Raw genomic sequence first — 141,015 nt, 5'->3', positions numbered from 1 at the left:
ATTATCATGTGGTGTCTCGACTTTATAATTGTCCTCGACGAACCGAAACGTCGTCGTTTCTCCATTTGCTGATGTGGTTTGGTAATCATAGTATGTTGATTGTTCATGATGTGTCTATAATTGTCTTTTGTTCTTGTATAAGCACGTTTATAAGTATACTAATAATACAACATTACAAGTATACTAATAATACAACATTACAAGTATACTAATAATACAACATTACAAGTATACTAATAATACAACATTACAAGTATACTAATAATACAACATTACATGTATACTAATAATACAACATTACAAGTATACTAATAATACAACATTACAAGTATACTAATAATACAACATTACATGTATGCTAATAATACAACATTACATGTATACTAATAATACAACATTACATGTATACTTATAATACATTACAAGTATACTAATAATACAACATTACAAGTATACTAATAATACAAAATTACAAGTATACTAATAATACAACATTACAAGTATACTAATAATACAACATTACAAGTATACTAATAATACAACATTACAAGTATACTAATAATACAACATTACAAGTATACTAATAATACAACATTACATGTATACTAATAATACAACATTACAAGTATACTAATAATACATTACAAGTATACTAATAATACAACATTACATGTATACTAATAATACAACATTACATGTATACTTATAATACATTACAAGTATACTAATAATACAACATTACAAGTATACTAATAATACAACATTACAAGTATACTAATAATACAACATTACATGTATACTAATAATACAACATTACAAGTATACTAATAATACATTACAAGTATACTAATAATACAACATTACATGTATACTAATAATACAACATTACAAGTATACTAATAATACATTACAAGTATACTAATAATACAACATTACAAGTATACTAATAATACAACATTACATGTATACTAATAATACAACATTACAAGTATACTAATAATACATTACAAGTATACTAATAATACAACATTACATGTATACTAATAATACAACATTACAAGTATACTAATAATACAACATTACATGTATACTAATAATACAACATTACATGTATACTAATAATACAACATTACATGTATACTTATAATACATTACAAGTATACTAATAATACAACATTACAAGTATACTTATAATACATTACAAGTATACTAATAATACAACATTACATGTATACTTATAATACATTACAAGTATACTAATAATACAACATTACAAGTATACTAATAATACAACGTTACAAGTATACTAATAATACAACATTACATGTATACTAATAATACAACATTACATGTATACTTATAATACATTACAAGTATACTAATAATACAACATTACAAGTATACTAATAATACAACATTACATGTATACTTATAATACATTACAAGTATACTAATAATACAACATTACAAGTATACTAATAATACAACGTTACAAGTATACTAATAATACAACATTACATGTATACTAATAATACAACATTACATGTATACTTATAATACATTACAAGTATACTAATAATACAACATTACAAGTATACTAATAATACAACATTACATGTATACTTATAATACATTACAAGTATACTAATAATACAACATTACAAGTATACTAATAATACAACATTACAAGTATACTAATAATACAACATTACAAGTATACTAATAATACAACATTACAACTATACTAATAATATAACATTACATGTATACTAATAATACAACATTACAAGTATACTAATAATACAACATTACAAGTATACTAATAATACAACATTACAAGTATACTAATAATACAACATTACAAGTATACTAATAATACAACATTACAAGTATACTAATAATACAACATTACATGTATACTAATAATACAACATTACATGTATACTAATAATACAACATTACATGTATACTTATAATACATTACAAGTATACTAATAATACAACATTACAAGTATACTAATAATACAACATTACAAGTATACTAATAATACAACATTACAAGTATACTAATAATACAACATTACATGTATACTAATAATACAACATTACATGTATACTAATAATACAACATTACATGTATACTAATAATACAACATTACATGTATACTTATAATACATTACAAGTATACTAATAATACAACATTACAAGTATACTAATAATACAACATTACAAGTATACTAATAATACAACATTACAAGTATACTAATAATGCATACCTATCAGGGTACTTAACAGATGGAATGCATTTGAAATTGAAATTGAAATAAGTTTATTGATGTAAATACACACAAAGGGATGAGGTAGCTCAAGCTATTCTCACCCCGTTCAGTACATCGTGTAATACATACATATACACACATCACAAACAATAAACGTATTATCGAACATTCTGAGAGATAAACATATACATTTCCTCCTTTACACAAGTAGTATGGTATCAGACATACACACAAATACTTTTATGACTTAGGTATACTGTACCGTATAAGGTGTCTACTTAGGTAGACAATTTGCAAGAGACATGCAGATAATTCAACAAAATATTACAGTCTTGGTGCAAAATTCTTGTATCTTTCAAGAATATCATCAACCTTTCCGTTGTGACACATCCAGGCTATTGACTTGAGAAGAGAAGATGGAATGCATTAGGCAGTGGTGTGATGGAGGCTGACTCCATACACAGTTTCAAATGTAGATATGATGGAGCCCTATAGGCTCAGGAACCTGTACACCAGTTGATTGGCAGTTGAGAGGTGGGACCAAAGAGCCAGAGCTCCTCCCCAACAAGCACAACTATGTGAATACAACTAGGTGAGTACAGCATAAGCACATTAATTTTACATATTTTTTATCATGTTTATCCCACCGTTTTATATTGTAAATTTCTTCATTTGTCAATTACAGTATTATTTTTTGCTATTAATTTTATTCCATTTACATACTTTTGAATTTTTAATATTGTTTTTTTATATATCAAAATTTTACTGTAACTTGTAAAAATTATAGAAATTAGATTTACAGCAGATTTAGTATTTTCCTGCTCTGCAATTGAAAACTTCATTGTATCTTGACTCCAGTGTATCTAAATGCAAGCTCATATTGACCCTGATGTAATACCACTATATACATAACAAAAAGAATGAAAAAATTTAATCATTTGTAACACCACCATATAGCACCGGAACCAAAAGGTACCATTCCGACAAGGAGATGCTACACAGGATCAATTACAAGACGCTGCCACCATCTGCCTTGACCATTGAGACTAACAAGCAACGAGGCAAGAAACATAGCTTGACTTGGAGAGTACTTTCTATAACTGTCAATATTTATGAGACGATTGTCAGCCACTATAGCCAGAAGCTACAGGGATTCAACAATTGATACAGATGGGAAGTTTAACATGAGTTTATTGAGAACAAATTATGTAATTTACTACTTATAAAATCCTACTTTAACACTGGCAATTGTTATGGGATCCAGACATAGAAACGTATCAAAGATCACACACATTACCTTTCGACCACTCTCTGCCTCTCAGTGGGTGGATTCACTCTCTCTCCTGAGGCTTGCCTAATGACTTGCCGCCTCACTGACCTGCAGCCTCACACACTCTCCGAAACTCCAGCACTGTCTCTCTCTATCTTCTAACTATCATACAGGGGTATATATACAACTGAATCAGAAGGGGGGCGTTTTGCACTGTTGTGGGAACGTCTGGGGTGGACCTGTTCCCAGCTGATTCAGCCAACTTGGTCAGCACATAAGGGCGTCAGCTGCCCATGACGTACAAAAAAGCAATCAAAATGTATCATTAGGTTGTTGTGCTAAGACTATCAGGATTTTCATAAACAGGGAACAAGCTGACTAGGCTGGGGCCAGATGATATTTCAATTAACTCTAGCTGAATCTGAGGTACAGGCTGATCTTACCAGGGCGTTCCCATGGTGAGTCATGGGTGTACTCTCCCGGCGTTACAATACTCCCTCTCCCCGGAATTAAGACAACAATAGGGTGTATCTAAGTTAAGCCTGATTTTGTCTTATCCCAACCCATCCCTTATACCCTAAAAGTAAAAAAAAATGCTAGTGCGAAAATTGATAAAAGTAAATTAACTAAATTAACATGATGCAAAGTACATTATACAGTTACACTTCACATAAATGTACAATGAAAGAAACAAAAAATATTGGTAAAAATACAAGAAATGATACCCTTACACGCTATACAATTCCAGCGAATATAATATGATAATATGACAATAAATTATATTAATGAAAAATAAAAGACAAATCCCGACTGCACCCGAGGCAGCCCAGCAAGGCTTCCCCCGAAGGCTGGAAGACCAAAACAAAAAATCGCCTTAAAACTAGCATGATATAAAAAAAATAAAAAAATTCCTAATGGAACAGAAAAATTACTAATAATTAAAAATTAATATAATGTCAATACATAAGTAATATTGCAATCCTACATAATACAACCCTGAGGTACAATAGATGACACTAAAGAATACTATGAAACAATGACATATCCTGCCTGCACACTAGGCAGCCTAGCAAGTCTTCCTCAGAAGGTCTCAAGAACAAAACATACAAAATAAAATGATCAACATGGAAAAAATATAATATTCCTACTCTAACATTTAATTCTAAGTAATTAAAAATAACAGGTAACATTATACCTAAGTGGGACATGCCCCAAACATCTGCTGGGTACCTCATGACCCACAGCCAATTTAATAAGCTATACAATTATAAAACATGATTAAAATATACAAATAATTGACATGAAAAATTCATCAATAGAACCATAAGTTTACCGAATACTTGTGGGCCAATCCATATACCGCACAAGACAATAATGCCAGGGTCACTCTCCATGCACCCTGCACATACTGATAGTAAGACTACTTCTTACCACAAAATAAACATTGCATAACATGACAACATTTTATTGAAATATAAAGGCATGCAATTATTAAAAAAAAATATGTACCCATACACTGGTACAAAATAGAGATCCTGGACACTCATCACCAGGACAAACTTATTACATAGACACATGAAATAAAATCAAATAAAATTCGAGATAAAGTTTGTGCTAGAGACCCAAGTCATCTAGCTAAGATCACTGTCTAGGACCATTTTTCTAGGTCTAGTTATTTTACATCCTCATAAATGATAAAGATTTTCAACTGATTACATATTCATGCAAAACCTAAATAATAGAGTCATTTCTCTTAACAAGCATTTATAACCTTGTCACTAAATGTTCATGTTGATATACGCGTTTTCTATCGTGCATCCGTTGTACTCTCGCGTGGTGGCCTGATGTTGGAGACCTGATGAAAGTCCAGCGTCTGCCCGTCGATGATGCCTGCATATACCCTGAGATCTTCTTGCAACAGCTCTGGGGGTACGTCTGGTGACAGAGCGAGTCTACTGGTGACAGACTCCTCGTCAAGCTGCCCAACTGCTGGAGGGTGGTGGTGTGAAGAGCAGCGGCGAGTGACAGCGGCCGGGGACTTGGCCGGTCACAGGTGAACGATGTCGGGAGAGATGTAAGCAAGCACATCTCGCTTCCAGCTGCTTGAAGCCGACGGTCGATGATGAGTGACAGCAGCTACATAGCAGGAGTCGTGACAGCAGGGCAGAGAGTGTGACGTCAAGGATGTCTTGCAACAGAAGTAAGCAGGTGTCGTGGCGTGGCGGCAGGCCAGGTGGATCCCAACTTCAGCTCCTGGGACCCATCACTGTACAGGCGTTGCTTGTGTCACATTCTACTGAGCTGGTACGCCTTATCGCGCATGCCCTAATATGCCTGACCTTGGGCCGATGGTGCGAAACGTGCACCCTATTGGCGAGTCAAGCACACTCAGTTGCGAGGTGCCGTTGGAATGTGACCGCCTCGTTGGAGTCAGTGATGTGGCATCCCCAAGGTCGAAGGGGAACTGGTAGGTGACTGCTGCTGGCATACCCGTTTGTTGACCTCCACTTCCGGTGTGCCTGCACGGTGTGTCGCAGCAGGCAGGTGGGTGCCTCTAATGATGAACTGCAAGACTGGGGCCCACCATGGTACGTTGACATCTGGACAGCTGTGCTCTGCTGGCAGGAACTCTGGCCTGGACAACCTCGTGTGGTGGGAGGTGTCGGCTGGGTGAATGGTGTCATTATCACCCTCCCAAGTAACTGAGTGGTGGGGTTACTGGGATTGTTGGGGGGGGGGGAGTGGGGTGTAACGTAACCCCCTCTCCACTGTACCAGAGGGGTGACCCCTCTGGCCTCAATGTTGGTTCACGAGTAGCTGGTACCGGGGACAGAGCGGTGTGGACAAGCAGACCTGGGGAAGACAGAATACACTCCAACTGGCGGAAGCAAGGACTCTCCCCTGGGCTTTGGTGATAGGGTACAGCCCAAGGGTAGGTACCTTACCTTGAGGTTACCTTGAGGTGCTTCCGGGGCTTAGCGTCCCCGCGGCCCGGTCGTCGACCAGGCCTAGGTATTAGGTAAGGTATGTTCGCTTAATACATTCCATGACAAAGTTTGAAAACAATTGCCAGTCTAAAAAAAAAACTCTGATAAAAAACAACTAAGGGGCAAGACAAGACAGCTTACTGAAACTCTCCCTGCTTCGCCTGTGACCTCGTTAACATAGGGTGACAAGGCTAACCCTGGGTACCAATGAGAGTTGACAGAAGGTCCTCCTCTCCATCCTGGACACGCCCAGCTGGGTCAGTCAACTCAGAAGGGTCAGGAATGGGAATCACTGAAGGCAGTTCCAGTTCCTACCTGGTAACGTTTCACTTTAATTTGTTGACATGAATAGTTGTGTCATCCTGGTCATCAAAAATTCCCCTGATCAGAAAATTAACTGGTCCAAGCTTCTTAATAACTCTATATGATCCACGCCATCTAGGTGCTAGCTTCCTGCTTTGATTGGCAGGCGCCTTTTCATTTAACCTCATAACGAAGCTTCCCTCTCTAAGTGTCAACAGTTGAACCTTCTTATCACAAGTACAAACTAACCCCGGGGAAGCCACACTGGGGGGATGGGCGAGGGGGGAGGGGAAGCAGGGTGGGGGTGTTGAATGTGGGAGGGGGAGGATATGACAGGAGGTATGAGGGAGACGGGGAGAGCTGGTGGGGGGTTGAGGGATTGGGCGCAGGGCGTGGAGGATAGAAGTGGAGGGAGAGTGGAGAGCGTGTGGATGAGCGACCCCGACTCGCGGTGTGGCGGGAGGTTGCAGGGCGGGAGGGGTGGAAACTGAGGGGAAGGAGGAACTGGGTGGGGTAGGTGTAGGGACCTTGAGGCAGGAACTGAGAGGGAATAGAGGGGGATTGCAACCCTATTGAGAAACCCCCTCCATTCTGATAATATCTGACTGGACATATAAAATATACAAAATCGTCAAAAAAAAAAAAGAATTCCACAAAACAACACAATTTCTGTAACTTTGCCACCAAGCGTCATATTAACCTGAAAGTTTGACACTGTTCTATTTATCGAATGAATATTAAAAATTAAATCACGAGAAACCCACACTCGCTGTAAACACAATGTACACCGCGCGGAGCGTCCGTGTAGAGATGCAGCGACATCTGGCCCTTACCCTTCCTGAGTGGAATAGTTATGACCGCGCCGCCCGATATGAAACAGGTGTTGATAGCTTAGTATAAGCAATCACGCAGATCGCCACCCGAGATACACATGTACACACATGTGCAGACCAGAGGCGCTCAGGTGCACATACAACCTTATCGACACAGAAATTCCTTATACTTATTAAAATAATGCGTTAAATAATGAAATAAAAAATATAATGTACTTAACTACTAAGTCCCTTAACTAATTATAAAACTACTCTTGTGATAATTAAGACAACGATTGTTCCTCGGTAATCCACGACTATCAACTACGTCTGACCAGCCCTTGTAGTCAGACATCCAACATCGATAGCCGCCCGACCGAATCTACAATTCACGACTATAATTTGGGAAAAGCTCCGTTGCTAAAGCTTACCCCCTCTATGATGAAGACTCAGTAATTCTCTAGGTGACTTGATGCACCGTCCACTACCTTCACGTCTAAATCTAGAACTCGAGGCAATTCCAAATACCTCAGAAATGTATCAGTAAGCGTCCTTCACTGATAACTTCCCGGACAACATGCCAAGCAGATTGCTGTACAACCTATAACTGGGTTGTACACCCCTGGAACTATGCAGAGAAACGAGAACTAATTTCTGTCCATAGCTCCAGAGGGGAAGTGCATACCCTAAACACTCCTTGTTTTCCGTATGACGCGCCTTAACTAATACACTTAAAATACGCGTGGCTCCGAGCAACGAAAACGCGAGCCCGCTTAAACAAATAAGCAACGACGTGGCCAACCGAACGGCCAGGGGCCAGATTCACGAAAGCACTTACGCAAGCACTTACGAACCTGTACATCTTTTCTCAATCTTTGGCGGCTTTGTTTACAATTATTAAACAGTTAATGAGCTCCGAAGCACCAGGAGGCTGTTTATAACAATAACAACAGTTGATTTGGCAAGTTTTCATGCTTGTAAACTGTTTAATAAATGTAACCAAAGCCGTCAAGATTGAGGAAAGATGTACACCTTCGTAAGTGCTTGCCTAAGTGCTTTCGTGAATCTGGCCCCAGGCGCGCAAGACTCCAATAAACTGTAAACACACCCACAATTTATTGGACCACCGCTAGCACCATTGTAACACCACCATATAGCACCGGAACCAAAAGGTACCCTTCCAACAAGGAGATGCAACACAGGATTAAATGACGCTGCCACCATCTGCCTTGAACATTGCGACTGTATCAAGCAACGAGGCAAGAAACATTGCTTGACTTAGAGAGAGTACTCTTTCTTTAACTGTTAATATTTATGGGATGGTTGTTAGCCAATTATATTAGAAGTTACAGGGATTCAACAATTGATACAGATGGGAAGTTTAACATGAGTTTACTGAGAACAAATTATGTAATTCACTACTTATAAAATCCTACTTTAACACTGGCAATTGTTACGGGATCCAGACATGGAAACGTATCAAAGATCACACACATACCTTCAGACCACTCTCTGCCTCTCAGTGGGTGGAGTCACTCTGTCTCCTGAGGCTTGCCTGATGACCTGCCTCCTCACGGACCTGCAGCCTCACACACTCCAGCACTGTCTCTCTCTCCCTTCTAACTATCATACAGGGGTATATATACAACTGAATCAGAAGGGAGGGGGGGGGGTGCGTTTTACACTGTTGTGGGAACGTCTGGTGTGGACCTGTTCCCAGCTGATTCAGCCAACTTGGTCAGCACATCAGGGCGTCAGCTGCCCATGACGTACAAAAAAAAATATCAAAATGTATCATTAATATTTCAATTAACTCTAGCTGAATCTGAGGTACAGGCTGATCTTACCAGGATGTTTCCATGGTGAGTCATGGGTGTACTCTCCCGGCGGTACAAAACGTGGATCAGTAGGGAACTTTATCTAAATTTTTCTAGATCCTAGATACTGATAGTTAAATATACATTTTTTTTTACTTTTTTTTTGTGGGTTACTGAACAATAAGGGTTTGGTACACAGTCTGAAAAATGTGTTCACCCGCTGTTGTTGTGGACTTGAGTATGAACTCTGGGATATTAGGAGTTTGAGGAACTCATATCCAGTGTGTTGATGTTGGTTAAGAGACATGTCTGTGGACATTGAACATTTTTTAATAAAAATATTTTTGTGTATTTTCTTTAGATTTTAAGGATCTGGATATGCTATGGTGGGTAGTTGCCACAGGTGTGGAGTGGAACACGAGGACCCTGAAGGATAGTGTTCTCTATATGATTTTTGGTTTAATTTTTAATGACTGTTAATTTTTTTTTAATGTTTCTGTGTGACGTGATGTGATGTGTTTGATCTTTATTCCAGGAGGAATACTGGGATAGCTGAAGGATATCGGCTGATTTTAGCTAGTTGGCAGTTGTTAGGTTGGGATTTTTCCAGTTATTTGTTACTATATCAAGACAGGTATAGGATGTTTTGTCTTCCAGGTAGTTGGAAGGGTACGGGGCTGCACCCAAGTGGACAGCCAGGATTATAGGGACGGTCTCTGTCCTTATGTTTTATGTATTATTACTGTTGTGTTGATAGGTATAAATACATGCTGGGGCACACCTTTTGGGGGGTGCAATTACTGTTGTTGGAGTATTGTAAGGAATTATTTAGGATTAGATAATTTATTTTGTTTTTGAGGCATTGGGTTAATATATGGCTGGGTTAAAAATGTTGTTTGTGGAATTAATAGTTATGGTAGGGCAGGATTTTCCAGATAAGAAAAGTGTGCTTTAAATTTCTTTACACACAAATTTCTTAATTTCCGAGGATGGGGAGTTGTAATGATCTGGTGCTCAGATCATTGGTTCTCCCCTCTCCCCTTCTTCCTTCTCCCTTTCTCCCCTCCCCTTGCCCGTCATTCGTCTCCCCCCCCCTTCACCCCCCCCTAAATAGGGCCTAACAGCTGGGTGGACAGTGCTTCGGATATGTAGTCTTAAGGTTTGGGTTCGATCCCCGGTGGAGGTGGAAACAAATGGGCAGAGTTTCTTACACCCTGATGCCCCTGTTACCTAGCAGTAAATACGTGTCTGGGAGTTAGACAGCTGCTGTGGGTTGCTTCCTAGGGGAGTATAACATAAAGGAGGCCTGGTCGAGGACCGGGCCGTGATGACGCTAAGCCCTGAAACCATCTCAAGATAACATCAAGATAGCCGCCAGTTATGGTTAGCTCCACACTTGAATTCCAAAACGTAGGCCTCTTCTGCCACTCGTATATCACTTCTGCAACCCGTTCTCGCACTTGCTTATAGTCAATATATTTCTTATGAATAAGTGCATATGCGACATACTAATTTATTGTGAATATTTAAGTTTACCTTGAAAAGCTGAATATAAAACCACAACCTAACCTAACCTTCTTAGTATGTTAAGATATACAATTAGAACTGAACCTGTACCTATATTGATATTACAGTTTTATAAAAATAATAAAACAAAACTAAAATATTTAAATAAATTGTAAAGTAACGTAGGATATTGCCATTTTTTTTTTTATAAAATCTCTATTGTTTAATAAAACTGAGAAAAAGTTAGTGCTCTGAAAAAATATATGGCTTGGAATATATCACATATGTATTTATTTACAAGCGAAATAGTGACTATAAGCAATAAGTCATATATGTGCTGTCTTGTGCGAGAGCAGGTTGACTTCGGATAATATTTTATTGCAGGTTCGTTAGTTATGCTTTAGTCTGCCACACTTGTGTTGCGCCCTTAACACCCGGGAAATCGGACCTCTAACTAGGAGCTCTAGCACCCACCACCTAACATCATCTCGTCAGTATGATGCTAACATCAGTAGCATCATAATATGCTACTTAAGATGCATACTCACGTAAACCAAACTGCTACACTGAGGTGTGGAGGCAACCAGACTGGGACATGTCTACAACTGATGTCCTCACTTACTCTGTTGATGTACCATCGGCTTCCACTAGATCACTGCCCAGTCTGACGTGCAGGATAGAACCACCTTCCGTCACTTGCTCCAGCCAAATGTCAACTCCCAAATCCACATCTGTCACCTATGACCTCTGGCCCTCCACACAACCAGCCCTTGTGTGTTTCCGGCCACCCTGTGTCCTTGAAGTAACGCCTTCCTTATAGCAGCCATAACTGGCGGATGATTCTTAGACGGTACCGACATTCTGATGTCCAAGATGTCTCCACTAGCTTGCTTCCACACACACACACACACACACACACACACACACACACACACACACACACACACACACACACACACACCCATTCATACACACTTCCCTTGTCCCATACTCTGAGAGAGATTTTCGAATTTATTCACTCCTTCACTTTGGGTCACAACAATGGCCTTTTTAAAAATAAATCATGCCTTACAAACTGCTCCAGGTTTTGGAAATGGCAACCAAGTATTCAGACAAGGACTTCCAGTACATCTAATATACTTAAACTTTGCTAAAGCTTTTGCTAATGTACCACATGAAAGACTGACATAGAAAGTACAAACACATGGAATATATGGTAGAATACTAGAATGGATCAAACAGTGATTGAAACAAAGAAAGAAAAGTGTCGTCCTAAATGGAAATATCTCTGACTGGAGAAATGTGGTGAGTGGAGTACCGCAAGGTTCCATTTTGGGGCTAACCCTTTTTGTCATATACATCAATGACATAGAATAGAATATCACAAACCATATCATCAAAATTGAAGATGACGCTAAGATTTATGGTAAAGTATGGAGTGAACATAATATTGAGGCCTAACAAAGCGATCTACATGAACTCCACAAGTGTCGGACGATTTGCAGATGCTCTTTAACTACGAAAAATACAAAGACCTTGCATGTGGGGCATAACATTGCACAGCACAACTATCAAATAAAAAGTATTACCTTGCAGGAGGTTGATGAAGAAGGACCTTGGAGTCAGGATCCACAAATCAAATCAAAATTTGCTCAACAAGTGGAAGCTGCAGTAAAAGAAACCAACCATATCCGAGGAATAGTCAGACGTAACTTTGATTTAATTGAAAATAGAGTAACTTTTTTTTTCAGCCGTATAAATCTCTTGTCCTTGTATTATTGTATCGAAGCATGGAGACCTCAGCTTCAGAAAGGTACATCTGCTTAAGGAAAAGTTCAACACCGGGCAAGATAATCATTCCTGAACTAAGTGGGCTCTTTTCTTTCTTTTCTTTGATGTCCAAAGGGTTTGGAAAGGTTGGGGGAGGTAGAGGGTATGGGGAGGGGAAGTTCTGGAAGAGGATGCGGGTGTTGAGAGAGAGAAGGTTAGAAAGTTCGGTGGCCTGTCCACCATGGGTTGACATGTGAGTGTCGTTTGTTTGGGTTTGTGGTGTGTTGGGTTGCCAGTACTTTGGCTGGGTGGCTAGTGTTTGTGTCCTAGCTGGTGTCTGGAAGCCCTAGGTGGAGTTGGCTGCAAGAGTTTAATCTTAGCAACATCAGGGTAGTTACTCTTCTGGTAGCACAAAAAAGGTTTTGGTTGTTTTTATTTTTTTTTAATTTTTATTTATTTAATTTTTTTTTAATTCTTTATTAGTTATAGATCGGGTCCGGGATGGGCCACTCATCTGGGTCGTCTAGAAGGCCACTTAGTATTTGAGGTCTTGGGAAGGCCTGATCATGGATGTGTCTGATCACTTTTTGCTAGAAAGTTATTCTTCTGGTCCTGTGTGGTGGTTCATGGATCTCGTAGTCACTGGTGATGTTTATTGCTTCGTAGGGATCTTCGGGGTCTGGGAGGTACATGTGTTTCATGCGGTACAGCTGCCTTCTGGCCAGGTAGCTGAGACTGATGTTCATTGGCATCATGTTGAGTGTCTCATGGAGTTGGTCTGTTCTTACCATATCCATCAGTGACAGGCCCTCTGCAAACCGAAGTGCTTTATTTTGTACCCGTTGGATCTTCAGCAAGTTGGTTTTGTTGGTAAGGTTCAGGTGGACGTAAGGGTACTCCAGGCTAGGCCTTATTATCATTCAGTACAGGTGGAGCTTGATGTGGGATGGGGCTTGCCTAAAGCGGAAGAGCCTCAACAGGGAACCCCTAGCCATCGCTGTCTTCTGGGAGACGTACTGGGTGGAGTTGAGTAGTCTGTTGAAGTTGTATCCGAGCACTGTGTTGGAGTTTGAGATGGCTATGGGTTCACCCCTGATCTTTAACCCCCCCCTCGTTTTCAATTGAGAAGGCCATACATCTGACAGTGCTTATTTATATCTTTTCTTGGTTAGAGATGATCCTCCATTTTCTTTCCCAGTTAGCAGTCCTGGTTAGTTCTATGTTCGTCTTACGGGTTACAGTTGCATGTTTGGCTGCTTGGCTACTTGGGTTAGATGTTATTACGTGTGTTTCGTCGTCCGTAAATTGGACAATAATGGTGTCCCTGTACTCCGGTTGGGGCAGGACATTTACAAAAATTTGAAGGGGACCGGGCTCAGGCACGACCCTTGGGGGACTTCAGCTGTTGGGGTGAAGACTGCTGCAGCTTTCGCCTTGAAACTGGGAGTAACTTGTCTGTTCTTTAGGAAGTTTCTGATCAGCCTGAAGAGGGTCCAGTTTTGGGCTGGCAATTCTGCTAATTTGTACACCAGACCATCGTGTTATACGCTGTCGAAGGCCTAGTGGACGTCCCTCGTCGCAATCAGGACTACCTGTTTTTTTCTGGCGAATTGAGCTCACAGCATCGTAGATTGTTTATTGCGTGCAAGGTTGACCTTTGTGCTCGAAAGCCAAACTGTTTTTCTGTGAAGTGGTTGTTGTACTCCATGTAGTAGTTGAGACGGTTGGACATGAATTTTTCAAAGCACTTGCGTATTGTATCTAAGAGGGAGATTGTATGGTAGTTGCCAGGCTGGTGGGAGTCTTTCTTGGGTTTGGGAATGAATATCATCTTGGCCGATTTGAAAGCTAAATGAATGTGACCAGAAGCCAGCATGGCATTGAATAGGTTGAGTAGGGATTGCAGAAAATTGCTTGCTAGGAATTTGATCTGCTTTGCTTTGATCGCCGATGATCGTGGGGCCTTATCTTGGATGTTTTTAATGACTCCTCTCATCTCTACCATAGTTATGGGTCTTGTTAGTGGGTGGTCGTCTTGGAGGGTTGTTAGGTCTATCAAGGGGGTGCTGAGAAGGGAGGTGGCGTTTTCTGTTGTCCATTGGTTGACACGGATGAAGTGAATGTTGTTGAAGGCTTTGCTGTTTGAAGCCGTGAGTGTCTTTTTTCCATACTGCACCAATGAGGTCAGCCTGTTCTTGTGGGTCTTTTATTTTTTCCTGTTGTTCCTCGTCATTTTTTCCAGGAATGTGTGTACTAGGCGTGTGAGACTGGGTTTAGCCGATCCCAAGAGCTGTCTGATCTTACGCCAGAAGGCTCCCGGCTCCTTTTTGTATTGGCTGGCCTATCTCACAAAGGTTCCATCTTATGATTTAGTGTTAGGTCTATGGTTTCCCGTCTGAGTGTTTGTAGGGACAACACTGGTGGCTGGCCAGTTTGGTAGTGGCTTTGACATGCTCGTTGGTAGTCATTCATTTTACCTCTGATTTCTTGGGTCGGTTTATATTGGTGGTGGGTCCTTGTGGTGGATCTTTCACAGATGGACTCAGTTGCAAGCTGGATTCGGTTGTGAATGGTATTTACTGCTTGGTCTATTGTTTGGGTGGGTAGGTTGTCAAACTCGATGATGGGGTCGTCAGTGAGGAAGGTGTCATAGTCCCAGGCTCGCATGGTTTCCAGTCTGGGCCTGGGAGGTGTCACAAACCAGAAGGGGGTAGCTTAGAGGATGGTGACCACAGGGATGTGGTCCGATCCCACGTTCTTGCCTGGGGTTACTCTGCAGTAGAACAGGTCACAGTCTCTGTTGGTCAGTAATATGTCAGGGGAGCCACTCACAGTGCCAGCAAAGAATGTCTTGAAGTGGAGGCCTTCGAAGAAGAGGTCTCTGTTTTGCATTAAATTGAAGAGCTGTCAGCCTTTTAGGTCTGTTCTGGTAGGAGCGTTGAATAATGCCTGGTGGTGGTGGGCATTCAGGTCTCCGGCAATTATAGTTGGGAGTGACCTGTCGAGCAGCCTGTTGAGTGGGATAGAGGGGAAGTAAGTGAGTCCTGGGGGTAGGTATGCGGTGCAGACGATTAGGGGGCCGTGTGAGGTGGTGAATTCTATTGCAAGGAAGTGGTCATCTTCTATGAGGATGGGGCGGTAGAAAAGCCTTCTCTTTATTAGGATTGCCACCCCGCTGTGCATCCCCCTGTTGACCTCCCTAGTGGAATATCCCCAAAGTGAGGTATGCTGGTCCTGTCTAGCCGCTGTTTCATTGAGTGAGATAATATCTGGGTTAAGTCTGGCTACCTCCAGGGTGAGGAGGTATCTGTTGTTGAAGTAGTGTCTGATATTCACTTGAAGAATGGTGATCCTCATTATTGGTTGTGAGTCGTATGTGTTTGTTTGGCTCGAATGCCAGTGTTGTTAACTTCGGTTTGGCTTCTGATGTGTGTGTAGGTCTTTTGGGCCAGGGATCATGTTCCTGGTTCCGGCAGGGGGTTGGATGGAGTTTTCCACACGTTGCTGTGCAATTGAGGGGTCTTTGTTGTCGCTACTGTTCTCGATGTCCACGTCTGTAGTGCTAGAGTCACTCACAGATGGAGTATTAGGGGGGCTGCTTGCCCTTACCCTGTCCTCAGAGGATGAGCTTCGGCTGCTAGTGTTGGCCCTGAGCCTCTTAGAACAGTGGTGTGTGGAACTGCGGTGTGTGAGGCGCTGATTGCGTCTAGGGTTTCTTATGGCAAGGGTGCTTGTGAGGGCTTTGAGTATAATCCTGTCTGGGACTACTGTAGGAAGGGTGGACCTGGGTGTTTGCTAGTTTGTCGGGGTGGAGGGGCCGGGGTGATTCTGGGAGTTTGGTGTCTCTTGGGCGTTGGATGAGGCCTGGGGCGGAGAGTACTTGGGTTGGGGTTGTTGGGTTGTGCTTGGGCCTGGCCAGCGGCTGTTGTGTTGTTAGGAAACAGGTAGGCCAGCGAGTCCTCGGGCATGTGGACATGGGACAGGCCATTGTCCATCCTGAGTGAGTTCCAGAAATCCAGGAGCTTCACTGGGTTGTTTGGAAATGTGATTTGGGCAAATGTTAGGAGTTTAGCTCCTAAGCTGGGATTAGGATCGGGGTTTGGTGCGAGAAGGTTAGATGTTGAGGCCTGTTGTGGATGGTTCTGGGTTTGCCCTGGTATAACTGTGGGGTCATTGAGGTGTTGGTTGCTTTGGTGTCCCCGTTGATCGACCGACTGGGCCCGCAACCCTGGGAATTGGGCCTGTTGTTGGTTGGGGTTACCCCAGGCGTTTGCTGGTGGAGGAGGGGCAGGAATGGTGATTGCTGCTTGTTGACGGGCTGTTGTCACCGTTTCCCTTGCTTGCTTGATTGCATCCTGTCTATGAGGACACAAATGAGAGATTGCAATGTGTGCACCATTGCATAGTGCACATTTGGGTGTTGGGCTTGTGCATTCCCTGTAGTTGTGTTCCCCTGCACACCTGCTGCACTTGGGGATCTCAATGTTGCATGCACTGGAATAGTGGTCATACTGGAAGCATTGTTTGAGCTTGTGAAACCTCTGTACGGTGATTTGGTCAGGGCCAGACTTGATCCCAAATGCAGAAACGCCAAGGTTGCAGACTTGTGCTGCTTGCTCTGGTGAAGGCAGAGTTAGCTTCAGTACTTGGTTGTTGTGGGATTGAGTTGTGAACCAGTGGGCCTGAATTATTTTAATATCACTGTTTTTTCTCCCGATTTCTGCAGATATCTCGTCAACTGAGTGATCCATGATGATGTCATGGATCCTATGTACAAAGATGATGCGTTTGGCTTGGAAGTCGGCCGGGGGGTAGACTGTGATCCCCTTCTCTAATAGTTTCTTCAGACTGTCGGTCGAAAGGAGTTCTGGAAGGTCTGCATTGTGTACCAACAAGATGGCTCCAGTTGTTATTTTGAACACATTTTTTGTAGGTAATCTGGGTGATCTCATGAATTGCTTCAAGTAGTTGGGCTGGAGAACGAATCTGGCCAGATTCGTCAGTGAAGCTGACTTTGGCCGCCATGACCTTGTGGGGCCAGGAAGCCTAGTCTAATCTATACTAAGGTGGAGGTTTGTGTTGTGTCTTGGTAGACTAAGTGGCTGGTGGGTGTTAGTTCGGCCGAGGCTGCTAACTTCTGGTTGTTAGGCAACTAGAGCTACTTGAACAGTTGGTAATTGAACCTATCGATAGCCTAAGCCTGCTACAAGGCTGTTAGTTGCCCGATCAAACCTTCGCGAGAATTTCAAGAACCCAGTTTTGGCTACCGCTCGGGAATGATCGTTTGGAATGGCGAAATACAAGAGGTAGAAACAGTTTAGAAAGACAGCCTTATTCACATCTTAATTCTATGATTAGTAGGTTGTGCATTGTGTATTGTGTGAGTGTGTGTGTGGAGTGTTGTTGTACAGGCAGGGAGAGAATGAGGAGGATGGGGGGGGGGGGGTAAGGATGAGGAGGGGTGGGATGGGTTTATTTGGACATCATTCTGCTGTAAGCGTCTGTAGAGCTGGTTGGGTCACAGTTCAATTGCCAAAGCCTCAACGGCGCGACTTGGCGACGAGAGAACTTGTAGCTGACTGAGAGCAAGTCTGGCTGCTGAGCGGCCGGCCGGCTGTGATTGGCTGGCTGGCGCACCAATCCTGAGAGAGGTGGGCGGGGCCAAGGTGCGGACGTCCCTGTAGATGGCGGGAGTTCCTGGGCTTTATGCCGTTGTGTGTTTATGCCTTTATGCTCTAAGTGGGCTCCCATACGAGGAATAGTTGAGAGTTTACAGGGTTAACAACACTGCAAACCAGACATGACAGGGCTGAACTCATCGAAACTTAAAATGTTGAAGAATTTGTTGATCGTTCTGTCCTCGTCGAGGCCACTCGAGAGATAGTGGCCCTCAGGCAAATTCAGGTAAATATGAACACATTGGACTGAACGGTGTGAGAATAGCTTGAGCTGCTTCAACTCTCTGTGTGTAATTTATATCTCAATAAATTTATTTTAATTTCAAAACATGAAATACATTTTGAAATAAATTTATTTCAATATTAAAACATTAGTAGCCAAATATAAACAGATCTAACAGAGAACTGTAGTAAGGTCAGGTTCAGTCTCGTGTCCTGTATACAGCGCTGCTGTATAGTGTAGAATACTTATCTCTGAGAGTATTACATGTAATACAGGCCCAGAGGAATCTTGAAAGACCTTCCTTTCTCTCTCGTAATTTTATAATTTCATCACGAAATTCATAAACCGTTTGTCTTTAAAGGCAATCAGAAATCATTTGACTGTAAAATATTTGTTTTGTCTTAAATCCTGTTGATAATATGATGGTTAGATCACTAGTTCTTGGTCTGGTCTGGGACAGGCAGCCATCTCTGGGACACCCAGCATCTTGCCACAGAATATCCCAGCCGTCTCTGGGGCACCCAGCGTCTTGCCACAGAGTATCCCAGCCATCTCTGGGGCACCCAGCATCTTGCCACAGGGTATCCCAGCCATCTCTGGGGCACCCAGCATTTTGCCACAGGGTATCCCAGCCACCTCTGGGGCACCCAGCATCTTGCCACAGGGTATCCCAGCCATCTCTGGGGCACCCAGCATCTTGCCACCGGGTATCCCAGCCATCTCTGGGACACCCAGGATCTTGCCACAGAGTATCCGAGCTTTCTCTGGGGCACCCAGCATCTTGCCACAGGGTATCCCAGCCATCTCTGGGACACCCAGCATCTTGCCACAGAGTATCCCAATAATAGATGTAATTTGGAATTATTTAACGTGACAATTCCAACCAGGCATAACTTCTTCTATTAGTTTTTTAGAAGGATTCTCTCTCCCCTTCCTTAACCACCACTGACATGACAAATGCAAAAAAGAGTAATTGAAACTGTTTTGATAGATATTACACTGAAGATTTGTGTTGACAGTTGCAATAATTGATATATGAATATTATCAAGTTTTCTGTTAAACCCACACTCAAAGTTTCTTCAGGTCAGCAATAGTGACTTTCTCCCAGTTTAAATGTTTTAAGGTTGGTTACTGTTCTCACTGTCAGTAGCAACAGTTGCCAACACTGTCAACAACAACACTATACCTCACAGTACAGTGAGGTATAGTGAAAGTGACTATGATAGGAAAATGTCAGGATAGGTTGTCACAATCACTGAGTCTTATACCCTCAGATGTGACCAGTTAGGTCACCATCAATGAGAAAATTATCAAAATGAGACTTTCCTCTCCAGTCATTTAAAGGAAAGTAAAAATAATATTAAACTTAGCATAGACAGTATTGACCAGCATATGCAAATGTTTTGTTAAATTTTAAAATCCTAAGTCTTCTTGTAAAGATTTTAAGTTTTCTTAATTTATTAGGAAAATTTAATTATTGTTTATGTGCATGGTTTATATACGGTAAACAAGACAGGTCTCAGGCCAGAGTCCTGAGAACCATTGACAACTATGGTAATGTTGCACTTGAGTGTTGTATCAACATGGTTTATATATACGGTAAACAAGACAGGTCTCAGGCCAGAGTCCTGAGGACCATTGACAACTATGGTAATGTTGCACTTGAGTGTTGTATCTACATGGTTTATATATACGGTAAACAAGACAGGTCTCAGGCCAGAGTCCTGAGAACCATTGACAACTATGGTAATGTTGCACTTGAGTGTTGTATCAACATGGTTTATATATACGGTAAACAAGACAGGTCTCAGGCCAGAGTCCTGAGGACCATTGACAACTATGGTAATGTTGCACTTGAGTGTTGTATCAACATGGTTTATATATACGGTAAACAAGACAGGTCTCAGGCCAGAGTCCTGAGGACCATTGGCAACGTTTATCACTCGGATTTGTCTTACTCTGTTTCTGTTGAAAAAGTCATATCATAGCCATTAGCAAGTTAATACCTCCAAACAACAGGCCTCAGAGAATGAGTGAAAATAAAAGTGTTTAAATTGTTTAAACTTATATGTTGCTTTATTTCAGATAATGCATGTATTTACTTTAATACTTGCTGTACTGTACTATAAAAAATATAGTACAGTACTACTTACTGTATCAAAGGAGGTGTACATATTGCCGTTTCTTTACTATAGTAATTGTACATTTAAGTGTGCAGAAGGACACTTGCTGTATTAAACTACTTGAACAGTAAGCTGCATACTGTATGAAATATCTTGTACAGGACGTTAATTACTGTAATAAAGTAAGTGCCCAAAAGCTAGCTACTGTATTAGAGCAAATTTACAAAAGAATACTAATAATACTAAAAAACATATGTACAGTAAGCTGCTTAATGCATTATGGTAAATTGCAATAGGCAACTTACTGTATTTAGTTGTACATTAAGCAACTTAAAATAACACAGGTGTATAAATGCTCCTGCTTGATCTTGAGGATAATATGGTTAAGGCAGAATAAAAGTCAGACAAAAATTCTCAATGCCTAAAATCCTTAAAATGTTACAATAACTAAGATCCCTTAACAAATAAAGATCCAAGACTAATAATAGTGATCCAATAAACAATAGTAAATAAAGTCATATTGATAATAAAGTGTAGAAAATGCTAATATATCAATTACATACCAAAACTTATTCATAAAATCAGCAAACAAATGCTTATTTATACCTTCCACTACAGACTGGAAGGCTGCTTATCTATCCCTTCCACTACAGACTGGAAGGCTGCTTATCTATACCTTCCACTACAGACTGGAAGACTGCTTATCTATCCCTTCCACTACAGACTGGAAGGCTGCTTATCTATACCTTCCACTACAGACTGGAAGACTGCTTATCTATACCTTCCACTACAGACTGGAAGGCTGCTTATCTATCCCTTCCACTACAGACTGGAAGGCTGCTTATCTATACCTTCCACTACAGACTGGAAGGCTGCTTATCTATACCTTCCACTACAGACTGGAAGACTGCTTATCTATCCCTTCCACTACAGACTGGAAGGCTGCTTATCTATACCTTCCACTACAGACTGGAAGGCTGCTTATCTATACCTTCCACTACAGACTGGAAGGCTGCTTATCTATACCTTCCACTACAGACTGGAAGGCTGCTTATCTATACCTTCCACTACAGACTGGAAGGCTGCTTATCTATACCTTCAACTACAGACTGGAAGGCTGCTTATCTATACCTTCCACTACAGACTGGAAGGCTGCTTATCTATACCTTCTACTACAGACTGGAAGGCTGCTTATCTATACCTTCCACTACAGACTGGAAGGCTGCTTATCTATACCTTCCACTACAGACTGGAAGGCTGCTTATCTATACCTTCCACTACAGACTGGAAGGCTGCTTATCTACACCTTCCACTACAGACTGGAAGGCAGCTTATCTATCCCTTCCACTATATTTATACTATTTCAGTACACATAAGGGGCATAACTGACCAACCTCTCACAGTGTTCATGACAGAACACTCATGAACACTCGAGATACCTGGATGATCAGGTATCCAGAGGATCCTGATCAACGAGGCTGTGAGTCATATGTCAGGCTGCGAGCAGCGGCGTCCAGTAGCCTGGTTGACCAGTCCAGCAATGAAGAGGCCGGGCCGCGGGGACGCTAAGCCCCGAAACAACCTCAAGGAAGGTATCTCCAGCATACTAAAACTCATTCATACCTCCAGCATACTAAAACATATTCATGCCATCAGCATACCATATCTGTTCATATATCCAGTATAAACAAATTATTGATATCATTAATATAACAAAACTTATCCATACCACTTGCGTACCAAAGTTCATTAATACTACAGCATAAAAACTCATTCTTACAATGGACACAAGAAATTTGTAGACCAGACCACACACTAGAAGATGAAGGGACGACGACGTTTCGGTCCGTCCTGGACCATTCTCAAGTCGATTGTCACAATCGACTTGAGAATGGTCTGGTCAACATACTTTAGCCACGTTATTGTGACTCATCGCCGACACAAGAGATCCTTTAATCCACCATCATACACATTCATACCACCCACTTGTAGTCTACCAGTTGGTCGTTCTGGGGACTGTAACACCCAGGACCTCCCCCCCCTCAGAGTTCACACCCAGGGAAGCCTTCTCCAAGAGGTCAGCCCAGATGACCTCCGGTTTATCTTGTATATTGATTAAAAATTCCTGGGTTAGTCTTAGTCAGCATAGTTTCAAGTATGTAATATTTCATGCAAGGAAATTAGACTCCAGATTCTTATGTGTAAACATCCCTGGATCTCCCCCTTTTGGCCAGGTCAGAGGTCAGCCACACACGTAATTAATAACTCCTCTCTTGAAGAGTGTATGGTGAATGTCAAACAAGCTTATTGAAATATTTCTTGAGTGTTTGTACACTTTTGATGGGTAGCAACAGCAGATCTCCCCCTCCCCCCTGTGGGGGTTGTATATAGAGGGCCTGTAGGAACATAGGAAGGAGAGAGTGCGGTACACCGGGATCGAGAGCGGGGCTGTGAAGAACATCTCAGCCAGGGAGAGACAGAGGTCTTAAGGTAATGTGTGTGATCTCTGAGGTTTTGTTCCATGTCCAAATTTCTTAACTTTTTGCCAGTGTTAGAGTAGCATTTATAAGTGGTGTTTGACATAATTTTGGTCTCAATAAACTCGTTAAATTTCCCGTCTGTGTCAATTGTTGAATCCTCTTAGCCTTTTGGATATAGTTGCTGACAACCGTTTTCAAAATTAATGACAGTCATAGAAAGTACTCTCCACGTCAAGCAATGTTTCTTGCCTCGTTGCTTGATATAGTTTCAATGGTCAAAGGCAGATGGTGGCAGCGTATTTAATCCTTGTGTTAGCATTTCCTTATTGGCAGTGTACCTTTGGTTCCGGTGTAACCATCATATGTCAGCTCATAACAGTGTTATCAAGTGCAACCGATGAGGAAGTGTTACTCAGGATAGTTTAGTGTTCCATTATAGTGGTGTTCCATTATAGTGGTGCATTGTAGGGCGGTGTTACAATAGAGCGGTGTTACAGGACCATCACCCCTGGTCTCCGACCATGTCTCCTGGCTGCTGGTCTGGTCACCGACCATGTCTCCTGGCTGCTGGTCTGGTCACCGACCATGTCTCCTGGCTGCTGGTCTGGTCACCGACCATGTCTCCTGGCTGCTGGTCTGGTCACCGACCATGTCTCCTGGTCTGGTCACCGACCAAGCCGCTATGGCTTGCTGCTCTGGTCATCCAGGCTGTTAGACACGTCTGCTCACAGCCTAAAGTCACAGCCTGGTTGATCAAGTAACCTTTGGATATATTTATCATACAACCAACACACAAAAACTTATACAAACCACAAACATACACATGGTCTTGTTGTATGTCTTACTAAACCCAACTTGTGATAAAACTTTGATAAACCCGTCAGTGGTAAGAGTTCCAGCGAGGTCCTCGTATGTAGGAGGACATTGGTCTCAATGTTATGTACATCTGTAGATTACTGTACATCTACACATGTACATCTGTAGATTACTGTACATCTACACATGTACATCTGTAGATTACTGTACATCTACACATGTACATCTGTAGATTACTGTACATCTACACATGTACATCTGTAGATTACTGTACATCTACACATGTACATCTGTAGATTACTGTACATCTACACATGTACATCTGTAGATTACTGTACATCTACACATGTACATCTGTAGATTACTGTACATCTACACATGTACATCTGTAGATTACTGTACATCTACACATGTACATCTGTAGATTACTGTACATCTACACATGTACATCTGTAGATTACTGTACATCTACACATGTACATCTGTAGATTACTGTACATCTACACATGTACATCTGTAGATTACTGTACATCTACACATGTACATCTGTAGATTACTGTACATCTACACATGTACATCTGTAGATTACTGTGCATCTACACATGTACATCAGTAGATTACTGTACATCTACACATGCACATCTGTAGGTTACTGTACATCTACACATGTACATCTGTAGATAACTGTACATCTACACATGTACATCTGTAGATTACTGTACATCTACACATGTACATCTGTAGATTACTGTACATCTACACATGTACATCTGTAGATTACTGTACATCTACACACGTACATCTGTAAATTACTGTACATCTACACATGTACATCTGTAGATAACTGTACATCTACACATGTACATCTGTAGATTACTGTACATCTACACATGTACATCTGTAGATTACTGTACATCTACACACGTACATCTGTAAATTACTGTACATCTACACATGTACATCTGTAGATAACTGTACATCTACACATGTACATCTGTAGATTACTGTACATCTACACATGTACATCTGTAGATTACTGTACATCTACACACGTACATCTGTAAATTACTGTACATCTACACATGCACATCTGTAGATTACTGTACATCTACACATGTACATCTGAAGATTATTGTACATCTACACATGCACATCTGTAGATTACTGTACATCTACACATGCACATCTGTAGATTACTGTACATCTACACATGTACATCTGTAGATTACTGTACATCTACACATGCACATCTGTAGATTACTGTACATCTACACATGTACATCTGTAGATTACTGTACATCTACACATGTACATCTGTAGATTACTGTACATCTACACATGTACATCTGTAGATTACTGTACATCTACACATGTACATCTGTAGATTACTGTACATCTACACACGTACATCTGTAAATTACTGTACATCTACACATGCACATCTGTAGATTACTGTACATCTACACATGTACATCTGAAGATTATTGTACATCTACACATGCACATCTGTGTATTACTGTACATCTACACATGCACATCTGTAGATTACTGTACATCTACACATGTACATCTGTAGATTACTGTACATCTACACATATACATCTGTAGATTGCTGTACATCTACACATGTACATCTGTAGATTACTGTACATCTGTAAATTACTGTACATCTACACATGTACATCTGTAGATTACTGTACATCTGTAGATTACTGAACATCTACACATGTACATCTGTAGATTACTGTACATCTACACATGTACATCTGTAGATTACTGTACATATGTAGATTACTGTACATCTGTAGATTACTGTACATCTACATCGGTCTCGTGAGGCAGGTCTCAACAACCAGCTCCTCGTAGATGTGTCCTTGTACATTATTGGTCTCTAGAAGCTGGTCTCAACAATCTACCATATATCAACATCATTAAAATTGTTAAGCGACGCACCGAGCTCTCGGAGGTACTTCTTGTTCTCCTCACTGTCCGGGATCCTAATCGTAAGGTTACGGCCAGTGACGCCCCTCCGGTGAAGTCCTCGCAGGAGTCTCTCCCCACCCACACCTGCAGATGAGAGGGAACATTGCAGCTCACACCTGGCTACTCTCCACACCCACACCTGTAGATGAGAGGGAACATTGCAGCTCACACCTGGCTACTCTCCACACCCACACCTGTAGATGAGAGGGAACATTGAAGCCCACACCTGGCAACACCTCACACCCATCTCTTAACGAGGAGGAGAATTGTAGACTTGCAGAGGAGGAGGGTAGTGGTGCAGAGGAAGAGGGTAGTGGTGCAGAGGAGGAGGGTAATGGTGCAGAGGAGGAGGGTAATGGTGCAGAGGAGGAGGAGGGTAGTGGTGCAGAGGAGGAGGAGGGTAGTGGTGCGGAGGAGGAGGAAGAGGGTAGTGGTGCAAAGGAGGAGGAGGGTAGTGGTGCAGAGGAGGAGGAGGGTAGTGGTGCAGAGGAGGAGGAGGAGGGTAGTGGTGCAGAGGAGGAGGGTAGTGGTGCAGAGGAGGAGGAGGGTAGTGGTGCGGAGGAGGAGGAGGAGGGTAGTGGTGCAGAGAAGGAAGAGGGTAGTGGTGCACAGGAGGAGGAGGGTAGTGGTGCAGAGGGGGAGGAGGAGGGTAGTGGTCCAGAGGATGAGGAGGTAGTGGTGCAGAGGAGGAGGAGGAGGGTAGTGGTGCAGAGGAGGAGGGTAGTGGTGCAGAGGAGGAGGAGGGTAGTGGTGCGGAGGAGGAGGAGGAGGAGGATAGTGGTGCAGAGGAGGAGGAGGGTAGTGGTGCAGAGGAGGAGGAGGGTAGTGGTGCAGAGGAGGAGGAGGAGGGTAGTGATGCAGAGGAGGAGGAGGGTAGTGGTGCAGAGGAAGAGGAGGAGGGTAGTGGTGCAGAGGAGGAGGAGGCTAGTGGTGCAGAGGAGGAGGGAAGTGGTGCAGAGGAGGAGGAGGAGGGTAGTGGTGCAGAGGAGGAGGGTAGTGGTGCAGAGGAGGAGGAGGAGGGTAGTGGTACAGAGAAGGAGAGTATTGGTGCAGAGGAGGAGGAGGGTAGTGGTGCAGAGGAGGAGAGTAGTGGTGCAGAGGAGGAGAGTAGTGGTGCAGAGGAGGAGAGTAGTGGTGCAGAGGAGGAGGAGGAGGGTAGTGGTGCAGAGGAGGAGGAGGGTAGTGGTGCAGAGGAGGAGGGTAGTGGTGCAGAGGAGGAGGAGGAGGGGATTGGTGCAGAGGAGGAGGAGGAGGGTAGTGGTGCAGAGGAGGAGGAGGAGGGTAGTGGTGCAGAGGAGGAGGAGGGTAGTGGTGCAGAGGAGGAGGAAGAGGGTAGTGGTGCAGAGGAGGAGGAGGGTAGTGGTGCAGAGGAGGAAGAGGAGGGTAGTGATGCAGAGGAGGAGGAGGGTAGTGGTACAGAGGAGGAGGAGGAGGGTAGTGGTGTAGAGGAGGAGGGTAGTGGTGCAGAGGAGGAGGAAGAGGGTAGTGGTGCAGAGGAGGAGGAGGAGGGTAGTGGTGCAGAGGAGGAGGGTAGTGGTACAGAGGAGGAGGGTAGTGGTGCAGAGGAAAAGGAGGGTATTGGTGCACATGAGGAGAAGGGTAGTGGTACAGAGAAGGAGAGTAGTGGTGCAGAGGAGGAGGAGGGTAGTGGTGCAGAAGAGGAGAGTAGTGGTGCAGAGGAGGAGAATAGTGGTGCAGAGGAGGAGGAGGAGGAGGGTAGTGGTGCAGAAGAGGAGGAGGGTTGTGGTGCAGAGGAGGAGGAGGGTAGTGGTGCAGAGGAGGAGGAGGGTAGTGGTGCAGAGGAGGAGGAGGGTAGTGGTGCAGAGGAGGAGGAGGGTAGTGGTGCAGAGGAGGAGGAGGAGGAGGGTAGTGGTGCAGAGGAGGAGGGTAGTGGCGCAGAGGAGGGTAGTGGTGCAGAGGAGAGTAGTGGTGCAAAGGAGGAGGAGGAGGGTAGTGGTGCAGAGGAGGAGGATGGGTAGTGGTGCAGAGGAGGAGGAGGGTAGTGGTGCAGAGGAGCAGGAGGGTAGTGGTGCAGAGGAGGAGGGTAGTACTGCAGAGGAGGAGGAGGGTTGTGGTGCAGAGAAGGAGGAGGATTGTGGTGCAGAGGAGGAGGAGGGTAGTGGTGCAGAGGAGGAGGGTAGTGGTGCAGAGGAGGAGGTGGTGCAGAGGAGGAGGGTACTGGTGCAGAGGAGGAGGAGGGTAGTGGTGCAGAGGAGGAGGGTAGTGGTGCAGAGGAGGAGGAGGGTAGTGGTGCAGAGGAGGAGGAGAGTAGTGGTGCAGAGGAGGAGGGTAGTGGTGCAGAGGAGGAGGGTAGTGGTGCAGAGGAGGAGGAGGGTAGTGGTGCAGAGGAGGAGGGTATAGGTGCAAAGGAGGAGGGTAGTGGTGCAGAGGAGGAGGAGGGTAGTGGTGCAGAAGAGGAGGAGGGTAGTGGTGCAGAGGAGGAGGAGGGTAGTGGTGCAAAGGAGGAGGAGGGTAGTGGTGCAGAGGAGGAGGGTAGTGGTGCAGAGGAGGAGGGTAGTGGTGCAGAGGAGGAGGAGGGTAGTGGTGCAGAAGAGGAGGAGGGTAGTGGTGCAGAGGAGGAGGAAGGTAGTGGTGCAGAGGAGGAGGGGGGTAGTGGTGCCGAGGAGGAGGGTAGTGGTGCAGAGGAGGAGGGTAGTAGTGCAGTGGTGGACGGTACTGGTGCAGAGGAGAAGGAGGGTAGTGGTGCAGAGGAGGAAGAGGAGGGTAGTGGTGCAGAGGAGGAGGTTAGTGGTGCAGAGTAAGAGGAGGGTAGTGGTACAGAGGAAGAGGAAGGTAGTGGCGCAGAGGAGGAGGAGGGTAGTGGTGCAAAGGAAGAGGGTAGTGGTGCAGAGGAGGAGGAGGGTAGTGGTGCAGAGGAGGAGGAGGGTAGTAATGCAGAGGAGGAGGAGGGTAGTGGTGCAGAGTAGGAGGAGGAGGGTAGTGGTGCAGAGGAGGAGCAGGAGGAGTAGGGTAGTATCACTACCACTCTCCACCACTGCCACTCACAACTCTCCAGCACTCATATACCACTCTCCATCTCTGTCACTCACCACTCTCCACCACTCTCACACATCACTCTCCACCACTGTTACACACCACTCTCCACCACTGTCACTCACCACTCTCCACCACTGTCACTCACCACTCTCCACCACTGCCACACACCACTCTCCACCACTGTCACACACCACTCTCCACCACTGTCACAAACCACTCTCCACCACTGCCACACACCACTCTCCACCACTGTCACACACCACTCTCCACCACTGCCACACACCACTCTCCACCACTCTCACTCACCACTCTCCACCACTGTCACACACCACTCTCCATCACTGTCACACACCACTTTCCACCACTGGCACACACCACTCTCCACCACCGTCACACACACTACTCTCCACCACTGTCACACACCACTCTCCACCACTGTCACACACTACTCTCCACTACTGTCACTCACCACTCTCCACCACTGTCACACATCACTCTCCACCACTGCCACTCACAACTCTCCACCACTCACACACCACTGTCCACAACTGCCACTCACCACTCTCCACCACTCACACAACACTCTCCATCACTGCCACTCACAACTCTCCACCACTCTCCACCACTGTCACACTCCACTCTCCACCACTGTCACACTCCACTCTCCACCACTGTCACACACCACTCTCCACCACTGTCACACACCACTCTCCATCACTGCCACACACCACTCTCCACCACTGCCACACACCACTCTCCACCACTGCCACACAACACTCTCCATCACTGCCACTCACAACTCTCCACCACTCACACAACACTCTTCACCACTGTCACACACCACTCTCCACCACTGCCACACACCACTCTCCTTTTTTAACTATTTTTCAGCCGTATAAATCTCTTGTCCTTGTATTATTGTATCGAAGCATGGAGACCTCAGCTTCAGAAAGGTACATCTGCTTAAGGAAAAGTTCAACACCGGGCAAGATAATCATTCCTGAACTAAGTGGGCTCTTTTCTTTCTTTTCTTTGATGTCCAAAGGGTTTGGAAAGGTTGGGGGAGGTAGAGGGTATGGGGAGGGGAAGTTCTGGAAGAGGATGCGGGTGTTGAGAGAGAGAAGGTTAGAAAGTTCGGTGGCCTGTCCACCATGGGTTGACATGTGAGTGTCGTTTGTTTGGGTTTGTGGTGTGTTGGGTTGCCAGTACTTTGGCTGGGTGGCTAGTGTTTGTGTCCTAGCTGGTGTCTGGAAGCCCTAGGTGGAGTTGGCTGCAAGAGTTTAATCTTAGCAACATCAGGGTAGTTACTCTTCTGGTAGCACAAAAAAGGTTTTGGTTGTTTTTATTTTTTTTAATTTTTATTTATTTAATTTTTTTTTAATTCTTTATTAGTTATAGATCGGGTCCGGGATGGGCCACTCATCTGGGTCGTCTAGAAGGCCACTTAGTATTTGAGGTCTTGGGAAGGCCTGATCATGGATGTGTCTGATCACTTTTTGCTAGAAAGTTATTCTTCTGGTCCTGTGTGGTGGTTCATGGATCTCGTAGTCACTGGTGATGTTTATTGCTTCGTAGGGATCTTCGGGGTCTGGGAGGTACATGTGTTTCATGCGGTACAGCTGCCTTCTGGCCAGGTAGCTGAGACTGATGTTCATTGGCATCATGTTGAGTGTCTCATGGAGTTGGTCTGTTCTTACCATATCCATCAGTGACAGGCCCTCTGCAAACCGAAGTGCTTTATTTTGTACCCGTTGGATCTTCAGCAAGTTGGTTTTGTTGGTAAGGTTCAGGTGGACGTAAGGGTACTCCAGGCTAGGCCTTATTATCATTCAGTACAGGTGGAGCTTGATGTGGGATGGGGCTTGCCTAAAGCGGAAGAGCCTCAACAGGGAACCCCTAGCCATCGCTGTCTTCTGGGAGACGTACTGGGTGGAGTTGAGTAGTCTGTTGAAGTTGTATCCGAGCACTGTGTTGGAGTTTGAGATGGCTATGGGTTCACCCCTGATCTTTAACCCCCCCTCGTTTTCAATTGAGAAGGCCATACATCTGACAGTGCTTATTTATATCTTTTCTTGGTTAGAGATGATCCTCCATTTTCTTTCCCAGTTAGCAGTCCTGGTTAGTTCTATGTTCGTCTTACGGGTTACAGTTGCATGTTTGGCTGCTTGGCTACTTGGGTTAGATGTTATTACGTGTGTTTCGTCGTCCGTAAATTGGACAATAATGGTGTCCCTGTACTCCGGTTGGGGCAGGACATTTACAAAAATTTGAAGGGGACCGGGCTCAGGCACGACCCTTGGGGGACTTCAGCTGTTGGGGTGAAGACTGCTGCAGCTTTCGCCTTGAAACTGGGAGTAACTTGTCTGTTCTTTAGGAAGTTTCTGATCAGCCTGAAGAGGGTCCAGTTTTGGGCTGGCAATTCTGCTAATTTGTACACCAGACCATCGTGTTATACGCTGTCGAAGGCCTAGTGGACGTCCCTCGTCGCAATCAGGACTACCTGTTTTTTTCTGGCGAATTGAGCTCACAGCATCGTAGATTGTTTATTGCGTGCAAGGTTGACCTTTGTGCTCGAAAGCCAAACTGTTTTTCTGTGAAGTGGTTGTTGTACTCCATGTAGTAGTTGAGACGGTTGGACATGAATTTTTCAAAGCACTTGCGTATTGTATCTAAGAGGGAGATTGTATGGTAGTTGCCAGGCTGGTGGGAGTCTTTCTTGGGTTTGGGAATGAATATCATCTTGGCCGATTTGAAAGCTAAATGAATGTGACCAGAAGCCAGCATGGCATTGAATAGGTTGAGTAGGGATTGCAGAAAATTGCTTGCTAGGAATTTGATCTGCTTTGCTTTGATCGCCGATGATCGTGGGGCCTTATCTTGGATGTTTTTAATGACTCCTCTCATCTCTACCATAGTTATGGGTCTTGTTAGTGGGTGGTCGTCTTGGAGGGTTGTCAGGTCTATCAAGGGGGTGCTGAGAAGGGAGGTGGCGTTTTCTGTTGTCCATTGGTTGACACGGATGAAGTGAATGTTGTTGAAGGCTTTGCTGTTTGAAGCCGTGAGTGTCTTTTTTCCATACTGCACCAATGAGGTCAGCCTGTTCTTGTGGGTCTTTTATTTTTTCCTGTTGTTCCTCGTCATTTTTTCCAGGAATGTGTGTACTAGGCGTGTGAGACTGGGTTTAGCCGATCCCAAGAGCTGTCTGATCTTACGCCAGAAGGCTCCCGGCTCCTTTTTGTATTGGCTGGCCTATCTCACAAAGGTTCCATCTTATGATTTAGTGTTAGGTCTATGGTTTCCCGTCTGAGTGTTTGTAGGGACAACACTGGTGGCTGGCCAGTTTGGTAGTGGCTTTGACATGCTCGTTGGTAGTCATTCATTTTACCTCTGATTTCTTGGGTCGGTTTATATTGGTGGTGGGTCCTTGTGGTGGATCTTTCACAGATGGACTCAGTTGCAAGCTGGATTCGGTTGTGAATGGTATTTACTGCTTGGTCTATTGTTTGGGTGGGTAGGTTGTCAAACTCGATGATGGGGTCGTCAGTGAGGAAGGTGTCATAGTCCCAGGCTCGCATGGTTTCCAGTCTGGGCCTGGGAGGTGTCACAAACCAGAAGGGGGTAGCTTAGAGGATGGTGACCACAGGGATGTGGTCCGATCCCACGTTCTTGCCTGGGGTTACTCTGCAGTAGAACAGGTCACAGTCTCTGTTGGTCAGTAATATGTCAGGGGAGCCACTCACAGTGCCAGCAAAGAATGTCTTGAAGTGGAGGCCTTCGAAGAAGAGGTCTCTGTTTTGCATTAAATTGAAGAGCTGTCAGCCTTTTAGGTCTGTTCTGGTAGGAGCGTTGAATAATGCCTGGTGGTGGTGGGCATTCAGGTCTCCGGCAATTATAGTTGGGAGTGACCTGTCGAGCAGCCTGTTGAGTGGGATAGAGGGGAAGTAAGTGAGTCCTGGGGGTAGGTATGCGGTGCAGACGATTAGGGGGCCGTGTGAGGTGGTGAATTCTATTGCAAGGAAGTGGTCATCTTCTATGAGGATGGGGCGGTAGAAAAGCCTTCTCTTTATTAGGATTGCCACCCCGCTGTGCATCCCCCTGTTGACCTCCCTAGTGGAATATCCCCAAAGTGAGGTATGCTGGTCCTGTCTAGCCGCTGTTTCATTGAGTGAGATAATATCTGGGTTAAGTCTGGCTACCTCCAGGGTGAGGAGGTATCTGTTGTTGAAGTAGTGTCTGATATTCACTTGAAGAATGGTGATCCTCATTATTGGTTGTGAGTCGTATGTGTTTGTTTGGCTCGAATGCCAGTGTTGTTAACTTCGGTTTGGCTTCTGATGTGTGTGTAGGTCTTTTGGGCCAGGGATCATGTTCCTGGTTCCGGCAGGGGGTTGGATGGAGTTTTCCACACGTTGCTGTGCAATTGAGGGGTCTTTGTTGTCGCTACTGTTCTCGATGTCCACGTCTGTAGTGCTAGAGTCACTCACAGAGGGAGTATTAGGGGGGCTGCTTGCCCTTACCCTGTCCTCAGAGGATGAGCTTCGGCTGCTAGTGTTGGCCCTGAGCCTCTTAGAACAGTGGTGTGTGGAACTGCGGTGTGTGAGGCGCTGATTGCGTCTAGGGTTTCTTATGGCAAGGGTGCTTGTGAGGGCTTTGAGTATAATCCTGTCTGGGACTACTGTAGGAAGGGTGGACCTGGGTGTTTGCTAGTTTGTCGGGGTGGAGGGGCCGGGGTGATTCTGGGAGTCTGGTGTCTCTTGGGCGTTGGATGAGGCCTGGGGCGGAGAGTACTTGGGTTGGGGTTGTTGGGTTGTGCTTGGGCCTGGCCAGCGGCTGTTGTGTTGTTAGGAAACAGGTAGGCCAGCGAGTCCTCGGGCATGTGGACATGGGACAGGCCATTGTCCATCCTGAGTGAGTTCCAGAAATCCAGGAGCTTCACTGGGTTGTTTGGAAATGTGATTTGGGCAAATGTTAGGAGTTTAGCTCCTAAGCTGGGATTAGGATCGGGGTTTGGTGCGAGAAGGTTAGATGTTGAGGCCTGTTGTGGATGGTTCTGGGTTTGCCCTGGTATAACTGTGGGGTCATTGAGGTGTTGGTTGCTTTGGTGTCCCCGTTGATCGACCGACTGGGCCCGCAACCCTGGGAATTGGGCCTGTTGTTGGTTGGGGTTACCCCAGGCGTTTGCTGGTGGAGGAGGGGCAGGAATGGTGATTGCTGCTTGTTGACGGGCTGTTGTCACCGTTTCCCTTGCTTGCTTGATTGCATCCTGTCTATGAGGACACAAATGAGAGATTGCAATGTGTGCACCATTGCATAGTGCACATTTGGGTGTTGGGCTTGTGCATTCCCTGTAGTTGTGTTCCCCTGCACACCTGCTGCACTTGGGGATCTCAATGTTGCATGCACTGGAATAGTGGTCATACTGGAAGCATTGTTTGAGCTTGTGAAACCTCTGTACGGTGATTTGGTCAGGGCCAGACTTGATCCCAAATGCAGAAACGCCAAGGTTGCAGACTTGTGCTGCTTGCTCTGGTGAAGGCAGAGTTAGCTTCAGTACTTGGTTGTTGTGGGATTGAGTTGTGAACCAGTGGGCCTGAATTATTTTAATATCACTGTTTTTTCTCCCGATTTCTGCAGATATCTCGTCAACTGAGTGATCCATGATGATGTCATGGATCCTATGTACAAAGATGATGCGTTTGGCTTGGAAGTCGGCCGGGGGGTAGACTGTGATCCCCTTCTCTAATAGTTTCTTCAGACTGTCGGTCGAAAGGAGTTCTGGAAGGTCTGCATTGTGTACCAACAAGATGGCTCCAGTTGTTATTTTGAACACATTTTTTGTAGGTAATCTGGGTGATCTCATGAATTGCTTCAAGTAGTTGGGCTGGAGAACGAATCTGGCCAGATTCGTCAGTGAAGCTGACTTTGGCCGCCATGACCTTGTGGGGCCAGGAAGCCTAGTCTAATCTATACTAAGGTGGAGGTTTGTGTTGTGTCTTGGTAGACTAAGTGGCTGGTGGGTGTTAGTTCGGCCGAGGCTGCTAACTTCTGGTTGTTAGGCAACTAGAGCTACTTGAACAGTTGGTAATTGAACCTATCGATAGCCTAAGCCTGCTACAAGGCTGTTAGTTGCCCGATCAAACCTTCGCGAGAATTTCAAGAACCCAGTTTTGGCTACCGCTCGGGAATGATCGTTTGGAATGGCGAAATACAAGAGGTAGAAACAGTTTAGAAAGACAGCCTTATTCACATCTTAATTCTATGATTAGTAGGTTGTGCATTGTGTATTGTGTGAGTGTGTGTGTGGAGTGTTGTTGTACAGGCAGGGAGAGAATGAGGAGGATGGGGGGGGGTAAGGATGAGGAGGGGTGGGATGGGTTTATTTGGACATCATTCTGCTGTAAGCGTCTGTAGAGCTGGTTGGGTCACAGTTCAATTGCCAAAGCCTCAACGGCGCGACTTGGCGACGAGAGAACTTGTAGCTGACTGAGAGCAAGTCTGGCTGCTGAGCGGCCGGCCGGCTGTGATTGGCTGGCTGGCGCACCAATCCTGAGAGAGGTGGGCGGGGCCAAGGCGCGGACGTCCCTGTAGATGGCGGGAGTTCCTGGGCTTTATGCCGTTGTGTGTTTATGCCTTTATGCTCTAAGTGGGCTCCCATACGAGGAATAGTTGAGAGTTTACAGGGTTAACAACACTGCAAACCAGACATGACAGGGCTGAACTCATCGAAACTTAAAATGTTGAAGAATTTGTTGATCGTTCTGTCCTCGTCGAGGCCACTCGAGAGATAGTGGCCCTCAGGCAAATTCAGGTAAATATGAACACATTGGACTGAACGGTGTGAGAATAGCTTGAGCTGCTTCAACTCTCTGTGTGTAATTTATATCTCAATAAATTTATTTTAATTTCAAAACATGAAATACATTTTGAAATAAATTTATTTCAATATTAAAACATTAGTAGCCAAATATAAACAGATCTAACAGAGAACTGTAGTAAGGTCAGGTTCAGTCTCGTGTCCTGTATACAGCGCTGCTGTATAGTGTAGAATACTTATCTCTGAGAGTATTACATGTAATACAGGCCCAGAGGAATCTTGAAAGACCTTCCTTTCTCTCTCGTAATTTTATAATTTCATCACGAAATTCATAAACCGTTTGTCTTTAAAGGCAATCAGAAATCATTTGACTGTAAAATATTTGTTTTGTCTTAAATCCTGTTGATAATATGATGGTTAGATCACTAGTTCTTGGTCTGGTCTGGGACAGGCAGCCATCTCTGGGACACCCAGCATCTTGCCACAGAATATCCCAGCCGTCTCTGGGGCACCCAGCGTCTTGCCACAGAGTATCCCAGCCATCTCTGGGGCACCCAGCATCTTGCCACAGGGTATCCCAGCCATCTCTGGGGCACCCAGCATTTTGCCACAGGGTATCCCAGCCACCTCTGGGGCACCCAGCATCTTGCCACAGGGTATCCCAGCCATCTCTGGGGCACCCAGCATCTTGCCACCGGGTATCCCAGCCATCTCTGGGACACCCAGGATCTTGCCACAGAGTATCCGAGCTTTCTCTGGGGCACCCAGCATCTTGCCACAGGGTATCCCAGCCATCTCTGGGACACCCAGCATCTTGCCACAGAGTATCCGAGCTTTCTCTGGGGCACCCAGCATCTTGCCACAGGGTATCCCAGCCATCTCTGGGACACCCAGCATCTTGCCACAGAGTATCCCAATAATAGATGTAATTTGGAATTATTTAACGTGACAATTCCAACCAGGCATAACTTCTTCTATTAGTTTTTTAGAAGGATTCTCTCTCCCCTTCCTTAACCACCACTGACATGACAAATGCAAAAAAGAGTAATTGAAACTGTTTTGATAGATATTACACTGAAGATTTGTGTTGACAGTTGCAATAATTGATATATGAATATTATCAAGTTTTCTGTTAAACCCACACTCAAAGTTTCTTCAGGTCAGCAATAGTGACTTTCTCCCAGTTTAAATGTTTTAAGGTTGGTTACTGTTCTCACTGTCAGTAGCAACAGTTGCCAACACTGTCAACAACAACACTATACCTCACAGTACAGTGAGGTATAGTGAAAGTGACTATGATAGGAAAATGTCAGGATAGGTTGTCACAATCACTGAGTCTTATACCCTCAGATGTGACCAGTTAGGTCACCATCAATGAGAAAATTATCAAAATGAGACTTTCCTCTCCAGTCATTTAAAGGAAAGTAAAAATAATATTAAACTTAGCATAGACAGTATTGACCAGCATATGCAAATGTTTTGTTAAATTTTAAAATCCTAAGTCTTCTTGTAAAGATTTTAAGTTTTCTTAATTTATTAGGAAAATTTAATTATTGTTTATGTGCATGGTTTATATACGGTAAACAAGACAGGTCTCAGGCCAGAGTCCTGAGAACCATTGACAACTATGGTAATGTTGCACTTGAGTGTTGTATCAACATGGTTTATATATACGGTAAACAAGACAGGTCTCAGGCCAGAGTCCTGAGGACCATTGACAACTATGGTAATGTTGCACTTGAGTGTTGTATCTACATGGTTTATATATACGGTAAACAAGACAGGTCTCAGGCCAGAGTCCTGAGAACCATTGACAACTATGGTAATGTTGCACTTGAGTGTTGTATCAACATGGTTTATATATACGGTAAACAAGACAGGTCTCAGGCCAGAGTCCTGAGGACCATTGACAACTATGGTAATGTTGCACTTGAGTGTTGTATCAACATGGTTTATATATACGGTAAACAAGACAGGTCTCAGGCCAGAGTCCTGAGGACCATTGGCAACGTTTATCACTCGGATTTGTCTTACTCTGTTTCTGTTGAAAAAGTCATATCATAGCCATTAGCAAGTTAATACCTCCAAACAACAGGCCTCAGAGAATGAGTGAAAATAAAAGTGTTTAAATTGTTTAAACTTATATGTTGCTTTATTTCAGATAATGCATGTATTTACTTTAATACTTGCTGTACTGTACTATAAAAAATATAGTACAGTACTACTTACTGTATCAAAGGAGGTGTACATATTGCCGTTTCTTTACTATAGTAATTGTACATTTAAGTGTGCAGAAGGACACTTGCTGTATTAAACTACTTGAACAGTAAGCTGCATACTGTATGAAATATCTTGTACAGGACGTTAATTACTGTAATAAAGTAAGTGCCCAAAAGCTAGCTACTGTATTAGAGCAAATTTACAAAAGAATACTAATAATACTAAAAAACATATGTACAGTAAGCTGCTTAATGCATTATGGTAAATTGCAATAGGCAACTTACTGTATTTAGTTGTACATTAAGCAACTTAAAATAACACAGGTGTATAAATGCTCCTGCTTGATCTTGAGGATAATATGGTTAAGGCAGAATAAAAGTCAGACAAAAATTCTCAATGCCTAAAATCCTTAAAATGTTACAATAACTAAGATCCCTTAACAAATAAAGATCCAAGACTAATAATAGTGATCCAATAAACAATAGTAAATAAAGTCATATTGATAATAAAGTGTAGAAAATGCTAATATATCAATTACATACCAAAACTTATTCATAAAATCAGCAAACAAATGCTTATTTATACCTTCCACTACAGACTGGAAGGCTGCTTATCTATCCCTTCCACTACAGACTGGAAGGCTGCTTATCTATACCTTCCACTACAGACTGGAAGACTGCTTATCTATCCCTTCCACTACAGACTGGAAGGCTGCTTATCTATACCTTCCACTACAGACTGGAAGACTGCTTATCTATACCTTCCACTACAGACTGGAAGGCTGCTTATCTATCCCTTCCACTACAGACTGGAAGGCTGCTTATCTATACCTTCCACTACAGACTGGAAGGCTGCTTATCTATACCTTCCACTACAGACTGGAAGACTGCTTATCTATCCCTTCCACTACAGACTGGAAGGCTGCTTATCTATACCTTCCACTACAGACTGGAAGGCTGCTTATCTATACCTTCCACTACAGACTGGAAGGCTGCTTATCTATACCTTCCACTACAGACTGGAAGGCTGCTTATCTATACCTTCCACTACAGACTGGAAGGCTGCTTATCTATACCTTCAACTACAGACTGGAAGGCTGCTTATCTATACCTTCCACTACAGACTGGAAGGCTGCTTATCTATACCTTCTACTACAGACTGGAAGGCTGCTTATCTATACCTTCCACTACAGACTGGAAGGCTGCTTATCTATACCTTCCACTACAGACTGGAAGGCTGCTTATCTATACCTTCCACTACAGACTGGAAGGCTGCTTATCTACACCTTCCACTACAGACTGGAAGGCAGCTTATCTATCCCTTCCACTATATTTATACTATTTCAGTACACATAAGGGGCATAACTGACCAACCTCTCACAGTGTTCATGACAGAACACTCATGAACACTCGAGATACCTGGATGATCAGGTATCCAGAGGATCCTGATCAACGAGGCTGTGAGTCATATGTCAGGCTGCGAGCAGCGGCGTCCAGTAGCCTGGTTGACCAGTCCAGCAATGAAGAGGCCGGGCCGCGGGGACGCTAAGCCCCGAAACAACCTCAAGGAAGGTATCTCCAGCATACTAAAACTCATTCATACCTCCAGCATACTAAAACATATTCATGCCATCAGCATACCATATCTGTTCATATATCCAGTATAAACAAATTATTGATATCATTAATATAACAAAACTTATCCATACCACTTGCGTACCAAAGTTCATTAATACTACAGCATAAAAACTCATTCTTACAATGGACACAAGAAATTTGTAGACCAGACCACACACTAGAAGATGAAGGGACGACGACGTTTCGGTCCGTCCTGGACCATTCTCAAGTCGATTGTCACAATCGACTTGAGAATGGTCTGGTCAACATACTTTAGCCACGTTATTGTGACTCATCGCCGACACAAGAGATCCTTTAATCCACCATCATACACATTCATACCACCCACTTGTAGTCTACCAGTTGGTCGTTCTGGGGACTGTAACACCCAGGACCTCCCCCCCCTCAGAGTTCACACCCAGGGAAGCCTTCTCCAAGAGGTCAGCCCAGATGACCTCCGGTTTATCTTGTATATTGATTAAAAATTCCTGGGTTAGTCTTAGTCAGCATAGTTTCAAGTATGTAATATTTCATGCAAGGAAATTAGACTCCAGATTCTTATGTGTAAACATCCCTGGATCTCCCCCTTTTGGCCAGGTCAGAGGTCAGCCACACACGTAATTAATAACTCCTCTCTTGAAGAGTGTATGGTGAATGTCAAACAAGCTTATTGAAATATTTCTTGAGTGTTTGTACACTTTTGATGGGTAGCAACAGCAGATCTCCCCCTCCCCCCTGTGGGGGTTGTATATAGAGGGCCTGTAGGAACATAGGAAGGAGAGAGTGCGGTACACCGGGATCGAGAGCGGGGCTGTGAAGAACATCTCAGCCAGGGAGAGACAGAGGTCTTAAGGTAATGTGTGTGATCTCTGAGGTTTTGTTCCATGTCCAAATTTCTTAACTTTTTGCCAGTGTTAGAGTAGCATTTATAAGTGGTGTTTGACATAATTTTGGTCTCAATAAACTCGTTAAATTTCCCGTCTGTGTCAATTGTTGAATCCTCTTAGCCTTTTGGATATAGTTGCTGACAACCGTTTTCAAAATTAATGACAGTCATAGAAAGTACTCTCCACGTCAAGCAATGTTTCTTGCCTCGTTGCTTGATATAGTTTCAATGGTCAAAGGCAGATGGTGGCAGCGTATTTAATCCTTGTGTTAGCATTTCCTTATTGGCAGTGTACCTTTGGTTCCGGTGTAACCATCATATGTCAGCTCATAACAGTGTTATCAAGTGCAACCGATGAGGAAGTGTTACTCAGGATAGTTTAGTGTTCCATTATAGTGGTGTTCCATTATAGTGGTGCATTGTAGGGCGGTGTTACAATAGAGCGGTGTTACAGGACCATCACCCCTGGTCTCCGACCATGTCTCCTGGCTGCTGGTCTGGTCACCGACCATGTCTCCTGGCTGCTGGTCTGGTCACCGACCATGTCTCCTGGCTGCTGGTCTGGTCACCGACCATGTCTCCTGGCTGCTGGTCTGGTCACCGACCATGTCTCCTGGTCTGGTCACCGACCAAGCCGCTATGGCTTGCTGCTCTGGTCATCCAGGCTGTTAGACACGTCTGCTCACAGCCTAAAGTCACAGCCTGGTTGATCAAGTAACCTTTGGATATATTTATCATACAACCAACACACAAAATCTTATACAAACCACAAACATACACATGGTCTTGTTGTATGTCTTACTAAACCCAACTTGTGATAAAACTTTGATAAACCCGCCAGTGGTAAGAGTTCCAGCGAGGTCCTCGTATGTAGGAGGACATTGGTCTCAATGTTATGTGCATCTGTAGATTACTGTACATCTACACATGTACATCTGTAGATTACTGTACATCTACACATGTACATCTGTAGATTACTGTACATCTACACATGTACATCTGTAGATTACTGTACATCTACACATGTACATCTGTAGATTACTGTACATCTACACATGTACATCTGTAGACTATTGTACATCTACACATGCACATCTGTAGATTACTGTACATCTACACATGTACATCAGTAGATTACTGTAAATCTACACGTGTACATCAGTAGATTATTGTACAGCTACACATGTAAATCTGTAGATTACTGTACATCTACACGTGTACATCAGTTGATTACTGTACATCAACACTTGTACATCTGTAGATTACTGTACATCTACACATGTGCATTTGTAGATTACTGTACATCTACATCAGTAGATTACTGTACATCTACACATGTGCATTTGTAGGTTACTGTGCCTCTACATCAGTAGATTACTGTACATCTACACATGTGCATCTGTAGATTACTGTACATCTACACATGTACATCTGTAGATTACTGTACATCTACACATGTACATCTAATACTTGATGAGATGTAATCATCTCATTGAGAGATGTACATCATAATCATTGTCATATAATGTACATCTACATTGGTCTCGTGAGGCAGGTCTCAACAACCAGCTCCTCGTAGATGTGTCCTTGTACATTATTGGTCTCGTGAGGCTGGTCTCAACAACCAGCTCCTCGTAGATGTGTCCTTGTACATTATTGGTCTCGTGAGGCAGGTCTCAACAACCAGCTCCTCGTAGATGTGTCCTTGTACATTATTGGTCTCGTGAGGCAGGTCTCAACAATCTACCATATATTAACACTATTAAAATTGTTAAGCGACGCACCGAGCGCTCGGAGGTACTTCTTGTTCTCCTCACTGTCCCGGATCCTAATCGTAAGGTCATCACCAGTGACGCCCCTCCGGTGAAGTCCTCGCAGGAGTCTCTCCCCTCCCACACCTGTAGATGAGAGGGAACATTGCAGCTCACACCTGGCAACTCTCCCCACCCACACCTGTAGATGAGAGGGAACATTGCAGCTCACACCTGGCAACTCTCCCCACCCACACCTGTAGATGAGAGGGAACATTGCAGCTCACACCTGTCAACTCTCCACAACCACACCTGTAGATGAGAGGGAACATTGCAGCTCACACCTGGCAACTCTCCACACCCACACCTGTAGATGAGAGGGAACATTGCAGCTCACACCTGGCAACTCTCCCAACCCACACCTGTAGATGAGAGGAAACATTGCAGCTCACACCTGTCAACTCTCCACACCCACACGTGTAGATGAGAGGGAACATTGCAGCTCACACCAGGCTACTCTCCACACCCACACCTGTAGATGAGAGGGAACACTGAAGCCCACACCTGGCTACTCTCCCGACCCACACCTGCAGATGAAAGGGAACACTGAAGCCCACACCTGGTTACTCCTCACACCCATCTCTTAAGGAGGAGGAGGAGGGTAGTGATGCAGAGGAGGAGGATAGTGGTGCAGAGGAGGGTAGTGGGGCAGAGGAGGAGGAGGAGGAGGGGAGTGGTGCAGAGGAGGAGGAGGGTAGTGGTGCAGAGGAGGAGGAGGGAAGTGGTGCAGAGAAGGAGGAGGGAAGTGGTGCAGAGGAGGAGGAGGGTAGTGGTGCAGAGGAGGAGGAGGGTAGTGGTGCAGAGGAGGAGGAGGGTAGTGGTGCAGAGTAGGAGGAGGAGGGTAGTGGTGCAGAGGAGGAGGAGGAGGGTAGTGGTGCAGAGGAGGAGGATAGTGGTGAAGAGAAGGGTCGTGGGGCAGAGGAGGAGGAGGGGAGTGATGCAGAGGAGGAGGAGGGTAGTGGTGCAGAGGAGGAGGAGGGAAGTGGTGCAGAGAAGGAGGAGGGAAGTGGTGCAGAGGAGGAGGAGGGTAGTGGTGCAGAGGAGGAGGAGGGTAGTGGTGCAGAGGAGGAGGAGGGTAGTGGTGCAGAGGAGGAGGAGGGTAGTGGTGCAGAGGAGGAGGAGGGTAGTGGTGCAGAGGAGGAGGAGGAAGGTAGTGGTGCAGAGGAGAAGGAGGGTAGTGGTGCAGAGAAGGAGGGTAGTGGTGCAGAGGAGGAGGAGGCTAGTGGTGCAGAGGAGAAGGAGGGTAGTGGTGCAGAGGAGGAGGGTAGTGGTGCAGAGGAGGAGGAGGCTAGTGGTGCAGAGGAGGAGGGTAGTGGTGCAGAGGAGGAGGAGGAGGGTGGTGGTGCAGAGAAGGAGGAGGAGGGTAGTGGTGCAAAGGAGGAGGAGGGTAGTGGTGCAGAGGAGGAGGATAGCGGTGCAGAGGAGGAGGAGGGTAGTGGTGCGGAGGAGGAGGGTAGAGGTGCAGAGGAGGAGGAGGGGAGTGGTGCAGAGAAGGAGGAGGGTAGTGGTGCGAGGAGGAGGAGGAGGGTAGTGGTGCAGAGGAGGAGGAGGAGGAGGGTAGTGGTGCAGAGGAGGAGGAGGAGAGTAGTGGTGCAGAGGAGGAGGAGGAGGGGAGTGGTACAGAGAAGGAGGAGGGTAGTGGTGCAGAGGAGGAGGGTAGTGGTGCCGAGGAGGAGGAAGAGGGTAGTGGTGCAGAGGAAGAGGATAGTGGTGCAGAGAAGGGTAGTGGGGCAGAGGAGGAGGAGGGGAGTGATGCAGAGGAGGAGGAGGGTAGTGGTGCAGAGGAGGAGGAGGGAAGTGGTGCAGAGAAGGAGGAGGGAAGTGGTGCAGAGGAGGAGGAGGCTAGTGGTGCAGAGGAGGAGGGTAGTGGTGCAGAGGAGGAGGAGGAGGGTGGTGGTGCAGAGGAGGAGGAGGAGGAGGGTAGTGGTGCAAAGGAGGAGGAGGGTAGTGGTGCAGAGGAGGAGGATAGTGGTGCAGAGGAGGAGGAGGGTAGTGGTGCGGAGGAGGAGGAGGGTAGTGGTGCAGAGGAGGAGGAGGGTAGTGGTGCAGAGGAGGGTAGTGGTGAAGAGGAGGAGGAGGGGAGTGGTGCAGAGGAGGAGTAGGGTAGTGGTGCAGAGGAGGAGGGTAGTGGAGCAGAGAAGGAGGAGGGTAGTGGTGCAGAGGAGGAGGAGGGTAATGGTGCAGAGGAGGAGGAGGGAAGTGATGCAGAGGAGGAGGAGGGTAGTGGTGCAGAGGAGGAGGAGGGGAGTGGTGCAGAGAAGGAGGAGGGTAGTGGTGCAGGGGAGGAGGAGGAAGGTAGTGGCGCAGAGGAGGAGGAGGAGGGTAGTGGTGCAGAGGAGGAGGAGGAGGAGGGTAGTGGTGCAGAGGAGGAGGAGGAGGGGAGTGGTACAGAGAAGGAGGAGGGTAGTGGTGCGGAGGAGGAGGGTAGTGGTGCAGAGGAGGAGGAGGAGGGTAGTGGTGCAGAGGAGGAGGAGGAGGGTAGTGGTGCAGAGGAGGAGGATAGTGGTGCAGAGGAGGGTAGTGGGGCAGAGGAGGAGGAGGGGAGTGGTGCAGAGGAGGAGGAGGGTAGTGGTGCAGAGGAGGAGGAGGGAAGTGGTGCAGAGAAGGAGGAGGGAAGTGGTGCAGAGGAGGAGGAGGGTAGTGGTGCAGAGGAGGAGGAGGGTAGTGGTGCAGAGGAGGAGGAGGGTAGTGGTGCAGAGGAGGAGGAGGGTAGTGGAGCAGAGGAGGAGGAGGAAGGTAGTGGTGCAGAGGAGAAGGAGGGTAGTGGTACAGAGGAGGAGGGTAGTGGTGCAGAGGTGGAGGAGGCTAGTGGTGCAGAGGAGGAGGGTAGTGGTGCAGAGGAGGAGGAGGGTGGTGGTGCAGAGGAGGAGGAGGAGGGTAGTGGTGCAAAGGAGGAGGAGGGTAGTCGTGCAGAGGAGGAGGATAGTGGTGCAGAGGAGGAGGAGGGTAGTGGTGAGGAGGAGGAGGAGGGTAGTGGTGCAGAGGAGGAGGGTAGTGGTGGAGAGGAGGAGGAGGGGAGTGGTGCAGAGGAGGAGGAGGAGGGTAGTGGTGCAGAGGAGGAGGAGGAGGGTAGCGGTGCAGAGGAGGAGGAGGAGGGGAGTGGTACAGAGAAGGAGGAGGGTAGTGGTGCAGAGGAGGAGGGTAGTGGTGCAGAGGAGGAGGAGGAGGGTAGTGGTGCAGAGGAGGAGGATAGTGGTGCAGAGGAGGGTAGTGGGGCAGAGGAGGAGGAGGGGAGTGGTGCAGAGGAGGAGGAGGGTAGTGGTGCAGAGGAGGAGGAGGGAAGTGGTGCAGAGAAGGAGGAGGGAAATGGTGCAGAGGAGGAGGAGGGTAGTGGTGCAGAGGAGGAGGAGGGTAGTGGTGCAGAGGAGGAGGAGGGTAGTGGTGCAGAGGAGGAGGAGGGTAGTGGTGCAGAGGAGGAGGAGGAAGGTAGTGGTGCAGAGGAGAAGGAGGGTAGTGGTGCAGAGGAGGAGGGTAGTGGTGCAGAGGAGGAGGAGGCTAGTTGTGCAGAGGAGGAGGGTAGTGATGCAGAGGAGGAGGAGGGTAGTGGTGCAGAGGAAGAGGAGGGTAGTGGTGCAGAGGAGGAGGAGGGGAGTGGTGCAGAGAAGGAGGAGGGTAGTGGTGCAGAGGAGGAGGAGGAGGGTACTGGTGCAAAGGAGGAGGAGGAGGGTAGTGGTGTAGAGGAGGAGGAGGGTAGTGGTGCAGAGGAGGAGGAGGAGGGGAGTGGTACAGAGAAGGAGGAGGGTAGTGGTGCAGAGGAGGAGAGTAGTGGTGCAGAGGAGGAGGAGGAGGGTAGTGGTGCAGAGGAGAAGGATAGTGGTGCAGAGGAGGGTAGTGGGGCAGAGGAGGAGGAGGGGAGTGGTGCAGAGAAGGAGGAGGGTAGTGGTGCAGAGGAGGAGGAGGGAAGTGGTGCAGAGAAGGAGGAGGGAAGTGGTGCAGAGGAGGAGGAGGGTAGTGGTGCAGAGGAGGAGGGTAGTGGTGCAGAGGAGGAGGAGGGTGGTGGTGCAGAGGAGGAGGAGGAGGAGGAGGGAAGTGGTGCAAAGGAGGAGGAGGGTAGTGGTGCAGAGGAGGAGGATAGTGGTGCAGAGGAGGAGGAGGGTAGTGGTGCGGAGGAGGAGGAGGGTAGTGGTGCAGAGGAGGAGGAGGGGAGTGGTGCAGAGAAGGAGGAGGGTAGTGGTGCAGAGGAGGAGGAGGAGGAGGGTAGTGGTGCAGAGGAGGAGGAGGAGGAGGGTAGTGGTGCAGAGGAGGAGGAGGAGAGTAGTGGTGCAGAGGAGGAGGAGGAGGGGAGTGGTACAGAGAAGGAGGAGGGTAGTGGTGCAGAGGAGGAGGGTAGTGGTGCCGAGGAGGAGGAGGAGGAGGGTAGTGGTGCAGAGGAGGAGGATAGTGGTGCAGAGAAGGGTAGTGGGGCAGAGGAGGAGGAGGGGAGTGATGCAGAGGAGGAGGAGGGTAGTGGTGCAGAGGAGGAGGAGGGAAGTGGTGCAGAGAAGGAGGAGGGAAGTGGTGCAGAGGAGGAGGAGGCTAGTGGTGCAGAGGAGGAGGGTAGTGGTGCAGAGGAAGAGGGTAGTGGTGCAGAGGAGGAGGAGGGTGGTGGTGCAGAGGAGGAGGAGGAGGAGGGTAGTGGTGCAAAGGAGGAGGAGGGTAGTGGTGCAGAGGAGGAGGATAGTGGTGCAGAGGAGGAGGAGGGTAGTGGTGCGGAGGAGGAGGAGGGTAGTGGTGCAGAGGAGGAGGAGGGTAGTGGTGCAGAGGAGGGTAGTGGTGAAGAGGAGGAGGAGGGGAGTGGTGCAGAGGAGGAGTAGGGTAGTGGTGCAGAGGAGGAGGGTAGTGGAGCAGAGAAGGAGGAGGGTAGTGGTGCAGAGGAGGAGGAGGAGGGTAATGGTGCAGAGGAGGAGGAGGGAAGTGATGCAGAGGAGGAGGAGGGTAGTGGTGCAGAGGAGGAGGAGGGGAGTGGTGCAGAGAAGGAGGAGGGTAGTGGTGCAGGGGAGGAGGAGGAGGATAGTGGCGCAGAGGAGGAGGAGGGTAGTGGTGCAGAGGAGGAGGAGGAGGAGGAGGAGGAGGGTAGTGGTGCAGAGGAGGAGGAGGAGGGGAGTGGTACAGAGAAGGAGGAGGGTAGTGGTGCGGAGGAGGAGGGTAGTGGTGCAGAGGAGGAGGAGGAGGGTAGTGGTGCAGAGGAGGAGGAGGAGGGTAGTGGTGCAGAGGAGGAGGAGGAGGGTAGTGGTGCAGAGGAGGAGGATAGTGGTGCAGAGGAGGGTAGTGGGGCAGAGGAGGAGGAGGGGAGTGGTGCAGAGGAGGAGGAGGGTAGTGGTGCAGAGGAGGAGGAGGGAAGTGGTGCAGAGAAGGAGGAGGGAAGTGGTGCAGAGGAGGAGGAGGGTAGTGGTGCAGAGGAGGAGGAGGATAGTGGTGCAGAGGAGGAGGAGGGTAGTGGTGCAGAGGAGGAGGAGGGTAGTGGAGCAGAGGAGGAGGAGGAAGGTAGTGGTGCAGAGGAGAAGGAGGGTAGTGGTACAGAGGAGGAGGGTAGTGGTGCAGAGGAGGAGGAGGCTAGTGGTGCAGAGGAGGAGGGTAGTGGTGCAGAGGAGGAGGAGGGTGGTGGTGCAGAGGAGGAGGAGGAGGGTAGTGGTGCAAAGGAGGAGGAGGGTAGTGGTGCAGAGGAGGAGGATAGTGGTGCAGAGGAGGAGGAGGGTAGTGGTGAGGAGGAAGAGGAGGGTAGTGGTGCAGAGGAGGAGGGTAGTGGTGGAGAGGAGGAGGAGGAGGGGAGTGGTGCAGAGGAGGAGGAGGAGGGTAGTGGTGCAGAGGAGGAGGAGGAGGGTAGTGGTGCAGAGGAGGAGGAGGAGGGGAGTGGTACAGAGAAGGAGGAGGGTAGTGGTGCAGAGGAGGAGGGTAGTGGTGCAGAGGAGGAGGAGGGTGGTGCAGAGGAGGGTAGTGGGGCAGAGGAGGAGGAGGGGAGTGGTGCAGAGGAGGAGGAGGGTAGTGGTGCAGAGGAGGAGGAGGGAAGTGGTGCAGAGAAGGAGGAGGGAAATGGTGCAGAGGAGGAGGAGGGTAGTGGTGCAGAGGATGAGGAGGGTAGTGGTGCAGAGGAGGAGGAGGGTAGTGGTGCAGAGGAGGAGGAGGGTAGTGGTGCAGAGGAGGAGGAGGAAGGTAGTGGTGCAGAGGAGAAGGAGGGTAGTGGTGCAGAGGAGGAGGGTAGTGGTGCAGAGGAGGAGGAGGAGGCTAGTTGTGCAGAGGAGGAGGGTAGTGATGCAGAGGAGAAGGAGGGTAGTGGTGCAGAGGAAGTGGAGGGTAGTGGTGCAGAGGAGGAGGAGGGGAGTGGTGCAGAGAAGGAGGAGGGTAGTGGTGCAGAGGAGGAGGAGGAGGGTACTGGTGCAAAAGAGGAGGAGGAGGGTAGTGGTGCAGAGGAGGAGGGGGAGGGTAGTGGTGCAGAGGAGGAGGAGGAGGGGAGTGGTACAGAGAAGGAGGAGGGTAGTGGTGCAGAGGAGGAGAGTAGTGGTGCAGAGGAGGAGGAGGAGGGTAGTGGTGCAGAGGAGGAGGAGGATAGTGGTGCAGAGGAGGAGGAGGGTAGTGGTGCAGAGGAGGAGGAGGGTAGTGGAGCAGAGGAGGAGGAGGAAGGTAGTGGTGCAGAGGAGAAGGAGGGTAGTGGTACAGAGGAGGAGGGTAGTGGTGCAGAGGAGGAGGAGGCTAGTGGTGCAGAGGAGGAGGGTAGTGGTGCAGAGGAGGAGGAGGGTGGTGGTGCAGAGGAGGAGGAGGAGGGTAGTGGTGCAAAGGAGGAGGAGGGTAGTGGTGCAGAGGAGGAGGATAGTGGTGCAGAGGAGGAGGAGGGTAGTGGTGAGGAGGAGGAGGAGGGTAGTGGTGGAGAGGAGGAGGAGGAGGGGAGTGGTGCAGAGGAGGAGGAGGAGGGTAGTGATGCAGAGGAGGAGGAGGAGGGTAGTGGTGCAGAGGAGGAGGAGGAGGGGAGTGGTACAGAGAAGGAGGAGGGTAGTGGTGCAGAGGAGGAGGGTAGTGGTGCAGAGGAGGAGGAGGAGGGTAGTGGTGCAGAGGAGGAGGATAGTGGTGCAGAGGAGGGTAGTGGGGCAGAGGAGGAGGAGGGGAGTGGTGCAGAGGAGGAGGAGGGTAGTGGTGCAGAGGAGGAGGAGGGAAGTGGTGCAGAGAAGGAGGAGGGAAATGGTGCAGAGGAGGAGGAGGGTAGTGGTGCAGAGGAGGAGGAGGGTAGTGGTGCAGAGGAGGAGGAGGGTAGTGGTGCAGAGGAGGAGGAGGGTAGTGGTGCAGAGGAGGAGGAGGAAGGTAGTGGTGCAGAGGAGAAGGAGGGTAGTGGTGCAGAGGAGGAGGGTAGTGGTGCAGAGGAGGAGGAGGAGGCTAGTTGTGCAGAGGAGGAGGGTAGTGATGCAGAGGAGGAGGAGGGTAGTGGTGCAGAGGAAGAGGAGGGTAGTGGTGCAGAGGAGGAGGAGGGGAGTGGTGCAGAGAAGGAGGAGGGTAGTGGTGCAGAGGAGGAGGAGGGTACTGGTGCAAAGGAGGAGGAGGAGGGTAGTGGTGCAGAGGAGGAGGGGGAGGGTAGTGGTGCAGAGGAGGAGGAGGAGGGGAGTGGTACAGAGAAGGAGGAGGGTAGTGGTGCAGAGGAGGAGAGTAGTGGTGCAGAGGAGGAGGAGGAGGGTAGTGGTGCAGAGGAGAAGGATAGTGGTGCAGAGGAGGGTAGTGGGGCAGAGGAGGAGTAGGGGAGTGGTGCAGAGAAGGAGGAGGGTAGTGGTGCAGACGAGGAGGAGGGAAGTGGTGCAGAGAAGGAGGAGGGAAGTGGTGCAGAGGAGGAGGAGGGTAGTGGTGCAGAGGAGGAGGAGGGTAGTGGTGCAGAGGAGGAGAGTAGTGGTGCAGAGGAGGAGGAGGGTAGTGGTGCAGAGGAGGAGGAGGAGGGTAGTGGTGCAGAGGAGAAGGAGGGTAGTGGTGCAGAGGAGGGTAGTGGTGCAGAGGAGGAGGAGGGTAGTGGTGCAGAGGAGGAGGGTAGTGGTGCAGAGGAGGAGGAGGGTGGTAGTGCAGAGGAGGAGGAGGAGGGTAGTGGTGCAAAGGAGGAGGAAGGTAGTGGTGCAGAGGAGGAGGATAGTGGTGCAGAGGAGGAGGAGGGTAGTGGTGCGGAGGAGGAGGAGGGTAGTGGTGCAGAGGAGGAGGAGGGTAGTGGTGCAGAGGAGGAGGGTAGTGGTGAAGAGGAGGAGGAGGGGAGTGGTGTGTTACCTATCGTTCGTTACGGCTCGTGACCCTACAGCAGCCAAGCTTTAATTACGTCTAGGGATACCACTGCTGCTCTCTAAAGCGGGTCACCAGTATAACCCCATGAATGATAACAGGCTAAGACTTAAAAGTATTTCTCCCTTAGGACTGAAGAATTATACGTATAACTTATAATATATATATTCAAAACAGTATAATATAAAAACACAGATGGTAAAGTTAACTTATACAACAAACCAAAAGTATTGTCATATCACTTAATATAACATAATAAAATATGGCACAACATGAATGTACAGACTTATCTCCCACATGTTACTCTTCCTGGTCCCTCGAAGCTACTGAACTCTCGCTCTGTCGCTACCCAAATTCTCACCTCCCGTCTGCCTCATCCCAGGATGAGGGATGGAAACTAAGGACTTTTTAATATTTAAAACTAATTGAACAACCACTTGTTCTCAAAACACATAAGACTGCAAATTACATATAATAGTTACTTACAAAATATATAAGTACAATGCCACCTGCTTAATTGCAGAAAATAAACAATTACCTAAACTAAATAAAAGTGACATCTGGAACTCCCAACTGAACAGGTCCAGCTTTCCCGAATTTAACAGGTATTAGACGTGTGCAAAGCAACCGCGCTCCTGTCTCCACTGACGCTGCCACACCACACGATAATTTACAAAAACACAATGTGTGTACATATACAGGCAATGATATAATAGAACAAAAAAAATTATTTTAAATTTATATACGTATTCAGCTAGGAGTACGTAACACTTCCACCTCCAAGAAAAAAAAATGCAATAGATTGAAGATCAATGGCATTTTTTCAAAGTAAAATGTATGACACTTGAGATTTATGGTATTAATTACACCAAACATGTAAAAGTAATTAGAACACATTTCTGGACAAAAATGAAAACACTCCAAATATTGTCTTATAGGAAACTCAGAAATTTCAGTCTTATGACTATGTTCTACATATGTGTCACTGGAGTATGCAAATTTATCTCTCCAAGGTACTATCTCATTTATTTCACTTTGTTTCAGATCATATTTCACACTCCTATCTACAACAGTATCATTAGTAGCATGAATAGAATTGTCAATAAAGGTAGCTGCTTTCACACAGTTATCATGGCAATTTAGCTTTTCATATGTTTCTACTATTTCTCCAAGATCAGTTCCGTATTTCCATGTGATCCCTTTTCCACATGGTGAATTTTTCCAAGACAGACTCCATTTTCCATTTCTCCCTTTTTCTGGAGCTGAACTGCCTAATTGAAGCTGACTGGATGTTGAGTAGATTTGGGACTTCTCCTGGGTATGCTCTGACACAGACATCTGCTCTTCATCACTCTTGATCCTCTGTGGAACACATACTCTCGCCCAATGGATACTAAAATTAGAGAAATTAGCATTAAACCTCACAATTATGCATAGGACTTTCCCATTCATAGAACCTTCCGAAACACAAGACACCGACTTAGCAAACCTTTGACCTTCAAACCAAGAAATACAACCCAAGATAAGTGCAAAGACTACCTGATCGAACTGACTCAGATGATCCATAAGGAACACAGAAATCAATTGCCTCATAACTCTGTCATAACGATCAGTGAAAGAAAACAGGCATATGCCTAGGCACCATATCTCAAGCATAACTCCGAAGACAAGTTCACACCCCCTGATGGTGAACTTGAACACAACACACACTTTCATCAACCGTCTAGTCTTCCAAGAGACTAAATAAAACATGCCGAAAACTTTACAACCCTCACCATCACTTCCCAAGTGATTTACGTCTGATGACAACCAATCAACCAAGAGGTTTAAGGGTCTTAACATCTTGAAGATGAACAGCAGATTACCTGGGAAACACCCAAGGTCAATCTGAAACCCTTCACAATGATTAACACTAGGTAGGATAACCTTATCCCCCAACTTGAAATACACACCTGGAGCCTCACACATCTGCTCCCCAGTATGATTTAATCCTTCACCCACAATATGACTCTGAAAGTCAACTCCAATATGACTCTGAAAGTCAACACCACACTTGAGTGGAACATACACTTTCATCACTCGTGCATCAAAATTAACTGGATCTGAATATAGAGACACTGCTCTAGTATAACTCACCACTTCCTCAGAACTGGATGCACAACCTACTTGAGTAAACTCTCTCTGCTCAACCACAAGGCTTGACAAAGATGTCCCACAGTCCATTACTTCACAAGAAAATGGCTGCAGAATAAAAGTAGATTTCAACATCCTACACACACTCTGACTCAATGTACACAATGAGAAATACTTACTCCACATGGAATAAGAATCACAACTCCGCAACTTAGATCCAAATGATACCTTACCACTCTCAATGATTTTACCAAAATTTCCTCCCATGACTTCTGGAGCTGCTTGGAGTACTGTCTGCTCACAATCAATAATATCACTACCAAGCTGGGTCACATCCTCACAGACAACTGAAGAGGGAGGCTCAATGGGTCTCCATCTACTCAACAGAAGCTGATCCATTGGCTGCTTTCCCACACTCTCCAAAACTGGATCTACAGTACAGACTGTCTCCTTGCTTCTCTCTGAAATCTTAGGGTCAGTTCTACTCAATGCACATAAATTAAGGGAATCTGAAACGAGCGGGCAAGTAACAGGTAGTTTGACCTCCTCCCCTATTATATCACCTTGACTAGGGTGAGGCGGGGCCTCTACAACGGACTTACTCTCGACAACTGATTCTAAACTTGGAGTGAGCGGGAATACTTCTGCCAACCCGACATCTTGTCCTAAACCATTCACATGGCTGGAATACAGAGTCGTGGCTTTTAAGTTTCTCTCAACTCCTGGCACAACGTTCGTAGTGAGCGGGCAAGACAATGGTACATGGACATCCTTTCCCAATTTATTGGAATAAAGCAGAGTCATAGTATCAGGCTTACTCTCAACAACTAAATCGGCCACACAGGAATCTGGAACAACCACATCCCACTTCTCCACTGAAGGGGTACTGGTTACTGGAACAAATGCTTGAGTAACAACATCAGAACTGACAACTGGATTTATAATAGTACTGACATCAGCACAGGTAGAATGGACAAAACCATCTTCTACAACAGGTTCATTCATAGAACTAACTTCAGCACAGGCAGAATAAACATGGTCTGCAACTGGCTGTTTACACAAACGGGGATCAATCTCACCCACAACATGGTTTATGGCCACATCATTACCCAATATAACATCCACACCTGGGATGGGCAACTGTGTACTAACACCCACAGTGCATAAACTTGGTGTAATGGTGGATCTGAAATTAATGTCTATTAGAGGTACAGTTTTACATCCTGCAACACTCTGAAGAACAACAAACTTTCCAGTCTCTCTCTGTTCAACATCAGAAAGAATACTGGATGAAATTATGGTTTGGGAAGCACCTGTATCACGAAGAATAACCACTGGCTTCCACTTCCCATTAATACACAAAACTTCACCTGAAGACATATATGGTGAATACTGTTTCACCCAATTGGGGTTTACAGTTACATGTTTATTAGTAAGTTTATTTTGCACACCTCTGCAATAAATGAGACCAGTTGGTCGTAACTCAGGGTGCAATATAAAACAGGAATTAATTCCATGGCCTTTTCTCTTACAATGGGAACAGGACCTTACAGTGGACACACTGGTAGAACCAACTGTAGGTTTAGAAATAACCTTATTATTATTTGACATTCCTGACAAGGAAGTAGCAGGGTTAGGTTTTGTAAGAGAAGAGCTCATGGGAGTAACTGGAGCACTAGGACGGGATGGATTCTGATAAGGAGTTCGGGGAGCATTATAATTTACTCTACGACTAGACTTACGTGAAGTGGCCGTAAACTGGGCCTTAGTCAACAACTCATGCTCATCCGTGAGCTTTGACAGCTCATAAATGTCTGTTACATTCTTTTGTTCTGCCATAAAAGTAGACAACTGGTCTGGGAGACATGACAATACTTCTTCCATTATAAGAAGATTCTTTAGAGCATCAAAGTCAGTGACTGAAAGTGACTTTAACCATCTGTTGCAAAAATTCGTCTTCTGACGAGTAAAATCTGCTATTGTCTGATCACTTATCCTCCTTAGGTTCCTAAACTTTTGCCTGTGTGCCTCTGGATTTAACTGATACGCATTTAAGATGCTTTTCTTTACAAATTCGTAATCAAAGCTATGAGCGTCAGGTAGGGATGTGAAAACCTCCTGACTACGCCCCTTAAATTGAGACTGCATAATGGCTACCCACTGATCCCTTGGCCAGTTCATACTGATGGCAATTTTATAAAAATGTGCAAAGAAAACCTCAGGATCCTCCTCATTGAACTTGGGTAACTCTATATACTTATTCATCCTGATGGGATTATTATCACTATTTATTGAAACATTACTAGTATTTCCATGCCCAGCTGCCATACGCTGTGTTTCAAGCCTTAAGTTAATGTCAGCCATTTGTTGTTGAATCTCTAATTGCCTAGTTTGTTCCTCGGCTTGTTGCTTCTTTGTGGCTTCTATTTGCAACTGTGCCTCAATTTCTAAACGTCTAGTCTCAAGTTCCCTCTGCTGAGCTTCAGCCTCTAATATTTGCTGTTCTTTTTGAGCTTCAAGTTCTAATATTCTCTGTTCTTTTTGAGCATCAAGTTCTAATATTCTCTGTTCTTTTTGAGCATCAAGTTCTAATATTCTCTGTTCTTTTTGAGCTTCAAGCTTAGCATTGGCTATTTGCGCTTCTAACTCAAGACGCTTTAATGTCATCTGATCACTCGACTCCTCTCTTAACTCCTCTAGAATTTCTTCCTCTAACTCTCCATTCTCAACAAAATGTGTCACAATGACTATCAATATTTAGGCTTTAACCATTCTATTGTTGGCGGTCAAATCCAACTGATTTGCCATTTGTATTAACTCAGTCTTTTTAAGGCTCTGAATCCCTTCAAAGTCTGGGTGAGCCACCAACGCTGCAACTTTCTCCTCCATCGTTACTAACACTTGGCACTTGATTCACAACAATAATTAAAAACAATGGCACTGCACTACACTTCACTGTAAAATTGTCACCACACTGAAAATTCGCTTGGCCTCACTGCACAAACAAAATATATAGGATGACTTACCTCAAAATCTTGAAACGTTGTTACTTGACACACAGGAAAGCTTGCTTGGCACATGGAATAGTTCTTATAAAACACACAGACACTTAACACACTGGTACCTAGGAAGGCAAGGTTAGATTAGCATAATTAAGTTTAAGTGGGAACAATATTTCCCGGCACAGGCCCCCATAACTCTTGTTACCTATCGTTCGTTACGGCTCGTGACCCTGCAGCAGCCAAGCTTTAATTACGTCTAGGGATACCACTGCTGCTCTCTAAAGCGGGTCACCAGTATAATCCCATGAATGATAACAGGCTAAGACTTAAAAGTATTTCTCCCTTAGGACTGAAGAATTATACGTATAACTTATAATATATATATTCAAAACAGTATAATATAAAAACACAGATGGTAAAGTTAACTTATACAACAAACCAGAAGTATTGTCATATCACTTAATATAACATAATAAAATATGGCACAACATGAATGTACAGACTTATCTCCCACATGTTACTCTTCCTGGTCCCTCGAAGCTACTGAACTCTCGCTCTGTCGCTACCCAAATTCTCACCTCCCGTCTGCCTCATCCCAGGATGAGGGATGGAAACTAGGGACTTTTTAATATTTAAAACTATTTGAACAACCACTTGTTCTCAAAACACATAAGACTGCAAATTACATATAATAGTTACTTACAAAATATATAAGTACAATGCCACCTGCTTAATTGCAGAAAATAAACAATTACCTAAACTAAATAAAAGTGACATCTGGAACTCCCAACTGAACAGGTCCAGCTTTCCCGAATTTAACAGGTATTAGACGTGTGCAAAGCAACCGCGCTCCTGTCTCCACTGACGCTGCCACACCACACGATAATTTACCAAAAACACAATGTGTGTACATATACAGGCAATGATATAATAGAACAAAAAAAATTATTTTAAATTTATATACGTATTCTGCTAGGAGTACGTAACATGGTGCAGAGGAGGAGTAGGGTAGTGGTGCAGAGGAGGAGGGTAGTGGTGCAGAGAAGGACGAGGGTAGTGGTGCAGAGGAGGAGGAGGGTAGTGGTGCAGAGGAGGAGGGTAGTGGTGCAGAGAAGGACGAGGGTAGTGGTGCAGAGGAGGAGGAGGGTAGTGGTGCAGAGGAGGAGGAGGAGTGTAGTGGTACAGAGGAGTAGGAGGAGGGTAGTGGTGCAGAGGAGGAGGGTAGTGGCGCAGAGGAGGAGGAGGGTAGTGGTGCAGAGGAGGAAGAGGGTAGTGGTGCAGAGGAGGAGGAGGGTAGTGGTGCAGAGGAGGAGGAGGAGGGTAGTGGTGCAAAGGAGGAGGAGGGTAGTGGTGCAGAGGAGGAGGAGGGTAGTGGTGTGGAGGAGGAGGAGGGTAGTGGTGCGGAGGAGGGGTAGTGAAGCAGATGAAGAGGAGGGTAGTGGAGCAGAGGAGGAGGAGGGTGGTGGTGCATAAAAGGAGGAGGGTAGTGGGGCAGAGGAGGAGGAGGGTAGTGGTGCAGAGGAGGAGGAGGGTAGTGGTTCAGAGGAGGAGGAGGGTTGTGGTGTAGATGAGGAGGAGGGTAGTGATGCAGAGGACGAGGAGGGTAGTGGTGCAGAGGAGGAGGGTAGTGGTGCAGAGGAGGAGGAGGAAGAGGAGGGTAGTGCCGCAGAAGAGGAGGAGGAGGAAGGTAGTGGTGCAGAAGAGAAGGAGGAGGAGGGTAGTGGTGCAGAGGAGGAGGAGGAGGAGGGGAGTGGTGCAGAGGAGGAAGATAGTGGTGCAGAGGAAGAGGGTAGTAGTGCAGAGGAGGAGGGTAGTGGTGCAGAGGAGGAGGGTAGAAGTGCAGAGGAGGAGGGTAGTGGTGCAGAGGAGGAGGAGGGTAGCGATGTAGAGGAGGAGGATATGGTGGAAAGGAGGAGGAGGGTAGTGGTGCAGAGGAGGAGGGTAGTGGTGCAGAGGAGGAGGAGGGTAGCGGTGCAGAGGAGGAGGATATGGTGGAAAGGAGGAGGAGGGTAATGGTGCAGAGGAGAAGGCGGAGGGTAGTGGTGCAGAGAAGGAGGAGGGTAGTGGTGCAGAGGAGGAGGAGGTTAGTGGTACAGAGGAGGAGGAGGTGGGTTTTGGTGCAGAGGAGGAGGTTAGTGGTTCAGTGGAGGAGGAGAGTAGTGGTGCAAAGGAGGAGGGTAGTGGTGCAGAGGGGGAGGGTTATGGTGCAGAGGAGGAGGAGGGTAGTGGTACAGCGGAATAGGAGGGTAGTGGTGCAAAGGTGGAGGAGGGTAGTGGTACACAGGAAGAGGAGGGTAGTGGTGCAGAGGAGGAGGGTAGTGGTGCAGAGCAAGGGAAGGGTAGTGGTGCAGAGGAGAAGGAGAGTAGAGGTGCAGAGAAGGGGCAGGGTAGTGGTGCAGAGGAGAGAAGTTTTGCAGAGGAGGAGGGTAGTAGCGCAGAGGAGGAGGGTATTGGAGCAGAGGAGAGGAGGGTAGTGGTGCAGAGGAGGAGGGTAGTGATGAAGAGGAGAAGGGTAGTGCTGCAGAGGAGAAGTAGGAGGGTAGTGCTGCAGAAGAGGAGGGTAGTGGTGCAGAGGAGGAGGGTAGTGGTGCAGAGGAGGAGGGTAGTGGTGCGGAGGAGGAGGAGGGTAGTGGTGCAGAGGAGAGGGTATTGGTGCGGAGGAGGAGGGTAGTGGTGCAGAGGAGGAGGAGGGTTGTGGTGCAGAGGAGGAGGAGGGTAGTGATGCAGAGGAATTAGGGTAATGGTGCATAGAAGGAGGAGGGTAGTGGTGCAGAGGTGGAGGGTATTGGTGCAGAGGAAGAGGAGGAGGGTATTGGTGCAGAGGAGGAGGAGGAGGGTAGTGGTGCAGAGGAGGAGGAGGGTAGTGGTGCAGAGGAGGAGGAGGGTAGTGGTGCAGAGGAGGAGGGTAGTGGTGCATAGGAGGAGGAGGGTAGTGGTGCAGAGGAGGAGGGGGAGGGTAGTAGCGCAGAGGAGTAGGAGGGTAGTGGTGCAAAGGAGGAGGTTAGAGGTGCATAAGAGAAGGGTAGTGGTGCAGAGGAGGAGGAGGAGGGTAGTGGTGCAGAGGAGGAGGAGGGTAGGGTGCAGAGAAAGAGGAGCTTAGTGGTGAAGAGGAGGAGGAGGGTAGTGGTGCAGAGGAGGAGGGTAGTGGTGCAGAGGAGGGGGAGGGTAGTGGTGCAGAGTAGGAGGAGGGTAGTGGTGCAGAGGAGGAGGAGGGTAGTGATGCAGAGGAGAAGGAGGGTAGTGGTGCAGAGGAGGAGGGTAGTGGTGCAGTGGAGGAGGGTAGTGTTGCAGAGGAGGAGGAGGGTAGTGGTGCTGAGGAGGAGGAGGAGGGTAGTGGTGCAGAGGAGGAGGAGGGTAGTGGTGCAGAGGAGGAGGAGGGTAGTGGTGCTGAGGAGGAGGAGGAGGGTAGTGGTGCAGAGGAGGAGGAGGAAGAGGGTAGTGCTGCAGAGGAGGAGGAGGGTAGTGGTGCAAGAGGACGTGGAAGGTGTGGTGCAGAGGAGGAGGAGGATAGAGGTGCAGAGGAGGAGGAGGGTAGTGGTGCAGAGGAGGAGGGTAGTGGTGCAGAGGAGAAGGGTAGTGGTGCGGAGGACGAGGAGGTTAGTGGTGCGGAGGAAGAGGAGGTTAGTGGTGCTGAAGAGGAGGGTAGTGGTGCAGAGGATGAGGAGAGTATTGGTGCAGAGGAGGAGGGTAGTGGTGCAGCGGAGGAAGGTAGTGGTGCAGAGGAGGAGGGTAGTGGTGCAGAGGGGGAGGGTAGTGGTGCAGAGGAGGAGGAGGGTAGTCATGCAGAGGAGGAGGAGGGTAGTGGTGCAGAGGAGGAGGAGAGTAGCGGTGCACAGGTGTGGGATTGTAATGGGGCAGAGAAGGAGGGTAGTGCTGCAGAGGAGAGAAGTTGTGCAGAGGAAGAGGAGGGTAGTGGTGCAGATGAGGAGGGTAGTGATGCAGAGGAGGTGGGTAGTGGTGCAGCTGAGGAGGAGGAGGAGGATATGGTGGAAAAGAGGAGGAGGGTTGTGGTGCAGAGGAGGAGGAGGAGGATATGGTGGAAAAGAGGAGGAGGGTTGTGGTGCAGAGGAGGAGGGTAGTGGTGCAGAGGAGGGGGAGAAAGGTAGTGGTGCAGAGGAGGAAGGTAGTGGTGCAGAGGAAGAAGGAAAGTAGTGGTGCAGAGGAGGAGGGTAGTGGTGCAGAGGAGGAGGAGGGTAGTGGTGCTGAGGAGGAGGATATGGTGGAAAGGAGGAGGAGGGTAGTGGTGCAGAGGAGGGGGGTAGTGGTGCAGAAAAGGAGGAGGGTAGTGGAGCAGAGAACTAGGAGGGTTTTGGTGCAGAGGAGGGTAGTGGTGCAGAGGAGGAGGAGGGTAGTGGTGCAGAGTAGGAGGAGGAGGGTAGTGAAGCAGAGAAGGAGGAGGGTAGTGGTGCAAAGAAAGAGGACAGAAGTGGTGCAGAGAAGGAGGAGGGTAGTGGTGCAGAGGAGGAGGAGAGTGGAGGTGCAGAGGAGGAGGGTAGTCATGCAGAGGAGGAGGAGGGAAATGGTACAGAGGAGGTGGAGGGTAGTGGTGCAGAGGAGGAGGAGGGTAGTGGTGCAGAGGAGTGGAAGGTTAGTGGTGCAGAGGAGGAGGGTAGTGGTGCAGAGGAGGAGGAGGGTAGTGGTGCACAGGTGAGGGATTGTAATGGTGCAGAGAAGGAGGGTAGAGGTGCAGAGGAGGAGGAGGAAGGTATTGGTGCAGAGGAGGAAGGTAGTGGTGCAGAGGAGGAGGGTAGTGGTGCAGAGGAGGAGGGTAGTGGTGCAGAGGAGGAGGAGGGTAGTGGTGCTGAGGAGGAGTGTAGTGGTACAGAGGAGGAGGGTAGTGGTGCACAGGAGGAGGGTAGTGGTGTAGTGGAAGAGGGTAGTGGTGCAGAGGAGGAGGGGGATAGTGGTGCAGAGGAGGAAGAGGAGGAGGGTATGGTGGAAAAGAGGAGGAGGGTAGTGGAACAGAGGAGGAGTAGGAGGGTTGTGGTGCAGAGGAGGAAGATAGTGGTGCAGAGGAAGAGGGTAGTAGTGCAGAGGAGGAGGGTAGTGGTGCAGAGGAGGAGGGTAGAAGTGCAGAGGAGGAGGGTAGTGGTGCAGAGGAGGAGGAGGGTAGCGGTGTAGAGGAGGAGGATATGGTGGTGCAGAGGAGGAGGGTAGTGGTGCAGAGGAGGAGGGTAGTGGTGCAGAGGAGGAGGAGGGTAGCGGTGCAGAGGAGGAGGATATGGTGGAAAGGAGGAGGGGTAGTGGTGCAGAGGAGAAGGCGGAGGGTAGTGGTGCAGAGAAGGAGGAGGGTAGTGGTGCAGAGGAGGAGGAGGTTAGTGGTACAGAGGAGGAGGAGGTGGGTTTTGGTGCAGAGGAAAAGGTTAGTGGTTCAGTGGAGGAGGAGAGTAGTGGTGCAAAGGAGGAGGGTAGTGGTGCAGAGGGGGAGGGTTGTGGTGCAGAGGAGGAGGAGGGTAGTGGTGCAGAGGAGGAGGGTAGTGGTACAGAGGAGGAGGAGGGTAGTGGTACAGCGGAATAGGAGGGTAGTGGTGCAAAGGTGGAGGAGGGTAGTGGTACACAGGAAGAGGAGGGTAGTGGTGCAGAGGAGGAGGGTAGTGGTGCAGAGCAGGGGAAGGGTAGTGGTGCAGAGGAGGAGGAGAGTAGAGGTGCAGAGAAGGGGCAGGGTAGTGGTGCAGAGGAGAGAAGTTGTGCAGAGGAGGAGGGTAGTAGCGCAGAGGAGGAGGGTAGTGGTGCAGAGGAGGAGGGTAGTGGTGCAGAGGAGGAGGGTAGTGGTGCAGAGGAGGAGGGTAGTGATGCAGAGGAGAAGGGTAGTGCTGCAGAGGAGAAGTAGGAGGGTAGTGCTGCAGAAGAGGAGGGTAGTGGTGCAGAGGAGGAGGGTAGTGGTGCAGAGGAGGAGGGTAGTGGTGCAGAGGAGGAGGGTAGTGGTTCAGAGGAGGAGGGTAGTGGTGCAGAGGAGGAGGGTAGTGGTGCAGAGGAGGAGGGTAGTGGTGCAGAGGAGGGTAGTGGTGCAGAGGAGGAGGGTAGTGGTGCAGACGAGGAGGAGGGTAGTGGTGAGGAGGGGGAGGAGGGTAGTGGTGCAGAAGAGGAGGAGGGTAGTGCGCAGAGGAAGAGGGTAGAGGTGCAGAGGAGGATGAGGTTAGTGGTGCAGAGGAGGAGGGTAGTGGTGCAGAGGAGGAGGAGGGTAGTGGTGCAAAGGAGGAAGAGGGTAGTGGTGCAGAGGAGGAGGGTAGTGGTGATGAGGAGGAGGGTAGTGGTGCAGACGAGGAAGAGGGTAGTGCTGCAGAGGAAGAGAAGGGTATTGGTGCAGAGAAGGAGGAGGGTAGTGGTGTAGAGGAGGGGGGTAGTAGTGCAGTGGAGGACGAGGGTAGTGGTGCAGAGGAGGAGGAGGGTAGTGGTGCAGAGGAAGAAGAGGGTAGTGGTGCAGAGGAGGAGGGTAGTGGTGCAGAGGAGGAGGGTAGTGGTGCAGAGTACGAAGAGGGTAGTGGTGCAGAGGAAGAGGAGGGTAGTGGTGCAGAGGAGGATTAGGGTAGTGGTGCAGAGGTAGAGGAGGATAGTGGTGCAATGGAGGATGAGGGGTATTGGTGCAGAAGAGGAGGAGGAGGAGAAGGGTAGTGGCGCAGAGTGGGAGGAGGGTAGTAGTGCAGAGGAGGAGGAGGGTAGTGATGCAGAGGAGGAGGAGGGTAGTGGTGCAGAGGAGGAGGGTAGTGGTGCAGAGGAGGAGGAGGGTAGTGGTGCAGAGGAGGAGTAGGGTAGTGGTGCAGAGGAGGAGGGGGAGGGTAGTAGCGCAGAGGAGTAGGAGGGTAGTGGTGCAAAGGAGGAAGTTAGAGGTGCATAAGAGAAGGGTAGTGGTGCAGAGGAGGAGGAGGAGGGTAGTGGTGCAGAGGAGGAGGAGGGTAGTGGTGCAGAGAAAGAGGAGCGTAGTGGTGAAGAGGAGGAGGAGGGTAGTGGTGCAGAGGAGGAGGGTAGTGGTGCAGAGGAGGGGGAGGGTAGTGGTGCAGAGTAGGAGGAGGGTAGTGGTGCAGAGGAGGAGGGTAGTGATGCAGAGGAGAAGGAGGGTAGTGGTGCAGAGGAGGAGGGTAGTGGTGCAGTGGAGGAGGGTAGTGTTGCAGAGGAGGAGGAGGGTAGTGGTGCTGAGGAGGAGGAGGGTAGTGGTGCAGAGGAGGAGGAGGGTAGTGGTGCAGAGGAGGAGGAGGGTAGTGGTGCTGAGGAGGAGGAGGAGGGTAGTGGTGCAGAGGAGGAGGGTAGTGGTGCAGAGCAGGGGAAGGGTAGTGGTGCAGAGGAGGAGGAGAGTAGAGGTGCAGAGAAGGGGCAGGGTAGTGGTGCAGAGGAGAGAAGTTGTGCAGAGGAGGAGGGTAGTAGCGCAGAGGAGGAGGGTAGTGGTGCAGAGAAGGAGGGTAGTGGTGCAGAGGAGGAGGGTAGTGGTGCAGAGGAGGAGGGTAGTGATGCAGAGGAGAAGGGTAGTGCTGCAGAGGAGAAGTAGGAGGGTAGTGCTGCAGAAGAGGAGGGTAGTGGTGCAGAGGAGGAGGGTAGTGGTGCAGAGGAGGAGGGTAGTGGTGCAGAGGAGGAGGGTAGTGGTGCAGAGGAGGAGGGTAGTGGTGCAGAGGAGGAGGGTAGTGGTGCAGAGGAGGAGGGTAGTGGTGCAGAGGAGGAGGGTAGTGGTGCAGACGAGGAGGAGGGTAGTGGTGAGGAGGGGGAGGAGGGTAGTGGTGCAGAAGAGGAGGAGGGTAGTGCGCAGAGGAAGAGGGTAGAGGTGCAGAGGAGGATGAGGTTAGTGGTGCAGAGGAGGAGGGTAGTGGTGCAGAGGAGGAGGAGGGTAGTGGTGCAAAGGAGGAAGAGGGTAGTGGTGCAGAGGAGGAGGGTAGTGGTGATGAGGAGGAGGGTAGTGGTGCAGACGAGGAAGAGGGTAGTGCTGCAGAGGAAGAGAAGGGTATTGGTGCAGAGAAGGAGGAGGGTAGTGGTGTAGAGGAGGGGGGTAGTAGTGCAGTGGAGGAGGAGGGGTAGTGGTGCAGAGGAGGAGGAGGGTAGTGGTGCAGAGGAAGAAGAGGGTAGTGGTGCAGAGGAGGAGGGTAGTGGTGCAGAGGAGGAGGGTAGTGGTGCAGAGTAGGAAGAGGGTAGTGGTGCAGAGGAAGAGGAGGGTAGTGGTGCAGAGGAGGATTAGGGTAGTGGTGCAGAGGTAGAGGAGGATAGTGGTGCAATGGAGGATGAGGGGTATTGGTGCAGAAGAGGAGGAGGAGGAGAAGGGTAGTGGCGCAGAGTGGGAGGAGGGTAGAAGTGCTGAGGAGGAGGAGGGTTGTGATGCAGAGGAGGAGGAGGGTAGTGGTGCAGAGGAGGAGGGTAGTGGTGCAGAGGAGGAGGAGGGTAGTGGTGCAGAGGAGGAGTAGGGTAGTGGTGCAGAGGAGGAGGGGGAGGGTAGTAGCGCAGAGGAGTAGGAGGGTAGTGGTGCAAAGGAGGAAGTTAGAGGTGCATAAGAGAAGGGTAGTGGTGCAGAGGAGGAGGAGGAGGGTAGTGGTGCAGAGGAGGAGGAGGGTAGTGGTGCAGAGAAAGAGGAGCGTAGTGGTGAAGAGGAGGAGGAGGGTAGTGGTGCAGAGGAGGAGGGTAGTGGTGCAGAGGAGGGGGAGGGTAGTGGTGCAGAGTAGGAGGAGGGTAGTGGTGCAGAGGAGGAGGGTAGTGATGCAGAGGAGAAGGAGGGTAGTGGTGCAGAGGAGGAGGGTAGTGGTGCAGTGGAGGAGGGTAGTGTTGCAGAGGAGGAGGAGGGTAGTGGTGCTGAGGAGGAGGAGGAGGGTAGTGGTGCAGAGGAGGAGGAGGGTAGTGGTGCAGAGGAGGAGGAGGGTAGTGGTGCTGAGGAGGAGGAGGAGGGTAGTGGTGCAGAGGAGGAGGAGGAAGAGGGTAGTGCTGCAGAGGAGGAGGAGGGTAGTGGTGCAAGAGGACGTGGAAGGTGTGGTGCAGAGGAGGAGGAGGATAGAGGTGCAGAGGAGGAGGAGGGTAGTGGTGCAGAGGAGGAGGGTAGTGGTGCAGAGGAGAAGGGTAGTGGTGCGGAGGAAGAGGAGGTTAGTGGTGCGGAGGTAGAGGAGGTTAGTGGTGCTGAAGAGGAGGGTAGTGGTGCAGAGGATGAGGAGAGTATTGGTGCAGAGGAGGAGGGTAGTGGTGCAGCGGAGGAAGGTAGTGGTGCAGAGGAGGAGGGTAGTGGTGCAGAGGGGGAGGGTAGTGGTGCAGAGGAGGAGGAGGGTAGTCATGCAGAGGAGGAGGAGGGTAGTGGTGCAGAGGAGGAGGAGAGTAGCGGTGCACAGGTGTTGGATTGTAATGGGGCAGAGAAGGAGGGTAGTGCTGCAGAGGAGAGAAGTTGTGCAGAGGAAGAGGAGGGTAGTGGTGCAGATGAGGAGGGTAGTGATGCAGAGGAGGTGGGTAGTGGTGCAGCTGAGGAGGAGGAGGAGGATATGGTGGAAAAGAGGAGGAGGGTTGTGGTGCAGAGGAGGAGGAGGAGGAGGATATGGTGGAAAAGAGGAGGAGGGTTGTGGTGTAGAGGAGGAGGGTAGTGGTGCAGAGGAGGGGGAGAAAGGTAGTGGTGCAGAGGAGGAAGGTAGTGGTGCAGAGGAAGAAGGAAAGTAGTGGTGCAGAGGAGGAGGGTAGTGGTGCAGAGGAGGAGGAGGGTAGTGGTGCTGAGGAGGAGGATATGGTGGAAAGGAGGAGGAGGGTAGTGGTGCAGAGGAGGGCGGTAGTGGTGCAGAAAAGGAGGAGGGTAGTGGAGCAGAGAACTAGGAGGGTTTTGGTGCAGAGGAGGGTAGTGGTGCAGAGGAGGAGGAGGGTAGTGGTGCAGAGTAGGAGGAGGAGGGTAGTGAAGCAGAGAAGGAGGAGGGTAGTGGTGCAAAGAAAGAGGACAGAAGTGGTGCAGAGAAGGAGGAGGGTAGTGGTGCAGAGGAGGACGAGAGTGGAGGTGCAGAGGAGGAGGGTAGTCATGCAGAGGAGGAGGAGGGAAATGGTACAGAGGAGGTGGAGGGTAGTGGTGCAGAGGAGGAGGAGGGTAGTGGTGCAGAGGAGGGGAAGGTTAGTGGTGCAGAGGAGGAGGGTAGTGGTGCAGAGGAGGAGGAGGGTAGTGGTGCACAGGTGAGGGATTGTAATGGTGCAGAGAAGGAGGGTAGAGGTGCAGAGGAGGAGGAGGAAGGTATTGGTGCAGAGGAGGAAGGCAGTGGTGCAGAGGAGGAGGGTAGTGGTGCAGAGGAGGAGGGTAGTGGTGCAGAGGAGGAGGAGGGTAGTGGTGCTGAGGAGGAGTGTAGTGGTACAGAGGAGGAGGGTAGTGGTGCAAATGAGGAGGAGGGTAGTGGTGCACAGGAGGAGGGTAGTGGTGTAGTGGAAGAGGGTAGTGGTGCAGAGGAGGAGGAGGGTTGTGGTGCAGAGGAGGAGGAGGAGGAGGGTATGGTGGAAAAGAGGAGGAGGGTAGTGGAACAGAGGAGGAGTAGGAGGGTTGTGGTGCAGAGGAGGAAGATAGTGGTGCAGAGGAAGAGGGTAGTAGTGCAGAGGAGGAGGGTAGTGGTGCAGAGGAGGAGGGTAGAAGTGCAGAGGAGGAGGGTAGTGGTGCAGAGGAGGAGGAGGGTAGCGGTGTAGAGGAGGAGGATATGGTGGAAAGGAGGAGGAGGGTAGTGGTGCAGAGGAGGAGGGTAGTGGTGCAGAGGAGGAGGAGGGTAGCGGTGCAGAGGAGGAGGATATGGTGGAAAGGAGGAGGAGGGGTAGTGGTGCAGAGGAGAAAGCGGAGGGTAGTGGTGCAGAGAAGGAGGAGGGTAGTGGTGCAGAGGAGGAAGAGGTTAGTGATACAGAGGAGGAGGAGGTGGGTTTTGGTGCAGAGGAGAAGGTTAGTGGTTCAGTGGAGGAGGAGAGTAGTGGTGCAAAGGAGGAGGGTAGTGGTGCAGAGGGGGAGGGTTGTGGTGCAGAGGAGGAGGAGGGTAGTGGTGCAGAGGAGGAGGGTAGTGGTACAGAGGAGGAGGAGGGTAGTGGTACAGCGGAATAGGAGGGTAGTGGTGCAAAGGTGGAGGAGGGTAGTGGTACAAAGGAAGAGGAGGGTAGTGGTGCAGAGCAGGGGAAGGGTAGTGGTGCAGAGTAGGAGGAGAGTAGAGGTGCAGAGAAGGGGCAGGGTAGTGGTGCAGAGGAGAGAAGTTGTGCAGAGGAGGAGGGTAGTAGCGCAGAGGAGGAGGGTATTGGAGCAGAGGAGGAGGAGGGTAGTGGTGCAGAGGAGGAGGGTAGTGATGCAGAGGAGAAGGGCAGTGGTGCAGAGGAGGAGGGTAGTGGTGCAGAGGAGGAGGGTAGGGGTGCAGAGGAGGAGGGTAGTGGTGCAGACGAGGAGGAGGGTAGTGATGAGGAGGGGAGGAGGGTAGTGGTGCAGAAGAGGAGGAGGGTAGTGGTGCAGAGCAAGGGAAGGGTAGTGGTGCAGAGGAGAGAAGGTTTGCAGAGGAGGAGGGTAGTAGCGCAGAGGAGGAGGGTATTGGAGCAGAGGAGGAGGAGGGTAGTGGTGCAGAGGAGGAGGGTAGTGATGCAGAGGAGAAGGGTAGTGCTGCAGAGGAGAAGTAGGAGGGTAGTGCTGCAGAAGAGGAGGGTAGTGGTGCAGAGGAGGAGGGTAGTGGTGCAGAGGAGGAGGGTAGTGGTGCAGAGAAGGAGGGTAGTGGTGCAGAGGAGGAGGGTAGTGGTGCAGACGAGGAGGAGGGTAGTGGTGAGGAGGGGGAGGAGGGTAGTGGTGCAGAAGAGGAGGAGGGTAGTGGTGCAGAGCAAGGGAAGGGTAGTGGTGCAGAGGAGGAGGAGGGTAGTGGTGCAGAGGAGGAGGAGGGTAGTGGTGCAGAGGAGAGAAGTTGTGCAGAGGAAGAGGAGGGTAGTGGTGCAGAGGAGGAGGAGGGTAGTGGGTCAGAGGATGACGAGGAGGGTAGTGGTGCAGAGGAAGAGGAGGGTAGTGGTGCAGAGGAGGATGAGGGTAGTGGTGCAGAGGAGAAGGAGAGTAGTGGTGCAGAGAAGGGGCAGGGTAGTGGTGCAGAGGAGAGAAGTTGTGCAGAGGAAGAGGAGGATAGTGGTGCAGAGGAGGAGGGTAGTGGTGCAGAGGAGGAGGAGGGTAGTGGTGCAGAGGAGGAGGGTAGTGGTGCAGCGGAGAAGGGAAGTGGTGCAGAGGGGGAGGAGGGTAGTGGTGCAGAGGAGGAGGGTAGTGGTGCAGAGGAGGAGGAGGGAAGTGGTGTAGAGGAGGAGGGTCGTGGTGCAGAGGAGGAGGGTAGTGGTGCAGAGGAGGAGGGCAGAGGTGCAGAGGAGGAGGGTAGTGGTTCAGAGGAGAAGGGTAGTGGTGCAGAGGAGGAGGGTAGTGGTGCAGAGGAGGAGGGCAGAGGTGCAGAGGAGGAGGGTAGTGGTGCAGAGGAGAAGGGTAGTGGTGCAGAAGAGGAGGGTAGTGGTGCAGAGGAGGAGGATAGTGGTTCAGAGGAGGAGGAGGGTAGTCATGCAGAGGAGGAGGAGGGTAGTGGTGCAGAGGAGGAGGAGAGTAGCGGTGCACAGGTGTTGGATTGTAATGGGGCAGAGAAGGAGGGTAGTGCTGCAGAGGAGAGAAGTTGTGCAGAGGAAGAGGAGGGTAGTGGTGCAGATGAGGAGGGTAGTGATGCAGAGGAGGTGGGTAGTGGTGCAGCTGAGGAGGAGGAGGAGGATATGGTGGAAAAGAGGAGGAGGGTTGTGGTGCAGAGGAGGAGGAGGAGGAGGATATGGTGGAAAAGAGGAGGAGGGTTGTGGTGTAGAGGAGGAGGGTAGTGGTGCAGAGGAGGGGGAGAAAGGTAGTGGTGCAGAGGAGGAAGGTAGTGGTGCAGAGGAAGAAGGAAAGTAGTGGTGCAGAGGAGGAGGGTAGTGGTGCAGAGGAGGAGGAGGGTAGTGGTGCTGAGGAGGAGGATATGGTGGAAAGGAGGAGGAGGGTAGTGGTGCAGAGGAGGGGGGTAGTGGTGCAGAAAAGGAGGAGGGTAGTGGAGCAGAGAACTAGGAGGGTTTTGGTGCAGAGGAGGGTAGTGGTGCAGAGGAGGAGGAGGGTAGTGGTGCAGAGTAGGAGGAGGAGGGTAGTGAAGCAGAGAAGGAGGAGGGTAGTGGTGCAAAGAAAGAGGACAGAAGTGGTGCAGAGAAGGAGGAGGGTAGTGGTGCAGAGGAGGACGAGAGTGGAGGTGCAGAGGAGGAGGGTAGTCATGCAGAGGAGGAGGAGGGAAATGGTACAGAGGAGGTGGAGGGTAGTGGTGCAGAGGAGGAGGAGGGTAGTGGTGCAGAGGAGTGGAAGGTTAGTGGTGCAGAGGAGGAGGGTAGTGGTGCAGAGGAGGAGGAGGGTAGTGGTGCACAGGTGAGGGATTGTAATGGTGCAGAGAAGGAGGGTAGAGGTGCAGAGGAGGAGGAGGAAGGTATTGGTGCAGAGGAGGAAGGCAGTGGTGCAGAGGAGGAGGGTAGTGGTGCAGAGGAGGAGGGTAGTGGTGCAGAGGAGGAGGAGGGTAGTGGTGCTGAGGAGGAGTGTAGTGGTACAGAGGAGGAGGGTAGTGGTGCAAATGAGGAGGAGGGTAGTGGTGCACAGGAGGAGGGTAGTGGTGTAGTGGAAGAGGGTAGTGGTGCAGAGGAGGAGGAGGGTAGTGGTGCAGAGGAGGAGGAGGAGGAGGGTATGGTGGAAAAGAGGAGGAGGGTAGTGGAACAGAGGAGGAGTAGGAGGGTTGTGGTGCAGAGGAGGAAGATAGTGGTGCAGAGGAAGAGGGTAGTAGTGCAGAGGAGGAGGGTAGTGGTGCAGAGGAGGAGGGTAGAAATGCAGAGGAGGAGGGTAGTGGTGCAGAGGAGGAGGAGGGTAGCGGTGTAGAGGAGGAGGATATGGTGGAAAGGAGGAGGAGGGTAGTGGTGCAGAGGAGGAGGGTAGTGGTGCAGAGGAGGAGGAGGGTAGCGGTGCAGAGGAGGAGGATATGGTGGAAAGGAGGAGGAGGGGTAGTGGTGCAGAGGAGAAAGCGGAGGGTAGTGGTGCAGAGAAGGAGGAGGGTAGTGGTGCAGAGGAGGAAGAGGTTAGTGATACAGAGGAGGAGGAGGTGGGTTTTGGTGCAGAGGAGAAGGTTAGTGGTTCAGTGGAGGAGGAGAGTAGTGGTGCAAAGGAGGAGGGTAGTGGTGCAGAGGGGGAGGGTTGTGGTGCAGAGGAGGAGGAGGGTAGTGGTGCAGAGGAGGAGGGTAGTGGAACAGAGGAGGAGGAGGGTAGTGGTACAGCGGAATAGGAGGGTAGTGGTGCAAAGGTGGAGGAGGGTAGTGGTACAAAGGAAGAGGAGGGTAGTGGTGCAGAGCAGGGGAAGGGTAGTGGTGCAGAGGAGGAGGAGAGTAGAGGTGCAGAGAAGGGGCAGGGTAGTGGTGCAGAGGAGAGAAGTTGTGCAGAGGAGGAGGGTAGTAGCGCAGAGGAGGAGGGTATTGGAGCAGAGGAGGAGGAGGGTAGTGGTGCAGAGGAGGAGGGTAGTGATGCAGAGGAGAAGGGTAGTGGTGCAGAGGAGGAGGGTAGTGGTGCAGAGGAGGAGGGTAGGGGTGCAGAGGAGGAGGGTAGTGGTGCAGACGAGGAGGAGGGTAGTGATGAGGAGGGGGAGGAGGGTAGTGGTGCAGAAGAGGAGGAGGGTAGTGGTGCAGAGCAAGGGAAGGGTAGTGGTGCAGAGGAGAGAAGGTTTGCAGAGGAGGAGGGTAGTAGCGCAGAGGAGGAGGGTATTGGAGCAGAGGAGGAGGAGGGTAGTGGTGCAGAGGAGGAGGGTAGTGATGCAGAGGAGAAGGGTAGTGCTGCAGAGGAGAAGTAGGAGGGTAGTGCTGCAGAAGAGGAGGGTAGTGGTGCAGAGGAGGAGGGTAGTGGTGCAGAGGAGGAGGGTAGTGGTGCAGAGAAGGAGGGTAGTGGTGCAGAGGAGGAGGGTAGTGGTGCAGACGAGGAGGAGGGTAGTGGTGAGGAGGGGGAGGAGGGTAGTGGTGCAGAAGAGGAGGAGGGTAGTGGTGCAGAGCAAGGGAAGGGTAGTGGTGCAGAGGAGGAGGAGGGTAGTGGTGCAGAGGAGGAGGAGGGTAGTGGTGCAGAGGAGAGAAGTTGTGCAGAGGAAGAGGAGGGTAGTGGTGCAGAGGAGGAGGAGGGTAGTGGGTCAGAGGATGACGAGGAGGGTAGTGGTGCAGAGGTAGAGGAGGGTAGTGGTGCAGAGGAGGATGAGGGTAGTGGTGCAGAGGAGAAGGAGAGTAGTGGTGCAGAGAAGGGGCAGGGTAGTGGTGCAGAGGAGAGAAGTTGTGCAGAGGAAGAGGAGGATAGTGGTGCAGAGGAGGAGGGTAGTGGTGCAGAGGAGGAGGAGGGTAGTGGTGCAGAGGAGGAGGGTAGTGGTGCAGCGGAGAAGGGAAGTGGTGCAGAGGGGGAGGAGGGTAGTGGTGCAGAGGAGGAGGGTAGTGGTGCAGAGGAGGAGGAGGGTAGTGGTGCAGAGGAGGAGGGTAGTGGTGCAGCGGAGGAGGGTAGTGGTGCAGAGGAGGAGGAGGGTAGTGGTGTAGAGGAGGAGGGTAGTGGTGCAGAGGAGGAGGGTAGTGGTGCAGAGGAGGAGGGCAGAGGTGCAGAGGAGGAGGGTAGTGGTTCAGAGGAGAAGGGTAGTGGTGCAGAGGAGGAGGGTAGTGGTGCAGAGGAGGAGGGCAGAGGTGCAGAGGAGGAGGGTAGTGGTGCAGAGGAGAAGGGTAGTGGTGCAGAAGAGGAGGGTAGTGGTGCAGAGGAGGAGGATAGTGGTTCGGAGGAGGAGGAGGGTAGTGGTGCAGCGGAGGAGGGTAGTGGTGCAGAGGAGGAGGGCAGTGGAGCAGAGGAGGAGGGTAGTGGTGCAGAGGAGGAGGGCAGAGGTGCAGAGGAGGAGGGCAGGGGTGCAGAGGAGGAGGGTAGTGGTGCAGAGGAGGAGGCTAGTAATGCAGAGGAGGAGGCTAGTAATGCAGAGGAGGAGGAGGGTAGTGGTTCAGAGGAGGAGGAGGGTAGTGGTGCAGCGGAGGAGGGTAGTGGTGCCAAGGAGGAGGCTAGTGGTGCAGAGGAGAAGGAGGGTAGTGGTCCACAGGAGGAGGAGGAGGGTAGTGGAGCAGAGAAGAAAGAGGGTAGTGGTGCAGAGGAGGAGGAGGGTAGTAGTGCAGAGGAGGAGGAGGGTAGTGGTGCAGAGGAGGAGGGTAGTGGTGCAGAGGAGAAGGAGGGTAGTGGTGCAGAGGAGGAGGGTAGAGGTGCAGCGGAGGAGGGTAGTAGTGCAGAGGAGGAGGAGGGTAGTGGTGCAGAGGAGGAGAGTAGAGGTGCAGAGAAAGAGGAGGGAGTTTAGCAGAGGAGGAGGGTTGCGGTGCAGACGAGGAGGGTAGTGCTGCAGAGGAGGAGGGTAGTGGTGCAGAGGAGAAAGAGGGTAGTGGTGCAGAGGAGGAGGGAAGAGGTGCAGCGGAGGAGGGTAGTGGTGCAGAGAAGGAGGAGGGTAGTGGTGAAGAGGAGGAGGGCAGTGGTGCAGAGGAGGAGGAGGATAGTGGTGAATAGGAGGAGGGTAGCTGTGCAGAGGAGAAGGGCAGTTGTGCAGAGGAGGAGGGTAGTGGTGCAGAGCAGGAGAGCAGTGGTGCAGAGAAGGAGGAGGGAACTGGTGCAGAGGAAGGGAAGGGTAGTGGTGCAGAGGAGGAGGAGAGTAGAGGTGCAGAGAAGGGGCAAGGTAGTGGTGCAGAGGAGAGAAGTTGTGCGCAGGAGGAGGAGGGTAGTGGTGCAGAGGAGGAGGGTAGTGGTGCAGAGGAGGAGGGTAGTGGTGCAGAGGAGGAGGAGGGTAGTGGTGCAGAGGAGGAGGGTAGTGGTGCAGCGGAGGAGCGTAGTGGTGCAGAGGTGGAGGGCAGTGGTGCAGAGGAGGAGGCTAGTGGTGCAGAGGAGGAGGAGGGTAGTTGTCCAGAGGAGGAGGAGTAGGGTAGTGGAGCAGAGAAGGATGATGGTAGTGGTCGAGAGGAGGAGAGTAGTGGTGCAGAAGAGGAGGGTAGTGGTGCAGAGGAGGAGGCTAGTGGTGCAGAGGAGGAGGAGGGTAGTGGTCCAGAGGAGGAGGAGGAGGGTAGTGGTGTAGAAAAGGAGGGTAGAAGTGGAGAGGAGGAGGAGGGTAGTAGTGCAGAGGAGGAGGAGGGTAGTAGTGCAGAGGAGGAGGAGGGTAGTGGTGCAGAGAAGGAGGGTAGTGGTGCAGAGGAGGAGAGTAGTGGTGCAAAGTAGGAGGAGGATATGGTGGAAAGGAGGAGGAGGGTAGTGGTGCAGAGGAGGAGATGAGTAGTGGTGCAGAGGAGGAAGAGGTTAGTGGTGCAGAGGAGGAGGGAAATGGTGTAGAGTTGGAGGAGGGTAGTGGTGCAGAGGAGGAGGGTAGTGGTGCAGAGGAGGAGGGTAGTGGTACAGGGGAGGGGAGGGTAGTGGTGCAAAGGAGGAGGAGGGTAGTGGTGCAGAGTTAAGGGAGGGTTGTGGTGCAAAGGATGAGGAAATTAGTGGTGCAGAGTCGGAAGGGGAAGGTAATGGTGCAGAGGAGGAGGAGGAGGGTAGTGGTTCAGAGAAGGAGGAGGGTAGTGGTTCAGAAGAGGGGGAGGGTAGTGGTGCAGAGGAGGAGGGGGGTAGTAGTGCAGAGGAGGAGTAGGGCAGAGGTGCAGAGGAGGAGAGTAGTGGTTCAGAAGAGGGGGAGGGTAGTGGTGCAGAGGAGGAAGAGGGTAGTGGTGCAGACGAGGAGGGGTAGTGGTGCAGAGGAGGAGGAGGGTAGTGGTGCAGAAGAGGAGGGTAGTGGTGCAGAGGAGGAGGAGGGTAGTGGTCTAGAGGAGGAGGAGGAGGGTAGTGGTGCAGAGGAGGAGGAGGGTAGTGGTCTAGAGGAGCAGGAGGAGGGTAGTGGTGCAGAGGAGGAGTAGGTGGGTAGTGGGGCAGAGGATGAGGAGGGTAGTGGTGCAGAGGGGGGAGGGTAGAGGTGTCTAAGAGAAGCATAGTGGTGCAGAGGAGGAGGGTAGTGGTGCAGAGGAGGAAGGTAGTGGTGCAGAGGAGGAGGGTAGAGGTGCCTAAGAGAAGCATAGTGGTGCAGAGGAGGAGGGTAGTGGTGCTGAGGAGGAGGAGGGTAGTGGTGCAGAGGAGGAGGGTAGTGGTGCAGCGGAGGAGGGTAGTGGTGCAGAGGAGGAGGAGGGTAGCGGTGCAGAGAAGGAGGGCACTGGTGCAGAGGAGGAGGAGGGTAGTGGTGAAGAGGAGGAGAGTAGTGGTGCAGAAGAGGAGGAGGGTAGTGGTGCAGAGGAGGAGGAGGGTAGTGGTGCATAGGAGGAGGGTAGCTGTGCAGAGGAGGAGGGCAGTGGTGCAGAGGAGGAGGGTAGTGGTGCAGAGGAGGAGGGCAGTGGTTCAGAGGAAGGGGAGGGTAGTGGTGCAGAGGAGGAGGGTAGTGGTGCAGAGGAGAAGGAGGGTAGTGGTGCAGAGGAGGAGGGTAGTGGTGCAAAGGAGGGGGAGGGTAGTGGTGCAGAGGAGGAGGGTAGTGGTGCAGAGGAGGAGGAGGGTAGTGGGTCAGAGGATGAGGAGGAGGGTAGTGGTGCAGAGGAAGAGGAGGGTAGCGTTGCAGAGGAGGAGGAGAGTCGAGGTGCAGAGGAGGAGGGTAGTCATGCAGAGGAGGAGAAGGGAAATGGTACAGAGGAGGTGGAGGGAAGTGGTGCAGAGGAGTGGAAGGTTAGTGGTGCAGAGGAGGAGGGTAGTGATGCAGAGGAGGGAGGAGGGTGAGGGATTGTAATGGTGCAGAGAAGGAGGGTAGTGGTGCAGAGGAGGAGGAGGAAGGTATTGGTGCAGAGGAGGAAGGTAGTGGTGCAGAGGAGGAGGGTAGTGGTGCAGAGGAGGAGGGTAGTGGTGCAGAGGAGGAGGAGGGTAGTGGTGCTGAGGAGGAGTGTAGTGGTACAGAGGAGGAGGGTAATGGTGCAAATGAGGAGGAGGGTAGTGGTGCACAGGAGGAGGGTAGTGGTGTAGAGGAATAGGGTAGTGGTGCAGAGGAGGAGGAGGAGGGTAGTGGTGCAGAGGAGGAGGAGGAGGAGGATATGGTGGAAAAGAGGAGGAGGGTAGTGGAACAGAGGAGGAGTAGGAGGGTTGTGGTGCAGAGGAGGAGGGTAGTGGTGCAGCGGAGGAGGGTAGTGGTGCAGAGGAGGAGGAGGGTAGTGGTGCAGAGAAGGAGGGCACTGGTGCAGAGGAGGAGGAGGGTAGTGGTGCAGAGGAGGAGGAGGGTAGCGGTGCAGAGGAGGAGGATATGGTGGAAAGGAGGAGGAGGGTAGTGGTGCAGAGGAGGAGGGTAGTGGTGCAGAGGAGGAGGAGGGTAGCGGTGCAGAGGAGGAGGATATGCTGGAAAGGAGGAGGAGGGTAGTGGTGCAGAGACGGAGGGTAGTGGTGCAGAGGAGGAGGTTAGTGGTACAGAGGAGGAGGAGGTGGGTTTTGGTGCAGAGGAGGAGGTAAGTGGTTCAGTGGAGGAGGAGAGTAGTGGTGCAAAGGAGGAGGGTAGTGGTGCAGAGGGGGAGGGTAGTGGTACAGAGGAGGAGGAGGGTAGTGGTACAGCGGAATAGGAGGGTAGTGGTGCAAAGGTGGAGGAGGGTAGTGGTACACAGGAAGAGGAGGGTAGTGGTGCAGAGGAGGAGGGTAGTGGTGCAGAGCAGGGGAAGGGTAGTGGTGCAGAGGAGGAGGAGAGTAGAGGTGCAGAGAAGGGGCAGGGTAGTGGTGCAGAGGAGAGAAGTTGTGCAGAGGAGGAGGGTAGAAGCGCAGAGGAGGAGGGTATTGGAGCAGAGGAGGAGGAGGGTAGTGGTGCAGAGGAGGAGGGTAGTGATGCAGAGGAGAAGGGTAGTGCTGCAGAGGAGAAGTAGGAGGGTAGTGCTGCAGAAGTAGGAGGGTAGTGCTGCAGAAGAGGAGGGTAGTGGTGCAGAGGAGGAGGGTAGTGGTGCAGAGGAAGAGGGTAGTGGTGCAGAGGAGGAGGGTAGTGGTGCAGACGAGGAGGAGGGTAGTGGTGCAGAGGAGGAGGGTAGTGATGCAGAAGAGGAGGAGGGTAGTGGTGCAGAGCAAGGGAAGGGAAGTGGTGCAGAGGAGGAGGAGGGTAGTGGTGCAGAGGAGGAGGAGGGTAGTGGTGCAGAGGAGAGAAGTTGTGCAGAAGAAGAGGAGGGTAGTGGTGCAGAGGAGGAGGAGGGTAGTGGTGCAGAGGAGAAGGAGAGTAGTGGTGCAGAGAAGGGGCAAGGTAGTGGTGCAGAGGAGAGAAGTTGTGCAGGGGAAGAGGAGGGTAGTGGTGCAGAGGAGGAGGGTAGTGGTGCAGAGGAGGAGGAGGGTAGTGGTGCAGAGGAGGAGGGTAGTGGTGCAGCGGAGGAGGGTAGTGGTGCAGAGGAGGAGGAGGGTAGTGGTGCAGAGGAGGAGGGTAGTGGTGCAGAGGAGGAGGAGGGTAGTGGTGCAGAGGAGGAGGGTAGTGGTGCAGCGGAGGAGGGTAGTGGTGCAGAGGAGGACGAGGGTAGTGGTGTAGAGGAGGAGGGTAGTGGTGCAGAGGAGAGAAGTTGTGCAGATTAAGAGGAGGGTAGTATTGCAGAGGAGGAGGGTAGTGGTGCAGAGGAGGAGGAGGGTAGTGGTGTAGAGGAGGAGGGTAGTGGTGCAGAGGAGGAGGGTAGTGGTGCAGAGGAGGAGGGCAGAGGTGCAGAGGAGGAGGGTAGTGGTGTAGAGGAGGAGGGTAGTGGTGCAGAGGAGGAGGGTAGTGGTGCAGAGGAGGAGGGCAGAGGTGCAGAGGAGAAGGGTAGTGGTGCAGAGGAGGAGGGTAGTGGTGCAGAGGAGGAGGGCAGAGGTGCAGAGGAGGAGGGTAGTCGTGCAGAGCATAAACATCAGAGGTCCGCGGTTGTTCAACGTCCTCCCAGCAAGCATAAGAAATATTGCCGGAACAACCGTGGACATTTTCAAGAGGAAACTAGATTTATTCCTCCAAGGAGTGCCGGACCAACCGGGCTGTGGTGGGTATGTGGGCCTGCGGGCCGCTCCAAGCAACAGCCTGGTGGACCAAACTCTCACAAGTCGAGCCTGGCCTCGGGCCGGGCTTGGGGAGTAGAAGAACTCCCAGAACCCCATCAACCAGGTATCAACCAGGTATAAGGCTAGTGGTGCAGAGGAGGAGGGTAGTGGTGCAGAGGAGGAGGGCAGAGGTGCAGAGGAGGAGGGCAGTGGTGCAGAGGAGGAGGGTAGTGTTGCAGAGGAGAAGGGTAGTGGTGCAGAGGAGGGTAGTGGTGCAGAGGAGGAGGGCAGAGGTGCAGAGGAGGAGGGCAGTGGTGCCGAGGAGGAGGGTAGTGGTGCAGAGGAGGAGGGTAGTGGTGCAGAGGTAGAGGGTAGTGGTGCAGAGGAGGAGGGCAGAGGTGCAGAGGAGGAGGCTAGTGGTGCAGAGGAGGAGGAGGGTAGTGGTCCACAGGAGGAGGAGGAGGGTAGTGGAGCAGAGAAGAAAGAGGGTAGTGGTGCAGAGGAGGAGGAGGGTAGTGGTGCAGAGGAGGAGGGTAGTGGTGCAGAGGAGGAGGGTAGTGCTGCAGAGGAGGGTAGTGCTGCAGGGGAGGAGGGTAGTGGTGCAGAGGAGGAGGGTAGTGGTGCAGAGGAGGAGGGTAGAGGTGCCGAGGAGAAGCGTAGTGGTGCAGAGTAGGCGGGTATTGGAGAGAAAGGGGAGGAGGGTAGTGACGCAGAGGAGGAGGGTAGTGGTGAGGAGCGGGAGGAGGGTAGTGACGCAGAGGAGGAGGAGAGTAGAGGTGCAGAGAAAGAGGAGGGAAGTTGAGCAGAGGTGGAGGGTTGCGGTGCAGAGGAGGAGGGTAGTGGTGCAGAGGAGGAGGGTAGTGGTGCAGCGGAGGAGGGTAGTGGTGCAGAGAAGGAGGAGGGTAGTGGTGAAGAGGAGGAGGGCAATGGTGCAGAATAGGAGGAGGGTAGTGGTGCAGAGAAGGAGGGTAGTGGTGCAGAGGAGGAGGAGGGTAGTGGTGCATAGGAGGAGGGTAGCTGTGCAGAGGAGGAGGTTAGTGGTGCAGAGGATGACGAGGGTAGTGGTGCAGAAGAGGAGGGTAGTGGGGCAGATGATGAGGAGGGTAGTGGTGCAGAGGAGGAGGAGGGTAGTGGTGCAGAGGAGAGAAGTTGTGCAGAGGAAGTGGAGGGTAGTGGTGCAGAGGAGGAGGAGGGTAGTGGTGCAGAGGAGAAGGAGAGTAGTGGTGCAGAGAAGGAGCAGGGTAGTGGTGCAGAGGAAAGAAGTTGTGCAGAGGAAGAGGAGAGTAGTGGTGCAGAGGAGGAGGGTAGTGGTGCAGAGGAGGAGGAGGGTAGTGGTGCAGAGGAGGAGGGTAGTGGTGCAGCGGAGGAGGGTAGTGGTGCAGAGGAGGAGGAGGGTAGTGGTGCAGAGGAGGAGGGTAGTGGTGCAGAGGAGGAGGAGGGTAGTGGTGCAGAGGAGGAGGGTAGTGGTGCAGAGGAGGACGAGGGTAGTGGTGTAGAGGAGGAGGGTAGTATTGCAGAGGAGGAGGGTAGTGGTGCAGAGGAGGAGGAGGGTAGTGGTGTAGAGGAGGAGGGTAGTGGTGCAGAGGAGGAGGGTAGTGGTGCAGAGGAGGAGGGCAGAGGTGCAGAGGAGGAGGGTAGTGGTGCAGAGGAGAAGGGTAGTGGTGCAGAGGAGGAGGGTAGTGGTGCAGAGGAGGAGGGCAGAGGTGCAGAGGAGGAGGGTAGTGGTGCAGAGGAGGAGGCTAGTGGTGCAGAGGAGGAGGGTAGTGGTGCAGGGGAAGAGGGCAGAGGTGCAGAAGCGGAGGGCAGTGGTGCAGAGGAGGAGGGTAGTGTTGCAGAGGAGAAGGGTAGTGGTGCAGAGGAGGGTAGTGGTGCAGAGGAGGAGGGCAGAGGTGCAGAGGAGGAGGGCAGTGGTGCAGAGGAGGAGGGTAGTGGTGCAGAGGTAGAGGGTAGTGGTGCAGAGGAGGAGGGCAGAGGTGCAGATGAAGAGGCTAGTGGTGCAGAGGAGGAGGAGGGTAGTGGTTCAGAGGAGGAGGGCATAGGTGCAGAGGAGGAGGGTAGTGGTGCAGAGGAGGAGGCTAGTGGTGCAGAGGAGGAGGAGGGTAGTTGTCCACAGGAGGTGGAGGAGGGTAGTGGAGCAGAGAAGAAAGAGGGTAGTGGTGCAGAGGAGGAGGAGGGTAGTAGTGCAGAGGAGGAGGAGGGTAGTGGTGCAGAGGAGGAGGGTAGTGGTGCAGATGAGGAGGGTAGAGGTGCCGAGGAGAAGCGTAGTGGTGCAGAGTAGGCGGGTATTGGTGAGAAGGGGGAGGAGGGTAGTGACGCAGAGGAGGAGGGTAGTGGTGAGGAGGGGGAGGAGGGTAGTGACGCAGAGGAGGAGGAGAGTAGAGGTGCAGAGAAAGAGGAGGGAAGTTGAGCAGAGGAGGAGGGTTGCGGTGCAGAGGAGGAGGGTAGTGGTGCAGAGGAGGAGGGTAGTGGTGCAGAGGAGGAGGAGGGTAGTGGTGCAGAGGAGGAGGGTAGTGGTACAGCGGAGGAGGGTAGTGGTGCAGAGAAAGAGGAGGGTAGTGGTGAAGAGGAGGAGGGCAGTGGTGCAGAGGAGGAGGAGGGTAGTGGTGCAGAGGAGGAGGGTAGTGGTGCAGAGGAGGAGGAGGGTAGTGGTGCATAGGAGGAGAGTAGCTGTGCAGAGGAGGAGTTCAGTGGTGCAGAGGAAGAGGGTAGTGATGCAGAGGAGGAGAGCAGTGGTGCAGAAGAGGAGGAGGGTAGTGGTGACGAGGAGGAGGGTAGTGGTGCAAAGGAGGGGGAGGGTAGTGGTGCAGAGGAGGAGGAGGGTAGTGGTGCAGAGGAGGAGGAGGGTAGTGGGTCAAAGGATGAGGAGTAGGGTAGTGTTGCAGAGGAGGAGGAGAATCGAGGTGCAGAGGAGGAGGAGGAGGGTAGTGGAGCAGAGGAGGAGAAGGGTAGTAGTGCAGAGGAGGAGGGTAGTGGTGCAGAGAAGGAGGGTAGTGGTGCAGAGGAGAAGGGTAGTAGTGCAGAGGAGGAGGGTAGTGGTGCAGAGGAGGAGGTTAGTGGTGCAGAGGAGGAGGGTAGTGGTGCAGAGGAGGAGGATAGTAGCGTAGAGGAGGAGAGTAGTGGTGCAGAGGAGGAGGGTATTGGAAGAGAGGAGGAGAAGGGCAGTAGTGCAGAGGAGGAGGGTAATGGTGCAGAGGAGGAGGGTAATGGTGAGAGGAGGAGGAGAGCAGTGGTGCAGAGGAGAAGGGTAGTGGTGCAGAGGAGGAAGGTAGTGGTGCAGAGAAGGGTAGTGGTGCAGAGGAGGAGGGTAGTGGTGCATAGGAGGAGAGTAGTGGTGCAGAGGAGGAGCGGAGTTGTGCAGAGGAGGAGGGAAGTGGTGCAGAGGAGGAGAAGGGTAGTGGTGCAGAGGAGGAGGGTAGTGCTGCAGAGGAGAAGTAGGAGGGTGGTGGTGCAGAGGAGGAGGAGGGTAGTGGAACAGCGGAAGAGGAGGGTAGTAGTGCAGAGCAGGGGAAGGGTAGTGGTGCAGAGGAGGAGGAGAGTAGAGGTGCAGAGAAGGGGCAGGGTAGTGGTGCAGAGGAGAGAAGTTGTGCAGAGAAGGGGCAGGGTAGTGGTGCAGACGAGGAGGATAGTAGCGCAGAGGAGGAGAGTAGTGGTGCAGAGGAGGAGGGTATTGGAGCAGAGGAGGAGGAGGGTAGTGGTGCAGAGGAGAAGGGTAGTGCTTCAGAGAAGTAGGAGGGTAGTGCTGCAGAGGAGGAGGAGGGTAGTGGTGCAGAGGAAGAGGGTAATGGTGCAGAGGACGAGGGTAGTGGTGCAGATGGGAAGGGTAGTGCTTCAGAGGAGAAGTAGGAGGGTAGTGCTGCAGAGGAGGAGGAGGGTAGTGGTGTAGAAGAGGAGGGTAGTGCTGCAGAGGAGGAGGAGGGTAGTGGTGCAGAGGAAGAGGTTAGTTGTGCAGAGGAGGAGGGTAGTGGTGCAGAGGAGGAGGGTAGTGGTGCAAAGGAGGAGGGTAGTGGTGCAGAGGAGGAGGAGGAGGAGGGGGGTAGTGGTGCAGCGGAAGAGGTTAGTGGTGCAGAGGAGGAGGGTAGTGGTGCAGAGGAGGAGGGTAGTGGTGCAAAGGAGGAGGGTAGTGGGACAGAGGAAGAGGAGGGTAGTGGTGTAGAGGAGGAGGAGGGTAGTGGTGCAGAGGAGGAGGGTAGTGGTGCAGAGGAGGAGGGTAGTGGTGCAGAGGAGGATGGTAGTGGTGCAGAGGAGGAGGGTAGAGGTGCCGAGGAGAAGCGTAGTGGTGCAGAGTAGGCGGGTATTGGTGAGAAGGGGGAGGAGGGTAGTGACGCAGAGGAGGAGGGTAGTGGTGAGGAGGGGGAGGAGGGTAGTGACGCAGAGGAGGAGGAGAGTAGAGGTGCAGAGAAAGAGGAGGGAAGTTGAGCAGAGGAGGAGGGTTGCGGTTCAGAGGAGGAGGGTAGTGGTGCAGAGGAGGAGGGTAGTGGTGCAGAGGAGGAGGAGGGTAGTGGTGCAGAGGAGGAGGGTAGTGGTACAGCGGAGGAGGGTAGTGGTGCAGAGAAAGAGGAGGGTAGTGGTGAAGAGGAGGAGGGCAGTGGTGCAGAGGAGGAGGAGGGTAGTGGTGCAGAGGAGGAGGGTAGTGGTGCAGAGGAGGAGGAAGGTAGTGGTGCATAGGAGGAGAGTAGCTGTGCAGAAGAGGAGGAGGTTAGTGGTGCAGAGGATGAGGAGGGTAGTGGTGCAGAGGAGGAGGGTAGTGGTGGAGCGGAGGAGGGTAGTGGGCAGAGGATGAGGAGGGTAGTGGTGCAGAGGAGGAGGGTAGTGGTTCAGAGGAGGAGGGTAGTGGTGCAGAGGAGGAGGATAGTGGTGCAGAGGAGGAGGGTAGAGGTGCCGAGGAGAAGCGTAGTGATGCAGAGGAGGAGGGTAGTGGTGCAGAGGAGGAGAAGGGTAGTGGTCCAGAGGAGGAGGGTAGTGGTGAGGAGGGGGAGGAGGGTAGTGATGCAGAGGCGGAGGAGAGTAGAGGTTCAGAGAAAGAGGAGGGAAGTTGAGCAGAGGAGGAGGGTTGCGGGGCAGAGGAGGAGGGTAGTGGTGCAGAGGAGGAGGGTAGTGGTGCAGAGGAGGAGGAGCGTAGTGGTGCAGAGGAGGAGGGTAGTGGTGCAGAGGAGGGGGAGGGTAGTGGTGCATAGGAGGAGGGTAGCTGTGCAGAGGAGGAGTTCAGTGCTGCAGAGGAAGAGGGTAGTGATGCAGAGGAGGAGAGCAGTGGTGCAGAAGAGGAGGAGGGTAGTGGTGACGAGGAGGAGGGTAGTGGTGCAAAGTAGGGGGAGGGTAGTGGTGCAGAGGAGGAGGGTAGTGGTGCAGAGGAGGAGGAGGGTAGTGGGTCAAAGGATGAGGAGGAGGGTAGTGTTGCAGAGGAGGAGGAGAATCGAGGTGCAGAGGAGGAGGAGGAGGGTAGTGGAGCAGAGGAGGAGAAGGGTAGTAGTGCAGAGGAGGAGGGTAGTGGTGCAGAGGAGGAGGGTAGTGGTGCAGAGGAGAAGGGTAGTAGTGCAGAGGAGGAGGGTAGTGGTGCAGAGGAGGAGGGTAGTGGTGCAGAGGAGGAGGGTAGTGGTGCAGAGGAGGAGGATAGTAGCGTAGAGGAGGAGAGTAGTGGTGCAGAGGAGGAGGGTATCGGAGCAGAGGAGGAGAAGGGCAGTAGTGCAGAGGAGGAGGGTAATGGTGCAGAGGAGGAGGGTAATGGTGCAGAGGAGGAGGAGAGCAGTGGTGCAGAGGAGAAGGGTAGTGGTGCAGAGGAGGAAGGTAGTGGTGCAGAGAAGGGTAGTGGTGCAGAGGAGGAGGGTAGTGGTGCAGAGGAGGAGAGTAGTGGTGCAGAGGAGGAGCGGAGTTGTGCAGAGGAGGAGGGAAGTGGTGCAGAGGAGGAGAAGGGTAGTGGTGCAGAGGAGGAGGGTAGTGCTGCAGAGGAGAAGTAGGAGGGTGGTGGTGCAGAGGAGGAGGAGGGTAGTGGAACAGCGGAAGAGGAGGGTAGTAGTGCAGAGCAGGGGAAGGGTAGTGGTGCAGAGGAGGAGGAGAGTAGAGGTGCAGAGAAGGGGCAGGGTAGTGGTGCAGAGGAGAGAAGTTGTGCAGAGAACGGGCAGGGTAGTGGTGCAGAGGAGGAGGATAGTAGCGCAGAGGAGGAGAGTAGTGGTGCAGAGGAGGAGGGTATTGGAGCAGAGGAGGAGGAGGGTAGTGGTGCAGAGGAGAAGGGTAGTGCTTCAGAGGAGAAGTAGGAGGGTAGTGCTGCAGAGGAGGAGGAGGGTAGTGGTGCAGAGGAAGAGGGTAATGGTGCAGAGGACGAGGGTAGTGGTGCAGATGGGAAGGGTAGTGCTTCAGAGGAGAAGTAGGAGGGTAGTGCTGCAGAGGAGGAGGAGGGTAGTGGTGTAGAAGAGGAGGGTAGTGCTGCAGAGGAGGAGGAGGGTAGTGGTGCAGAGGAAGAGGTTAGTGGTGCAGAGGAGGAGGGTAGTGGTGCAGAGGAGGAGGGTAGTGGTGCAAAGGAGGAGGGTAGTGGTGCAGAGGAGGAGGAGGAGGGGGGTAGTGGTGCAGCGGAAGAGGTTAGTGGTGCAGAGGAGGAGGGTAGTGGTGCAGAGGAGGAGGGTAGTGGTGCAAAGGAGGAGGGTAGTGGGACAGAGAAAGAGGAGGGTAGTGGTGTAGAGGAGGAGGAGGGTAGTGGTGCAGAGGAGGAGGAGAGTAGAGGTGCAGAGAAGGGGCAAGGTAGTGGTGCAGAGGAGAGAAGTTGTGCGGAGGAGGAGGAGGGTAGTGGTGCAGAGGAGGAGGGTAGTGGTGCAGAGGAGGAGGGTAGTGGTGCAGAGGAGGAGGGTAGTGGTGCAGAGGAGGAGGGCAGTGGTGCAGAGGAGGAGGCTAGTGGTGCAGAGGAGGAGGAGTGTAGTGGTCCAGAGGAGGAGGAGTAGGATAGTGGAGCAGAGAACGATGATGGTAGTGGTCGAGAGGAGGAGAGTAGTGGTGCAGAGGAGGAGGGTGGTGGTGCAGAGGAGGAGGCTAGTGGTGCAGAGGAGGAGGAGGGTAGTGGTCCAGAGGAGGAGGAGGGGGGTAGTGGTGCAGAGGAGGAGGGTAGAAGTGGAGAGGAGGAGGAGGGTAGTAGTGCAGAGGAGGAGGAGGGTAGTAGTGCAGAGGAGGAGGAGGGTAGTGGTGCAGAGGAGAAGGGTAGTGGTGCAGAGGAGGAGGGTAGTGGTGCAAAGTAGGAGGAGGATATGGTGGAAAGGAGGAGGAGGGTAGTGGTGCAGAGGAGGAGAAGGGTAGTGGTGCAGAGGAGGAAGAGGTTAGTGGTGCAGAGGAGGAGGAGGGAAATGGTGTAGAGTTGGAGGAGGGTAGTGGTGCAGAGGAGGAGGGTAGTGGTGCAGAGGAGGAGGGTAGTGGTACAGTGGAGGGGAGGGTAGTGGTGCAGAGAGGAGGAGGGTAGTGGTGCAGAGTTAAGGGAGGGTAGTGGTGCAAAGGAGGAGGAAATTAGTGGTGCAGAGTCGGAAGGGGAATGTAATGGTGCAGAGGAGGAGGAGGAGGGTAGTGGTTCAGAGAAGGAGGAGGGTAGTGGTTCAGAAGAGGGGGAGGAGGGTAGTGGTGCAGAGGAGGAGGGTAGTGGTGCAGAGGAGGAGGGTAGAGGTGCCTAAGAGAAGCGTAGTGGTGCAGAGGAGGAGGGTAGTGGTGCAGAGGAGGAGGAGGGTAGTGGTGCAGAGGAGGGTAGTGGTGCAGCGGAGGAGGGTAGTGGTGCAGAGGAGGAGGAGGATTGTGGTGCAGAGGATGAGGGTAGTGGTCTAGAGGAGGAGGAGGAGGGTAGTGGTGCAGAGGAGGAGTAGGTGGGTAGTGGGACAGAGGATGAGGAGGGTAGTGGTGCAGAGGAGGAGGGTAGGGGTGCAGAGGAGGAGGAGGGAAGTGGGTCAGAGGATGAGGAGGAGGGTAGTGGTGCAGAGGAATAGGAGGGTAGCGTTGCAGAGGAGGAAGGTAGTAGTGCAGAGGAGGGGAGTAGTGGTACAGAGGAGAAGGAGGGTATTGGTGCAGAGGAGGAGGAGAGTAGTGGTGCAGAGGAGGCGGGTAGTGGTGCAGAGGAGGAGGGCAGTGGTGCAGAGGAGGAGGGTAGTGGAGCAGAGGAGAAGGGAAGAGGTGCAGAGGAGGAAGGTAGTAGTGCAGAGGAGGAGAGTAGTGGTACAGAGGAGAAGGAGGGTATTAGTGCAGAGGAGGAGAAGAGTAGTGGTGCAGAGGAGGAGGAGAGCAGTAGTGCAGAGGAGGAGGGTAGTGGTGCAGAGGAGGAGGGTAGTGGTGCAGAGGAGGAGGGCAGTGGTATAGAGGAGGAGGGTAGTGGTGCAGAGGAGGAGAAGGGTAGTGGTGCAGAGGAGGAGGGTAGTGGTGCAGAGGAGGAGGAGGGTAGTGGTGCAGAGGAGAAGGAGGAGGGTAGTGGTGCAAGAGGAGGAGGGTAGTGGTGCAGAGGAGGAGGAGGAGGATAGTTTTGCAGAGGAGGAGGAGGGTAGTGGTGCACAGGAGGAGGGTAGTGGTGCAGAGGAGGAGAAGGGTAGTGGTGCAGAGGAGGAGGAGGGTAGTGGTGCATAGGAGGAGGGTAGTGGTGCAGAGGAGGAGGCTAGTGGTGCAGAGGAGGAGGAGGGTAGTGGTGCAGAGGAGGAGGGTAGTGGTGCAGATGAGGAGGGTAGTGCTGCAGAGGAGGGTAGTGCTGCAGAGGAGGAGGGTAGTGGTGCAGAGGAGGAGGGTAGTGGTGCAGAGGAGGATGGTAGTGGTGCAGAGGAGGAGGGTAGAGGTGCCGAGGAGAAGCGTAGTGGTGCAGAGTAGGCGGGTATTGGTGAGAAGGGGGAGGAGGGTAGTGACGCAGAGGAGGAGGGTAGTGGTGAGGAGGGGGAGGAGGGTAGTGACGCAGAGGAGGAGGAGAGTAGAGGTGCAGAGAAAGAGGAGGGAAGTTGAGCAGAGGAGGAGGGTTGCGGTTCAGAGGAGGAGGGTAGTGGTGCAGAGGAGGAGGGTAGTGGTGCAGAGGAGGAGGAGGGTAGTGGTGCAGAGGAGGAGGGTAGTGGTACAGCGGAGGAGGGTAGTGGTGCAGAGAAAGAGGAGGGTAGTGGTGAAGAGGAGGAGGGCAGTGGTGCAGAGGAGGAGGAGGGTAGTGGTGCAGAGGCGGAGGGTAGTGGTGCAGAGGAGGAGGAGGGTAGTGGTGCATAGGAGGAGAGTAGCTGTGCAGAGGAGGAGGGCAGTGGTGCAGAGGAGGAGGGTAGTGGTGCAGATGTAATGACCGCTTACCCTGTGGTAATAACCGCGGCCTCTATTGTAATAACCCAATGTTCCCCAGTATTAATCCTGTTATCGTGTTATCTCTCGTGATCGTAATATACGCTCTCTGTTGTACATCCCTGTCTCTCTTCACTCAATACCCCAGCTTAACACTGTTACAGTCCAGCATGACCCCTCACTGGACGGCCACGTATATAAGAGGAATATTAAATGAGGAAGATACACCAAGGACAAGGGTTATTAGTTAAAACAATAACAAAACACATTAACACTGCCACCACCTTCCCGACCAACCATACCTGAATGTGTCTATCACCGATCCCCCAGGAAGGCAAGGAATCAGTAACCATGGGACTCCGGGTAATATGAATTTCAGAAATAAATTTTGGAAAATTAGTTTGTTTAATTCCCGTTACTTATTTGAATCCAAGGGTAACTTTAGTATCCATTAATAGTAGGAGGACATGGGGGCTTCCAATACAACACCTAAAAATGACAAAGTAACAAAATATATCAAAGGGGAGTTAAGTGAATACCACTGGACAAGCTATACAATTTATTTTATGAAACATGTAAATTAAGACAATTTGAACACATCACCTATTCTATTCCCCTAGAGGCACAATGGATATTTACCGAGGACACAAAACTCAAGTGCTACTCTACCTTAAATACCCGCACTAGGGCCACGATGTTGATGGCTGCCCTCAGCCCCGAGGATACGGGCTTGCGGCCCTGTTCCTAATACACTCCCAAGACACACTGATGAAATTTAGTTTTTCCAACTTATTGCTGGGAAGGATTACTCCTCCCCCATCTAATACAGCCCCAGGGCTCCACCCATATTTTTGGCAATGGCCAACCATTTAACACGTAGGCCTGAGGTCTGGCACTCTAGGGCCAATAAGGACTTGGCCCTTATCTCAGGCCAATCACCTTCACTGATCTGTCGTGGAAAGCTACATGAATTCCTGAAGATTGAGTCAGCTCTCCCCAGCTACAGAGAAAGGGGACAAGGCGCGTCTATGGAGCCCAGGCACCTTCGAGCAATGTTTACAAAACTGATAATTTATGTTCAAGCCTGTCTCCTCTAAGATAGGAGTAGGGACATTTGACTCTGCCTGGAAGAGGCCGGTGCGAGGGGATGAGAGGGGATGGAGAGGGAAATATCTGAGTGGGGAAGTTGAGTGGGAGAAGCCAAGGTATCCACGACCACCCTACCCTCAGGTCAACCTCTTGACCCTGACAAATGGGGGACAGGGGGGGGGGGAAGAGGAGAGGAGACGAATGACGGCCAAGGGGAGGGGAGAAGGAAGGAGGGGAGAGGGAGAAGGAAAGGAGGGGAGAAGGAGAGGGAAAAGAGGGGAGAAGGGAGAACCAATGATCTGAGCCCCAGATCATTACACAGAGGAGGAGAGCAGTGGTGCAGAAGAGGAGGAGGTTAGTGGTGCAGAGGATGAGGAGGGTAGTGGTGCAGAAGAGGAGGGTAGTGGGGCAGAGGATGAGGAGGGTAGTGGTGCAGAGGAGGAAGGTAGTGGTTCAGAGGAGGAGCGTAGTGGTGCATAGGAGGAGGGTAGTGGTGCAGAGGAGGGTAGAGGTGCCGAGGAGGAGGGTAGTGGTGCAGAGGAGGAGGAGGGTAGTGGTGCAGAGGAGGAGGGTAGTGGTGAGGAGGGGGAGGAGGGTAGTGATGCAGAGGAGGAGGAGAGTAGAGGTTCAGAGGTAGAGGAGGTAAGTTGAGCAGAGGAGGAGGGTTGCCGTGCAGAGGAGGAGTGTAGTGGTGCAGAGGAGGAGGGTAGTGGTGCAGAGGAGGAGGGTAGTGGTGGAGCGGAGGAGGGTAGTGGTGCAGAGGAGGAGGAGGGTAGTGGTGCATAGGAGGAGGGTAGTGGTGCAGAGGAGGAGGCTAGTGGTGCAGAGGAGGAGGAGGGTAGTGGTGCAGAGGAGGAGGGTAGTGGTGCAGATGAGGAGGGTAGTGCTGCAGAGGAGGGTAGTGCTGCAGAGGAGGAGGGTAGTGGTGCAGAGGAGGAGGGTAGTGGTGCAGAGGAGGATGGTAGTGGTGCAGAGGAGGAGGGTAGAGGTGCCGAGGAGAAGCGTAGTGGTGCAGAGTAGGCGGGTATTGGTGAGAAGGGGGAGGAGGGTAGTGACGCAGAGGTGGAGGGTAGTGGTGAGGAGGGGGAGGAGGGTAGTGACGCAGAGGAGGAGGAGAGTAGAGGTGCAGAGAATGAGGAGGGAAGTTGAGCAGAGGAGGAGGGTTGCGGTTCAGAGGAGGAGGGTAGTGGTGCAGAGGAGGAGGGTAGTGGTGCAGAGGAGGAGGAGGGTAGTGGTGCAGAGGAGGAGGGTAGTGGTACAGCGGAGGAGGGTAGTGGTGCAGAGAAAGAGGAGGGTAGGCGTGAAGAGGAGGAGGGCAGTGGTGCAGAGGAGGAGGAGGGTAGTGGTGCAGAGGAGGAGGGTAGTGGTGCAGAGGAGGAGGAGGGTAGTGGTGCATAGGAGGAGAGTAGCTGTGCAGAGGAGGAGGGCAGTGGTGCAGAGGAGGAGGGTAGTGGTGCAGAGGAGGAGAGCAGTGGTGCAGAAGAGGAGGAGGTTAGTGGTGCAGAGGATGAGGAGGGTAGTGGTGCAGAAGAGGAGGGTAGTGGGGCAGAGGATGAGGAGGGTAGTGGTGCAGAGGAGGAGGGTAGTGGTTCAGAGGAGGAGAGTAGTGGTGCAGAGGAGGAGGGTAGTGGTGCAGAGGAGGGTAGAGGTGCCGAGGAGGAGGGTAGTGGTGCAGAGGAGGAGGAGGGTAGTGGTGCAGAGGAGGAGGGTAGTGGTGAGAAGGGGGAGGAGGGTAGTGATGCAGAGGAGGAGGAGAGTAGAGGTTCAGAGGTAGAGGAGGTAAGTTGAGCAGAGGAGGAGGGTTGCCGTGCAGAGGAGGAGGGTAGTGGTGGAGCGGAGGAGGGTAGGGGTGCAGAGAAGGAGGAGGGTAGTGGTGCAGAGGAGGAGGGCAGTGGTGCAGAGGAGGAGGAGGGTAGTGGTGCAGAGGAGGAGGGTAGTGGTGCAGAGGAGGAGGGTAGTGATGCAGAGGAGGAGAGCAGTGGTGCAGAGGAGGAGGGTAGTGGTGAAAAGGAGGGGGAGGGTAGTGGTGCAGAGGAGGAGGAGGGTAGTGGTGCAGAGGAAGAGGAGGAGGGTAGTGGATCAGAGGATGAAGAGGAGGGTAGTGGTGCAGAGGAAGGGTAGGGTAGTGTTGCAGAGGAGGAGGAGAGTCAAGGTGCAGAGGAGGAGGAGGGTAGTGGAGCAGAGGAGAACGGAAGAGGTGCAGAGGAGGAAGGTAGTGGTGCAGAGGAGAAGGAGGGTATTGGTGCAGAGGAGGAGGGTAGTGGTGCAGAGGAGGAGGGTAGTGGTGCAGAGGAGGAGGGCAGTGGTGCAGAGCAGGGGGAGATTAGTGGTGCAGAGGAGGAGGGTAGTGGTGAAGAGGAGGAGGAGGGTAGAGATGCAGAGGAGGAGGGTAGTATTGCAAAGGAGGGGGAGGGTAGTGGTGCAGAGGAGGAGGAGGGTAGTGGTGCAGAGGAGGAGGAGGGTAGTGGGTCAGAGGATGAGGAGGAGGGTAGTGATGCAGAGGAAGAGGAGGGTAGTGGTGCAGAGGAGGAGGAGAGTCGAGGTGCAAAGGAGGAGAAGGGTAGTGGAGCAGAGGAGAAGGGAAGAGGTGCAGAGGAGGAAGGTAGTGGTGCAGAGGAGGAGAGTAGTGGTACAGAGGAGAAAGAGGGTATTGGTGCAGAGGAGGAGGGTAGTGGTGCAGAGGAGAAGGGTAGTAGTGCAGAGGAGGAGGGTAGTGGTGAGGAGGAGGAGAGTAGTGGTGCAGAGGAGGAGGGTAGTGGTGCAGAGGAGGAGGGTAGTGGTGCAGAGGAGGAGGAGACTAGTGGTGCAGAGGAGAAGGGTAGTGGTGCAGAGGAGGAGAGCAGTGGTGCAGAGGAGGAGGAGGGTAGTGGTGCAGAGGTTGAGGAGGGAAGTGGTGCAGAGGAGGAAGGAAGTGGTTCAGAGGAGAAGGGAAGTGGTACAGAGGAGGATGGTAGTGGTGCTGAGGAGGAGAACAGTGGTGCAGAGGAGGAGGAGGGTAGTGGTGCAGAGGATGAGGAGGGTAGTGGTGCAGAGGAGGAGGGTAGTGGTTCAGAGGAGAAGGGTAGTGGGCAGAGGATGAGGAGGGTAGTGGTGCAGAGGAGGAGGGTAGTGGTTCAGAGGAGGAGGGTAGTGGTGCAGAGGAGGAGGATAGTGGTGCAGAGGAGGAGGGTAGAGGTGCCGAGGAGAAGCGTAGTGATGCAGAGGAGGAGGGTAGTGGTGCAGAGGAGAAGGGTAGTGGTCCAGAGGAGGAGGGTAGTGGTGAGGAGGGGGAGGAGGGTAGTGATGCAGAGGCGGAGGAGAGTAGAGGTTCAGAGAAAGAGGAGGGAAGTTGAGCAGAGGAGGAGGGTTTCGGGGCAGAGGAGGAGGGTAGTGGTGCAGAGGAGGAGGGTAGTGGTGCAGAGGAGGAGGAGCGTAGTGGTGCAGAGGAGGAGGGTAGTGGTGCAGAGGAGGGGGAGGGTAGTGGTGCATAGGAGGAGGGTAGCTGTGCAGAGGAGGAGTTCAGTGCTGCAGAGGAAGAGGGTAGTGATGCAGAGGAGGAGAGCAGTGGTGCAGAAGAGGAGGAGGGTAGTGGTGACGAGGAGGAGGGTAGTGGTGCAAAGTAGGGGGAGGGTAGTGGTGCAGAGGAGGAGGAGGGTAGAGGTGCAGAGGAGGAGGAGGGTAGTGGGTCAAAGGATGAGGAGGAGGGTAGTGTTGCAGAGGAGAAGGAGAATCGAGGTGCAGAGGAGGAGGAGGAGGGTAGTGGAGCAGAGGAGGAGAAGGGTAGTAGTGCAGAGGAGGAGGGTAGTGGTGCAGAGGAGGAGGGTAGTGGTGCAGAGGAGAAGGGTAGTAGTGCAGAGGAGGAGGGTAGTGGTGCAGAGGAGGAGGGTAGTGGTGCAGAGGAGGAGGGTAGTGGTGCAGAGGAGGAGGATAGTAGCGTAGAGGAGGAGAGTAGTGGTGCAGAGGAGGAGGGTATTGGAGCAGAGGAGGAGAAGGGTAGTAGTGCAGAGGAGGAGGGTAATGGTGCAGAGGAGGAGGGTAATGGTGCAGAGGAGGAGGAGAGCAGTGGTGCAGAGGAGAAGGGTAGTGGTGCAGAGGAGGAAGGTAGTGGTGCAGAGGAGAAGGGTAGTGGTGCAGAGGAGGAGGGTAGTGGTGCAGAGGAGGAGAGTAGTGGTGCAGAGGAGGAGCGGAGTTGTGCAGAGGAGGAGGGTAGTGGTGCAGAGGAGGAGAAGGGTAGTGGTGCAGAGGAGGAGGGTAGTGCTGCAGAGGAGAAGTAGGAGGGTAGTGGTGCAGAGGAGGAGGAGGGTAGTGGAACAGCGGAAGAGGAGGGTAGTAGTGCAGAGCAGGGGAAGGGTAGTGGTGCAGAGGAGGAGGAGAGTAGAGGTGCAGAGAAGGGGCAGGGTAGTGGTGCAGAGGAGAGAAGTTGTGCAGAGAAGGGGCAGGGTAGTGGTGCAGAGGAGGAGGATAGTAGCGCAGAGGAGGAGAGTAGTGGTGCAGAGGAGGAGGGTATTGGAGCAGAGGAGGAGGAGGGTAGTGGTGCAGAGGAGAAGGGTAGTGCTTCAGAGGAGAAGTAGGAGGGTAGTGCTGCAGAGGAGGAGGAGGGTAGTGGTGCAGAGGAAGAGGGTAATGGTGCAGAGGACGAGGGTAGTGGTGCAGATGGGAAGGGTAGTGCTTCAGAGGAGAAGTAGGAGGGTAGTGCTGCAGAGGAGGAGGAGGGTAGTGGTGTAGAAGAGGAGGGTAGTGGTGCAGAGGAGAAGGGTAGTGCTTCAGAGGAGAAGTAGGAGGGTAGTGCTGCAGAGGAGGAGGAGGGTAGTGGTGCAGAGGAAGAGGGTAATGGTGCAGAGGAGGAGGGTAGTGGTGCAGAGGAGGAGGAGGAGGGGGGTAGTGGTGCAGCGGAAGAGGTTAGTGGTGCAGAGGAGGAGGGTAGTGGTGCAGAGGAGGAGGGTAGTGGTGCAAAGGAGGAGGGTAGTGGGACAGAGGAAGAGGAGGGTAGTGGTGTAGAGGAGGAGGAGGGTAGTGGTGCAGAGGAAGGGAAGGGTAGTGGTGCAGAGGAGGAGGAGAGTAGAGGTGCAGAGAAGGGGCAAGGTAGTGGTGCAGAGGAGAGAAGTTGTGCGGAGGAGGAGGAGGGTAGTGGTGCAGAGGAGGAGGGTAGTGGTGCAGAGGAGGAGGGTAGTGGTGCAGAGGAGGAGGGTAGTGGTGCAGAGGAGGAGGGCAGTGGTGCAGAGGAGGAGGCTAGTGGTGCAGAGGAGGAGGAGGGTAGTGGTCCAGAGGAGGAGTAGGATAGTGGACCAGAGAACGATGATGGTAGTGGTCGAGAGGAGGAGAGTAGTGGTGCAGAGGAGGAGGGTAGTGGTGCAGAGGAGGAGGCTAGTGGTGCAGAGGAGGAGGAGGGTAGTGGTCCAGAGGAGGAGGAGGGGGGTAGTGGTGCAGAGGAGGAGGGTAGAAGTGGAGAGGAGGAGGAGGGTAGTAGTGCAGAGGAGGAGGAGGGTAGTAGTGCAGAGGAGGAGGAGGGTAGTGGTGCAGAGGAGAAGGGTAGTGGAGCAGAGGAGGAGGGTAGTGGTGCAAAGTAGGAGGAGGATATGGTGGAAAGGAGGAGGAGGGTAGTGGTGCAGAGGAGGAGAAGGGTAGTGGTGCAGAGGAGGAAGAGGTTAGTGGTGCAGAGGAGGAGGAGGGAAATGGTGTAGAGTTGGAGGAGGGTAGTGGTGCAGAGGAGGAGGGTAGTGGTGCAGAGGAGGAGGGTAGTGGTTCAGTGGAGGGGAGGGTAGTGGTGCAGAGAGGAGGAGGGTAGTGGTGCAGAGTTAAGGGAGGGTTGTGGTGCAAAGGAGGAGGAAATTAGTGGTGCAGAGTCGGAAGGGAAATGTAATGGTGCAGAGGAGGAGGAGGAGGGTAGTGGTTCAGAGAAGGAGGAGGGTAGTGGTTCAGAAGAGGGGGAGGAGGGTAGTGGTGCAAAGGAGGAGGGTAGTGGTGCAGAGGAGGAGGGTAGAGGTGCCTAAGAGAAGCGTAGTGGTGCAGAGGAGGAGGGTAGTGGTGCTGAGGAGGAGGAGGGTAGTGGTGCAGAGGAGGGTAGTGGTGCAGCGGAGGAGGGTAGTGGTGCAGAGGAGGAGGAGGATAGTGGTGCAGAGGATGAGGGTAGTGGTCTAGAGGAGGAGGAGGAGGGTAGTGGTGCAGAGGAGGAGTAGGTGGGTAGTTGGGCAGAGGATGAGGAGGGTAGTGGTGCAGAGGAGGAGGGTAGGGGTGCAGAGGAGGAGGAGGGTAGTGGGTCAGAGGATGAGGAGGAGGGTAGTGGTGCAGAGGAAGAGGAGGGTAGCGTTGCAGAGGAGGAAGGTAGTAGTGCAGAGGAGGAGAGTAGTGGTACAGAGGAGAAGGAGGGTATTGGTGTAGAGGAGGAGGAGAGTAGTGGTGCAGAGGAGGCGGGTAGTGGTGCAGAGGAGGAGGGCAGTGGTGCAGAGGAGGAGGGTAGTGGAGCAGAGGAGAAGGGAAGAGGTGCAGAGGAGGAAGGTAGTAGTGCAGAGGAGGAGAGTAGTGGTACAGAGGAGAAGGAGGGTATTAGTGCAGAGGAGGAGAAGAGTAGTGGTGCAGAGGAGGAGGAGAGTAGTGGTGCAGAGGAGGAGGGTAGTGGTGCAGAGGAGGAGGCTAGTGGTGCAGAGGAGGAGGAGGGTAGTGGTCCAGAGGAGGAGGAGGGGGGTAGTGGTGCAGAGGAGGAGGGTAGAAGTGGAGAGGAGGAGGAGGGTAGTAGTGCAGAGGAGGAGTAGGGTAGTAGTGCAGAGGAGGAGGAGGGTAGTGGTGCAGAGGAGAAGGGTAGTGGTGCAGAGGAGGAGGGTAGTGGTGCAAAGTAGGAGGAGGATATGGTGGAAAGGAGGAGGAGGGTAGTGGTGCAGAGGAGGAGAAGGGTAGTGGTGCAGAGGAGGAAGAGGTTAGTGGTGCAGAGGAGGAGGAGGGAAATGGTGTAGAGTTGGAGGAGGGTAGTGGTGCAGAGGAGGAGGGTAGTGGTGCAGAGGAGGAGGGTAGTGGTTCAGTGGAGGGGAGGGTAGTGGTGCAGAGAGGAGGAGGGTAGTGGTGCAGAGTTAAGGGAGGATTGTGGTGCAAAGGAGGAGGAAATTAGTGGTGCAGAGTCGGAAAGGGAATGTAATGGTGCAGAGGAGGAGGAGGAGGGTAGTGGTTCAGAGAAGGAGGAGGGTAGTGGTTCAGAAGAGGGGGAGGAGGGTAGTGGTGCAAAGGAGGAGGGTAGTGGTGCAGAGGAGGAGGGTAGAGGTGCCTAAGAGAAGCGTAGTGGTGCAGAGGAGGAGGGCAGTGGTGCTGAGGAGGAGGAGGGTAGTGGTGCAGAGGAGGGTAGTGGTGCAGCGGAGGAGGGTAGTGGTGCAGAGGAGGAGGAGGATAGTGGTGCAGAGGATGAGGGTAGTGGTCTAGAGGAGGAGGAGGAGGGTAGTGGTGCAGAGGAGGAGTAGGTGGGTAGTTGGGCAGAGGATGAGGAGGGTAGTGGTGCAGAGGAGGAGGGTAGGGGTGCAGAGGAGGAGGAGGGTAGTGGGTCAGAGGATGAGGAGGAGGGTAGTGGTGCAGAGGAAGAGGAGGGTAGCGTTGCAGAGGAGGAGGGTAGTGGTGCAGAGTTAAGGGAGGGTTGTGGTGCAAAGGAGGAGGAAATTAGTGGTGCAGAGTCGGAAGGGAAATGTAATGGTGCAGAGGAGAAGGAGGAGGGTAGTGGTTCAGAGAAGGAGGAGGGTAGTGGTTCAGAAGAGGGGGAGGAGGGTAGTGGTGCAAAGGAGGAGGGTAGTGGTGCAGAGGAGGAGGGTAGAGGTGCCTAAGAGAAGCGTAGTGGTGCAGAGGAGGAGGGTAGTGGTGCTGAGGAGGAGGAGGGTAGTGGTGCAGAGGAGGGTAGTGGTGCAGCGGAGGAGGGTAGTGGTGCAGAGGAGGAGGAGGATAGTGGTGCAGAGGATGAGGGTAGTGGTCTAGAGGAGGAGGAGGAGGGTAGTGGTGCAGAGGAGGAGTAGGTGGGTAGTTGGGCAGAGGATGAGGAGGGTAGTGGTGCAGAGGAGGAGGGTAGGGGTGCAGAGGAGGAGGAGGGTAGTGGGTCAGAGGATGAGGAGGAGGGTAGTGGTGCAGAGGAAGAGGAGGGTAGCGTTGCAGAGGAGGAAGGTAGTAGTGCAGAGGAGGAGAGTAGTGGTACAGAGGAGAAGGAGGGTATTGGTGTAGAGGAGGAGGAGAGTAGTGGTGCAGAGGAGGCGGGTAGTGGTGCAGAGGAGGAGGGCAGTGGTGCAGAGGAGGAGGGTAGTGGAGCAGAGGAGAAGGGAAGAGGTGCAGAGGAGGAAGGTAGTAGTGCAGAGGAGGAGAGTAGTGGTACAGAGGAGAAGGAGGGTATTAGTGCAGAGGAGGAGAAGAGTAGTGGTGCAGAGGAGGAGGAGAGTAGTGGTGCAGAGGAGGAGGGTAGTGGTGCAGAGGAGGAGGCTAGTGGTGCAGAGGAGGAGGAGGGTAGTGGTCCAGAGGAGGAGGAGGGGGGTAGTGGTGCAGAGGAGGAGGGTAGAAGTGGAGAGGAGGAGGAGGGTAGTAGTGCAGAGGAGGAGGAGGGTAGTAGTGCAGAGGAGGAGGAGGGTAGTGGTGCAGAGGAGAAGGGTAGTGGTGCAGAGGAGGAGGGTAGTGGTGCAAAGTAGGAGGAGGATATGGTGGAAAGGAGGAGGAGGGTAGTGGTGCAGAGGAGGAGAAGGGTAGTGGTGCAGAGGAGGAAGAGGTTAGTGGTCCAGAGGAGGAGGAGGGGGGTAGTGGTGCAGAGGAGGAGGGTAGAAGTGGAGAGGAGGAGGAGGGTAGTAGTGCAGAGGAGGAGGAGGCTAGTGGTGCAGAGGAGGAGGAGGGTAGTGGTCCAGAGGAGGAGGAGGGGGGTAGTGGTGCAGAGGAGGAGGGTAGAAGTGGAGAGGAGGAGGAGGGTAGTAGTGCAGAGGAGGAGGAGGGTAGTAGTGCAGAGGAGGAGGAGGGTAGTGGTGCAGAGGAGAAGGGTAGTGGTGCAGAGGAGGAGCGTAGTGGTGCAAAGAAGGAGGAGGATATGGTGGAAAGGAGGAGGAGGGTAGTGGTGCAGAGGAGGAGAAGGGTAGTGGTGCAGAGGAGGAAGAGGTTAGTGGTGCAGAGGAGGAGGAGGGAAATGGTGTAGAGTTGGAGGAGGGTAGTGGTGCAGAGGAGGAGGGTAGTGGTGCAGAGGAGGAGGGTAGTGGTTCAGTGGAGGGGAGGGTAGTGGTGCAGAGAGGAGGAGGGTAGTGGTGCAGAGTTAAGGGAGGGTTGTGGTGCAAAGGAGGAGGAAATTAGTGGTGCAGAGTCGGAAAGGGAATGTAATGGTGCAGAGGAGGAGGAGGAGGGTAGTGGTTCAGAGAAGGAGGAGGGTAGTGGTTCAGAAGAGGGGGAGGAGGGTAGTGGTGCAAAGGAGGAGGGTAGTGGTGCAGAGGAGGAGGGTAGAGGTGCCTAAGAGAAGCGTAGTGGTGCAGAGGAGGAGGGTAGTGGTGCTGAGGAGGAGGAGGGTAGTGGTGCAGAGGAGGGTAGTGGTGCAGCGGAGGAGGGTAGTGGTGCAGAGGAGGAGGAGGATAGTGGTGCAGAGGATGAGGGTAGTGGTCTAGAGGAGGAGGAGGAGGGTAGTGGTGCAGAGGAGGAGTAGGTGGGTAGTTGGGCAGAGGATGAGGAGGGTAGTGGTGCAGAGGAGGAGGGTAGGGGTGCAGAGGAGGAGGAGGGTAGTGGGTCAGAGGATGAGGAGGAGGGTAGTGGTGCAGAGGAAGAGGAGGGTAGTGTTGCAGAGGAGGAGGGTAGTGGTGCAGAGTTAAGGGAGGGTTGTGGTGCAAAGGAGGAGGAAATTAGTGGTGCAGAGTCGGAAGGGAAATGTAATGGTGCAGAGGAGGAGGAGGAGGGTAGTGGTTCAGAGAAGGAGGAGGGTAGTGGTTCAGAAGAGGGGGAGGAGGGTAGTGGTGCAAAGGAGGACGGTAGTGGTGCAGAGGAGGAGGGTAGAGGTGCCTAAGAGAAGCGTAGTGGTGCAGAGGAGGAGGGTAGTGGTGCTGAGGAGGAGGAGGGTAGTGGTGCAGAGGAGGGTAGTGGTGCAGCGGAGGAGGGTAGTGGTGCAGAGGAGGAGGAGGATAGTGGTGCAGAGGATGAGGGTAGTGGTCTAGAGGAGGAGGAGGAGGGTAGTGGTGCAGAGGAGGAGTAGGTGGGTAGTTGGGCAGAGGATGAGGAGGGTAGTGGTGCAGAGGAGGAGGGTAGGGGTGCAGAGGAGGAGGAGGGTAGTGGGTCAGAGGATGAGGAGGAGGGTAGTGGTGCAGAGGAAGAGGAGGGTAGCGTTGCAGAGGAGGAAGGTAGTAGTGCAGAGGAGGAGAGTAGTGGTACAGAGGAGAAGGAGGGTATTGGTGTAGAGGAGGAGGAGAGTAGTGGTGCAGAGGAGGCGGGTAGTGGTGCAGAGGAGGAGGGCAGTGGTGCAGAGGAGGAGGGTAGTGGAGCAGAGGAGAAGGGAAGAGGTGCAGAGGAGGAAGGTAGTAGTGCAGAGGAGGAGAGTAGTGGTACAGAGGAGAAGGAGGGTATTAGTGCAGAGGAGGAGAAGAGTAGTGGTGCAGAGGAGGAGGAGAGTAGTGGTGCAGAGGAGGAGGGTAGTGGTGCAGAGGAGGAGGCTAGTGGTGCAGAGGAGGAGGAGGGTAGTGGTCCAGAGGAGGAGGAGGGGGGTAGTGGTGCAGAGGAGGAGGGTAGAAGTGGAGAGGAGGAGGAGGGTAGTAGTGCAGAGGAGGAGGAGGGTAGTAGTGCAGAGGAGGAGGAGGGTAGTGGTGCAGAGGAGAAGGGTAGTGGTGCAGAGGAGGAGGGTAGTGGTGCAAAGTAGGAGGAGGATATGGTGGAAAGGAGGAGGAGGGTAGTGGTGCAGAGGAGGAGAAGGGTAGTGGTGCAGAGGAGGAAGAGGTTAGTGGTGCAGAGGAGGAGGAGGGAAATGGTGTAGAGTTGGAGGAGGGTAGTGGTGCAGAGGAGGAGGGTAGTGGTGCAGAGGAGGAGGGTAGTGGTTCAGTGGAGGGGAGGGTAGTGGTGCAGAGAGAAGGAGGGTAGTGGTGCAGAGTTAAGGGAGGGTTGTGGTGCAAAGGAGGAGGAAATTAGTGGTGCAGAGTCGGAAAGGGAATGTAATGGTGCAGAGGAGGAGGAGGAGGGTAGTGGTTCAGAGAAGGAGGAGGGTAGTGGTTCAGAAGAGGGGGAGGAGGGTAGTGGTGCAAAGGAGGAGGGTAGTGGTGCAGAGGAGGAGGGTAGAGGTGCCTAAGAGAAGCGTAGTGGTGCAGAGGAGGAGGGTAGTGGTGCTGAGGAGGAGGAGGGTAGTGGTGCAGAGGAGGGTAGTGGTGCAGCGGAGGAGGGTAGTGGTGCAGAGGAGGAGGAGGATAGTGGTGCAGAGGATGAGGGTAGTGGTCTAGAGGAGGAGGAGGAGGGTAGTGGTGCAGAGGAGGAGTAGGTGGGTAGTTGGGCAGAGGATGAGGAGGGTAGTGGTGCAGAGGAGGAGGGTAGGGGTGCAGAGGAGGAGGAGGGTAGTGGGTCAGAGGATGAGGAGGAGGGTAGTGGTGCAGAGGAAGAGGAGGGTAGCGTTGCAGAGGAGGAAGGTAGTAGTGCAGAGGAGGAGAGTAGTGGTACAGAGGAGAAGGAGGGTATTGGTGTAGAGGAGGAGGAGAGTAGTGGTGCAGAGGAGGCGGGTAGTGGTGCAGAGGAGGAGGGCAGTGGTGCAGAGGAGGAGGGTAGTGGAGCAGAGGAGAAGGGAAGAGGTGCAGAGGAGGAAGGTAGTAGTGCAGAGGAGGAGAGTAGTGGTACAGAGGAGAAGGAGGGTATTAGTGCAGAGGAGGAGAAGAGTAGTGGTGCAGAGGAGGAGGAGAGTAGTGGTGCAGAGGAGGAGGGTAGTGGTGCAGAGGAGGAGAAGGGTAGTGGTGCAGAGGAGGAGGGTAGTGGTGCAGAGGAGGAGGAGGGTAGTGGTGCAGAGGAGAAGGAGGAGGGTAGTGGTGCAAGAGGAGGAGGGTAGTGGTGCAGAGGAGGAGGAGGATAGTTTTGCAGAGGAGGAGGAGGGTAGTGGTGCACAGGAGGAGGGTAGTGGTGCAGAGGAGGAGAAGGGTAGTGGTGCAGAGGAGGAGGAGGGTAGTGGTGCATAGGAGGAGGGTAGTGGTGCAGAGAAGGAGGCTAGTGGTGCAGAGGAGGAGGAGGGTAGTGGTGCAGAGGAGGAGGGTAGTGGTGCAGAGGAGGAGGAGGGTAGTGGTGAGAGGAGGAGGGTAGTGGTGCAGAGGAGGAGGAAGGTAGTGGAGCAGAGAAGGAGGGTAGTGGTGCAGAGGAGGAGAGTAGTGATGCAGAGGAGGAGGAGGAGGGTAGTGGTGCAGAGGAAGAGGAGGGTAGTGATGCAGAGGAGGAGGGTAGTGGTGCAGAGGAGGAGGGTAGTGGTGCAGAGGAGGAGGGTAGTGGTGCAGAGGGGGAGGAGGGTAGTGGTGCAGAGGAGGAGGGTAGTGGTGCAGAGGAGGAGGAGGGTAGTGGTGCAGAGGAGGAGGGTAGTGGTGCAGAGGAGGAGGAGGGTAGTGGTGAGAGGAGGATGAGGGTAGTGGTGCAGAGGAGGGTAGTGATGCAGAGGAGGAGGGTAGTGGTGCAGAGGAGGAGGGTAGTGGTGCAGAGGAGGAGGGTAGTGGTGCAGAGGAGGAGGGTAGTGGTGCAGAGGAGGAGGAGGGTAGTGGTGCAGAGGACGTGGAGGGTAGTGGTGCAGAGGAGGAGGGTAGTGGTACAGAGGAGGAGGGTAGTGGTGCAGAGGGGGAGGGTAGAGGTCCAGAGGAGTAGGAGGGTAGTGGAGCAGAGGAGAAGGGAAGAGGTGCAGAGGAGAAGGAGGGTAGTGGTGCAGAGGAGGATAGTAGTGTTGCAGAGGAGAAGGGTAGTGGTGCAGAGGAGGAGGGTAGTGGTGCAGAGGACGTGGAGGGTAGTGGTGCAGAGGAGGAGGGCAGTGGTGCAGAGGAGGAGGAGGGTAGTGGTGTAGAGGAGAAGGAGGGTAGTGGTGCAGAGAAGGGGGAGGGTAGTGGTGCAGAGGAGGGGGAGGGTAGTGGGTGCAGAGGAGGAGGGTAGTGGTGCAGGGGGGGAGGGTAGTGGTGCTGAGGAGGAGGAGGGAAGTGGTGCAGAGGAGGAGAAGGAGGGTAGTGGTGCATAGGAGGAGGTTAGCGGTGCAGATGAGGAGTGTAGTGGTGCAGAGGAGGAGGGTAGTGGTGCAGAGGAGGAGGGGGAGGGTAGTGGTACATTCGAGAAGGAGGGAAGTGGTGCAGAGGAGGAGGGTAGTGGTGCAGAGGAGGAGTAGGAGGGAGGTGGTGCAAAGGAGGATGAGGGTAGTGGTGCAGGGGAGATGTGTAGTGGTGCAGAGGAGGAGGGTAGTGGTACAGAGGAGGAGGGTAGTGGTGCTGAGGAGGAGGGAAGTGGTGCAGAGGAGGAGAAGGAGGAGGAGGGTAGTGGTGCAAACGCGGATGAGAGTAATGGTGTAGAGCAGAAGGAGGATAGTGGAGCAGAGGAGGAGGGTTGAGGTGCAGAGGAGATGGGTAGTGGTGCAGAGGAGAAGCCTATATGCAGAGGAGGAGGGTAGTGGTGCAGAGGAGGAGGAGGGTAGTGGTGCAGAGGTGGAGGAGGGTAGTGCTGCTGCGGCGGAGGTTAGTGGTGCAGAGGAGGTGGGTAGTGGTGCAAAGGAGAAGCGTATGGTGCAGAGGAGGAGGGTAGTGGTGCAGAGGTGGAGGAGGGTAGTGGAGCAGAGGAGGAGGAGGGTAGTGGTGCAGAGTAGGAGGAGGGTAGTGGAGCAGAGGAGGAGGAGGGTAGTGGAACAGAGGAGGAGGAGGGTAGTGGTGCAGAGGAGGAGGAGGGTAGTGGTGCAGAGTAGGAGGAGGGTAGTGGAGCAGAGGAGGAGGAGGGTAGTGGAACAGAGGATGAGGAGGGTAGTGGTGCAGAGTAGGAGGAGGGTAGTGGAGCAGAGGAGGAGGAGGGTAGTGGAACAGAGGAGGAGGAGGGTAGTGGTGCAGAGGAGGAGGAGGGTAGTGGTGCAGAGTAGGAGGAGGGTAGTGGAGCAGAGGAGGAGGAGGGTAGTGGAACAGAGGAGGAGGAGGGTAGTGGAGCAGAGGAGGAGGAGGGTAGTGGTGCAGAGTAGGAGGAGGGTAGTGGAACAGAGGAGGAGGAGGGTAGTGGTGCAGAGGTTGAGTAGGGTAGTGTAGCAGAGCCAGATACCATAAACTACCACAACCTCGACCACCATTAACATTAACCACCCCTACCACTAATCACAACCATCAGCCACCACAATTACCAACCACAGCAATCAACCACCACCGCTAACCACAACTATTAACCACCACTAGAACCAACCACAACTATTAACCACCACTAGAACCAACCACAACCACCAACAAAAAACATCACCCACCACTGCCACCAATCACAACCTCCCACCACAGCCACCAACCACAACCCAGCAACAATTCCACCACCACTACCATGGATTCTCCATTAAGTGAAAGTGATGAATAAAATATTTTTAACCTGCCTGTTATTATGGTTCAGTTTTATTTCTAGTATAGGTAAAAATATATTTTTAAAATATTTCTACATTTTTTATATATATTCCATCAATCAGGAAAACGATTATTATGCAACATTTAAGGTTGCGACACGGTCTCAAAATTGTTTAGCCAAAGTTGTACAGTAAGTTGTGGCAACTTATTTACAACCACACAATAACGTAGCTAATACATGAAAACAAACGTTGTCACACCTGGCTACTCTTCCGACCCACACCTGTAGATAAGAGGGAACACGGAAGCCCACACCTGGCTACTCTCTAGACCCACACCTGTAGATGGGGAGGAACACGGAAGCTCACACCTGGCTACTCTCCCCACCCACACCTGTACATGAGAGGGAACACGGAAGACCACACCTGGCTACTCTCCTCACCCACACCTGCAGATGGGAAGGAACACGGAAGCTCACACCTGGCTACTCTCCCCACCCACACCTGTACATGAGAGGGAACACGGAAGCCCACACCTGGCTACTCTCCCCACCCACACCTGTACATGAGAGGGAACACTAAAGCCCACACATGGCTACTCTCCCCACCCACACCTGTAGATGAGAGGAAACACTAAAGCCCACACTTGGCTACTCTCCCCACCCACACCTGTAGATGAGAGGGAACACTAAAGCCCACACCTGGCTACTCTCCCCACCCACACCTGCACATGAGAGGGGACACTGATGCCCACACCTGGCTACTCTCCCGACCCACACCTGTAGATGAGAGGGAACACGGAAGCCCACACCTGCCTACTCTCCCCACCCACACCTGCACATGAGAGGGAACACTAAAGCCCACACCTGGCTACTCTCCCCACCCACACCTGTCTATGTCACACACTCATGCCAAAGAAAACTCATATCAAGTAAATCTAGCTTGTATTAAGTAAGACAATGTTGGGCTAAATATTGATCAGTGTTATCTTATAAGCAGTGAAGCTTGCTTAATGAATATTCTTGGTCGCTAAACGGTGCTCAAAGATACTCAAGAAGCATTATAAGTTCTCTAATTCATGACTTTTAATGTAAAAATATTTTTGAAAACACTGGAAGCACTGTGAATTAAACAACTGAGTTACATATATTCACGTGTTAAAATGTCGTCAATACGTACTGGTGAGAAGCGTGTAAGAGAAGTCCAGGAGACTATACCCTCCTCTTGAGGGAGGACGCAGCTGAGCCACCAGGTGGCAGCACCAGTCTATGGCGGGGTCGTCATCAGTGACTTCCCAGTAGATGGTCAGGGTGAGCGCCCTTCCCTGGTACGGCAGACTGCCCAGTGTGTCCGGGTCCACGTAGACCGTGGCGTCCAGGGTGTCCGGGTCCACGTAGCCCGTGGCGTCCAGGGTGTCCTGGACCACGTAGCCCGTGGCGTCCATGGTGTCCGGGTCCACGTAGCCCGTGGCGTCCATGGTGTCCGGGTCCACGTAGCCCGTGGCGTCCAGGGTGTCCGGGTCCACGTAGCCCGTGGCGTCCAGGGTGTCCGGGTCCACGTAGCCCGTGGCGTCCAGGGTGTCCGGGTCCCCGTAGCCCGTGGCGTCCAGGGTGTCCGGGTCCACGTAGTCCGTGGCGTCTAGGGCAATGTCTGAAGACATACACTGAGATACAGTCACTGTCGTTACTGGTATGTTCTAAGATATAACAAGAAGACATACTGAGCCATCCACTCACCTTACTGCTGGGTTTATTACCTGATGACAAGTCCGTATTTTGGACAGTATTAATAGCATCTAAACTATGTATTAATTGTTTTTAAAAGCCACGGTCAAGGTCATCTGTATCAATGGTCAAGGTCATCTGTATCAATTGTCAAGGTCACAGTCAAGGTCATCTGTATCAATGGTCAAGGTCATCTGTATCAATAGTCAAGGTCATCTGTATCAATTGTCAAGGTCATCTGTATCAATGGTCAAGGTCACAGTCAAGGTCATCTTTATCAATGGTCAAGGTCTCATTGAAAGGTCATATAAACTAAGTCAAGGTCACAGTGAAAGGTCATCTGGACCAAGTATCAAGGTCACAGGGATAGATGGGTCACCTGAATTAAGGATCAATGTTACGGAAGATCAAATTAACCAAGGGATCAAGGTCACAGTGAAAGGTCATCTTAAACAGGAATTAGGTCACAGTGAAAGGTCATCTTAAACAGGAATTAGGTCACAGTGAAAGGTCATCTTGAACAGGAATTAGGTCACAGTGAAAGGTCATCCTGAACAGGAATTAGGTCACAGTGAAAGGTCATCTGGAACAGGAATTAGGTCACAGTGAAAGGTCATCCTGAACAGGAATTAGGTCACAGTGAAAGGTCATCCTGAACAGGAATTAGGTCACAGCGAAAGGTCATCTTAAACAGGAATTAGGTCACAGTGAAAGGTCATCTTGAACAGGAATTAGGTCACAGTGAAAGGTCATCCTGAACAGGAATTAGGTCACAGTGAAAGGTCATCTGGAACAGGAATTAGGTCACAGTGAAAGGTCATCCTGAACAGGAATTAGGTCACAGTGAAAGGTCATCCTGAACAGGAATTAGGTCACAGTGAAAGGTCATCTGGAACAGGAATTAGGTCACAGTGAAAGGTCATCCTGAATAGGAATTAGGTCACAGTGAAAGGTCATCTTGAACAGGAATTAGGTCACAGTGAAAGGTCATCTTGAACAGGAATTAGGTCACAGTGAAAGGTCATCTGGAACAGGAATTAGGTCACAGTGAAAGGTCATCCTGAACAGGAATTAGGTCACAGTGAAAGGTCATCCTGAACAGGAATTAGGTCACAGTGAAAGGTCATTCTGAACAGGAATTAGGTCACAGTGAAAGGTCATCCTGAACAGGAATTAGGTCACAGTGAAAGGTCATCTTGAACAGGAATTAGGTCACAGTGAAAGGTCATCTTGAACAGGAATAAGGTCACAGTGAAAGGAGATCTGTACCACGAGTCAAAGTCAAAGTGGTAAGTCATCTGAACCAAAAGTATGGCGTCGCTAAATACTTCATGAAATTATTTATGCACAAGAATATATACAGCAGCGGAATGTTTCGAAAATTTATTATTCATGGAGTAGTCGCCCTTAATAAGTCTATATTTGTAATCAAAGTAGAAAGTTTGTCACCCTTAAGGTGACTATATTTGTAAACAATATAAGGTGTTTGTCACCCTTAAGGTGACTATATTTGTAAACAATATAAGGTGTTTGTCACCCTTAAGGTGACTATATTTGTAAACAATATCAGGTGTTTGTCGTCCATAAGATGAATATATTTGTAAACAATATAAGGTGTTTGTCTCCCTTAAGGTGATTATGTTTGTAAACAATATAAGGAATCTTTCGTCCATAAGGTTGTAAACATATATGTAAACAATGTAAATCTGAATTACTATATTAAACATGACGAATGAAGCCCTTTGCGTAATTTTGGTATTAATAAATAACTCTAAAAATTATGGTGGAAAATATGAATATTTACCAAGATACTGCAGGTGAGGAAGGTGAGGCAGGTGACGGATGAAGACGGGCAGTAGATGTAGTGCAAGGCGCAGGGTGAGGCTCCGGAGGGTGTGAGGCAAGAGGGGTATGGCTGCCTCAGACAAGTGACCATTAAACCGCTCTAAGGTACACTTACTGCCGGGGGCTGTCAGCCTCTCCAAACATTGGTTTCGTATAACACTTGTCTCTTTGCTGTCTAAACTATATCCAAGCTCTAAGGATATGGTTACCTTCATTTTTGCCAGCACTGACAGTGTAGACAGGCGCTGCTTTAGTTGGGATGGATCGTATATGTTTAGGCAAATGTTCATAGGTGTCACCTTCTTAAGAACAAGCGGCAGGACAACACACGAGTCAACACTCTTTATTCTCCACTCTTGTTCTGTACGCAGCTTCTCACACACGGCTTGGATGACGTGCTCACTCCCGCGGGACTCTGCTACATGCTTCAACAGCTCGTCAGTCTCAAGTGTAACCATCTTGCACAGGTCAATTATGTGAGTAATGAACCTGTGCTCTACTCCCCGGGCACACAGCACCCCGGTAGTGCTGACTAAAATGTTCTGCCATCTGGGGCGCTTATTAAACTCTTGTTGCACTTCCCAAATATGAAACGTTGACCCTCTCACGTGATCTCCCAAGCAGCGTTTTTCCTTACGAACAACATCCTCCAAGAGGTCAATGATTATAGAGCTTTCCCCTGACACACGGTGTGATGTTGGATCACCTCGGTCTTGCTCAGCCTTCAACAAGAGAGCGACCAGCCCCCTGCTGGCACAATACTCCTGGTACCTGGCGTGAAAATAGCCAAACACCCACACCACATTGAGGCCCCGACGGTAGCTGGTTCTTGTGAAATAGTTGGACAAGACCTCCTCCTGCGGCAGTCGTAGAGTGTCACACTTCTCCCTAATCTCCGCTTCCGTCTCCGGCCAAAGGTCGTACTCCTGCCTCTGGATCCCTCTTAAACTAATCTCTTCAAAGAACAACAGAAACTGGTCACATTTTCCTTTGGGGTCCACCACATGTTTGTCTGTAAGTCTGGACACCAGTTTACTGGTTATGAAGTCATGAATCTTCTCGTAGACTTGAGTGTTTGTGGTGAGGTTGTTAAATTCTTCTGGAGCCTCGACACACAGCAGCGCCAACAAGGTCAAGGTAAGTGGAGTGTTGAGGTACTCATCCAGGAACTGACTCATCTGCTCCAGCTGCTGGGTAAACCTCCCTGTGATGACACTCCGTTGGCTCTCTTCCTCCACCAGCACCTTGATGGTTCTCTCGGCGAACTCCACGCGACGTTCTGGAGTGATGCCCAAGACGAGGATGTTGCAGCGAGGTCTGGTGTCTGGGACGAGCTGTGACAGTTGTTGGTCCCACCCCGGCCGTGTGGTTATCACCAACCTCACATCCTTGCCAGGCAGGTGCAACAGCTCCTTCACCAGCCTTCCTGAATGGTCGTTGACCTCGTCGTAGCCGTCAATCAGGACTAATATATTTAAGCTCAAGCTTATCTCCTTAAACAGCTGGAAGTCAGCGTCAGAATCACGAAGTGTTTGAGGCAGTAACTGGCGGAGGAGATCATCGAAGGTATTAAGATGTGCGTCCCTGCACTGTACATAGAAAACGAGGTCCACAGTGCCCAGGTGACGTATGGCATCAGGGTCCTCTACCCACTTCTCGAGGATGAGCTTGAGTAAAGTTGTCTTGCCCATACCACCTTCCCCCGTCAGAAAGACACACTCAGGGACTCTTCCGTTCTCTCGTCTCATACTCAAGATGTGTTCATAATCTATATCCTGACCCTTGGCAGCGTGGGAGGGTCTTGCCCCTATGACGGGATCTTCAAGGAGTCGCAGTCGTGTAAAAGCAAGACTTGGGTTGTAGTTAATGTTGAGGAGGAGCCAGGGTGCGGGAACAATCTGGTACAGCAGTTTATACCCGTCAGTTAGCTCCTGCTTGCTCATCTGCTTAACCTCTTCTGTGATGTGGCTTTTGAACATCTTAATCTCCTGGCGGAGCTGTGGCAAGTACGCCACATCTGAGGGATCCAGCGGCTCTCTTACCTTCTCTAGCAGATCACCAATATACTCGGTGACATCTCTGGTCACGTGGTCCACATCCTGGCTGTTTGTCCCACACCGGACGCCGGCCTCAGCCAGCATCTTAGCCAATAAGTCACTGAGCTCCGTCAGTGTTGACGTAAGATCTTGCTCTGACATTTCCACATTATCATGGGCCAACGTGTTTCGGTGTTGCTTCAGGCTGTAAATGAGGTTTTCAAGTGATGGTCCCTGAGGTCCTGGAGTGGTCCACGTGGGGTCATTCATCTCAGCCAGACCACACACACGTTGCAGGAGTTTATACAACAGGGTGATGTCAAAAGTTGCCGCGTCAGAGGAAGCTTCGAGTTTATCCCTCTGGTGAGCATCGAAGACACGCCTGTACTGAGCATTGGTGTACCCCAAGTCCTGAGTGAGGTAAGTCACTACTGGGAAGGTGCCCCGGTACGACCACATAAACACATTTGCTAGCGCGTCTCGTCCTGCCTTAGTCACAGCCAGTCCATACCGCAGTCTGTTCACATCTTCCGGTTGGATAACAGGACTCGAGGCCGCCATATTGGGCCGTATGATTCTCACCTCACACAACTATTGTCAAGTTTCACACAAGCAGTAAATGTCCCACGCTGGTTTTGTTATTATATTATGTTTAAAAACATAACATTGTTTCTCTCTGTCGGAGACGGGCAGCTTGTTAGGCTTGTGTAGGCCTTCCTAAGCCAACGACAGACCTTCCTCAGGATGCATCCCTCAACAGTTGACTAATTTCCAGGTTAATGTTTACTGCTAGGTGAACAGAGGTATCAGGAGGCTGAGCATCTCACACTGCCAGGGAATCAAACTCGGATGTAATCGGTGATGATCCGACTGCATTAACCACAATACAGTCACTTAATTGACCAACAATACAAGTGATTTCCAAAAAAATCCAATTTTACTAAATGTGTTCACATGTTAATGCAATATTCGGTTCCAGCTTTATTTGTTATTTTCAATTTGTTCTTTAACTAGTTAATTTCTTCTGTCTTTATACTCTTCAGAATTCTGTCATCTGGAAGAACAATTTAACGTTATTAAAACAAGATGTTAGTGTTAAACATTGGGCCTGAAATACATTTTTGAGATCACTAAAACAAATAAAGTTCCAAAGTCTGCCTCCTGCATTTTGTTATATTTTATAACTTAAAACTTGTCAATATTTTGACCTAACTCCTGTGATCATTGTGGTGTTGGCTTCTGGTTTAGGTAGAGTAATGGTGCTCATTTTCTCACACAGAAATATACGGTGTAGCATTTAGTAATGTTATTCTCTGCCTTTATCTTACTCTTGTAAGGACCTATTTAGATTATGCAGTTCAGTTTGGTCAACATACAATATACTGGACATAATTTAACTTGAACCCATAAAGAGAAGAATGACAAAGTTGATCTCAGGAATTAGAAATCTCCCTTATTAAGAGAGATTAAGGAAGCTATGTTTACACATTCTTCGGAAAGTATAGTTGATATTATTGATGTTGTCAAAAGGATGAAAAGTTATGTCGAAGGTTGTAATAATAAGTTGTTAACTATATCAACACAAAATAGAACAAGAAATGATAAATCTGTATTAATAAGAAATAATGTCTGCTTCTCTGTCTATGCGAGCTAGAAGACCCTACTCAGGGAGCTAGCCTCACCTAATTTCTAACAGTAATTCTTTCTGGGTATGTGCCCAACAGGGAATGGCATATATGTAGGGAGTACAACTTTAAAGAGTACCAAAGCTACCCCCCTACCACGAACTTTGCTATATCATATTAATTAGGCTTTGAATTATTTATTTATTTTCTTGCTAGGGTTCCCAGCTGAGCTTCTGTGTAGATCGCCCTCTCCCCCTCCGCTCTCTTGTGGACAATATTCACAGTATAATGTTAACAACTTACATGGAGTTTACTACAAGTAAACTTCCGTCCCCTGAGAGTCTCTTATAGGAGCAATGATGGCGGGCCGCGTAGAGGCTCATCATATAAAATGGCCGCCTAGAGGCACATAAAATGGCCGCCTAGAGGCACATAAAATGGCTGACTAGAGGCACATAAAATGGCCGCCAGGAGGTACATAAAGGGCCGCCTAGAGGCACATAAAGGGCCGCCTAGAAGAACATAATGGATCGCCTAGAGGCAAATAAAATGGCCGCCTAGAGGCAAATAAAACGGCCGGCATGAGGCAAAAAAATGGCCGCCTAGAGGCTCTTAAAATTGGCCCCATAAAAGCCCATAAACGGGTCGCCTACAGGCACAAAAAGGGCCTCTCAGAGGCACATAAAACGGCCGCCATGAGGCCAAAAAAAGTCCGCCTTGAGGCACATAAAATGGCCACCTCGAGGCACAAAAAAGGCCGCCTTGACGCACATAAAATGGCCGCCAAGAGGCACATAAAATGGCCGCCTAGAGGCCCCAAAAAAAGCCGCATAGAGACAAAAAAGGGCCGCCTTGAGGTACATAAAGGGCCGCCTAGATGCACATAAAGGGCCAGCCTAGAGGCACATAAAGGGGCCGCCTAGAGGCACATAAAGGGCCGCCTAGAGGCACATAAAGGGGCCGCCTAGAGGCACATAAAGGGCCGCCTAGAGGCACATAAAGGGGCCGCCTAGAGGCACATAAAGGGCCGCCTAGAGGAACATAAAGGGCCACCTAGATGCACATAAAGGGGCAGCCTAGAGGCACATAAAGAGCCAATTAGAGGCACATAAAGGGGCCGCCTAGAGGTGCATAAAGGTGCCGCCTAGAGGTGCATAAAGGAGCCGCCTAGAGGCACATAAAGGGGCCGCCTAGAGGCACATAAAGAGCCGATTAGAGGCACATAAAGGGGCCGCCTAGAGGCACATAAAGAGCCGATTAGAGGCACATAAAGGGGCCGCCTAGAGGCACATAAAGGGGCCGCCTAGAGGCACATAAAGGGGCCGCCTAGAGGTACATAAAGGGCCGCCTAGAGGCACATTAAGGGCCGACTAGAGGCACATAAAGGGGCCGACTAGAGGCACATAAAGGGGCCGCCTAGAGGCATATAAAGAGGCCGCCTAGAGGCACATTAAGGGCCGACTAGAGGCACATAAAGGGGCCGCCTAGAGGCACATAAAGGGGCCGACTAGAGGCACATAAAGTGGCCGCCTAGAGGTAAATAAAGGGCCGCCTAGAGGCACATTAAGGGCCGACTAGAGGCACATAAAGGGGCCGCCTAGAGGCACATAAAGGGGCCGACTAGAGGCACATAAAGGGTCGTCTAGAGGCACATAAAGGGGCCGCCTAAAGGCACATAAAGGGGCCGCCTAGAGGCACATAAAGGGGCCGCCTAGAGGCATATAATGGGGCCGGCAAGAGGTAAATAAAGGGGCCGCCTAAAGGTATATAAAGAGCCGCCTAGAGGCACATAAAGGGCCGCCTAGAGGCACATAACGGGCCGCCTAGAAGTACATAAAGTGCCGCCTAGAAGTACATAAAGGCCCGCCTAGAAGTACATAAAGGGCCGCCTAGAGGTACATAATGAGGTCACCTAGAGGTACATAAACTGCCACCTAGAGGTGCATAAAGGGGCAGCCTAGAGGCACATAAAGGGGCCGCCTAGAGGCACATAAAGGGCCGCCTAGAGGTACATAAAGGGCCGCCTAGAGGTACATAACGGGGCCGCCTACAGGCACATAAAGGGGCCGCCTAGAGGTACATAAATGGGCCACCGGGAGGTACATAAAGGGCCGCCTAGAGGTACATAAAGGGGCCGCCCAGAGGCACATAAAAGGGCCGTCTAGAGGTACATAACGGGGCCGCCTAGAGGTACATAAAGAGCCGCCTAGAGGTACATAAAGGAGCCGCCTAGAGGCACATAAAGGGGCCGCCTAGAGGCACATAAAGGGGCCGCCTAGAGGAATATAAAGGGGCCGCCTAGAGGTACATAAAGGGGCCGCCTTGAGGTACATAAAGGGCCGCCTAGAGGTACATAAAGGGCCACCTAGAGGCACATAAAGTGCCGCCTAGAGGCACATAAAGGGGCGCCTAGAGGCACGTAAAGGGGCGCCTAGAGGTACATAAAGGGCCGCCTAGAGGAACATAAAGGGCCACCTTGAGGTACATAAAGGGGCGCCTAGAGGTACATAAAGGGCCGCCTAGAGGTGCATAAAGGGCCGCCTAGAGGTGCATAAAGGGCCGCCTAGAGGTACATAAAGGGCCGCCTAGAGGAACATAAAGGGCCGCCTAGAGGTACATAAAAGGCCGCCTATAGGAACATAAAAGGCCGCCTGGAGGTATATAAAGGGCCACATGGAGGTACATAATGGGCCGCCTAGAGGTGCATAAAGGGCCGCCTAGAGGCACTTAAAGGGCCACATGGAGGTACATAATGGGCCGCCTAGAGGTGCATAAAGGGGCCGACTAGAGGTACATAAAGGGACCTCCTAAATGCACATAAAGGGCTGCCTAGAGGTACATAAAGTGGCCGCCTAGAGGTACATAAAGAGGCCACCTAGAGGTACATAAAGGGGCCGCCTAGAGGTACATAAAGAGGCCGCCTAGAGGTACATAAGGTGACCTCCTAGATGTACATAAAGAGGCCGCCTAGAGGCACATAAAAGGCCTCCTAGAGGCACATAAAAAGGCCGCCAGGAGGTACATAAAGGGCCGCCTAGAGGCACATAAAGGGCCGCCTAGAAGAACATAATGGATCGCCTAGAGGCAAATAAAATGGCCGCCTAGAGGCAAATAAAACGGCCGGCATGAGGCAAAAAAATGGCCGCCTAGAGGCTCTTAAAATTGGCCCCATAAAAGCCCATAAACGGGTCGCCTACAGGCACAAAAAGGGCCTCTCAGAGGCACATAAAACGGCCGCCATGAGGCCAAAAAAAGTCCGCCTTGAGGCACATAAAATGGCCACCTCGAGGCACAAAAAAAGCCGCCTTGACGCACATAAAATGGCCGCCAAGAGGCACATAAAATGGCCGCCTAGAGGCCCAAAAAAAAGCCGCATAGAGACAAAAAAGGGCCGCCTTGAGGTACATAAAGGGCCGCCTAGATGCACATAAAGGGCCAGCCTAGAGGCACATAAAGGGGCCGCCTAGAGGCACATAAAGGGCCGCCTAGAGGCACATAAAGGGGCCGCCTAGAGGCACATAAAGGGCCGCCTAGAGGCACATAAAGGGGCCGCCTAGAGGCACATAAAGGGCCGCTTAGAGGTACATAAAGGGCCACCTAGATGCACATAAAGGGGCAGCCTAGAGGCACATAAAGAGCCAATTAGAGGCACATAAAGGGGCCGCCTAGAGGTGCATAAAGGTGCCGCCTAGAGGTGCATAAAGGAGCCGCCTAGAGGCACATAAAGGGGCCGCCTAGAGGCACATAAAGAGCCGATTAGAGGCACATAAAGGGGCCGCCTAGAGGCACATAAAGAGCCGATTAGAGGCACATAAAGGGGCCGCCTAGAGGCACATAAAGGGGCCGCCTAGAGGCACATAAAGGGGCCGCCTAGAGGTACATAAAGGGCCGCCTAGAGGCACATTAAGGGCCGACTAGAGGCACATAAAGGGGCCAACTAGAGGCACATAAAGGGGCCGCCTAGAGGCACATAAAAAGGCCGCCTAGAGGCACATTAAGGGCCGACTAGAGGCACATAAAGGGGCCGCCTAGAGGCACATAAAGGGGCCGACTAGAGGCACATAAAGTGGCCGCCTAGAGGTAAATAAAGGGCCGCCTAGAGGCACATTAAGGGCCGACTAGAGGCACATAAAGGGGCCGCCTAGAGGCACATAAAGGGGCCGACTAGAGGCACATAAAGGGTCGTCTAGAGGCACATAAAGGGGCCGCCTAAAGGCACATAAAGGGGCCGCCTAGAGGCACATAAAGGGGCCGCCTAGAGGCATATAATGGGGCCGGCAAGAGGTAAATAAAGGGGCCGCCTAAAGGTATATAAAGAGCCGCCTAGAGGCACATAAAGGGCCGCCTAGAGGCACATAACGGGCCGCCTAGAAGTACATAAAGTGCCGCCTAGAAGTACATAAAGGCCCGCCTAGAAGTACATAAAGGGCCGCCTAGAGGTACATAATGAGGTCACCTAGAGGTACATAAACTGCCACCTAGAGGTGCATAAAGGGGCAGCCTAGAGGCACATAAAAGGGCCGCCTAGAGGCACATAAAGGGCCGCCTAGAGGTACATAAAGGGCCGCCTAGAGGTACATAACGGGGCCGCCTACAGGCACATAAAGGGGCCGCCTAGAGGTACATAAATGGGCCACCGGGAGGTACATAAAGGGCCGCCTAGAGGTACATAAAGGGGCCGCCTTGAGGTACATAAAGGGCCGCCTAGAGGTACATAAAGGGCCACCTAGAGGCACATAAAGTGCCGCCTAGAGGCACATAAAGGGGCGCCTAGAGGCACGTAAAGGGGCGCCTAGAGGTACATAAAGGGCCGCCTAGAGGAACATAAAGGGCCGCCTAGAGGAACATAAAGGGCCGCCTAGAGGTACATAAAGGGCCGCCTAGAGGTACATAAAGGGCCGCCTAGAGGTGCATAAAGGGCCGCCTAGAGGTGCATAAAGGGCCGCCTAGAGGTACATAAAGGGCCGCCTAGAGGAACATAAAGGGCCGCCTAGAGGTACTTAAAGGGCCACATGGAGGTACATAATGGGCCGCCTAGAGGTGCATAAAGGGGCCGACTAGAGGTACATAAAGGGACCTCCTAAATGCACATAAAGGGCTGCCTAGAGGTACATAAAGTGGCCGCCTAGAGGTACATAAAGAGGCCACCTAGAGGTACATAAAGGGGCCGCCTAGAGGTACATAAAGAGGCCGCCTAGAGGTACATAAGGTGACCTCCTAGATGTACATAAAGAGGCCGCCTAGAGGCACATGAAAGGCCTCCTAGAGGCACATAAAAAGGCCGCCTAGAGGTACATAAAGAGGCCGCCTAAATGCACATAAAGGGCTGCCTGGAGGTACATAAAGGGGCCGCTTAGAGGTACATAAAGGGCCGCCTAGAGGTACATAAAGAGGCCGCCTAGAGGCACATATAGGGGCCGCCTAGAGGCACATAAAGGGGCCGCCTAGAGGTACATAAAGGGGCCGCTTAGAGGTACATAAAGGGCCGCCTAGAGGTACATAAAGAGGCCGCCTAGAGGCACATAAAAGGGCCGCCTAGAGGCACATAAAGGGGCCGCCTGGAGGTACATAAAGGGCCGCCTGGAGGTACATAAAAGGCCGCCTAGACGTACAAAAAGGGCCGCCTAGAGGCATATAAAGAGGCCGCCTAGAGGTACATAAAGTGGCCGCATAGAGGTACATAAAGGGCCGCCTAGAGGCACATGAAGGGCCGCCTAGAGGCACATAAAGGGCCGCCTAGAGGTACATAAAGGGCCGCCTAGAGTTACATAAAGAGACCGCCTGGAGGTACATAAAGAGGCCACCTAGAGGCGCATAAAGGGGCCGCCTAGAGGCACATAAAGGGGCCGCCTAGAGGCGTTTAAAGGGGCACCTAGAGGTATATAAAGGGCCGCCTAGAGGAACATAAAGGGCCGCCTAGTGGTACTTAAAAGGCCACATAGAGGAACATAAAGGGCCGCCTAGAGGTAGACAAAGGGGCCGCCCAGAAGCACATAAAGGGCCGCCTAGAGGCTCATAAAAAGGCCGCCTAGAGGTGCATAAAGGGGCCGCCTAGAGGCACATAAAAGGGCCGCCTAGAGGTACATAAAAAGGCCGCCTAGAAGTACATAATTAAGCCTGCAAGAGGCACTTAAAGGGCCGCCTAGAGGTACATAAAGGGCCGCCTAGAGGCACATAAAGGGCCGCCTAGAGGCACATAAAGGGCCCCCTATAGGCACATAAAGGGCCTAATGGAGGTACATATATGGCCTCCTGAAGCTATATAAAGGGCAGCCTAGTGATACATAAAAGGCCGCCTAGAGGTGAATAAAGAACATAAGAACATAAGAACAAAGGTAACTGCAGAAGGCCTATTGGCCCATACGAGGCAGCTCCTATTCTATAACCACCCAATCCCACTCATATACTTGTCCAACCCGTGCTTGAAACAATCGAGGGACCCCACCTCCACAATGTTACGCGGCAATTGGTTCCACAAATCAACAACCCTGTTACTGAACCAGTATTTACCCAAGTCTTTCCTAAATCTAAACTTATCCAATTTATATCCATTGTTTCGTGTTCTGTCCTGTGTTGATACTTTTAATACCCTATTAATATCCCCCCGGTTATGTCCATTCATCCACTTGTAAACCTCTATCATGTCACCCCTAACTCTTCGCCTTTCCAGTGAATGCAACTTAAGCTTTGTTAATCTTTCTTCATATGAAAGATTTCTAATTTGGGGAATTAACTTAGTCATCCTACGCTGGACACGTTCAAGTGAATTTATATCCATTCTATAATATGGCGACCAAAACTGAACTGCATAATCTAAATGGGGCCTAACTAGAGCAAGATATAGCTTGAGAACCACACCAGGTGTCTTGTTACTAACGCTGCGATTAATAAATCCAAGTGTCCGATTTGCCTTATTACGAACATTTATGCATTGATCCTTTTGTTTTAAATTCTTACTAATCATAACTCCCAGATCCCTTTCGCAATCCGACTTCGCAATCACAACACCATCTAGCTCGTATCTTGTAACTCTATCATCATTACCTAACCTCAGAACTTTACATTTATCAGCATTAAACTGCATCTGCCAATCCTTTGACCATTTCAAAACCCTATCTAGATCAACTTGAAGTGATAGTGAGTCCTCCTCCGAATTAATTTCCCTACCGATTTTCGTATCATCGGCAAATTTGCAAATGTTGCTACTCAAACCTGAATCTAAATCATTTATATATATTATAAACAACAGAGGTCCCAGGACAGAGCCTTGAGGCACTCCACTTACAACATTTTCCCACTCTGAGTAGAGGCAGGAAAGATTATTTTGGAGGAAGACCAATCAATGGGATGATTAGAATCCCTCACATGGCAGCAGAGAGCATTGTTAGTGTCTGCAGACTTAACACTTCTCTTGTGTTCTTTAAGTCTGTCATTCAGTGTACGGCCAGTTTCGCCAAAGTATTGGAGAGGACAAGACGAACAGGAAATGGAGTAGACACCAGCAGCATTAGAAGCAGGAGGAGCAGTGTGAACTAGATTGCTACGAAGTGTGTTACATAGAGGGCCACCTAGAGGTACATAAAGGGCCACCTAGAGGCACATAAAAGGGCCAACTAGAGGCACATAAAACGGCCGCCTAGAGGCAGTGTGCTGCTCCTCCTGCTTATGTACCTCTAGGCGGTCCTTTATGTGCCTCTTGGCGGCCCTTTATGTACCTCTAGTCGGCCCTTTATGTGGCCTCTAGGCTGCCCTTTATGTACCTCTAGACGGCACCTTTATGTACCTCTACGCGACCCTTTATGTGCCTCTAGGTGGCCATTTATGTGCCTCTTGGCAGCCCCTTTATGTACCTCTAGGCGGCCCTTTATGTACCTCTAGGCAGCCTTTTATGTGCCTCTAGGTGGCTATTTATGTGCCTCTTAGCGGCCCTTTATGTGCCTCTAGGCGGCCTTTTATGTACCTCTAAGCGGGTTTTATTTGCCTCTAGGCGGTCCTTTAGGTGCCCCTTGGCGGCCTCTTTATGTACCTCTAGGTGGCCATTTATGTGCCTCTAGACAGCCCTTTATGTGCCTCTAGGCGGCCTCTTATGTACCTCTAGGCGGCCCCTATATGTACCTCTAGGTTGACCTTTTTGTACATCTTAGTGGCCATTTATGTACCTCTAGGTGGCCCTTTATGTGCTTCTAGGCGGCCCTTTTTTTGGGCCTCTAGGCTGCCATTTTGTGGGCCTCTTATCGGCCATTTTATATGCCTTCAGGCGGCCCTTTATGGGCCTCTAGGCAGAAATTTTAGGGGCTTCTAGGCGACCATTTTATGTGCCTCTAGGTAGTCCCTTTATGGGCTTCTAAAGGGCCAATTTATGTCCTACTAGGCGGCCCTTTTATGGGCCTAATGGCGGCCATTTTATATGTTGGGATCGAACTGTCGAAAACCCAACACATTTAAATAGGTTTGTTCCGTGATTGCTTTCCTTATTTGTCTTTGTAATCCAAGGGGTTACAATAATTTAATGAGGTGTCAGTCTCAGCATGACCTATTGTCAGCTGCGACTGTAACAAGAGAGCAGTATATAGAACATGAACATCATAACAGCATGAACAGGCCACGTGGAGGATGAACAACCCACAGGCGCCAGACAGGCGGCGGCAGACAATGTAAAAGTTACACCTCTGTACAAGTTAGCCATAGAGTCAGGTCAACGGTCATCGAATCACAAAGAGGTCAGAGTTGATGCCGTCATGATAATCTTCAGGGATTAACCCCTAAACATCAAAGGCAAAACCCTCATGTTCAGCTGAGGAGCAGCAGATCATGGGACAGTCAATAGAGTGGGCGCAGCCCAGTAGGAAGGTGTGTGTGTGGACTCGGGGAAGGAACATCATCTTCCCAGGAAAACTGTGGAACAACATACGAGTAAGTACGGCTCTCTTGTACTAAAGCACCTCATTCAGTACCCTTGGCCTCTAGTAGGGAATATAGTTAGGGAGTGTCATATTTAATTAATTCAATAAAGTCATATATTAAGTGTTATAAAATGTGTATTAATGGTTCCTTGTCTTAGTGATATTGGGCCTACCGTCCCCTTTGCCCCATTGACCTAGTGTTCTTAATTATCCCGTACTCCTCCCCCCGTTCGTCTTGTGTTGAGGTGTTAGTATTGGGTGTGTCCCGCCTTATTCTTGTGTACTCTATAGTTCCCAAGTGGTCAGGATTATTCGAGTGACAGGCCAGGATCCTTGTACTGTTCAATTGTCCCCTACACCTGTCATGGTAGGTTATTCCATCTGCAAGACCTACGACTCTCACTCCGGTCCCCTGTCCGGTAACTCAGGGTGGTGGCAGCGTCACTCGGTAACTCATACGATAGGCTGTGACTACGATTATCTCTATCTTTCTGTCTCACTCTCTCTCACTAGTGTCTCACTCTCCCTCGCCCTCACTCGCTCTCGTTCTCCCTCCCTTGCTCTCGTTCTCGCTCTGCCTCACTCTTCCTCTCTCTCTCGCTCTCGCTCTGCCTCACTCTTCCTCTCTCGCTCTCTCTCTCTCTTCTGTTTACTGGTTTACGTCTTCGTATGACGGCCCGAGTGTTAACATCTTACATGATCGATAGCATCTGTTATTACCATAGAAAGAGCGGAGATTACACGGTTAGCTCAGTGGTAGTAGCGGGTGCGCAGGCGAGATATTACACGACACACGTGGTGCTGAGGCCTGACAAGGGACAAGATATAATTTTGGAATAGACTGCATCATGGATATATTCGGCTATATCACTAAAAATATAAGTGAGAACATTATATACAATTTAATATATGTATAGGGGTACCACCTCTGGTGCAAATGTAGGGACCCATAGCCTCGGAGAAGAAAATAAAGAGTACTCAGAGAAGACCTTGTGGATCCTCACTGAACACTTTGATATTTTCTTCTCCTACCACCCCTATTCTTTTGTTAAGTGTGTATATTTATCTAACTTTATTTGAAAATGTCATTACACAAAAAAAGTTACAATATTGATTACATACAGGGTACAAGGCTGCTTGTCACAAGTTGAATAGCTCCTCCAGCTCCTCAGATGGCGGGCAGGAACCATGGATGCAGTGAGCATTTCCTCTCTGGATTGCCACACTAAGGTGCTGAAAAAGAAAACTGGCAGCTCTGGGGTCTCTAGTTGTTTCGATTAGCTTAGACCCCAACTCCTTTAAAAAGCTAGCAGCACTTTTACCCCAGGCACCAAGCGTCTCTGAGGCAATGGGGACAAAATTGTAGTGGTGCTCAAGGTCTCTGTATTTACGTGACTTGGCCGCTTCCCGGTGATTGGCAGCTCCTCCTGCTTGTGTAGCACTGAAGTCAACATAGGTATTGGCTAAAGTTGAAACGCAAGTGTAGTCCCACACCAACTGTCTACCATTCTTCCAGGGGTTCACCGTAATTCCGTCTGGGCGACCGACAGGCTCATCAGGGTTGCGGGACATTAGGTAACGGGGCTCTCTCTCTGCTGGACAACCGGCTGTGGTAAGGCTTCTCTTAATAATGTCATTAACCTCGCCGTGTCTTGCATGCCATCCTCCGGTCCTTTGGCAAAGAAGGCCATGCCGTCCATATCTGTCGGCCTCTGACTCGCCGCAAATACACCTGTATTCGGTGTGGATTGGGGCAGCTAGGCGGAGAGCCACGGCAATTTGGAGGGCCTGTGGTGTGAGACGGGTGCCGGTTGCTAACATTGGGGTTGCTAATAGGAAATCACCTGCATGGGGAGCTGCTACAGCTCTAAGTCGGGCAGTGTCATGTGGTGTCGTCGCAGCTTCTAGCAAAGTTGCAGCTTCTTGGTCGGCAATGGGGCGATCCCAGCTGGATTGCTTATGGGCTTCAGAAGGCGGTGGTTGGGGTGCTGGTCCTGCGAGAGAGACCCATTTGGTTGTGCAGTCTGTGAAGCTGGGATCATGCACCCCTGCCTGTTGAACTAGGTGCTCAGGTAGGATTTCCTTCACCAGGTTGTCAGACCCCACTGAAGAGGACAGGAATGCTGGTACAGCAATTTGTGTTGCTGTGCGCACGCCAAGGCCCCCGAGTCTGACAGGAAGGGAGGCCTGTTTCCACTGTGAGTCGCTGAGGGAAAGATTGAGGGCTTTTTCTAGTGTTGATTTCAGCAAGCTGTCATACTCTTCTAATTTAATATTGTTGAAAGATGGCGAACATCTTAGAAAGTAGGTCAGCCTGGGAAGGGACAAGCATCTGGTGATGAGGTAAAGTGCATCATGAGCATCGATGTCTTCAATCCTCTCGTTCATCCTCTTCAGGTCAGTGATCTTCTTACCAAGGACCCCGTCGATGGCATTCCTTCCAAGAGGAGCACCTAGGAGTGTGCTGTCCTCAGGGTTGGTTGTATGAATGTCAGGCAAAACAACCTTTATTTGCTCTATTATGTGCTGGTTGGTGGAGGTTATTTCGCACTTGGAAGGGTTCAGGGTGAGGCCTAGGCTTGCTCCTTGCTCCTGGATTATTCTTATGTCGTCCAAGAGGGAGGCTGGGGAGCCGGCTAGAGTACCATCATCCAAAAACCAAATGTTGAGCTCACTGGACAGGTTATCGGTGACTTCCTTGATAACTAGGCAGAACAGAAAAGGAGCAAGGGGGTCACCTTGTTGAACACCTTCTTGTGATTCAATTTCATGTTCCCCGAATAACAGAGTTAGATTCTTGCTGTAGCATGAGTTTACAAACGGGTAGAGGGAAGGAAAAAGGCGATGAACTGCACTGAGTACTGCATCCCTTCTAACCAGATTGAAAGCATTTTTGAAGTCCAGCTTTATCAGGGCTTTTTCATTCGTAATGTTGGCAATGTAGGCTCTAGCTGCATGAGCCGCTGCCTCACACCCTTGGGGAATGCCAAACCCAAGCTGTTTTGGCTTCAGCATGTCGGCTGCTGCCTGACTAACTGCTCTAGCAGCAGCCTTAGCGACGAGACGCCGGAGTGAATTGCCGACAGCTATCGGTCTGATTCCTCCATCTTTTTTCCTCAGGGCACAGAGGGTAGCGCCAAAAAAGAGAGGCCGTATGGTCTCTGGTATGTTGCCAGCTAGACATGTGTTGGCGAATCTAGTTAGTTCCACCAGGAGGCCCTGTGCAATGTCTCCCAGTGCAGGGTTGAGCATTTGTTTGATGTGGTTGGGTCGTAGTCCTGTGAACCCACCTGCTGATCCTGGTGGGAAGGATAAAGCTGCTTTGTGCACCATGGATTCGAGCACACACAGGGGTTCTGCTCTGGTGACACCGACTAGGGGAACACTGTCGTCACGAGGAGCTCTGGGTGGGTGTTTTTCCCTCAGGGCTTGTGCTGTATCGGCATCCCTGGTGGCAACTGTGTCTTCACTGGTGATGACTCTGATCGCCCCTATTGTGTTGCCTTCTTCTATTTTCTTGCTGACTGTTGCTCTGATTTTGGATGCCTCGGTTCTGCTGTTGATACCTTTCCTGCGGTGGGTGTTTTTAGCACGGGTGGGGAGGGGTGCCTGGTTGTCCTCTCTAGGAAAACTATTTATAGCCATAATGACCGAGGAAGCTAGTGATTTGTCTCTCCTTGCAGGGACAGCTAGGCATATGTTTCCAAACAGGAGAAGGTTGTGCCATGCTTGGATAGTTCCGGGGGAGTCATTGACCTTTTTCAAGAGGCTGGATAGTTTGGCTGCTGCCTGGGGCCGGGCAGCTTTGGGGATGTGCTGCAGGGTTCCAACCGATGTTGCTTTGATGGCTTCTAGTAGATTCTCAGTCGAAATGAAGCTGTTAGAGGTGTTTTCCCTGACTGCTGGAGTGGGGCCTTGATTGATACCCTCTTTGGGAGGGCGCCACATACCCGGACAATCGGTTCCGTTGTGAGCATGCTTGCGCACATCTCCGTTACGCTTGAGTCTCCACACCTTGTCACACACTTGGCATGTGCCATACCTGTCGTCGATTGATGGCTCCTCTTGGCTGAGAGAAGCCTGGCTGTCAGTCGTGACCTGCGACATCAGCGGGCGCTGGGTGGGCGCTGGGCGGGCGCTGGGTGGACGCTGGGCGGGCGCTGGGCGGGCTCTGGGCGGGCGCTGGGTGGGCGCTGGGCGGAAGTAGCGTGAGGGGGTGGACACAGGGAGGTAGCGGTCGCGGTTGGGGGTGGGGCAGGGGGAAGAGGGTGACTCTTGGGTTGGGTGACGGTACACACTGGCGGGTATGGGGAGTGGGGGGGGGGGGGTCAGAGGGGTGACACTAACACGTTTGTATAATCTCGTGATATATCACTGCACAATATAAACTGGTTCACTGTGGACTCGATGCACTTAAAACACGATACCAGTTTCCCGAGAGCCGAGGTATCTATTTTTCATTGATATTTTCATAAACACTTACACACTGGTCACCCCCCTCGACTGACCGCACAACAACACCCCATCCCCACCACCCCCAACCCCCCACCCCAACCACCATAACCGAGGGAGCCCCTCAGGGCGCCCTTGTTGGCCCTCACTGCAGTTCAAACGATTCCACACTGCCAATCCACTTGTTTGATTGTTTTTGCTTGCGATAGTTCACCCTGGACACTTCCCGCCACCCTCACACCTTCCCAGGATGTTCACACTGCACACTGTTGAGTCTGGGTCCGGTGAGGTCAGGATGTCACAAGATAATGGCACATGGCTGGCAGAGCCTCCTCCCAGCGTCCGTTCCCTGAGGCGCCCACAGGGGAATATGTTAAGACACTGTACATGATAGGTACAGTTATATATATATATATGTCGTACCTAGTAGCCAGAACGCACTTCTCAGCCTACTATGCAAGGCCCGATTTGCCTAATATGCCAAGTTTTCCTGAATTAATATATTTTCTCTAATTTTTTTCTTATGAAATGATAAAGCTACCCATTTCATTATGTATGAGGTCAATTTTTTTTTATTGGAGTTAAAATTAACGTAGATATATGACCGAACCTAACCAACCTTACCTAACCTAACCTAACCTATCTTTATAGGTTAGGTTCGGTTAGGTAGCCGAAAAAGGTAGGTTAGGTTAGGTAGGTTAGGTAGTCGAAAAACAATTAATTCATGAAAACTTGGCTTATTAGGCAAATCGGGCCTTGCATAGTAGGCTGAGAAGTGCGTTCTGGCTACTAGGTACGACATATATATATATATATATATATATATATATATATATTATTAAATATGACCGAAAAAGTAAGATTAATAATTCTAACACGAATTTTCTCAATCTTTCGTACATTACGCTTCACTGTTGGAGGTAAATCAAAAATCACTTCTCCAAAATTCATTTTTATTTCTAGTCTGACGCGACACGGGCGCGTTTCGTAAAACTTATTACATTTTCAAAGACTTCACAAATACACAACTGATTAGAACTTACGTATCTCTGCTATTATATCTACATTTGAGTGAGGTGGGAGGGATGACGTGGCATATAGTGATGTGGCATTAACACAAGACAGAACATGAGGGGATATTAATAGGGTATTAAAAGTATCAACACAAGACAGAACACGAAACAATGGGTATTGAATAGAAGTGTTTGTAGAAAGCCTATTGGTCCATATTTCTTGATGCTTCTATATTGGAGCGGAGTCTTGAGGTGGGTAGAATATAGTTGTGCAATAATTGGCTGTTGATTGCTGGTGTTGACTTCTTGATGTGTAGTGCCTCGCAAACGTCAAGCCGCCTGCTATCACTGTATCTATCGATGATTTCTGTGTTGTTTACTAGGATTTCTCTGGCGATGGTTTGGTTATGGGAAGAGATTATATGTTCCTTAATGGAGCCCTGTTGCTTATGCATCGTTAAACGCCTAGAAAGAGATGTTGTTGTCTTGCCTATATACTGGGTTTTTTGGAGCTTACAGTCCCCAAGTGGGCATTTGAAGGCATAGACGACGTTAGTCTCTTTTAAAGCGTTCTGTTTTGTGTCTGGAGAGTTTCTCATGAGTAGGCTGGCCGTTTTTCTGGTTTTATAGTAAATCGTCAGTTGTATCCTCTGATTTTTGTCTGTAGGGATAACGTTCCTATTAACAATATCTTTCAGGACCCTTTCCTCCGTTTTATGAGCTGTGGAAAAGAAGTTCCTGTAAAATAGTCTAATAGGGGTTATAGGTGTTGTGTTAGTTGTCTCTTCAGAGGTTGCATGGCTTTTCACTTTCCTTCTTATGATGTCTTCGATGAAACCATTGGAGAAGCCGTTATTGACTAGAACCTGCCTTACCCTACAGAGTTCTACGTCGACTTGCTTCCATTCTGAGCTGTGGCTGAGAGCACGGTCGACGTATGCGTTAACAACACTCCTCTTGTACCTGTCAGGGCAGTCGCTGTTGGCATTTAGGCACATTCCTATGCTTGTTTCCTTAGTGTAGACTGCAGTGTGGAAACCTCCGCCCTTTTCCATGACTGTTACATCTAGAAAAGGCAGCTTCCCATCCTTTTCCGTCTCGTAAGTGAAACGCAGCACGGAACTCTGCTCAAATGCCTCCTTCAGCTCCTGCAGATGTCTGACATCAGGTACCTGTGTAAAAATGTCGTCAACATACCTGCAGTATATGGCCGGTTTCAAGTTCATGTCGACTAAGACTTTTTGCTCGATGGTACCCATGTAGAAGTTTGCAAACAGGACACCTAGGGGAGAACCAAGGGAGAAAAGAGGCACCCTTCTTGAGCCCGGATGGGCACATGTATAAGCAAGTAGATGGGGTCGCCATGGGTTCTCCCCTAGGTGTCCTGTTTGCAAACTTCTACATGGGTACCATCGAGCAAAAAGTCTTAGTCGACATGAACTTGAAACCGGCCATATACTGCAGGTATGTTGACGACATTTTTACACAGGTACCTGATGTCAGACATCTGCAGGAGCTGAAGGAGGCATTTGAGCAGAGTTCCGTGCTGCGTTTCACTTACGAGACGGAAAAGGATGGGAAGCTGCCTTTTCTAGATGTAACAGTCATGGAAAAGGGCGGAGGTTTCCACACTGCAGTCTACACTAAGGAAACAAGCATAGGAATGTGCCTAAATGCCAACAGCGACTGCCCTGACAGGTACAAGAGGAGTGTTGTTAACGCATACGTCGACCGTGCTCTCAGCCACAGCTCAGAATGGAAGCAAGTCGACGAAGAACTCTGTAGGGTAAGGCAGGTTCTAGTCAATAACGGCTTCTCCAATGGTTTCATCGAAGACATCATAAGAAGGAAAGTGAAAAGCCATGCAACCTCTGAAGAGACAACTAACACAACACCTATAACCCCTATTAGACTATTTTACAGGAACTTCTTTTCCACAGCTCATAAAACGGAGGAAAGGGTCCTGAAAGATATTGTTAATAGGAACGTTATCCCTACAGACAAAAATCAGAGGATACAACTGACGATTTACTATAAAACCAGAAAAACGGCCAGCCTACTCATGAGAAACTCTCCAGACACAAAACAGAACGCTTTAAAAGAGACTAACGTCGTCTATGCCTTCAAATGCCCACTTGGGGACTGTAAGCTCCAAAAAACCCAGTATATAGGCAAGACAACAACATCTCTTTCTAGGCGTTTAACGATGCATAAGCAACAGGGCTCCATTAAGGAACATATAATCTCTTCCCATAACCAAACCATCGCCAGAGAAATCCTAGTAAACAACACAGAAATCATCGATAGATACAGCGATAGCAGGCGGCTTGACGTTTGCGAGGCACTGCACATCAAGAAGTCAACACCAGCAATCAACAGCCAATTATTGCACAACTATATTCTACCCACCTCAAGACTCCGCTCCAATATAGAAGCATCAAGAAATATGGACCAATAGGCTTTCTACAAACACTTCTATTCAATACCCATTGTTTCGTGTTCTGTCTTGTGTTGATACTTTTAATACCCTATTAATATCCCCTCATGTTCTGTCTTGTGTTAATGCCACATCACTATATGCCACGTCATCCCTCCCACCTCACTCAAATGTAGATATAATAGCAGAGATACGTAAGTTCTAATCAGTTGTGTATTTGTGAAGTCTTTGAAAATGTAATAAGTTTTACGAAACGCGCCCGTGTCGCGTCAGACTAGAAATAAAAATGAATTTTGGAGAAGTGATTTTTGATTTACCTCCAACAGTGAAGCGTAATGTACGAAAGATTGAGAAAATTCGTGTTAGAATTATTAATCTTACTTTTTCGGTCATATTTAATAATATATGTCTACAGGAAAGACTGCTACCAAAATATACTAATATATATATATATATATATATATATATATATATATATATATATATATATATATATATATTGACCATGAGAAAGTTGTCACTCGTCCGTCGTTTCCTGCCACTTAAGGATCATCAACTTTCAGGAATTAGTAGCACTATGAGGAAGAGCGCGTTATCTCAACGTGGACCTGCAAGTATCAAAGACGGTAACTTGGAAGACGTGAAGCATGCCGCTAGGTCCTGGCGTCCTTTTCGCTGGTGAGAGTGGAGCACACTGTAACAGTTGGGTCCAGCTGGTCATACACACACACACACACACACGTGATGACTGCATGTCCACGGCATGGAGGGGAGTAGGCTACTGTCTCTGCTTATGCTCCCACCACCACTCATTGCCTCGCCCGAGCATTATGATTGGCTGTCAGCATTCCCGCCTCCTGACGAGCCACTCAGTGCCGACCGTTAACAACCTTCACGCTCGTTAACCTTCTTCTCCCTCTAACATTGAAAACATTACTATTAAATAACACTGCTATTCTAATGCGACGCAATAACACGATAAGACTTTCTGTAACACTCTAGGCGGCCCTTTTATGTGCCTCTAGGCGGCCCCTTTATGCACCTCTAGGCGGCCCTTTTATGCACCTCTAGGCGGCCCCTTTATGTACCTCTAGGCGGCCCTTTATGTACCTCTAGGCGGCTTTGTATGTGCCTTTAGGTGGCCCCTTTATGTACCTCTATACGGCCCTTTATGTGCCTCTAGGCGGCTTTGTATGTGCCTTTAGGCGGCCCCTTTATGTGCCTCTAGGCTTCCCTTTTATGCACCTCTAGGCAGCCATTTTATGTGCATCTAGGCGGCCCTTTATGTTCCTCTAGGCGGCTCTTTATGCACCTCTAGGCGATATTTTTATGTACCTCTAGGCGGCCCTTTATGTACCTCTAGGCGGCCTTTTATGTGGCTTTAGGTGGCCCCTTTACGTACCTCTACGCGGCCCTTTATGCACGTCTAGGCAGCCATTTTAAGTGCCTTTAAGCGGCCCCTTTATGTGCCTCTAGGCGGCCATTTTATGTGCCTCTAGTTGGCCATTTTATATGATGAGCCTCTAGGCGGCCCTCCATCGTTGCTCCTATAAGAGACTCTCAGGGGACGGAAGTTTACTTGTAGTAAACTCCATGTAAGTTGTTAACATTATACTGTGAATATTGTCCACAAGAGAGCGGAGGGGGAGAGGGCGATCTACACAGAAGCTCAGATGGGAACCCTTGCAAGAAAATAAATAAATAATTCGAAGCCTAATTAATATGATATAGCAAAGTTCGTGGTAGGGGGGTGGCTTTGGTACTCTTTAAAGTTGTACTCCCTACATATATGCCAGTCCCTGTTGGGCACATACCCAGCAGGAATTACTGTTAGAAATTAGGTGAGGCTAGCTCCCTGAGTAGGGTCTTCTAGCTCGCATTGACAGAGAAGCAGACATTATTTTTATTGATACAGATTTATCATTTCTTGTTCTATTTTGTGTTGATATAGTTAACAACTTATTATTACAACCTTCGACATAACTTTTCATCCTTTTGACAACATCAATAATATCAACTATACTTTCCGAAGAAAGTGTAAACATAGCTTCCTTAATCTCTCTTAATAAGGGAGATTTCTAATTCCTGAGATCAACTTTGTCATTCTTCTCTTTATGGGTTCAAGTCAAATTATGTCCAGTATATTGTATGTTGACCAAACTGAACTGCATAATCTAAATAGGTCCTTACAAGAGCAAGATAAAGGCAGAGAATAACATTACTAAATGCTACACCGTATATTTCTGTGTGAGAAAATGAGCACCATTACTCTACCTAAACCAGAAGCCAACACCACAATGATCACAGGAGTTAGGTCAAAATATTGACAAGTTTTAAGTTATAAAATATAACAAAATGCAGGAGGCAGACTTTGGAATTTTATTTGTTTTAGTGATCTCAAAAATGTATTTCTGACCCAATGTTTAACACTAACATCTTGTTTTAATAACGTTAAATTGTTCTTCCAGATGACAGAAATCTGAAGAGTATCAAGACAGAAGAAATTAACTAGTTAAAGAACAAATTGAAAATAACAAATAAAGCTGGAACCGAATATTGCATTAACATGTGAACACATTTTGTAAAATTTGGTTTATTTGGAAATCACTTATATTTTTGGTCAATTAAGTGATTGTATTGTGGTTAATGCAGTCACCGATTACATCTGAGTTTGATTCCCTGGCAGTGTGAGATGCTCAGCCTCCTGATACCTCTGTTCACCTAGCAGTAAACATTAACCTGGAAATTAGTCAACTGTTGAGGGATGCATCCTGAGGAAGGTCTGTCGTTGGCTTAGGAAGGCCTACACAAGCCTAACAAGCTGCCCGTCTCCGACAGTGAGAAACAATGTTATGTTTTTAAACATAATATAATAACAAAACCAGCGTGGGACATTTACTGCTTGTGTGAAACTTGACAACAGTTGTGTGAGGTGAGAATCATACGGCCTAATATGGCGGCCTCGAGTCCTGTTATCCAACCGGAAGATGTGAACAGACTGCGGTATGGACTGGCTGTGACTAAGGCAGGACGAGACGCGCTAGCAAGTGTGTTTATGTGGTCGTACCGGGGCACCTTTCCAGTAGTGACTTACCTCACTCAGGACTTGGGGTACACCAATGTTCAGTACAGGCGTGTCTTCGATGATCACCAGAGGGATAAACTCGAAGCTTCCTCTGACGCGGCAACTTTTGACATCACCCTGTTGTATAAACTCCTGCAACATGTGTGTGGTTTGGCTGAGATGAATGACCCCACGTGGACCATTCCAGGGCCTCAGGGACCATCACTTGAACACCTCATTTACAGCCTGAAGCAACACCGAAACACGTTGGCCCATGATAATGTGGGAATGTCAGAGCAAGATCTTACGTCAACACTGACGGAGCTCAGTGACTTATTGGCTAAGATGCTGGCTGAGGCCGGCGTCCGGTGTGGGACAAACAGCCAGGATGTGGACCACGTGACCAGAGATGTCACCAAGTATATTGGTGGTCTGCTAGCGAAGGTCAGAGAGCCGTTGGATCCCTCAGATGTGGCGTACTTGCCTCAGCTCCGCCAGGAGATTAAGATGTTCAAAAGCCACATCACAGAAGAGGTTAAGCAGATGAGCAAGGAGGAGCTAACTGACGGGTATAAACTGCTGTACCAGATTGTTCCCGCACCCTGGCTCCTCCTCAACATTAACTACAACCCAAGTCTTGCTTTTACACGACTGCGACTCCTTGAAGATCCCGTCATAGGGGCAAGACCCTCCCACGCTGCCAAGGGTCAGGATATAAACTATGAAGACATCTTGAGTATGCGACGAGAGGACGGAAGAGTCCCTCAGTGTGTCCTCCTGACGGGGGAAGGTGGTATGGGCAAGACAACTTTACTCAAGCTCATCCTCGAGAAGTGGGTAGAGGACCCTGATGCCATACGTCACCTGGGCACTGTGGACCTCGTTTTCTATGTACAGTGCAGGGACTCACATCTTAATACCTTCGATGATCTACTCCGCCAGTTGCTGCCTCTAGCACTTAGTGATTCTGGTGCCGACTTCCAGCTGTTTAAGGAGATAATCTTGAGCTTAAATATATTAGTCCTGATTGACGGCTACGACGAGGTCAACGACCATTCAAGAAGGCTGGTGGAGGAGCTGTTGCACCTGCCTGGCAAGGATGTGAGGTTGGTGATAACCACACGGCCGGGGTGGGACCAACAACTGTCACAGCTCGTCCCACACACCAGACCTCGCTGCAACATCCTCGTCTTGGGCATCACTCCAGAACGTCGCGTGGAGTTCGCCGAGAGAACCATCAAGGTGCTGGTGGAGGAAGAGAGCCAACGGAGTGTCATCACAGGGAGGTTTACCCAGCGGCTGGAGCAGATGAGTCAGTTCCTGGGTGAGTACCTCAACACTCCACTCACCTTGACCTTGTTAGCGCTGCTGTGTGTCGAGGCTCCAGAAGAATTTAACAACCTCACCACAAACACTCAAGTCTATGAGAAGATTCATGACTTCATAACCAACAAATTAGTGTCCAGACTCACAGACAAACACGTGACCGAACCCAAAGGAAAATGTGACAAAAATGTGAGAAAGTTTTTGAGGTTCTTAGAAGAGATTAGTTTAAGAGGGATCCAGAGGCAGGAGTACGACCTTTGGTCGGAGACGGAAGCGGAGATTAGGGAGAAGTGTGACACTCTGGGACTGCCGCAGGAGGAGGTCTTGTCCAACTATTTCACAAGAACCAGCTACCGTCGGGGCCTCAATGTGGTGTGGGTGTTTGGCTATTTTCACCCCAGGTACCAGGAGTATTGTGCCAGCAGGAGGCTGGTCGATCTCTTGTTGAAGGCTGAGCAAGACCGAGGTGATCCAGCATCACACCGTGTGTCAGGGGAAAGGTCTACAATCATTGACCTTTTGGTGGATGTTGTACGTAAGGAAAAACGCTCCTTGGGAGATCATCTGAGAGGGTCAAAGTTTGATATTAGCGACGTGCTACAAGAGTTTAGGGAGCGCCACAGATGGCAGAACATTTTACTCAGCACTACCGGGGTGCTGTGTGCCCGGGGAGTAGAGCACAAGTTCATTACTCACATAATTGACCTGTGCAAGATGGTTACACGTTCGACTGACGAGCTGTTGAAGCATGTAGCAGAGTCCCGCGGGAGTGAGCACGTCATCCAAGCCGTGTGTGAGAAGCTGCGTACAGAACACGTGTGGGGAATAGAGAGTGTTGACTCGTGGGTTGTCCTGCCGCTTGTTCTTAAGAAGGTGACACCTAAGAACATTTACCTAAACATAAACGATCCATCCCAACTAAAGCAGCGCCTGTCTACACTGTCAGTGCTGGCAAAAATGAAGGTAACCATATCCTTAGATCTTGGATATAGTTTATACAGCAAAGAGAGAAGTGTTATATCAAAACAATGTTTGGAGAGGCTGACAGCCCCCGGCAGTAAGTGTACCTTAGAGGAGTTTGTTGGTGTCTTGTCTGAGGCAGCCATACCCCTCCTGCCTCACACCCTCGAGAGACTCACCCTGTACCTCACACTACAGCAACTGCCCGTCCTCATCCGTCACCTGCCTCACCTTCCTCACCTGCAGACTCTTGGTAAATATTCATATTTTCCACCATAATTTTTAGGGTTATTTATTAATACCAAAATTACGCAAAGGGCTTCATTCGTCATGTTTAATATAGTAATTCAGATTTACATTGTTTACATATATGTTTACAACCTTATGGACGAAAGATTCCTTATATTGTTTACAAACATAATCACCTTAAGGGAGACAAACACCTTATATTGTTTACGAATATATTCATCTTATGGACGACAAACACCTGATATTGTTTACAAATATAGTCACCTTAAGAGCGACAAACACCTTATATTGTTTACAAATATAGTCACCTTAAGGGTGACAAACACCTTATATTGTTTACAAATATAGTCACCTTAAGGGTGACAAACACCTTATATTGTTTACAAATATAGTCACCTTAAGAGCGACAAACACCTTACATTGTTTACAAATATAGTCACCTTAAGGATGATAAACCTTCCACTTTGATTACAAATATAGACTTATTAAGGGCGACTACTCCATGAATAATAAATTTTCGAAACATTCCGCTGCTGTATATATTCTTGTGTATAAATAATTTCTTGAAGTATTTAGTGACGCCATACTTTTGGTTCAGATGACTTACCACTTTGACTTTGACTCGTGGTACAGATCTCCTTTCACTGTGACCTAATTCCTGTTCAAGATGACCTTTCACTGTGACCTAATTCCTGTTCAAAATGACCTTTCACTGTGACCTAATTCCTGTTCAGGATGACCTTTCATTGTGACCTAATTCCTGTTCAGGATGACCTTTCACTGTGACCTAATTCCTGTTCAAGATGACCTTTTACTGTGACCTAATTCCTGTTCAAGATGACCTTTCACTGTGACCTAATTCCTGTTCAAGATGACATTTCAGTGTGACCTAATTCCTGTCCAAGATGACCTATCACTGTGACCTAATTCCTGTTTAAGATGACCTTTCACTGTGACCTAATTCTTGTTTAAGATGACCTTTCGCTGTGACCTAATTCCTGTTCAAGATGACCTTTCACACTAACCTAATTCCTGTTTAAGATGACCTTTCACTGTGACCTAATTCCTGTTTAAGATGACCTTTCACTGTGACCTAATTCCTGTTTAAGATGACCTTTCACTGTGACCTAATTCCTGTTTAAGATGACCTTTCACTGTGACCTAATTCCTGTTTAAGATGACCTTTCACTGTAACATAATTCCTGTGCAAGATGACCTTTCACTGTGACCTTGATCCCCTGGTTAATTAGACCTTCCGTAACTTTGATCCTTAATTCAGGTGACCCATCTATCCCTGTGACCTTGATACTTGGTCCAGATGACCTTTCACTGTGACCTTGACTTAGTTTATATGACCTTCTAATGAGACCTTGACCATTGATAAAGATGACCATGACTGTGACCTTGACCATGATACAGATGACCTTGACCATTGATACAGATGACCTTGACCATTGACACAGATGACCATGACTGTGACCTTGACCATTGATACAGATGACCTTGACTGTGACCTTGACCATTGATACAGATGACCTTGACTGTGACCTTGACCATGATACAGATGACTTTGACCATTGATACAGATGACCTTGACCATTGACACAGATGACCATGACTGTGACCTTGACAATTGATACAGATGACCTTGACCATTGATACAGGTAACCTTGAATGTGACCTTGACCATTGATACAGATGACCTTGACCATTGACACAGATGACCATGACTGTGACCTTGACCATTGATACAGATGACCTTGACCATTGATGCAGATGACCTTGACCATTGATACAGATGACCTTGACCATTGATACAGATGACCATGACTGTGACCTTGACAATTGATGCAGATGACCTTGACCATTGATACAGGTAATCTTGACTGTGACCTTGACCATTGATACAGATGACCTTGTCCATTGACACAGATGACCATGACTGTGACCTTGACCATTGATACAGATGACCTTGACCATTGATACAGATGACCATGACTGTGATCTTGACCATTGATACAGATGACCTTGACCATTGATACAGATGACTTTGACAATTGATACAGATGACCTTGACCATTGATACAGATGACCTTGACAATTGATACAGATGACCTTGACCATTGATACAGATGACCTTGACCGTGGCTTTTAAAAGCTATTAATACATAGTTTAGATGCTATTAATACTGTCCAAAATACGGACTTGTCATCAGGTAATAAACCCAGCAGTAAGGTGAGTGGATGGCTCAGTATGTCTTCTTGTTATATCTTAGAACATACCAGTAACGACAGTGACTGTATCTCAGTGTATGTCTTCAGGCATTACCCTGGACACCACGGGCTACGTGGTCCCGGACACCCTGGACGCCACGGGCTACGTGGACCCGGACACCCTGGACGCCACGGTCTACGTGGACCCGGACACCCTGGACGCCACGGGCTTCGTGGACCCGGACACCCTGGACACTCTGCCGTGCCAGGGAAGGGCACTCAACCTGACCATCAGGCGGGACCTCACTGATGACGACCCCGCCATAGACTGGTGCTGCCGCCTGGCGGCTCAGCTGTGTCCTCCCTCAAGAGGAGGGTATATTCTCCTGGTCTTCTCTGACACGCGTCTCACCAGTACGTATTGACTACATTTTAACACGTGAATATCTGTAACTCAGTTGTATAATTCACAGTGCTTCCAGTGGTTTCAAAAATATTTTTACATTAAAAGTCATGAATTAGAGAACTTATAAGGCTTCTTGAGTAACTTTGAGCACGGTTTAGCGACCAAGAATATTCATTAAGCAAGCTTCACTGCTTATAAGATAACACTGATCAATATTTAGCCCAACATTGTCTTGCTTAATACAAGCTAGATTTACTTGATATAAGTTTTCTTTGGCATGAGTGTGTGACATAGACAGGTGTAGGTGGGGAGAGAAGCCAGGTGTGGGCTTTAGTGTTCCCTCTCATGTGCAGGTGTGGGTCGGGAGAGTAGCCAGGTGTGGGCTTTAGTGCTCCCTCTCATGTGCAGGTGTGGGGAGGGAGAGTAGCCAGGTGTGGGCTTTAGTGTTCCCTCTCATGTGCAGGTGTGGGGAGGGAGAGTAGCCAGGTGTGGGCTTTCGTGTTTCCTTTCATCTACAGGTGTGGGTCGGGAGAGTAGCCAGGTGTGACAACGTTTGTTTTCATGTATTAGCTACGTTATTGTGTGGTTGTAAATAAGTTGCCACAACTTACTGCACAACTTTGGCTAAACAATTTTGAGACCGTGTCGCAACCTTAAATGTTGCATAACAATCGTGTTCCTGATTGATGGAATATATTTAAAAAATGTAGAAATTTTTTTAAAATATATTTTTACATATACTAGAATTAAAACTGAAGCATAATAAAAGGCAGGTTAAAAATATTTTATTCATTACTTTCACTTAATGGAGAATCCATGGTAGTGGTGGTGGAATTGTTGCTGGGTTGTGGTTGGTGGCTGTGGTGGTAGGTTGTGGTTGGTGGCAGTGGTGGGTGATGTTTATTGTTGGTGGTAGTGGTTGGTTCTAGTGGTGGTTAATAGTTGTGGTTGGTGGTGGTGGTGGTTGATTGCTGTGGTTGGTAATTGTGGTGGCTGATGGTTGTGATTAGTGGTAGTGGTGGTTAATGTTAGTGGTGGTTGAGGTTGTGGTGGTTTAAGGTATTGGTGATTGATAACTCTGGTGGTTGATGTCTGTGATGGTTGATGGTGGTGATACTTAATGGTTGTGGTGGTTGATGGTAGTGTTTGTTGATGGTTGTGGTGGTTGATTGTTGTGGTGGTTGATGGTTGTGGTGGTTGATGGTTGTGGTGATTGATGGTAGTGTTTGTTGATGGTTGTGGTGGTTGATGGTAGTGTTTGTTGATGGTTGCGGTGGTTGATGGTTGCGGTGGATGATGGTAGTGTTTGTTGATGGTAGTGGTGGTTGATGGTAGTGTTTGTTGATGGTTGTGGTGGTTGATGGTTGCGGTGGATGATGGTAGTGTTTGTTGATGGTTGTGGTGGTTGATGGTAGTGTTTGTTGATGGTAGTGGTGGTTGATGGTAGTGTTTGTTGATGGTAGTGGTGGTTGATGGTAGTGTTTGTTGATAATTGCGGTGGATGATGGTAGTGTTTGTTGATGGTTGTGGTGGTTGATTGTTGTGGTGGTTGTGGTGGTTGATTGTTGTGGTGGTTGATGGTTGTGGTGGTTGATGGTTGCGGTGGATGATGGTAGTGTTTGTTGATGGTTGTGGTGGTTGATTGTTGTGGTGGTTGATGGTTGTGGTGGTTGATTGTTGTGATGGATGATGGTTTTGGTGGTTGATTGTTGTGGTGGTTGATTGTTGTGGTGGTTGATGTGTGTGGTTGGGGGGTTAATTGCAGTGGTGGTTGTTGTGGTTCGTGATGGTAGTGGTTGATTGTTGTACTTTATGTAGTGGCGATTGTTGGTTATAGTTCGCGTGGGTGGTGGTTTATTAATTGTGGTGTTTGGTGGTAGTGGTGGTTGATTGTTGGTGGTAGTGGTGGTTGATTGTTGAGGTTGTTGGTGGTGGTTTATGGTTGTTGGTGGTTGATAGTTGTGGTTAATGGTAGTGGTTGTTGATAGTAGTGGTTGAGGGCAGTGGTAGATGGTGGTTGTGGTCGTTTGTGGCTGACTGTACTGGTAGTTGTTGAGGTTCGTGATATTGGTGGTTGATTGTTGTATTTTGTGGTAGTGGTGGTTGATTATATTTGGCAGTAGTGGTGGTTGATTGTTGTTGGTGGTAGGGGTGGTTGATTGTTGTGGTTGGTGTTGGTTTATGGATGTTGTTGATAGTAGTGGTGATTGATTGTTGTGGTTGTTGATGATTGAGGTGGTTGATGATTGTTTAGGTTGATGGTTATGGTTATTGATAGTAGTTGAAATTGAAGTTGAAATAAGTTTATTGAGGTAAAATACACACAAAGGGATGAGGTAGCTCAAGCTATTCTCACCCCGTTCAGTACAACGTGTTCATACATATATAGACACATCACAAACAATAAACATATTACCGAACATTCTGAGAGATAAACATATACATTTCCTCCTTTACACAAGTAGTATGGTATCAGACGTACACACAAATACTTTTATGACTTAGGTATACTGTATAGACAATTTGCAAGACATGCAGATAATTCAACAAAAGATTACAGTCTTGGTGCAAAATTCTTATATCTCTCCAGAATATCATCAACCTTTCCGTTGTGACACATCCAGGCTATTTGTTCAGGAACAGTCCTTATCTCAATGTTTCTATATACATTAATCAACGGACAATCAAGAACATAATGGGCAAGGGTGTGAGACCTTAACATACCACATAGTTGAGGAAGGAGGAGGTTGAGGAGGAAGGAGAAGGTCAAGGAAGAAAGAGGAGAAGGTCGAGGAGGAAGGAGAAGGTCGAGGAAGAAAGAGGAGAAGGTCGAGGAGGAAGGAGAAGGTCGAGGAGGAAGGAGAAGGTCAAGGAAGAAAGAGGAGAAGGTCGAGGAGGAAGGAGAAGGTCGAGGAAGAAATAGGAGAAGGTCGAGGAGGAAGGAGAAGGTCGAGGAGGAAGGAGAAGGTCAAGGAAGAAAGAGGAGAAGGTCGAGGAGGAAGGAGAAGGTCGAGGAAGAAAGAGGAGAAGGTCGAGGAGGAAGGAGAAGGTCGAGGAGGAAGGAGAAGGTCGAGGAGGAAGGAGAAGGTCGAGGAGGAAGGAGAAGGTCGAGGAGGAAGGAGAAGGTCGAGGAAGAAAGAGGAGAAGGTCGAGGAGGAAGGAGAAGGTCGAGGAGGAAGGAGAAGGTCGAGGAGGAAGGAGAAGGTCGAGGAGGAAGGAGAAGGTCGAGGAGGAAGGAGAAGGTCAAGGAAGAAAGAGGAGGAAGGAGAAGGTCAAGGAAGAAAGAGGAGGAAGGAGAAGGTCAAGGAGGAAGGAGAAGGTCGAGGAGGAAGAAGAAGGTCGAGGAGGAAGGAGAAGGTCAAGGAAGAAAGAGGAGAAGGTCAAGGAGGAAGGAGAAGGTCAAGGAAGAAAGAGGAGAAGGTCGAGGAGGAAGAATGAGAAGATCGAGGAGGAGAAGGTGTTGGTGGTGGCTGTTGGTTGTTGTTAGTGGATATTGATGGTTGAAGAACATAGAAGGATTAGGAAAAATAAGGAAGGCAGGAACGAGAAGGAAGTTTAAGGGAGGAGTAGGAAGATTACGGAAGGTGGAGTGGTGGAGAGTGGTGTGTGAGTGGTGGAGAGTGGTGTGTGACAGTGGTGGAGAGTGGTGTGTGACAGTGGTGGGGAGTGGTGTGTGACAGTGGTGGAGAGTGGTGAGTGACAGTGGTGGAGAGTGGTGTGTGGCAGTGGTGGAGAGTGGTGTGTGACAGTGGTGGAGAGTGGTGTGTGACAGTGGTGGAGAGTGGTGTGTGACAGTGGTGGGGAGTGGTGTGTGGCAGTGGTGGAGAGTGGTGTGTGACAGTGGTGGAGAGTGGTGTGTGACAGTGGTGGAGAGTGGTGTGTAACAGTGGTGGAGAGTGGTGTGTGACAGTGGTGGAGAGTGGTGTGTGACAGTGGTGGAGAGTGGTGTGTGACAGTGGTGGAGAGTGGTGTGTGGCAGTGGTGGAGAGTGGTGTGTGACAGTGGTGGGGAGTGGTGTGTGACAGTGGTGGAGAGTGGTGTGTGGCAGTGGTGGAGAGTGGTGTGTGACAGTGGTGGGGAGTGGTGTGTGACAGTGGTGGAGAGTGGTGTGTGGCAGTGGTGGAGAGTGGTGTGTGACAGTGGTGGGGAGTGGTGTGTGGCAGTGGTGGAGAGTGGTGTGTGACAGTGGTGGAGAGTGGTGTGTGACAGTGGTGGAGAGTGGTGTGTGACAGTGGTGGAGAGTGGTGTGTGGCAGTGGTGGAGAGTGGTGTGTGACAGTGGTGGAGAGTGGTGTGTAACAGTGGTGGAGAGTGGTGTGTGACAGTGGTGGAGAGTGGTGTGTGCCAGTGGTGGAGAGTGGTGTGTGACAGTGGTGGAGAGTGGTGAGTGACAGTGGTGGAGAGTGGTGTGTGACAGTGGTGGAGAGTGGTGTGTGACAGTGGTGGAGAGTGGTGTGTGACAGTGGTGGAGAGTGGTGTGTGACAGTGGTGGAGAGTGGTGTGTGACAGTGGTGGAGAGTGGTGTGTGACAGTGGTGGAGAGTGGTGTGTGGCAGTGGTGGAGAGTGTTGTGTGGCAGTGGTGGAGAGTGGTGTGTGACAGTGGTGGAGAGTGGTGTGTGACAGTGGTGGAGAGTGGTGTGTGACAGTGGTGGAGAGTGGTGAGTGACAGTGGTGGAGAGTGGTGAGTGACAGTGGTGGAGAGTGGTGTGTGGCAGTGGTGGAGAGTGGTGTGCTCACCTAATTGTACTCACCTAATTGTGCTTGCGGGGGTTGAGCTCTTTGGTCCCGCCTCTCAACTGTCAATCAACTGGTGTACAGGTTCCTGAGCCTATTGGGCTCTATCATATCTACATATGAAACTGTGTATGGAGTCAGCCTCCACCACATCACTTACTAGTGCATTCTATTTATTAACTACTCTGACACTGAAAAAATTCTTTCTAACGTCTCTGTGGCTCATCTGGGTACTAAGTTTCCACCTGTGTCCCCTTGTTCGTGTCTCACCCGTGCTGAAGAGTTTGTCTTTGTCCACCCTGTCAATTCCCTTGAGAATTTTGTAGGTAGTTATCATGTCTCCCCTTACTCTTCTGTTTTCCAGGGATGTGAGGTTCAGCTCCTTTAGCCTTTCCTCGTAGCTCAATCCTCTCAGCTCCGGGACGAGCCTGGTGGCATTCCGCTGAATCTTCTCTAACTTTGTCTTGTGTTTAACTAGGTATGGACTCCAGGCTGGAGCTGCATACTCCAGGATTGGTCTTACATAAGTGGTATACAGGGTTCTGAAAGATTCCTTACACAAGTTTCTGAAGGCAGTTCTTATGTTGGCCTGTCTAGCATATGCCGCTGATGATATTCTTTTGATGTGAGCCTCTGGGGACAGGTTAGGTGTGATATCAACCTCCAGAACCTTCTCTCTATTTGACTCTTGTAGGATTTCTCCTCTCAGATGATACCTTGTGTCCAGCCTCCTGCTCCCTTCGCCTAATTTCATCACCTTACACTTTCCTGAGTTGAACTTTAGCACCCATTTTCTAGACCATTCCTCCAGTTTATCCAGGTCATCCTGTAGTCTCTGTCTGTCTTCATCCGTCTTGATTCTTCTCATAATTTTTGCATCATCAGCAAACATTGAGAGGAATGAGTCTATACCCTCTGGAAGATCGTTCACATATATTAGAAACAGGATGGGTCCAAGTACTGAGCCGTGTGGGACTCCGCTGGTGACATCTCGCGACTCTGATGTCTCCCCCCTCACCGTTACTCGCTGTTTCCTGTTGCTTAAGTACTCCCTTATCCACTGGAGCACCTTCCCTTTTACTCCTGCCTGTTGCTCCAACTTTTTTAACAGCCTTTTATGAGGTACTGTGTCAAAGGCTTTTTGGCAATCCAGGAAAATGCAGTCGGCCCACCCTTCTCTTTCCTGCCTGATTTTCGTTGCCTGGTCATAAAATTCTATTAAACCTGTGAGGCACGATTTACCATCTCTGAACCCATGTTGGTGGTGCATTACAAAGTTATTTCCCTCCAGATGCTCTACGATCCTTTTCCTCACAATCTTCTCCATCACCTTGCATGGTATACAAGTTAAGGAAACTGGCCTGTAATTCAGTGCCTCTTGCCTGTCACCCTTTTTGTATATTGGGACCACGTTAGCTGTCTTCCAACTTTCTGGTAAGTCTCCTGTTTCCAGTGACCTGTTATACACCATAGAGAGTGGCACACTTAGTGCTTTTGCACCTTCCTTTAGTACCCATGGTGAGATTCTATCAGGCCCAACAGCCTTTTTCACATCCAGCTCCAGCAGACACCTTCTGACCTCATCACTGGTGAGGTCAAATTCCTCCAAGGTTGCTTGGTTTGCCGCCTCCTCATTTAGTGCAGGGGCTTCTCCTTGTTCTATTGTGAAGACCTCCTGGAATCTCTTGTTGAGTTCTTCACACACCTCCTTGTCATTCTCTGTGTATCTGTTCTCCCCTTTCCGCAGCTTCATCACTTGTTCCTTCACTGCTGTTTTCCTCCTGATGTGGCTGTGGAGCAGCTTTGGTTGGGTCTTGGCTTTACTCGCGATGTCATTTTCAAACTGTCTCTCTGCTTCCCTCCTTACTCTGATGTACTCATTTCTGGCCCTCTGGTATCTCTCCCTGCTCTCTGGTGTTCTGTTATTTCTGTAGTTTCTCCATGTTCTTTTACTCAGTTGTTTCGCTACCTTACATTCCTGGTTGAACCATGGGTTTTTCTGTTGTTTTTCGTTTTTCTTCTTTTGAACGGGGATAAACCTGTCTGCAGCTTCCTGGCACTTTTGGGTGACAAAATCCATCATGACCTGCACATTCTTGTCTCTAAGTTCTGTTTCCCATGGTATTCCCCTGAGGAAGTTCCTCATCTCGTCATATTTTCCTCTTCGGTAATTCAGTCTTTTCCCCTCCGCTCCCATCCTTGGATAAATTATCCCTACCTCTACCAAGTACTCAAAGGTCAGTACACTGTTGTCACTCATTCCTATGGGGGCTTCAACTTTGACTTCCCTTATTTCTGACTCATTCAGGGTGAATATCAAGTCGAGTCTAGCTGGTTCATCATTGCCTCTCACTCTTGTGGGTTCCTTGACATGCTGGCTCAGAAAATTCCTTGTTGCCACTTCCAAGAGTTTAGCTCGCCACGTATCTGCACCACCATGTGGGTCCCCATTCTCCCAGTCTATCTTTCCATGGTTGAAATCACCCATGATTAAGAGTCTTGAGTCATTCCTGCTGGCAACTGAAGCTGCTCTCTCTATTATATTAATGGT

General features: G+C 50.2%; 2 protein-coding genes across 2 annotated transcripts; both read right to left on the bottom strand.

Annotated features, from left to right (window-relative positions):
• Window positions 1–37,982: 37,982 nt before the first annotated feature.
• Window positions 37,983–103,142, bottom strand: LOC138350640 (uncharacterized). Its single transcript, XM_069301695.1, has 2 exons — window positions 102,656–103,142; window positions 37,983–42,480 (listed from the first exon to the last, which is right to left on the bottom strand). The coding sequence occupies exons 1-2, from the start codon at window positions 103,134–103,136 to the stop codon at window positions 42,326–42,328; spliced, it is 636 nt and encodes a 211-aa protein (XP_069157796.1). The 5' UTR covers window positions 103,137–103,142; the 3' UTR covers window positions 37,983–42,325.
• Window positions 103,143–104,978: 1,836 nt separating this feature from the next.
• On the bottom strand, window positions 104,979–107,691 carry LOC123749016 (uncharacterized). The gene is made up of 2 exons (XM_069301544.1): window positions 107,271–107,691; window positions 104,979–107,186 (listed from the first exon to the last, which is right to left on the bottom strand). The coding sequence occupies exons 1-2, from the start codon at window positions 107,640–107,642 to the stop codon at window positions 104,979–104,981; spliced, it is 2,580 nt and encodes an 859-aa protein (XP_069157645.1). The 5' UTR covers window positions 107,643–107,691.
• Between the last annotated feature and the right edge of the window lie 33,324 nt (window positions 107,692–141,015).

This window comes from Procambarus clarkii, chromosome 46, assembly GCF_040958095.1.
Source record: "Procambarus clarkii isolate CNS0578487 chromosome 46, FALCON_Pclarkii_2.0, whole genome shotgun sequence".
Lineage (NCBI taxonomy): Eukaryota > Metazoa > Arthropoda > Malacostraca > Decapoda > Cambaridae > Procambarus > Procambarus clarkii.
This window is presented reverse-complemented; position numbering and strand designations above follow the sequence as displayed.

Excerpts from the sequence above, each read along its gene's own strand:
- LOC123749016 (XM_069301544.1), bottom strand. The coding sequence starts at position 107,642 with ATGGCGGCCTCGAGTCCTGTTATCCAACCGGAAGATGTGAACAGACTG. Across the intron at positions 107,187-107,270 it reads ACAGCCTGAAGCAACACCGA|ATGCTGGCTGAGGCCGGCGT; the intron begins AACACGTTGGCC and ends TTATTGGCTAAG.
- LOC138350640 (XM_069301695.1), bottom strand. The coding sequence starts at position 103,136 with ATGTCTTCAGACATTGCCCTAGACGCCACGGACTACGTGGACCCGGAC. Across the intron at positions 42,481-102,655 it reads CTCTTACACGCTTCTCACCA|GTGTGGGAGGGGAGAGACTC; the intron begins GTACGTATTGAC and ends TCTCATCTACAG.